General features: G+C 45.0%; 2 protein-coding genes across 4 annotated transcripts in view; one reads left to right on the top strand and one right to left on the bottom strand.

The window, feature by feature from the left end:
* Window positions 1–5,148, top strand: part of Ecrg4 (ECRG4 augurin precursor) — a 12,944-nt gene extending 7,796 nt beyond the window's left edge. Inside the window, exons 3-4 of the mRNA XM_075978877.1 lie at window positions 462–619; window positions 4,813–5,148. Coding sequence (XP_075834992.1) covers window positions 462–619; window positions 4,813–4,974 — 320 coding nt within the window. The 3' untranslated portion in view covers window positions 4,975–5,148. The remainder of the gene's footprint in view (window positions 1–461; window positions 620–4,812) is intronic.
* A 19,029-nt stretch (window positions 5,149–24,177) lies between these two features.
* Window positions 24,178–92,429, bottom strand: Uxs1 (UDP-glucuronate decarboxylase 1). Of its 3 annotated transcripts, none has more exons than XM_075980264.1 (15): window positions 92,244–92,429; window positions 73,865–73,892; window positions 72,047–72,110; window positions 71,741–71,784; window positions 65,790–65,850; window positions 60,860–61,040; window positions 52,497–52,601; window positions 50,611–50,670; window positions 47,710–47,831; window positions 39,883–40,002; window positions 34,747–34,790; window positions 31,316–31,376; window positions 30,036–30,093; window positions 28,278–28,381; window positions 24,178–24,998 (listed from the first exon to the last, which is right to left on the bottom strand). In XM_075980264.1, the coding sequence occupies exons 1-15, from the start codon at window positions 92,335–92,337 to the stop codon at window positions 24,867–24,869; spliced, it is 1,278 nt and encodes a 425-aa protein (XP_075836379.1). In that variant the 5' UTR covers window positions 92,338–92,429; the 3' UTR covers window positions 24,178–24,866. The 3 variants fall into 3 exon arrangements, with proteins under 3 accessions (XP_075836379.1, XP_075836376.1, XP_075836377.1); XM_075980261.1 differs by having other exon boundaries at window positions 72,047–72,095; window positions 92,244–92,427; XM_075980262.1 differs by lacking the exon at window positions 65,790–65,850 and having other exon boundaries at window positions 72,047–72,095; window positions 92,244–92,415.
* Between the last annotated feature and the right edge of the window lie 51,750 nt (window positions 92,430–144,179).

The raw sequence follows: 144,179 nt of genomic DNA, 5'->3' as shown, positions 1-144,179 counted from the left end.
AGGAAGAAATGATAAACATTTAAGGGGGAGGGAAATGCCAATTAATCCCGTTTGATCCTTGCATATGGATAGCATAAATATGTACAATACTTTGCATCAATTCAAAACACAGGGATTGTTACGCCACATCAGAAGTCTAATAATAGCCTGGGGCTGGAGAAAAGCTCAGTAGTTAAGAACACTGATTGCCAGTTTAGAGGGTCAGGGTTTAATTCCCATTACCCACATGATGGTTCATGACTGTCTCTGACTCTAGTCCAGGGGGTCTGACACCCTCTTATGGCCTTTGCTGGCACTGCATGTACGTGGGGCACAGGCACACATGCAGACAAAACACCCATACACATAAATTTCTTAAAAAAATCTTTAAAAACACAGCAGGAAAAAATTTAATAGTAAAGTGAATATTGTTCTCAAAAAGAAATGAATCATCATCTGTGTTCGGGAACTGATCTTTTCAGAACCTACTCCAGCCAAGACTAACGTGGCTGTGGCTGAGCACACGGCGAAGGAATTCCTGGGTGGCCTGAAGCGTGCCAAGCGACAGCTGTGGGACCGCACCCGGCCGGAGGTGCAGCAATGGTACCAGCAGTTCCTGTACATGGGCTTTGATGAGGCGGTAGGTAGACTTTCCTGCTGGGGGACCTTGGACACCACAGGGCAGGCTGTTGGGGACAGAGGCCTGACCTGGGAAAGAGGGCCTAGGAGGTTAAACTGTGAGTCTTATTTCCCTCTGTTGACTGTTGCGCTATCAAAACACCTGAGGCGGGGAACTTTCAAGAGTTCATTTTCAGCTTTTGGCTCTGAAGGACTAAGAATAGAAAGTCACCGTAGAGACTTTAGTGAGAACATCATGGCAAATAGTGTCACGATAGCAGGAGTATGTGTTAAGATAAAGCAAGAAGGAAGTATACATTTTCTTTCCTCATTTGTCTGCATCTGTCTGTCTATCTGTCTATCTATCTATCTATCTATCTATCTATCTATCTATCTATCTATCATCTATCTATCTATCATCTATCTATCTATCTATCTATCTATCTATTTATCTATCTATCTATCTATCTATCTATCTATCTATCTATCTATCGAGACAGAGTCTCATATAGCCTACTCTGGCCTCAACCTCACTATGTAGCCAAGGCCGACCTTGAACTCCCAAATACTGATGTTATAGGTGAGAACCAAGATACCCACTGACTTGATTTTACAATTGCCAGTTTTGGGGAGAACTCACCCACTCTGAGAAGCCACAGGGTTAGTCCTTTCAAAAGGTAAAAATCTCATGACCTAATTTCTTTGCATCAGGGCCTCATCTCTTAAAGATCCCAGCTCTCCAACACTGCCACACTGGGGACCTAGGAATGCACAAAACATAGCCAAACCACAGTGCTTTTATCCCGCCTGTCTGAGCCCACTCTGTGCTGCATGCTAAGCCAGTCATGGGAAAGGAGGAATCCAGGGACTCTGTGGGCCAAAGAACTGCATCCCAGATTCCTGCTGAATCTCATTTTCCTAGAAATTCCTCCAGCCCTCCTGTCCAGTTTCACCTGGGCATCACCAAGACAGCTCACTTAAACATGGTCATGTTTGCGCAGAAATGGCTGACACAAGACGGGTCTATGGACTCCGGAAGGTCATGAAAATAGACTTAAAATGACCTTTAAAGAGAGGTGGTTCTTGCACATGTTCAGGGGAAATTTCATCAACACATTTGTGAGTAAAGGCCAAGGGAGTTTGCAGCCCTGGTGGGTGGGGCAGTACCAGTGGGCAGCGTTGGTAAGGGAACAGAGGGGACGGTTGAAAGTCACATATTGTCATCTGGGCTACAGGCACGGATAAGAGGCAGCAGGACAGATATTCTAGATTCTACTCACTGGAGACTGTCCACAGAGTGGTTGAGGAGTCCAGGGTGGAGCGCTTAGCCTGCCTCCCAGGGAGCATTAGCAGTCGGGTAGCTAAACATGTTTTTTTCTAAATACACATTTGGCTCACAGAGGGTCTTCCACATCCCGCTCTGGGTAGAAATGCTTCCTTTCCAATGCAGTACAGAGCGAAGCATGAGCTGCCTCATCCCTTCCCTTCCGTTCCCAGCTTCTGCACACAGCTGTCAGTCCCTAAATGTACTTTTGCTACTCAAAAACAAGTCTTCTTTTGCTGTGCAAGTAGCTACCTACTTAAGCCAAACTCTGTGTCAGGTGTGACGCAAAGTACTTAAATATCTTGTTTGGCAATTTCCCCAACTCAAGGGACATTGCTATGTGTCAGTTGCTCCTTTTTAAGGTCCATGTTCTGCCTGGTGGAGTTACTGGGAAACAGGTAAACACACAGTGAAAGGTTCTTACGATAGTCAAGTCGCACATCTCCCAAAGTCCTGAGGGGGGAGTACCCATGCTCCAGATTCATCGGCAGCATCTTGTGTTTGGAATATTTAAGTGCATATATTTTTTTTATTTGGTAGATGAAAATATCATACTTTTAAGTGGTTTTATCTCTTTGATTACTACCATTAAAACATTTTTAACATGGGTAAATGACTAAAACATAAAGTTTGACAACAAAACCAATAAAAGATGAGGATTGAGGAAGGCTATAGTAATTAAATTTGCAGAAAAAGACCACAAGAAACTATGCTCAGATGCCACAAGCGGTGGTCTTTGGCATTGGAAGGCACCATCCTGCTTTATCTTTGCCCTGGCTCATATCTAAACTTGAATCCGTCTTATTTTTTATACTCATAAAAATCCTTGAAGCAGATTTAAAATACATATTTGAAGCCAGAATCTCAAACCTTATTAAATGAGAAAACTCAGGCAGTAAGATTATTTTATTCTGACCCAAATAATGTAGCATTGTGAAAAAAAAAAACTAGGCTAAATATACAGAGAGGCAAAAATGCCTGCCTCCTCCTCTCTGAGGTGGAGGTTTTGGGGTGGCTCTGAAGATGAGGGTCTTGGGCATCAAACAGATGAGGAATCAGAATCAGTGGCCCAGAGTGAGGGGTACACAGGATGGGTCTACCAGTTATGCAAAGTGGGTGGCCATTTGGTCCCAGAGCCCCTGTACATGGCCCAGCCCAGTGTTCCCAGCCTCACAGGGGTTTAGGAGAGATGACCCTCAGCCTAGGGTAAGCTGGAGTCACTACAAACTGAAATATCTCCAGCACATCTACTTTACCACCCTCCTAGATCAGACACATCGTCAGGGGCCACCTGGCAGCCCCGATTCACGGCAGCATCCCCCAGAGGCTCATCCTACACCACACTGGCCTGGGAAAGGATCCAAACCCAGAATCCACAGTGGTTCCTACCGAATGCACACAGTCCTCCTTCACATTATCCTAATACAAAGATGAAAAACAGTGCAAGCCGGAGTTGCTCCTTATTTAGGGTTCTCTGGCCATTCCAGGAAAATGAAAACAGATTCCTGAGACCCAGCCACTAGAAAATTCAGTCCTGGAGGCTGACAAGGCACCAGAAAATTTGCATTTTTTCCCCCCAGCCTCAGAGGTGTTCTGGTGCAGGGTCTCCCAGTCACGGCCTGCGGCCCAGGCTGCTCAGGCTGCTCCCATTTCTAATCTGCCTTGGTTACATCCCCAGGGCCTCATCCTCACACGAAATCAACATGTGCAACTTGTCATCACAATCCATCTTGCACGTTCACCAACACTTCAGAAACATTCTTCTCCCCTGTGAAAAGGCGGCTCACAGCAACGAGCAGCCGCTGGAGGAGGTCCTATTAATTGCTGGTCCCTTCCCTTTGCCTTTCCATTTTTATCAGCAGGCTCTATCACCTTTCATAACTCTCTCCAATAGAATGCAGGTTTCTTGTGAGCCGGGACTCTTTAATCTTGCTTTGGGCCTTCTTCAGTGCCTGCAACAAGGCCTGACACCCACAATCCACTTCACAACCTTACACAGTGCACACTCGTGCTGATGCACACACAAACCAAGAACACAGGCGTGCACACCACCTGGGGCGTCCCAGATGCCCTCCCCCAGAGCTGGAAGATGCCAACAGTTGATTGAATTCCTATGATGGCAAGCATAGGAACAGGCCAGGAGGATAGGAAGGCACCTGCCACGGTAATGTGGATGGTGCCTCAGGGCCAGCCAAGCGGTTACTGCGTTTGACAGACACACATTTTATTTACCTTATATAGAGAGAAATGTTCCAAGGTAGGGTGTGATAAGACTGGCGTGGAGGAGATTATCAAAAGGATGGGCATAGATTCCTTTGTGCGGGGGTGCTCATGCTGGTATCTATAGTGGCATTTCATTTGTAGTTTAATAAATAAAGCTTGCCTGAAGATCAGAGAGTAAAACAGCCCCACTGGTCGGCCTTACAGACCAGGCAGTGGTGACACACACCTTTAATCTCAGTAGCCACACTAGTTGCCAGAGAAACCGAGTAGTGCATGCCTTTAATCCAAGTGGTGCACGCCTTTAATCTCAGAACTAGAGAGGAATATAAAACAGGCGGAAACAGCTCTCAGTCTCAGACTTATTTCGTGATTCCTGGTGGCAGGGTCGCCATTTCAGATTGAGATAAAGGTAAGAGCCAGTGGCTGGCTGTTTTGCTTTTTGAATTCTCTGGTTGAACCCCAATTTCTCTCTCTGAGTTTTTATTAATCATGCACCTGGCATCCTAAGGCTGGATTAACCCATGAACAAAATGTTATACATGCAGCTGTCCTAACACTGGTTGTCCATCACTGAAGAAAAGCCACTTAGAGAAAAGCCGTGTTTTTCATGTGTTTTTAGGGGAGTGTGTGTCTTTAAATCCCTTCTTCATCACTCTCTTTTCTTCCAGAAATTTGAAGATGATGTCAACTATTGGATGAACAGAAATCGAAATGGACATGACTACTATGGTGATTACTATCAGCGTCACTATGATGAAGATGCAGCCATTGGTCCCCGCAGCCCAGAAAGCTTCAGACACGGGGCCAGCGTCAACTATGACGACTATTAGCGTCCCTTGCTAAGGTGCCGCAGAGCCTGCGCCTTGCTTCAGGAGACCTTCTCCACCCACACTGTGCGAACACCAAGGGCTAAAGGAAGGAGGAATAGACATGCCTTTTGCATTTCGTGCATGCTCGTAACAATGTGTATCATTTAAAAATAGAAATAAAAGCATTCTTTTTTTCAAAAAGATAAGTATCAGAATTCGCTTGGGAGAAAAGTGAGCCCTGACAATTCAAATCACCTCTGTGTTTGAAGTTGGCATGCCAACTGAAGGCCTCTCTATTTCGCTCTAGGAATCCTGTCAGTATTCAGGCAGAGCCGGAGTGAAAGCCAGGGCATCTCTGTTTGTTAAAATGCAGTCTGAGCTAAATGCGAAATATTGATTCAACAGGAAAATCTAGTTGGCTATGACTTTTAGTTTTGGATACAATTTGGAGAACCCTGTCACTGGATGGGCAGTGGGGGTTTTCTCTGTTCCGGGCTGCAGGCCAGAGCAGGCTTTTTTTTTTTCTTTTTTAAAACAAACCCTGCAGGGAAGTGAACCGACGTGAAGTTTTGCAGATCTCAGAATCATGCTCACCTACTTTTTTAAAAACTATACCTCAATCAACAAGGAAAGATTTTCCCACTGAATGTAAACAGCCCGAGTGAAGAAAGAAGTGGCGTTGGGATGAGGACAGAAGAAGGTGGAAAGAGAGGGATGGAGGTGGAGGCTGGTGACGGGAGCCAAGTAGTCCAGCCTGGGCCACACCCAAAGGCCAATAGGAGATGGGCGGGCAAGGACAGCATGGGAAGAGCTTGCCAGTTTATCACACTCTCTGACATCCTAATGAAAATGGGTGACTCTTTTCCTAAAAATGATATGCCATTTTCACATATCATCTGTGGAAGACTCTGACTCTCAAGATCTAGGTAGTAAGTTAGCTCTACTTTAGCAGAGAGTCTCGCCTTCAGGATGAAATGTTTCTGAGCTGTTTTCTGAGCCACGGAGGCTCTTCTTGGGAAACATGACTTCTGCATATCAAAAGTGTGATAAATATGCACGACATCACATTTCTCACCATTGAGTGGGGTGGCTCATGTCAGTAATCCCAGCATTGGGAAAGTAACAAAGTAACAGAGTGACAAAGATGAGGCTTGAGTTCAAACAGTGTGAGAAGCTGTCTCAAACGCGCACGCGCACACACACACACACACACACACACACACACACACACACAACACAGCAGTTTCTAGGTGTCCATTTCCGTGGGCTGAAGCACATCTTCATTGTTGCATAACCACTACCACCACCATCACCTCCAGAACATGTTCATCACCACAAAGTCAGCCCCCGTTAGACAGCAACTTCCCATGCCACTTCCCAGATCCTGACAAACCCCATCTTTTCTCATTAAGAAACTATGATCGTTTTCTTCATGACTTTTTCAAATGCAATCCCTTATGCTCACCCTCTCACCAACCTCAATCCCTTCATCCCCCAAATTGCCTTTCTCTGTTTTTGTGTCTCATATATTACATTAATAAGCTGAGTTCCTGTAGGAAAGACAGACATATGTCCCATTCCCTTCCATCTCCCTCACCCTCTAGTCTGCTCTCTCCGCATAAACAGCCCCCTTCTACTTTCACGTCATATGTATTTTGAATCTAGATTCCACTATGAGAGAAAACATACAGTATCTTCTTTGTGCTGCCTTAGTTCATTTGTCATGATTATCACCAGTTCTTTTCCTTTCTCTGCAAAAGACATAATTTTGTTCATTTATATACATGCCCGCATGTGTGTATAGTATGTGTGCGCACATACACCCATGAGGATGTGGAGGTTAGTGATCAATGTTGGGTGTCTTACTTGGCCCATTTCCACCTTGTTTTTGTTGTTGCTGTCTGTTTTTCCCAGAAAGACATAAAGTGTCTTAGTTACTTTTCTATTGCTGTGATAATATACCACAATCAGGGCAACTTAATAGAAATGCTTATTTGGAGTTTACAGTTTCGGAGGGTTAGAGGCCATGACCATCATGGTGGGAAGCATGGCAATACGCAGGCAAGCGTGATGCTGAAGCAGTAGCTGAGAGCGTGCGTCTTGAGAAAGTGCAAGGCAGAGAGAGCTCACTGGGAAAGATAAGAGCTTTTGAAATATCAAAGCCCACCCCCAGTGAGACACCTTCTCTAACAAGGCCACATCTCCTAAACCTTCCCAAATAGTTCCACCAACTTTGGGCTAAGTATTCAAGCAAATATATATGAGCCTGGGAGAGGCTGTTCTCATTAAACCTACCGTGCAGGATCTCTCACTGAACCGAAGCTCACCCATTAGTTAGATTGAGCATTGAGCTCCAGAGATCTGCCTGTCCTTGCCTTCACTTCTCCCCCTCCCCACCCCGTCCCTTCAGCACAAGAGTTACAGACTTGCACTACCGAACCAGGCTTTTACACAGGTGTTAGGGATCAGGAAGTCAGGCCCTTATGATGGAGGAAGGTCATTGGTTAAGTAATAAAGAAACTGCTTGGCCTCATAGGTTAAAACATAGGTGGGAGGAGTAAACAGAACAGAATGCTAGGAGGAAGAGGAAGTGAGCTCAGACTCAACAGCTCTGCTCTCTGGAGCAGAGACGCCATGCTCCCCTCTCCCGGGCAGACGCGATTTAGCTCCGACCCAGGATGGATGTAGGCTAGAATCTTCCTGGTAAGCGCAACTTGGGGTGCTACACACATGATTGGAAATGGGCTAGTCCAGGTGCGAGAGTTAGCCGAGAAGAGGCTAGATATAATGGGCCAAGCAGTGTTTAAAAGAATACAGTGTCCATGTAATTATTTCGGAGTATAAGCTAGCCAGGTAGCCGGGGTGCTGGGGACACAGCCCCGCCGCTCTTATTACTACACCCTTACATTAGTGAAACGGGCACTTTATTTACTAAACCATCTACCCACACTCTTGTTATAGCATATGCAATTCTGCCTAAGTACCAAACAAGAATCAGAAGAGTCTTCCCTTGGACCAAGAGTAAAACCCAAATTTGGATTCTCCACTGCTCTCTCCATGTCTTCTCTCTCACTCTAGTTTGTGGTCGATGGCCTGCCGGTTGTCTGTCTCATGTGTCTGATATCTTTCTCCATTGTCTCTCCCTAACAAACGGCTCTCCTCTATAATTCTTGAACACCATAGAAAATATAGTATAGGAAAGGAATGTGGTGTTCTTTTCTACAGAAATCTTTAACAGAATTTTACCAGGGAAAAAGTTACTTGACGGACTCAGAGCAGCACTCCAAACCACACACAGATGTTATCAGCTTACATCCACATGTTGCTTCCAACATGTATGGTGGATGTTGGCTTTTGTTTAAGGAGTCTGTCAACATGCTGTCTGTTTTCAGCAAATGGTTACCACAGCACACACATTCATTGTTCTGGGTCAGGGGTATAGAAGAGCACGTGGTTTTTAAAACTATGTATTTAGCTTAGGTTGTAAACGCTATATACAGGAAACCCAGGCATGCAAGGCTGGTTATACTGTTTTCTTAAAGGCAAGTTAAACTTAAAGCAGGCTGATTACAACATGGGGAAACAGACTGAGGGTAGTTTTAAACGATCTCCAGGCAGTCGGCAAGGTCTGCCAAAGTTCAGTTTCTGAAAGCAAGGGGTATTTTCAACAAAGACGCGATTGCATATTTATATAGCATTTTTTTAATCAGTTCATCTGTTGATGGTCATTCCAGCTGGCTGTACACTGGGTCCTTGTGTTTAGTACCACAGTTAACATGGATGCGCAAGTGTTCCTGTGATATGTTGATGTAAATCTAGGCGTGGTACATCTGGGTCTTGTGAAAGTTCTTGTTTGTTTGTTTTGTTTTGCTTTAATTTTGTTTTGGTTTTGAGGACTCTCCACTGGCTGCGCTTGTTTATATATCCAGATGACACTTGTATAGAAGAATTCAGTGTAAAGGACCCCTCATCACATGCCCTAGCCGGCATTTGTGGGTGTGCACAGCTCTACTTTCCGTGTGTGTGAATTTGATTGCTCTAGCTACCTCACCTACATAGTCTTACAGTGTTATGGTTTAAATATAAACTGTTTCCCACAGGATGGCCTGACGAATACGTGGTGCCTAGGTTGTGGTGGTATTTGGGAGGTTGTGGTAATTTTAGGAGGTGGGGTCCACCTGGAGAAATGGGTACTCAGTGGGACATGCCTTTGAAGGTTTGATCTGGTTCCCAGTCCCTTCTTTGTTTTTTTACATACCAACCCCAGTTCCCCCTCCTTCTCCTTCTCCCACCCCCACCTCTCCCCTTCCAGTCTCCTATCCACTTCTCAGAGGAGGTGAGACCTTCCTTGGGGAGTCAACAATGTCTGGGATGCCAACTTGAGACAGGACCAAGCCCCCTACACCTGTATCAAGGCTGAGCAAGTTATCTCAACATAGGGAATTGGCTCCAAAAAGCCAGTTCATGTACCTGGGATAGGTCCTGGCATGACTGTCAGTCCCCCCAACATATTAAGCCACATAACTGTCACTCACATTCAGAGGGTCTAGTTCTGTCTCATGCAGTTTCTCCAGCTGTCAATCCACAATCTGTGAACTCCCAACTAGCTCAAGTCGGCTTTTTCTGTGGGTTTTTCCACCATGCTCCTGACTCCCTTTAACTCATATAATCCCTCCTCCCTCTCTTCAACTGAGCTCCAGGAACTCAGCCCAGAGCTTGACTGTGGGTCACTGCATCTGGTCAGTTCCTGGATGTAGGTTCTATGATGACAATTAGGGTATTCACTAATCTGATTAAAGGGAAAGGCCCGTTCAGGCACCCTCTCCACTATTGCTAGGAGTCTTAGCTGGGGTCATTCTGTGGATTCCTGAGAATTTCTCTACACCAGGTTTCTCCCTAACCCTATCATGGCTTCTTCTATCAAGATATCTCTTTCATTGCTCTTCCCCTCGGACTCTCCCCCGACTCGATCTTCCTGATCCCTCATGTTCCCATCCCCCATCCCCCCCTTTAACTATATTACTTTCTGGGACCCTCCATGTGTGTTCCTCTTGGGGTTCCCCTTTTTTTTTTTAACCTAGCTTCTTTGGGATTGTGAATTGTGGCTTGGTTATCCTTTGCTGTACATCTAATATCCTCTTATGAGTGAACTCATACCATGTTTGTCATTTTGGGTCTGGGTTATCTCACCCAGGAGTTTTTTTTTTTTCTAGTTCCATCCATTTGCCTGCAATCTTCAGGATGTAATTTTCTTTTAACCACTGAGTAGTACACCTTTGTGTAAATGTATCACATTTTCTTTACCCATTCTTCAGGTGATGGGATTCTGGGTTGTTTCCAGGTTTTGGCTATTACAAATAATGCTGCTATGCACTTTCCCCTATTTTACGTTATCAGTGTTTTTTTTCCCTTTTTTCTTCACTCATGCTGGGCCGACTCAAATACAAGTGCAATGTTAAAGAGGAGGGAGGCTGGACCACTGCACCAGAGGACACCTTTCTCTTTGCTCCTGATCTCAAAGAGGGTGTTATGTTTCTTTATTAATTATATTTTCTGGTTTTGGCAGATGTCCATATTAGTCAGAATTCTCTAGCGAGCAGAACCAATATGAAATATGGATTTGTTTAGGTTTGCTGACACGTTCCCGGGATGTTGTGAGAATCACTAGCGGTAAGCTGAAAAAACAGGCAGGCAAGGACACAACTGAGTCCAAGAAGCCTGACATCTTACAACCAAGGAGGCCGGCGAGATGAACCCAGTTCTAGACAGAGGGTCTGCAGGCCCCTGGAGAGACACTGATACAAGCACCTGAGTCCAAATGGTCAAGAAACCTGGGTTTTGCTGTCCATGCTCAGAAACCCTGTGGGTAGGAAAGAGTTATTTTCTCATTTCTTCTCCCTGTCCCCCTGCCTGGACTCTCCCCTCTCAAACGGTGCTGCGTGCGTTCAAGGCCCGTCCTGCCCACTTACATCACTGATGCCTGTGCCAGTGTTTAGAGACGCTGTAGGAAGGACAGTCTGTAGGTTTTGTCATTGTCCCCCAGGCCAGCAATGTTACATCACTGTGTGCTTGTTCCAGCCAAGAATTTATTCTCAAAATATACTAAAAGGCTTGAGTTTTTAAAGTGAAATAATATAACCTTTTCTTTAAAATTGGTTAATAGGGAGAATTTCATTAATAAGAATTCTAATACTAATCAAGTAAATGAATTCATCAGTTTAATTTCTGGGATAAATCTAACTCGGCTATGATAGAGTTTGTGCCCATTGGTGGAACTGTTTTGTGATATCTGTTTGGAATCTCTGCATCCTGTCTCACTCTTGGTTCTGCTGAATTCAGTTCCAATGTCAAGATTGCAGTGGACTCAAATGAATCAGGGTGGTTTCCCCGATACTCTCCGTGTCTGAATAATATGAAAGAAGCTTCTCGCTAAAGAATATGGAGAGCATCACACAAAGCCACAACTGAACACAAAGCAGAAATCGCTGGACTGACTGGAAAGCCAGGCCGCAGTGGATGTATCTGCATCATTGTTCCTGACCTATGTCTCAGGGAACATCACAGAAGAACAACAGGAAAACTGCGGTGTAACAGTCTCTCCTAGAAGGCTGCATAAACAAGACCGGAATCATGGTAGTATCAATAGACATGCTAACACAGAAGGAGGGAATTTCACAGGATCCCACCCCTAGACAGAAAACTGCAAGCAACTATTTATCGACTGCCAGAAGATAAAAAATTAGCTTCTCCCAGGGATGATCCCCCTTACTGGTTATCCAATGAAGAGTGGTCAGCCATGAAACTATGTACACACCATTCATAGAAATGGTCTCAATCATTGTGTGTGTGTGTGTGTGTGTATGCATATATATGTTCATATACACATACATGTAACAGACATAGTCAAGAAAATGAAGCTATCAACTTGAGAGTCAGGGGAATGAGAGAGGTTTGAAGAAGCAGCTGGAAAAGTTTAGAGAGAAGAATGGAAGAGAAAAGTGGTGTGATTTTATTTCAATTAAAAACATTTTAAGAAGAGATGAATATGACAAGCTGCAATGATACACATGTATAAAAATACCACAATGGAGCCCGTTATTTTGTAAGCTAATTAAAAGCAGATTTTTAACAATAAAAAAAAAACAGAACAGCCTGTTTCCCTAGTGTTTGGTAGCACTCAGAATAAAGTTGTTTATGTGCAATGATTTCTTCATGGGAAAGTTCTGGTAATTGTTTTTGACTACTGATTTGACTCTAACTTTACAGCCAAGAGGACTGTTCTAATTGTGTGTTTCTTTTTTAGTCTGTTTGCCTAACTCCTGTCTTTCCAGGAAGCCGTCTATGATCTCAGCATTCTAAAGTGTGTCACAACTTCTCAATATCCACTTGATCAGTTTTTCTCTGAATCTGTGGTTATGTTCTGGTCCACTGTATTTCATCCATGCCTTTACAGATGAATCACACCCTTTGAGATAGGAAGCTTTACTATGCCGCCCTCTTTTTGTGTGGGTCTATTTTCTTTTTCTTTCTTTCTTTCTTTCTTTCTTTCTTTCTTTCTTTCTTTCTTTCTTTCTTTCTTTCTTTCTCAGTGTAAACCTCCAGCTTAATTAGATGTCTACTCCGTTCTGAGCTTTGTTGTGTAAAGGCAAATACTCAATGTTCCAGGCATTGTTTTCCAACAGTTTGAATGAAAAAAAAAATCAGATGATGGAATCTTCTAATTTCAATTACGATTTGTTTGGACCTCGGCTAAGAGTATTGTTAAGTCTCTAAGGGAATAAATTTTTCTGATTATCATCTTGTCTTTGTGTTCAGGCCTCATTGCCTTTCGGTAAGCAGTGTAGTAGGGCAGATCCTTTGATGTGCACTGCAGTCAACTGTGGTGTGTGTGTGTGTGTGTGTGTGTGTGGTGGGGGAACTGCCAGCAACTCCACCTGTGCTTGGAAGGAAAGTTCTTTCCCACATGTTAGACACAGAGGCAGTCATAGTTCAAATTCCATGAATTGACAGTTAAATTTATTTTCTTACTGGGGTTTTTGGTTTCTGCCTTTTGTTTGTTTGTTTGGTTTGGTTTTTGTTTGTTTGAGGTTGTTTTTTTTTTGTCAGTCTTACCTAGCAATGACTAAGAATTATGTTAAAGTCTACTCTTATCATGGCTTGAGTAACATGTCCCTTCAACTTGTTGGCTTGACTTTGTATATATTAGGTGGTATAACATACATTCAGGTACTACATACATGTTTAAATGCAAACATTTCCCAGTCATTGGAATGATCTTTTCCTTAGTGTAAGTAATGTTTCTGCCCAAACTCTCCTTTGGTGTGAATATTTTTATCCTTCAGTAAAATATTTGTCACTATTTTATTAGCCTGTCAGGCCTATTAGCTGATTTCTGCTCTTTTTGTGTGCTTTAAGAATGCCCGTTGGAATAGGTCCATGGCTGGATTTTGTTTCATTTCTAAAATATAACAAGTCCTTAACCAGAGAATTTAATTCATTTATCCTTGCTGTCGTTATCAATGGTTTGTTCTGAAATGGAACCCAAGTCCCCCTGAGTGCTGTGAATGAATCCTACCCTGATCTACAATTCCAGCCCCTATTCCCAATACCAACCACACTTGGGATTTCTGTTCCATTTTATTTATTTCCCACTTTCTTACTTCATTTGACAGTTTTGTTTTCTTTCCTGACTGATTTTATTTGATTCTTTGAAGGTCCACACTGGGTCTAGTCTACCATCATTTCCTCCATCTAATAGAGATGGACAGATACAGGTAGTGTATGATTGCTGTCTGTTCCTGGACCATGCTTAGGCTTGGAGCTTACCTACTCTTTACCTATGTGCTAGTGTGACTTGGTCATTCAAGTGTAGTCTGCCTTAGTTCCCCCATGGATTGCTTGCTAGGTCATCTCCACTCTCATTGAATCACATCCCTCAGAGACTGTCTAGTGAGGGTCCCATTGGATAAAGTCTCGCTCGGCACTTTTCTGTGTGTGTAGCATAAAATTCTCATAGAATTATTCAGTTGGTGTTTTCAAAACATTACTTCATTGCCTATGGTGTCTACTCCCGATGTTAATTATAATTTCCACCCTTCGCCCAGTTGCCATTACAGACTCTATTGGCTCTTCTTTCTTGCTATACCAGCGGGTTTGCCCGAGTCTGCTAATATTGCTTGACTGAGCTTCCCAATCTGAAGATCTGTGTCTCCAAAGGTTTAGAAAATTCTCACCCATTATTTCTTGAAATGTCATTTATTTCTGAAGTTATCATCTTCAAGAGCACATTTCAGCATTTTCTTTCTTTTCCAAATGTGCTTGGCTAGGTTTTCTGTTCCCCGACCGAGTTTCCGAGCTACTCTTTTATTTCCTTAAAAGCATATTATAATTCTCTATTTTTGTCGTTTCTTATTTCTTCATTTTTGTGGCTCTTTCTGAGTTCATGTCACATCAATTTGATTTCACATATTTTTAACAGTATTGAGATGACATTTTAAATTTTTTTTGTTATTTTATACACATGGGTGTTTTGCATCATTGTGTGAGTGTATGCCACACGGGGGTCTGGTACCTGTGGAGCTCAGAAGTACTGGAGCTGCGTGTGCTGGCACAAGCATTTAATCCCAGCACTCCAGAGGTGGGGGCAGAGATGGGATCTCTGTGAGTTCCAGGTCACTATATGGTGAATTCCAGAGGGCTTTGGATCCCCTGGGAAATGGAGTGACAGATGGCTGTGAGCCTCTGTGTGGGAGCTTTGAATTGAACCCAGGTCCTGCACAAGAACAGCTATTCTTAACTGCTGAGCCCTCTGTCCTGCCCACATTGTATACAGCTAATAGCCCCAATCCATTTATTTTCTTTGAAGCCGGAGTTAATCCCCCCAGACGGTACCTGCATTTCCTTTCGCTAGTGGCTCAGGTGCTATAGGGTCCACCATACTGCAGCCACTTCAGGTTCTGTCCTTGTGAATGGGAAGACAAGTCAGGCACCTTGTGCTTGCTTCGACCTGTTCTGCAAGTTTGAAAAGCAGCGTCCACACTGCCCTCTTCTGTGGGATTCACTGCTTTCACTGCTGCATCAAGACACAGCCTCTCAGCTTGCTTTTCTGATTTGCTCCACAAGAGTCTGGGTCTGTGTCCCAAGCCCTCTGCAGCCTTCAAAGAAGGCGTAGCTCTGTAGGATTTGTTAGAGTCCTGAAGGCAATGGTTGGTTGATTTTGGTGCTGCAGATTCCTTATTTCTCTTCATCATAAGAGGGATGCGCCAACAAGATGTTACAGCATCTAAAACTTGTTGCTTGTTGGGGGGACATATCCTATGTAGCCAGGCTCACCTGAAACTGAGGACCCTTGAGTGTTAGTGTAGCTTGTTGCCTATATTTACTGTTGAAAAGACTACTAAGCTTGAGCCAGGAATTTGTAGAAATACGTATGTTTGATCCTTATCCCCATTAGTGAAATCCTTTATTTGAAAGACCTTGTAGTCTAATGTATCCTCGCAAGCTCCTGTGCTGCACACTGTAGGCAAGAGCATTTGGAGGAGACAGGTGAGTCACTCCTGTTCTTATGAGGCTGTTGGTGCCGTCCTAGGAGTGAGTTTGTCAGTAGAGTGGCTATGTCCCTTTCTTTGTTCTTAAACTCTCCCGCTCCTCCGTCTTCTGCCACAGGATGCTGAAGCAAGAAGGCCCTTGGTAGAAGCCAGCTCTTTGTGTTTGGGCCTCCCTATTTCCCAGTACTGTAACACATACACCCATCCTTTCTAATTTACCCATCTCTGCACTGAGAACAAGGGACATCTGCTCTAATTCCTGTAATCCATCTAGAGTCAGTACTCCTAGTCGTTCTCAGGATAAAGATGCTGTGTGCTCTTGCTTGTCTCTTCAGCGCCCTCATTTTCCCATTCCTTAATTTGTGTTACAGCCATCTCAGCTGTTCAGTCTCCCAATGTGCCAAGCTACTGTTAGCTTCTGAAAGGTTCCTGTGTGCTTTGCCAGCTTCCAAACTTGTTTAGCACTCGCTGTTGTCAGCTTGTCTCCCCTATTTATCTAGGCCGGGTTTCTCTCCTCCCTCGAGAAAACCATGTGTCACCGATGTCACCAGTGTCTCTCATTTTGCTACATGGAGATCTTCCCGATAGGGTTCATGCGCATCTGCTCACTGCTGAACCCTCAGAGTCCGGTTCTCTTTAATATGTGCAGATGGCTTGTGACTACATATAGGAGGAAAAATTGTTAGTCTCGTTGTTACACATGAACATCTCAGCCAGAGATATCTCACAGCAGAAAGCTCCTAGGCTATCAAATGAGTTAGGAATGAAAATCTCAGCCAGAGATATCTCACAGCAGAAAGTTCCTAGGCTATCAAATGAGTTAGGAATGAAAATCTCAGCCAGAGATATCTCACAGCAGAAAGCTCCTAGGCTATCAAATGAGTTAGGAACAAAACAGCCTCTTTCCCTTACAGTCTCATTTCCTCCCCTTCCATCAGGCCACGTGGTCCATGTCAATCCATCTATTCCTCTCATTCTTGAGCCCTAAGCCTCCTCCTAAAGTGTATTAATTACCTTTCTGTTTGGGAGTCCTCCGCTCTCAGCTTCCAGCTCCTGTCTCCATCCTCCCTGTGGTCATGCTTTCTCACCACGATGGTGCTGGACTTACGTCTCTCTGGAATCCTCAGCCCAGGGAAGCCCTCTTTTTTCTCGCCAATAGCATGGGAAGAGAGCAGTGTAGTGCTGCCCTCTTCTGAAGCTTCTCGCAGCTACTGCAAAGGAGCAGATGTGTCAGCTCCGAAGAACTCGTGGAAGCTCCCCTGCTACAAAGGGCATGCCCATCGAGTGTGACTCAGAGAGCCAGGCTGCTGCTGTTTCTGAATTGAGATGGCCTGTCCTACCATTGTGAGTTTTGGCCCCTTTCTTCTTGCTGAGAAGCAAATTTTATAAAGTAGAAAACAGGATATTCTAAATACCTTTGCGGAAGTGGCCCTGCTGGCTACTCAAGAGGCCCAGGCAGGAGAGTGACATGAGCCCATGGGTTTGAAGCCGGTCTGAACAACCCATTAATACTCATATGAATAACGACAAAGAGGGAAAATGATTGCAAGCGAAGAATGCCAAAATGCGGAGAGGAATACTACCGAACGTAGCTGGACCACACTGTCGACAGATGAGTTTTATTTAGCTCAGGCCATCTGACTGAGAAACTGGAAAAGAAATCTGATGAACTGTCCCGTCATGAACTTCTGGTGGGCGCAGTTCTGCTCTGGGAAGTAATGAAGAGACACCGGCACTCTCATTTCTCTCCACCGCCATCTTGTGACACGAGAAAGCTAGGTGTCAGTCACCTCTCATCATTTTTAGTCTGTGTCTTTGTGCTGGAGAGTTTTGTGTCAACTAGACACAAGCTAAAGACATCTGAGAGGAGGAAATGTCAATTAAGAAAATGCCTCCACAAGACCTGGCTGCACGGAAGCACACAGGGCATTTTCTTAATTAGTGATTGATAGGGGAGGGCCTAGCACATTGTGGGTGGTGTCATCCCTGGGCTGGGTTCTATAAGAAAACAGGCTGAGCAAGCCAGAGGGAGCAAGCTAATAAGCAGCACCCCTCCATAGCCTCTGTATCAGCTCCTGCCCTCACTGCTTTTGATGATTACTGTGAATATGTTTTATTACCATTGGTTAATAAAGAAGGTGCTTCAGCCTATATCAGGGCAGAATATAGCCAGGCTGGAAGAGATATATAGAGAGAGTAGGTGGAGTCAAAGAGACACCATGTAGCTAGCTTTTGGTTCTGGGAAGAGAGAAAAGATGCATCTTTTGTGGTGTCTCTGTTCAAAATGCAAGGTCAGCTGGTTGCCTCTTGGCTTCTCTGATTTAGCAAGTTTTCACTTGCGCATCTGACTCCCATGTCTTTGTTGATAAATAGAATGATAGAGTCTTAATTTAAGCCTACATATTGTGAGACTGGAAGCCCTGCCAGGCTGTGGCCTGAGTGGTGGCTGGTGGGTGCTGACCATGGAACCATAGGGACACAGATGATAATTAAAATATATATTTAGCTTGTCAAAAACCAGGTGTTTGTAGGTGTGTGGATTGATATCTAGGTTTTCAATTAAATTTCATTGGTCCATCTGTCTGTTTTTATGCCAATACAAGGCTGTTTTCATTACTGAAGCTTTATAGTAGAGTTTGAAGTCAGGGATTATGATGTGTGAGATGTCTTAATTTTTCCTTCTTTTAAGTATGCGAGTGTATCAGTTATTTTTTGCTACTGCGATGAAACACCATGACCAAGGCAACTTACGGAACAGCTTGTTTTGACTTACAGTTCTAGAGGGGCTGAGTCCATCATGGTGCAGAGGCATGGCAGGAGGTAGGCATGCATGGTGCAGAGGGATGGCAGGAGGTAGGCATGCATGGTGCAGAGGCATGGCAGGAGGTAGGCATGCATGGTGCAGAGACATGGCAGGAGGTAGGCATGCATGGTGCAGAGGCATGGCAGGAGGTAGGCATGCATGGTGCAGAGGCATGGCAGGAGGTAGGCATGCATGGTGCAGAGGCATGGCAGGAGGTAGGCATGCATGGTGCAGAGGGATGGCAGGAGGTAGGCATGCATGGTGCAGAGGCATGGCAGGAGGTAGGCATGCATGGTGCAGAGGGATGGCAGGAGGTAGGCATGCATGGTGCAGAGGCATGGCAGGAGGTAGGCATGCATGGTGCAGAGGGATGGCAGGAGGTAGGCATGCATGGTGCAGAGGCATGGCAGGAGGTAGGCATGCATGGTGCAGAGACATGGCAGGAGGTAGGCATGCATGGTGCAGAGGCATGGCAGGAGGTAGGCATGCATGGTGCAGAGGCATGGCAGGAGGTAGGCATGCATGGTGCAGAGGCATGGCAGGAGGTAGGCATGCATGGTGCAGAGGGATGGCAGGAGGTAGGCATGCATGGTGCAGAGGCATGGCAGGAGGTAGGCATGCATGGTGCAGAGGGATGGCAGGAGGTAGGCATGCATGGTGCAGAGGCATGGCAGGAGGTAGGCATGCATGGTGCAGAGGGATGGCAGGAGGTAGGCATGCATGGTGCAGAGGCATGGCAGGAGGTAGGCATGCATGGTGCAGAGGCATGGCAGGAGGTAGGCATGCATGGTGGAGAGGCATGGCAGGAGGTAGGCATGCATGGTGCAGAGGCATGGCAGGAGGTAGGCATGCATGGTGCAGAGGCATGGCAGGAGGTAGGCATGCATGGTGCAGAGGCATGGCAGGAGGTAGGCATGCATGGTGCAGAGGCATGGCAGGAGGTAGGCATGCATGGTGGAGAGGCATGGCAGGAGGTAGGCATGCATGGTGCAGAGGCATGGCAGGAGGTAGGCATGCATGGTGGAGAGGCATGGCAGGAGGTAGGCATGCATGGTGCAGAGGCATGGCAGGAGGTAGGCATGCATGGTGCAGAGGCATGGCAGGAGGTAGGCATGCATGGTGCAGAGGCATGGCAGGAGGTAGGCATGCATGGTGCAGAGGGATGGCAGGAGGTAGGCATGCATGGTGCAGAGGCATGGCAGGAGGTAGGCATGCATGGTGCAGAGGGATGGCAGGAGGTAGGCATGCATGGTGCAGAGGCATGGCAGGAGGTAGGCATGCATGGTGCAGAGGCATGGCAGGAGGTAGGCATGCATGGTGCAGAGACATGGCAGGAGGTAGGCATGCATGGTGCAGGAGAGGAAAGCTGAGAGCCCAAATGCAAGTGTGACACAGAGGGAGCAAACAGGAAGCAGGGCAAAGCTGCATACTTCTCCCACAGTGGCATCTACCTCCCCCGCTTCCAGACACAAACAGTGCCACCAACTGGGGACCAAGTGTCCAAATGCCTGATGCCTCATTCAAACCATCCAGCTTGTAACCCCAGTTGCTTTTTTAAAAAATATATTTATTTATTTATTATGTATACAATATTCTGTCTGTATGTATGCCTGCAGGCCAGAAGAGGGCACCAGACCCCATTACAGATGGTTGTGAGCCACCATGTGGTTCCTGGGAATTGAACTCAGAACTTTTGGAAGAGCAGGCAATGCTCTTAACCTCTGAGCCATCTCTCCAGCCCCACCCCAGTTGCTTTTAGACAGTAGTCGGATCTGGCCATGGAGCGCTCGGTACATCTGCTCCCCTGCTATGTAGTTTGGCATCTTCTTGTGTCTTAAGCAGAGCAACCTCTGACTGAAGCCAGTGTTATAAGGTCCTGGCTGTGCTCTGAATACTGGTTTCAGCAGCTTCCTCTGACAGGGCTCTGGGGGTTGGGATAGAAGTCCCAACTCCCCCAGGCATCAATGGTGACATTCAACTGGGAGGGATGGCTGCCTCTGCATTGCTCCTCTTGCTTCCGTGGGTTACCTGTTGTGGCAACAGTGAAAAGCACCCCAAGCAGCCACCTTTAGACACCACACTGGTGGGAAGAGAGGGGTACCCCAATGGAAGTCTAGGGCCCTTAAATGATCTCTCTGATAGCATAGTAGTCATTATAGCCAGCAGAGACACAAGTCCAATCTCATGTCTAATCCCTGCTTCAAGAAATGCTACAACATGGTCGAGAGCTGGAGGGGTTGGAAACCGCACCCCAGTATTTTTACCACTACTTCCTTGGTGCCAATGCGGTATGGGAGGGTGAAGAGCATCTTAAACACTATTTGCTTCTAGCAGAGACATTACAGTAAAAACTGTGTTCTCCCAGGCACAGTGACTACAGAGAGCAATTTTTTGTCGTTCCCCCACCTCCCTCTAAATTGTCTTGTTACAATCCTGGCTTGTGGGTTTCTCCAGTTCCATGTCTTGAATTCCTGAGACAAAAAAGAAAACCCAAGGAACTTACCACAAACACTAGCTTGTTAGGGTGGCTATAGATGTTGTAGGAGGCTAAAATAATGACAATTTTCTTGCAATGCTAGAGAAAGGAAACCCAAGATAGGTATAGGCAGATACCAGGCACGGTGATGATTATGAGTCAACATTTAAGAGGCTAAGGGAAAAGGGTCATGAGTGCGACTGAGACTCCATCTTTAAAATCAAAACAAAATTGCCAGCAGGAATTTTCTTGACATGCACCCCCCACCCTGCCCTTGCCTGGGCTTATATGTGGCTGTCTTGCTGTGTTTTCACAGGGCCTTTGGGTGTGCAAAAGTACGGTGCTTAACTTTCCCTTTGTAAGAACACCAGTCAGACTGGATTAGGCCCACCCTGAAGACCTCATTACAACTTAACCAACTTTACAGAACATATTTCTGTATTCTGGGTTCCTGGAGTAGAAGAGAAAGCTTAGATCACATTAGTTTGGGACAATGCAGTACAACCCCTACCACCAGTATGTTCTTCACCAAGTCCTGAGGGCCCTGGGCAGCCTACCGTTTCTATTTACGTTCAGTTTGATGCCTGTTACACAGTCAATGTCCAAAATGTTTTACTGTACTTAGCTGGAAGTATATGAGAGTATATCTACCTTGATCTCTTGGAAATGTTTCTTCCTTGCATTTTGAACATTTCAAATGGTGTAGAGTCAGGTATTTGGAGTTTTAAACTGGGTTTTTATATCACATTAGCTTAACTTCAAACATATGCTCAGAAATCAAAAGACGCAGAACCCAGCAAGTACCCAGACTTTTAAAATAGCTGGTTTGTATGAGTCTTTTGTTACTACGTCAAAACACCTGAAGCAGGTATAAATTTTCTTTATTGGTGTTTTATGCTGTTAAAATGCTATAGACTTGGGCGTCTTTTAAAGAAAAGAGGTTTTATTTGGACCCGTCCCAGCAGTCATGTGTGGCTATAGCGTCCCAGTGCAATGGTCCATGGCTTCAAATGAAGACAGGGAATATACGCTTCTACTGCTGTCTCCTTGGAACTGGAACTCATGCACGGGGCTGTGTTCTGATGACTGACCTCACCCTGATGCATCCCGCATGACGACATTTTGGAGCACCATTAGGCTTAGTACCTCACGAAAGGGAGCTGAATTTTATCACATGAACCAGCGAGCTACATTCCAGCCCCACCCAGTTCACAGCTCATGTTTCCTGATAAAAATCTGTATTTTCCTCTTGCAACCCAGCTGTCGGTGAAAATGCAAACAGGACACAATCAAGAAAACGTGTGGGCTAACCTTGGTGATGAGAACAGCAAAGCTGTGTTGCCTCCGGATACTGTGGTATCAAATTCTTAGAAGAGCGGAATTCTCTAACGCCCCAACAAAGATACCAACTAACCACCAAGAAAGGGTAGGTCAACTAAACATGGAAAAGTTAACTCACAAGTATTGTTTTAGAATAATCACTGAAGAACCTCCAAATCCCCCACAATCTTACTAGACAAAGCTAACAGCAATTACAGGAGCAATGCTCCATTCAGCCCAGCTTCTGCCAAGGTCACATGACTGAGGACCACTATCCAGGACCAGGATCATAATCAAAAACAACGTCATGAGGTTCCACCTGGCTGGTAGGCTGGGCTTGCTATTCAATTCCACAGTTGCAATCCAGTTCAGACTATGGCTACCTTGCTCAAGCCCACGTCGACTGTCACTAAATTAACAAGAGAACTGTAGCAATCTCTCCCCAAGAGCCATAGCAGTGACATCCCAACTGGGGACCACTTCCAAAATGCAGGTTCAGGTTGCTCTAACAAGATGCTATAGAATCAGTAGTTAATAAACAGTAAGAAAACATCGTTCATAGTCTGAGGTTTACAAAGTCCAAAGGCACTGACCAGTGTTGGTGTCTGATGAGGACCATTTTCTAGTCCACAGACAGTATCTTCTCAAAGTAACAGAAGGCAAGCAGGAGCCACTGGCTCTCCTACAGGAAAGGTCCCCTTCTGGCCTCATCTTTCAACACTACTGCACTGAAGAGTAGGTATCTATATATGTAGATCCAGAGGGGTTGAACATCTGGACCACAGTAGACACCTCCAATTCATTTCTCAATTTCATTTTCCTCTCTAAGATACTATCATGCTTACTTCAAAGCTCGTGTTTTCCTTGGCCCCCTTTCTTAGAGGAAATTATACACATCTGTTTCTCTTCTACTACTTGGAAAACATTCTATGGATACAAGAATGAGTCTTAAGAAAGATTTCAGATATTAGTGAGGAATAAGGTAAGAGAATTCTGGGTCCTTGGGATACTGGATATTCCCAGATTATACTGGCTAGCTTAGCAACACAAAACTCTGAGCTGTTTCTGTCTACATTCTTCTCTGGCCCAAACGTACCATTGCTAATTTTCAAGCAAGCTTCCACTTGTTCACTCTATCACTTAGTTCAGTCCAAAAGAATGGGAACTAAAAATAAGAGACTGGGGTGTAGTTAGTGATTGAATAATTGCGCATGTGTGTGTGTGCGCGTGCATGCACGCATATAGGTTATTCTTGATTCTTCTTTCTTACACCATGTTCAACCTTAGTCCAGAATCTTAGGGTAAATTTAGCATGACAGAGTCACATGGATTCTAATAAAAAAAATATCCTATTTTTTTAAAAGCCCAACATGGTTTTGAAGGACAGACAAAGCTGAGATACTTACCTTTACCTCTTGCGCATCTGTTTGGGTTTCTGCTGCCACCATGCAGGGCCAAACCAGTTTGGAGACAGGCTGCTTTTGAGCATTGTGCTGTTCTTCCATTCAAAGGGCAAAATTAAATCCTAGCTAGCACGACCCCTGAGAGAGTTCTGAATGGAAATGATACCTCCTAAGGCTTTCATTTCACTTAGCAAAACTTGCTTGACTCCTACACCAGAAAAATAAAAAAGTTTTGTTTCATCTGGTTTGTGTGGCTACAAGATGCAAAACCTATCCTAACCCAGGCTGAGTTCTGAGAACTTCACACCATAGTTAACAGAGCCTGAGTGTCCCTAAGCTCCACATTCCTGGGGCTGAAAGAACACTCAGACTTCAGACTTCAGGAAGTTCAGGTTTGGGACTTAGGATGCTCAAGCTATAGTCTATGAAAATATTCCCCAGTTAAAATTTGAAACACTTCATCTCAAGCATTTCAGGAAGACACACAGAGTGTGTATCATATGTCATAGCACAGACTCGGCCCAAGTAGCACACAGATGATTCTAAACACCACATAAAGTTAAGAATAGTGGAAACCAGACATTTGCAGAATTTCCTCAAACTAACATCTCCAGAGTTATTCTCGGCAACCCAACATCTGACACAAAGCAGAAAGCCAAGCTTTGTAGCTCAAAGTCCATGACCAGCGAGTTTCAATATTTTATTAAAATAGCATATTTAACCAAGGTTAACCAAGAATACGTTAACATTGTTTCCCCACCCCAATATGCAGCACAACACAGTAGTGATTTCAAATATCCTTGATCAAGAATCAGTGGAGATGTTTCAAAGTCAAGTTTGCAACTAAAAACCAAATCTTCAGATAACTCTCAATTAACAAAGAAACAATGCTTTCCAATGGAGTTTTCACGTGTCCCCAAATAAACGCTGGTGCACCGCCCACCTAACAATACCGCTAGGATTTTTATTCTTTGTGCATAGTGTAACGTCTCATTTATAAGTACCCACTTTTATAAATAAAATTGGCATTTCCCCCATTTAATGTTTCTTCTCAGCTTCACAAAGAAACCAGTAAATAAAACTGTCAACGACAGTTACAGCATACACTCTAACAGCAAGATAAAAAAAAACCTGAAAATAGCAGAGATGCATCTAGGCTGTTGTACAGAAAAAGACAGATTTAAAAAGTGCAAGGCAAAGTCTGCAGGTTTCAAGGGAGCTTTAGGCACATCCATGTCTTTAAAGCAAGCTTCAGAATGAAATTCCAGTTTGTTCTTCATGACACCTGTTTAAGTCTTTAAAAAAAATCCCACAAAAGTCCATTTCATTGAGTGTAGAATGGAGTCTCAGGCCCTACGGCTAACTCAGCTGTGGCGCGTCCGGCCCTTCTTCACTCTGGCGGGCTTAGGTTTGGGGATGTACTGGTTATTGGCCTGGTACTCCAGCTCCTTCCGGAAGTAGTGAATGGCTTTGTTCAACCCTTCCTCCAATGGAACCTGTTGGAGAGAGTGAGAACAAGGAACAAGGTCCCATCAACAGAAAGGCTTCCTTGAAGCAAACAGCAGAGTGCCCTGGAGATGAGAGTGTGCAGCCAGCTGCCCACTGCACGAGGACACTCAAGGACTCACACGGGCCAGGAGTACATCAAGGCCACTTTGGAGAGGCTTGACGGTCTTTAGAGCTACTTTCAGAATGCACTCTGCAACTTAGCTGGTGACACTATCAGTCACCTCAAGTTCCCAAAGCCCCCGAGTCCCCTCTCGCCAGCATGCCTACTCAGTCAGCTGCAGAGACCGTTTCTGAAAAGTACATGGGCCCACTCTTTCGAGGGAATCCTCCAAGGACCAAGGGGAGATGCCCTGAGGAGGCTTCTCCACCTGCCTCACTGGGCCTCCCCCATCACACACTCGCACTGACAGCATAGGCAGGGAAGGACCCACGAAAGGTGACATTTGAGGAAATCTTAACCTGAGCTGGAAAGAGGAAACAGTCAACTGGCTGCTGAGTCATACAGGCTAAAGAGAAAGCTGAGAAGGGAGGCATTGCTGAGAACTCCAGTAAATTTGCTGGCGTTTGTCTCTCTTGATTATGGTGTCAAAACTACAACACATTGTATTATATGTTTTAAATATGGAAATTTAGCTATTTATGCATTACACAAGACACTAAAAAACAGAGGAAACATAATTAGACAAAATAATTAAACTAAAAACCTCTCAGTAAAATAAAAAGGCATGCAGAGATAACCTACAGAATGTAAGAAAATATTTGTCAACTATGTATCTGATAAGGAGTTGTCAGTAAAAGCATATAAGGCCCACAATTAAAAAAATAGATTTAAATAGGCTTTTTTTTTGTCAAAAGAAGACACAGAAATGGCTGATATGTTTATGAAAATGCTCAGGATCACCAAATATCAGAGGAACACACATAAAAACACCTCTTCCCCAAGTTCAGATGCTTGTCCTCAAAAGTTGTCCCCGTTCACATGCACACACAATAATCCTGGTATCTTTGGATGAGACTTTTCCTATCAATTAAGACTCATATTACATAGAAGCCAATGGCAAATGTCTCATATTCTGTATCTCTATGTAAGATACAACTTCGAAACAAATATCCCGGCTCTACATACACCTCCAAAACCAAGAGTGTATATTTAGTAAACATACATTGAATATTTTCCTAACACATTCTGTTTAAAACACATGCTTTGGTGACGAAAGCACAAATGACAAACTTTCAAAAAGTTTGAGAACCCGAGGCGCGACAGAGATGGCTCAGCTCTTGCAGAAGACCTGAGTGCAGCTCCCAAACCTACGGAGTAGCTCTCAACCACATGTAACTCCAGTTGCAAAGGTTCTGATGCCCTCTGTGGGCACTACATGAACGCAGCACACAAGCAGGCAAAACACAAACATAAAATACATGAATAAAAACACAAACCATGGAGAATCCCTACCTCTGCTTCTGAAATTCGCTCTGTTTGGATGGGATGAGTGGATTTTACGTCTGACCATATTCATTTCTGTTTCACATACTAATTTTCTGTACAGCCAAAGAGTTGGACTAAAGTTCTAACTTCCCTTCAGTTAGTCTCCCTCCTCAGCTTACTATGCCATGCCTTTGTAACAGGTAAGCTGAGCTCTGGGCAGCATGCTGCTCCTGGGGGGTCCTCAAATGCTCTTGTACTGAGGTGCCCCCACCCCATGTTTATTTTCCGACTGATACGGTTTTGCTTCGGCAACAGTGGTTGGGATGGCTGTCATGATATAAGGGAAAGTCACTCTCTGGAGGAGCAAAGAGCAAACAGCTAGACACTGTTGGACAGAGGCATCTTGTTTCTGCAGCCTGGCTGGCCAGAAGAATTTTCTATAAGGAGGTGAGAATTTTCTATAAAGGTCAGACACTTGAGAGGCTACACACAGCCATGGGACACTGGTGTTCACAGAAAGGGGAAGAGCTCTCCACCAAGAGACGAAGGGGCAGGGACTGAGGGTTCAGAGTGCACATGCAGTCTAGCAGTGACGGAGAGGGAGCAGGGCAGATTTAGTGTCTAGTCCAGTCGTTCTCAACCTTCTGAATGGTGAACCCTTCAATTAGTTCATTGCTACTTCTTAACTGTAATTTGCTACCGTTGTGCATTGTAATGTGACTATCTGACATGCAACACCAAGGGGGTTGGACCCCACAGGTCTGGTCTAACGGGTCAGCCTGTGGAGAGCCTGACCGTCTAGGAGCTCCACAGGAAGTACGGAAGTCCACCTTTGTCCTTGTCTTTCGGTCTTCGTGCTTTCCAGCTGTGGTTTCATCAACATGGCGACTGATATGACCAGATGAAACCTCACTCAGTTCAGCCCTGGACACCAGGACCCTGCATCGAAGCTGCTGACATTTTCCGATGCTCTGAATCTGAAATGTCCCCCAGCTCACGGCACTAGGTCAAGGCAGTGGAGTCTTTAAGTGCGATGACGGGCCTTTGACGGCTATACCTACCCCTGGTTCTACTTGGTTCTGTCCCTGCATTACATGAGGCCATGGACTGCAGCTCTGGCTGCCACCAAAACAAACCTTTGCTCCCTTTTAAGTTGCTTTTGTAAGCATTTTGTTACAGCAGTGAGAACAACTAGTGCACCCCCTTAATCCTGCCTTTAGAGACTGCTGTATGTTGGAGTTAATAGTAACTGTCAATCTGACAGACTAGAAACCCCTGGAAAACAGTTTCAATGAAGCAACTATCTTTATCAGGTTGACCTATGGACATGTTTGTGAGACACTGCCTTGGTTGTCTTTACTGATATGGGACAGTCCAGCCCACTGAGGATGGGGCTGTTGCCTAGGCAGGTTATTATGGCATGTATAGGAAAGCTAGCTAAGCATGAACCAGGGAGCGGCACTCCTGGCACTCCTCCATGGTACCTGATTCCGGGTTCCTGCCTCCAGGTGCCTGTCCTGACTTCCCTCGGTGAGAGACTATGACCTGGAAGCGTACCACATAACCTCATTTCCTCAAGCTTTTGGTCAGTGCTTCATCACAGAAACAGAATGAAAAGGGACATGTTTATAAACTCTCCTGAAACCACCTCATGGGAGGCCTACGCCATTTTCGGCAACAGAGGATGAGGCACCATTAACTAGAGAAAATCTCGTAGCTTCCTGGACACTCAAGCCCACCCTACTTTGCTAGAAACCTGCCTGCAAGGCCACAGCTTGGGAGGAGAAGGCCATGAGATGTCGGTGTCTCTCTCCTGAGGCAGTGACCTCCTCATACTCACCACAGGCTCCCACCCCAGCATCAGCTTTGCTTTTTTGATGTCTGGTTTTCTTTTTTGTGGGTCATCCTGGGCTTCCGAGAGAAACTGAATTTCACTTCCACTACCTGAGTTTTTTAAAAAGAAAAAAAAGGGTAAGGACATGTAAATCTTTTATCACTAGGGGGCACTGTTTTCCCACTACGCCAGAAGAAAATCATACCTATGGTAGAAGAAGAGCAAGGACCCAACACAAGCCACTCTGACAAAGCCATAGGACAGTCCTCACAAATGTAGGTGTGTGCCTGCATGGCCATTACCAGACAGTCACGTGCAGAATGGTTCTGGTCCCACAAGATCCCCCCACAAGAATAAAAGGGCTTGTGTCAAGAACAAAGCTCCATGTCAGGTAACAAATGCAGATATGCCTATGGGGCACAATTCCTTAAACACAACATATAAATGTGGATGGGACCACCCTGAAGGTGGATGCTCCCAATGGGCCACACCTGGGGTATTCAGAATCTAGGAATCCCCTCCCCTGGAAATCAGATAGTCTATACCCCACTTAACCTATAGCATGCAGAAGGTAACTTAGAGCCCATGATGACTTGACCGGTCATCAATGCTCTAGCCAGAACAAACCCAGAACCAACATGGAAGATGTCTGCTCTGCTGCTGGATGAAGCATGCAGATGACAGAAAAGCCTGGTCTACCTCCCTGAGGTGAGGGGCTTGACCCTAGTGAGCACAAGAGAAAGCTACTACAGTGACCGCTATGCAGACCTGGGGAAGTGTGACATGCAGTCCCACAGTAGCAACGTGGGGATCCTAAGTCCTCCTCAGTGGGCAGGCGGGGGTTTCCTAAACTCTGCAGTGCACATGGGTCACTGTGTGCACTCTCATCTGGGAGGCCAGGGCTCGCATCTACAGTGCCATTATAGCAAAGCCTCTGACCCACGGTTTCACCTGCACAGCAAAGGTTTCAAAGGCATGGTGACTGGAGGCACATGGTGACCGAAGCAGGCCCTGCCTCACCAGTGGTACTTCACAGCTGGAAAGCGAATCTGGGAATTAAGTGGCAGAAAGACTGTCTCCAATGTCTGTCCCACAGAACAGGATCCCAGCTGTCCACAGCTGCTCACCACAACCCTGATCCAGGAATGTCAACATGGAGGAGTCCATTCAGCCAAGGGGGCAGCAGGGTCAAATGAGAGCAGCCTGCAACACACGCTTATGATGGTCCAGGCCAGACTAACATGTCCTGAACTCAGATTCTGGCCTGGAGACCAGACTTCCCAGAGCTCCAGCAAGCCTGAGGATGAGGCCCTGGCTACCTCCTTGGCACTTGTAACCCAGGGGCTGGGCCAGACTCAGGAATTTCCTGCTGCTTCCTGGGACACTGTTCCAATGCCACCCGGGCAAACCCAGCATGGACAGAACTAACGTCACTCTTTCCCTGCTCCTGGAATTTGGTCTCAGTGGGGGTGGTGCCCGGATATCAGTAATGGTCACCTGTGCAGGATGTGCTAACCTAATCACATCACACCTGGAGGACAAATCTCTGTCCCACACTCCACCAGCTCTGCAACTAGACCTGGGAGCCAAGCTCATCTCACGCCGTCCTCTCTCCAATCCCCCGCTCAGAGGAGCTGGACTTGTTCCTCATAAACAAGGGCTCTGGCCAGTCAGTCGGCAGCTTGTAACAGTTTCTAGGGAAGGTACTACCAATAGACACAGTAAAGGCAGACCAGTTCATTTAGAGTGGTTGAGCATACTTACCAACAAGGTTTTTAATTAACTGAGCAAATTCCAGGATTGTGTGTTCTTCTGGGTTCCCCTAAGAAAGAAATAGATTCTCCTATAAGCGTATTGACAAGGGCAGTATTCTCCTGCTTGGGCTACACATATGACTTCAGAGACATGTTCTGTACGAATCATCATCAGCCCCCAGACTAGCCTGCCTCCAAGTAACTTCACCCCAGCTTCTTGTGCCAATGGAGCACTTTGGATGGGTTTCATTCTAGCCAGGTGCAAACCTATACTACCTTAGACCTTTATCTGTTCTGAAGAACAGTCTTCAGGTAGGACAAGGTCATTAAAGTGGGTCCCATACACTGGGTAAACTTCCAGGACAAGTAACTTTTTAATCTACTCCCTTTTCTGTCACTTTGATGTTACTCTGCATGTTTGGTTTCACATTACTGGCTCTGCTAGGACAACAAACCTCCTCTATGAGAACGGAGCCAACACCTTTTAGGGTGCAGGATCAGAGGTCGGATAGAGAAAGCTGCAGCAGCAATGGATGCTGTCACAGACCAGCTTACTGGGGTGGGGCAGAGGAGCTGCTAAGCAAACCCTTCTATCACACTTCCTGACAATCACTGCCTTCACTTTTGCAATGCTGGAGCTGGAGCTCAGGGCCCCGCCCACACCGGGAGCCACTCCACCTCTGCTCCAACCTATTACTCTTACCCCACGAGGACGGCCCAGCAGAGACCACAGAAAAGCCCGGCAGCTGTAAAGTTTAAAAACCTCCAGCTCCCATTTTCCAGGCTATCCTGGACGCAGAGATCAGAGTCAGGAAGGCCCAGGCCTAACTGTAGGCACAAAGAAAGGCCCCAGGAAGCAGAGAGGAGTGATGGAAGGAACATAGGAGAAAGGGGCTGTGGGAGACGCCTGGCAGACACTTTTCTGATTTGACGGAAGACAGATTTTTAAGTCGATACAGTGCCTAAATGCTCTTGTGCAGAAGTTTCCTAAAAAGAATAAGGCAATAAGATGCACAGAGAACATGCAGACATAAACAATGAAGCAGGGCCTTTTATCCATTTATCCATTCGGAGCTTTGATTCGCCTTACAAGTGTGATCTTTCCACAGAGCCCTTCAGGCAGAGGGAGTTCACACACTGCTCATGCATGCCTTGCAAGTGTCGTTTTTCAATCCCTTTCTCTGCTTTGTTTTACTTCCGTACTTAGCAGATGCCCTACAGTCGTGAGCAGGGAAAGCCTTCACCAAAGACCCTGCAGCTGGTGCAAAGGAGAGGCAGAACGGAACTCACCAAGTTGACAGGGCTGCTGACATTGCTGTTCATAAGTGCTACCAGGCCATTCACCAGATCACTGGAAAAGAGGGAGAGCTGGGTCAGGCAATGCTCGCCATAGAGCAGGAATGCTGAGGGCACGCGCCAAACCTCCCCAGACAAAAATGAAAGCCCAAATGGAAACTGAATGTGGAAACGAAACCCTGTGAATTAAGATGGTGTCTGTAACGCTAGCATGTTCATGGATGAGATGAGTCCTGGAACGCTGGGATTTGCTTTCGGTGGGTGTGGTAGGGTGGTGAACAGGGCGGAAAGAATGGGTTAAATATACCCTTTCTGTGCATCTCTGAAAACAACCAAGGACCAAAAGTAAGTTAAAGTAGGTAGAAATCCCCCAAGATGGCAACTGCAGAGTCTCTGACAAAGCCCCACGTTTAAAGTGAACCCACGTTAGTCAACCAAAACAAGAGCTACGACTGCTTCATAAAGTAAGCTCCACAGAAATGAATGGACTTCAGTATGCAAATTCCATACTGGCAAATCACAGCGAAAGCCAAACAAACTGAGCACTGAAATCAATGCGCGCGGCTGCCCCCTCCCCCAGTCTCCAGCCCACCCTTAGCACATCCTATGAGCTCGCTGTCGGGGGCAGCTGGATGTTTCCGATGGATTGTGATTGGCTGAGCCATGAAGGTGAAGAGAGAAGTAAGCAAACTTCGGCTTACCAAGGTTTGGTTCTTAGTTTCAGAAGCGTTAAAGTGTGGCTCTGTTAAAGAAAAGTTACTTCGTAAAAATGACACCTCACTGGGAATCTTAAGCGCTTGTTCTACGCCCATGTCCAGCAGCTACGGTTCTGAATGAATTCCACGTGGGAACCTCTCCCTCTTCCTCCAGCTTTCCCACAAGGCACAAGCCACTAGGGGCCATGATTGGCTTCCAAAACAAAACCCAAGATCGTTTTTCTTTTTTTTTTTTTGAAATTGGAATAAACATTTTTTTTTGTTGTGTCATTTAATAAGGTTGTTTCTGCTTTTCTAGTTTCAACAATGAGGATTTTATATAAGTATGCTTAATGTTCTGTTCTCATAGATCAAGTGCAAATGCAAACCACCATTGACCTTGAATGATTTCTAGGAGAAACTGGCAAAAAAGTCACTTCATCACCTTGGCAGTAGTCGCTACATCTACCACGCATTCTTATGGCATCCACCATCTGTGTGTCTGTAAGGAGACATTAAAAGCTGCCATTCAGTAGCATCCACAATGGCTCCTAACATTGGAAGTAAGGGCAGGGTCATGTGGAGTTGGAAGATGGCTGGTTCTTAAGCAGTCATCCTCTTTGGGAGAGGAGGGAAGGAGGGAGGGCCGTGCACCTTATACGTAACAGGTAGGCAACTTTTAAAGTCAAAATTGTGTAAGTCATACTCATTCAGCCTGAAGCTCTTTCAAAGTGTCATTTTGACAAAGTGACTTTTAAGGAATATATAACATGCCTTTGTTATGTGAATGAGGACAGAACCCAACCATGAAAGTCTCAGACACGTCATGCCAGATGTCAATGCGGATGACCATGTAGGCCTTGGGTCCCTGCAGCACTGCCGAGGCAACTGTGGCTCTGGGGACAGTTAACCCAGGTCTGCAACTACAGATCCAAACTCTCTTACAAAGTAAGGGACTTTCAGTTTCTTAAAGCGGTAGGGGGTATGTTTAAAGCAGCAAGCCCCGGTCAGTTCTCTGTGGAGACATAGTGTACATCAGGAAACTGACCCACAATGTCCCTAAGTCCCGTGATCTCAGATGCCACCACAATGGCAGCATTACAGAAAGGAAATCTGCTGAAAGGGTCCGCTCCTATGAACAGAGAAACGACTTACGGTGTCAGATAGTCTGGGAGGTGACCCTGTGCAGGTCATAGCAACTAGGTGTGTGAGCTGTGGACATAACAGGCCTAATGCCATGAGTGTGTTTTGTGCTAGGCTGGGTTAGCACACAGCATAGGCATTACTGAATTCTTAAAGTATTCTAACTACCTACCCCCTTTCTCCCCACCAAATGTATCTGAAGCTACTCAACTTAATTTCATAGGAACTGCCACTGAAGCAGTATGACCAGAGAGAAGGCAGGCTTCTAACCAAGGCCCTTTTTTAAAAATCAGATCTTATAATGGTGGAATATAAGAAGTGGGCCCCGATTATATAGTTCAAGATGAATCTGTGTACTTGAAGACATTAGACCTCCTTGGAAGTGCATGACTGGGGAGGGGGTGAGAGGGGATGGGATGAAAACGCAGTGCTACTGTTATTATGAAGAGGTGGTTCAAAACAAGGTGGTCTGACTAGTCCAGTACAGAGACAGAAATTCACCCCAATACATTTCTCCAAGCACACAGCTTCAGCTCTATATGCTAAAACAGAAACTGTCCCGGGGGAGGGATGGCCACTTGTGCCCTCTGAAACCATCTCTTGAAACTGTGAAGTTAACCTATATGGACGACACATGAGCAGCTAGGTCTCCTTTTCAGGCTTTTGGCCCCGTTTGACAAGATACGCATGGGTAAGGAGAAGCAAACACTGACTGTGATATGCACTTATTCACAGCTCCTGGATCACATGTAAGAATGTATATACTTTCAGGAAAAAATCTATACTGGTTGCTTTGACTTTGGGGGAAAAATTAAAGCAGCATTCCTATATTACTAAGTGACTTCTACTGAGCTCCTCAGCTACTAAGATATAGCTGCTACTCAGACCCACACCCCATAGCTAACATCTTACCCTACAGTACCCTTGGATGGCTCTAAGACACCTGGGACAGCATTTTCTGGGCAAGAGGCATTTGGGGTATTTGCATTTAAAAGCAAAAGTACGTGGTGTCAAAATCTAGATGTGGGTTTTACAGTGATCAAGGGTGTTGGTAACGGCCACGGAATTTGTAATTGTTACCCCTAGGCAGACGATACTTCAGCGTTGTAACTGCTTATTATTTCTAACTGCATTGACCAACAAAACCCTAGGTAAGCTTCCAAAGACAAAAACACAAGTCCCCAAGTACATGAGCCCGCCTCAGCTGCAACATGAGGTCGCCGTTAAGAAACTCTGATCTCATATTCTTACAGACTCTCTCCATGCTAGAGAACTATGATTTAAAACATTGGTTGGACAACTGAATCTGAGGTTTGATGGGTGATTAATTGGCCTGCAGCATTAATTATCCAAGCTACCCTCAGTGCTAGACAATGTCATCTATGCAACACTAGGTGGCAGTGAAAGATTAGCCAGGAGTCACAGAAACGGTGGATGAAAACCAACTTTAACAGAGAGGTTCCTAGTCAAATATTGAAATGAACTTACTACATAGTTGAGCAGCAGAAATACTCAGCATGTACAATATACACTGAACTCTTACTAAGTTCCTCTACTCAGAACCCAGGCTAAGGACCGGAGCCTTACCTGACATACTGGAACGCCCTTGTCTGAGACCCGGAACCATACACCTAGAAGGAAACCAAGAGTTAGACCTGAGAGAAACACCCTGGCACTATTAGTGGGGCTCCTTGGAATTCTGTGGGTCTGACTTCAGAATCAATCCTTGACAAGGCACTGACACAGGCTTATGTCTTGAGGTTCGCTAACCCTCTTTGCCTGATACATGTGACTATGATCCTTAGCAAAGAAGCTTCTCGTTGCAGCCACAGAACCCATCACAGAAAACCACGACTGGTCAAAATACAGAGACCTGAAGAGATCCTCAGCCTCAACAGATGCGTTTACAACACAACTCCTGCACTTAGGCTCAGGGAACATATGAAAAAGAGGCTGGAAAGATTTTGAGAGCCAGGGGAACAGGAAACCTGCTTTGGTATTGAATGGTGTCTCCTGGAGATGACTAGGAAGATACACTCACAATACTGCAACGATATGGCTGAGAAACAAGACTCAAACAATCACACACTTATAAACACATTAATGAGACCTCAATCCTAGAAAAAAAAAACCTATAGGCAACTAACAACTACTGAGAGAGGGAAAATCAGTCTTCCCCAGGGATGGACCCCTTAGCTTGTTATCCAATACCAAGTGGTGAAATCATATGCATATAAGCCACACTGAATGGACTCAGGAGGTGTATTTATATATTATGCTTCTGTGTTTCTGTTGCAACAATAATAATCAAAGGAAATGAGGCCATCAATCTGAAAGGGAGGAAAATGGGCAGTGTTGGAGGTAAAGGACACAGGAGGGGCTGAGGGAAGGGGAGAGGAGGAAACGAGGCAATTATATTTTAATCAAAACAGATTAAGGAAAACGAAAACATCTTGAACCACATCTCACACTCTGTACTTCAGCACTGATACTTAACATGAGCATATAAAGCTATATAAAGTTTTTCCTCAAAAGACAGAATTCAAGAACTGGCTTTTTTTTAAAAATATTTATTTATTTATTATGTACACAATATTCTGTCTGTATGCCTGAAGGCCAGAAGAGGGCGCCAGACCTCTTTACAGATGGTTGTGAGCCACCATGTGGTTGCTGGGAATTGAACTCAGGACCTTTGGAAGAGCAGGCAATGCTCTTAACCACTGAGCCATCTCTCCAGCCCCCAAGAAATGGCTTCTTGAATTAGGGTTTGTAGGATCTATGTAAAACTCGGGGGGCTGTGATCCTCAAGTCCAGTTGTGTAGCACACACTAATGTGAACAATATTCAGTGGGGGCTATACAACATACATGCACACACACAAATGTGAACAATATTCAGTGGGGGCTCTATACCCCCCATGCACATATGGACACACACACACACATACACTAATGTGAACAATATCCTGTGGGGGGTTTCTACATACACATTAATGTGAACAATATTCAGTGGAGGAGCTCTACACACACACACAACACACACACACGAACAACATTCAGTGGGGGCTCTCCACCCTGGATGCATTACAAATGATAGACTTCTGCCTAATAGACCAGTAAACTATGATCATAGCTGTAAATCTGGCTCCTTGGGAATTCCAACATATGGCTACGGCCAAACTGAGACTTCCCAGGAGAGTAATAGGATTCAGAGGTACAGGTTTGGAACACCCGTAGTCCCACTGAGCTAAGAACTGAGTTAAGGGTCCTCAATGTTCATAAAAAGTCCAAGATGACAGATCTCAGCAGTTAAAATCAATTAACAATGGGAACCAGGTGGTCCTAGCTGGTGGGATAAACTATTTCTTGTGTGGCTACCAACCTTTCCTATCTGACTGGGTCTGGACAGTTGTATTCCTATTGCCCCAAAAGTAATGCCTGAGCACCAGCCAAAGCTGAATTGAGTTTCTGTGGGTGAGATCAAGTTTTATAATCCTCAAGCTCCTGCAGAGACTCTGAGGTGCAGCCCAGGCTCAGAACTACTTAGTAAACATCCGGAGGCTCCCCAAATCCCAGGTTTACTAAAACATATGTTTCACTAATGATCTGTAAGATCTTGGGAGCCAAGCCTGAAAATTCACCTTCCTGAGACTTCTGATGTGTGGTGCTGATGTTCCTGGGTTCACAATCTGAGAACCTTTGCACTAAAGGACATGAATATTTACAAAAATTCTGTAATGACAGAAATGCAGCTACACCACCACTGCGGTGATGTTTGTCTTGATTTTTACATATTGAATAATGGATACAAGAAAATGCTATCCCAAGCATCTTAGGGCCATCCAGGGGCACTGTAGGGTGAGATGGTAGCTATAAGGACATGGGCTACATAGATCTGGGCAGCCCTCCGTTCTGTCTCAGCTGGAACAACTATGGAGCTTTATTTTTCTGCTTAAGTGAGGGGCCTGGTAGAAATCTCTCAGAAAAAAATGAAAATTGTACTTAAAAAATTCAAAAGTTCTAACAACCACTGTAGATTTTTCTGGAAAGTAAAGAAAAGCATAGTTGATCTGTCTAGACTGTCAAGCTGTAACATGCCACATTCAGAGATCTGGGCTTTCAGCTTCTGCTCAGGAATGGAGGGCAGGTGAGAAAAGGGAGAACAGCACTGTGTATGGAGTCGTCTGCTGACAGTATACAAAAGCCGCGGGATCAAATCTCAGCAAAGGAGCACCGAGGACAGGGCCTCAAGAAGCACCAATGTCTTATTGGTTCAGGGAGAGCGTGCTCTTCTGGCTCACTGCCACACCTGCCTGGGGACTGGAGGCTACTCCGTGTCCACAGGCCAAGTAGAGAGGATGCTCAGCCACACTCATGAGTCTGTACAGTCCCACGCTCTGGCTTCACTTCACAGGATGAAAGAGAGTCAAGGAGACACAAAGCTGCTGTCAGGGGACTAAGTGCTGTCTGTGTTCAGGTCACAGCAGTATTGTGACCCAGGAGTCACCGAGATGTTTAGCGAGTAGGGGTGACAAGAAGCGCAAAGGGAGCTGTCACAGCACTGTCCTCTGCCATGTGCACTAGGTACTTCAGCTACGATAGCCTCTGCTGAACAAGCTCCAGAGTCTCCAGAACGTCTAGGGCCAGCGGGCACTTTTCGCAGAGCTGTGTTAACCAAAGCTCTGCTTAGTGAATCCAGCCCTCATAGCTGCCTGGGTTTCTCATCTCTCTCCAATTTCCCAAGCCGTGAGGCCACCTGGCCTCCCTCAGCAGGAATCCTCTGATGAATCCCCCTCCCGAAATGCTTCCTCCTCTTTCTTTTTTCTCTCCACAGACTCACTCTGCTCCTAGGCTGGCATTCCTGCTTGCTCTCTCTGCTACGGCTGCACTTGGCCTCCAGCATCTCTCCCCACTCTACCTCGCTGCCCTCTACCAGAACCACCTGTCAAGGGAGGAGACGCTTTCTCAATCCAAGAGAAAAGCACCGGCAGTTCATCAGGTTCTTGATGGGCACATATTCTGTGAAACAACAACAACAATGGAAAGACACTCTAAATGGCTCCTCAGGCCTTCTGCCTGGGTGGCTAGGAAAGAAGGAAGTCTGGCAGGCTCCGGATTAATGGCATTCGGATGGCGCCAGTGATCTCCCCCTGGATCTCTGGCACAGAGTCATGCCGGGCCTGAAGACAACATGAGACATGACCTCTGCCAACAATGTGTGCATTCTTGAGGCTGCCAGAGGACTTACTTTTCTCCTTAACATGGGGCCCTTGAAGCCGCCAAGGAGCCAATAAATTGAAAAGCTGTTTCTTCGAAGGCTGCTAACAGTTTTCTCTGCAAACAGTCAGAGCTTCAGGGGTGTCTCCCTTCCCAATAGAGATCACTTGAACCCCTAATATAACTGTCCCCCAGTTTCCATGCAGATTGGCTCCAGAACATTCCACATATATCAAAATCCAGAACGGTCAAGAAATGGTTTAGTATTTGCATATAAGCTATGCACATTCTCAATACCGGAAAACAACATCTGTCCACGTTGTCACAGATACCATACTTTCTAACATTTTCTACTGAAGCTGGCTGAATCTGCGGCTGGGAAACCTGTGGAGAGAAGCCAGATGCAGCAAGAGGGGATCTGAAAGGCAGGTTCACCCGGCAGTTACAGCTGCAACTGCTGGCTTCTGTGGCTAACCACTGAGCCACTTCTCACTCGCTGAGAAGCGATGAACAGTCACCACTTACCTGGTCATTAATTCAATCAGCATTTATCTCACACTGCCTCTGTGCTGGGGCCAGGGACACAACTGGACATGGAAGGAACAAAGGGCCTGGTTTCCAGAGCTAATGTTGTGCTAGTGGCCTGGAACTGTAGTGCTTCAGTCGGTAGTGAGTGCAAAGGAAAGAAACCCATGGTGACTGAAAGCCAAATGGTGCATTCGTATAGACAGTGCTCCAGCTCGCACAGGCTACAGAGAATGGGGAAGAGGGCCCAGGAAACACTCTCAGAACAGGCAAGACAGGAGCTGAAGGAGTCAGTTTGAGGAGTGGGAAGTGGGGAGGGTAGGAGCCATTGGAAAGGTCAGTGGCATATGCTGTTCCTGAGATGAGGGATCTTAGGGTTTGTCCTCTTCAGAAGGCTGACTCTAGGCCAGGCCAAGAGAAGACAGAGAACAAGGACGGAAGTACTGCAAAGACAGGACACTGTGATGGCAGTGTGGATCCAGAGCCAGGACGCCAGGATGAACTGCTGGAGTCAATAAATGCTATGGAAAGAGAAGCAGATGTGACTTCATACCTTCATCAAGGGGCAGCAAGGGGCCACTGAGGGAGAGGAGCAGAATGGGCTTGGCCCATTAGAACGCAGAGCTGAGGTCTAGAATGACATCTTTTCTGTGATGTACTTATCAAAACTCACCAACACGAACCTATGCCTTCCTAGAACCACATTTGTTCACTCCCTGGCCTTCACTAAGAGGCTAAGAAAACAGCGGGGGCAGTTTAAGCAGGCCAGTGGGCACAGGTGGAGTTCAGGAGTACAGGGAGAACGCAACAGGCACCCAGGCTCACTGGAAGGCATTCCTGGTCTGTGTTCTACCCATTTACTTCTATTCCTTTCATTCAGGCAGCACAGATACACATGAATATGAAGAATCAACTCTGGAAACCCAAGTCCCTGAATCAAGTCACCCTTTCTTCGCTATATGCAGCCTCCAGGCAGACCTACCGTGAGCGGCTCCCCCTGCAGCGCTTGCAGGATGAAGTTGCTGACCACCCGCCCATCATTCATGTGCATTCGTGGCCCGAAGGTGTTGAAGATCCTCGCCACCCGCACTTCCACACCTTCCTGGAACAGAGAGAAAGGACGTGAGGCACGCGCATCCGCAGTATGCAGAGCTCAAACATATCCAGTGCCCTGCACGGATGGAGAACAAAGGACTAGACCTCTTCCGTTCTGATTCTCTAAAGTGCTCATCACAAAGCAACTGGGAGCCACAGAGCTACATCAAAGCCAAAACTGCCTCAGATTCACTGCGGGAAGGCCAGGAGGATGGGCCTCTGGTGGGGAAGCTACGAGACGGCGTGTAAGGGTAAACTGTTTATATAAACTGTTTTCCAACAGGTGCCTATTTTCTGTGGAGGGGGGTTCATGACCTAAAATTTATTAGGGAATCTCTGTCTATGAAGCCGATGACAGTAAGCAGACATGTTTGTTATGCACTTCAAGTTACAGCCATGGTGCGTGCCAAATGTCTGGTTAAGATGGAAATGGCATTAAATTACACTGCAGGCTACTCTGTGGTTTCAGGAATCTGCCATAGATCTTAGCGCCTATCCCCTGGAGATGGCAGGAATAATGGACTAACAAGGGGAGGAAAAGGAAAAGCAGGGATGCTTCTCTCGTCAGAGGATAACTCAAAAGTGTCCACTTGCATTTAACTGATGAGAGAGGATGATCAGAATATGGCATTATTCTCTGAAGAGACTGGAAAACCTCAGCGATATTACAATACTCAAACAGGCATGCCCAGCAGAGGGAGCTCAAGTCAGATGCTCTTGCCCTCTTGTCTCCCTTCTCGGGAAAGAGCATCCAGAGCATCCAGAGCATGGCCTTATGAACTGACCTCTACAGTTACAGGCAGCCCTGCTGATTTTTCTGTCTGAACCTGAAGCCATTAGGCAAGCTAACTGGAATCAGCTAAAGATTCTTAAGAGCTCGCACGAACCACTGAAGCAGCTGTAGCCACTGTTGCTACTCCCTCTGCACAGCAGCCTCATGGCTTTCCAAATGAACACACTCAAGTCCAGCGATCACAGCAAGATTAGCTACACCGAAGGAGATAAACCCGAAGCTGCTTTCAATTGAGCCCTGTTCTCTTCCCGGACACCGGCATCTTCTGGAATTAGTATGCCCAGCTCTTTCTTCATAGTGTCAGCAAACCTCTGCCTTGACACAAAGTGGCAAGTGTACAGTTCTGACACACTCATCCTCTACCCTTGCAGTGGGATACTGGAGGTTTAACCAATAGGTGTCAGCAGGCTGGAAACCGGGGAAGTGCCCATCAGGGCAGTATGTCATTGTGGGCAGAGCCCGTTTCTGAAGGATCAATGGGCAAGCACATTCCTGTGTTCTAGACCTCACGACATCAGTCTACACAGCTGAGCCTGTCGCCTACCACACTCGCGAGTTTCCATCATGCTGCGGTGCAGAGACTCAGCACAGCCACGGCCAACATTCACAGAATTAACTACTGACTCATTCTTAGCAACAGCTTCATGCCGCTGTGTGCTCTGTCCTTTATCGGGAGCCATGAGTCATGACCCAAGACTCTGGACACTGTGGACAGGAACATCTCAGCAAGTATGCATTAGGTCAGCAGAAAACCATAAAGCCCCAGGCAGAGAGGACAGGCCTGAGCACATGGCCACTGAGCACAAGCATGGGCAGAACGGGAACACTCCAGGTTCGTCCAGCACTCTCCAGCTCTGTTTAACTAAGACTTATGATCCCAAAGTTTGAAGTGGGAACAACAATGTCCATTCTGTTTCAAGGGTTAGAAAAGTGATGCTGTTTTGAAAACTGACCATGTCACAATTCTGAGCACAAGACAGACAGACGTTTTCTGGTATCCAGTATCCCTTGGACAGAAAAATCTGATTATGCTCAAGCCCTGAACAGGGTTTGCACAAAGCCTTCACAATCATACATGTCAGCTGTGGATGACCTCGATACCTAGTTCAATGTGAGTGCCCTGCACAAAGCTGTATGCTCCATCACTCAGGGGAGAGTGGATACAAATTCAGAGAGATGCCTGCACTTGTACCCAGCCTGTCTCCTGATTGTGGTAACTATCAACCCAGCAACAAACCTGAGATCTACAATGGTGACAAATGATGTAGAGGAACCAACACTGGATTTACATCCCCACTTGGAGATGAAACCCAAAATGGACAACGCTTGGGCGGCCAAGAACCTGTCCTGGATAGGCTAGGGGGCCTAGGATCAAATCAAACACCATTGCTCTGCTAAAAGGACAGAGCAACAAATGACTCCTAATGACATACTGTTTTCCCCAGAGACCAGCACCTTGCTCAGCCCTCATCAGTGAAGCTGCTGTTGCAGTAGATGGTGATTAACACAGAGACTCACAAGTGGACCCTGTGCAGAGTGAGAAACCTCGGAACACTCAGTCCTAGCTGGGATGTCGATGTCGTCATCAAGCCCCTCCCCTCAGGGATCAGCGAGCAATATGGAAGAGGAGGTGGGAAGACTAAGAACCAGAGGGGCTGGATGACACGAAGGACTCAGTGTCCTTCAAAACAGGACAATAGGACTCACATATCCATGTGAACTCAAAGACAGGCAGCATGCAAGAGCCCGCACAGGGTCGAGCCTAATGGGGTTCTGGGGCTCAGAGGACAAAGGGGACACACATTCCCATCCCAAACCAAGAAGCTATCAACAAATGATGTCTACTTGTAAAGGAAAAACTAGTTTTCTCCAATGGAGTCTCACTAGGGATATTAACCACACTTAAGGTTAGTAGACAGCTAACACAAAATGACCTTGGTGGTATTTTTGTAAACGTTTGTCTCACATTGCTTTGTTTAGGCGGTTTTTGTCTTACTGGTCTTTTGTTTGTGTATTATGGTTTCCGATTTTCTGTCTGTATGTGTTTCTTCTGTTTTTTGCCTTGTTACTTTTTTAAATTCTGGTTTGTTTGTTTTCTTTGTATTTTCTAAAGAGAAAAAGAAGGCTTGGGTGGGAGGGTAGGATCTGGGAAGAGTTGGAGGAGGAGAAACCATAATCAAAATATATTGTTAAAAAACTATTTTCAATTAAAAAAGAGGGATCATGTAGAGTGTTTCTCAGGTACCCCACAAGGATGAGAGGACTACATGGTAGAATCCCACAGCACTCTGGGATTAATCACAGGCCTGGGGAAGAGAAACTGGATATGGGACTAGTATGCCATCCCACAAGGGTAAGCTGGCATCAGACAGGGCACTGTTCACTTACAGTGGCTAAATCTTGAGGTATGGAGTCAAACGGCTCTCCCTCAAGACTGCTCTGAAATATAAGCTATGTTCTATCAAGTCATAAATGCTGTAGCACGATCAGTCTACAATGATGAAAAGTCCTTAACGGACAGAGGAGCACTACATAGGCTGGGGATTGGGTCTACCCAGAAGGCCACCCCCCCACTATACAAAGACCTGTCCTGCAGGAGAAGCATTGAGTATACGGACTCTGCCATGCTTCCTTATTCCTTCCCACACCCTGCACGTGGGTGAAGCAATGAGGGCAAGAGGCTGAATCATTTTATTCTCTGCTGCCTCTCACACTTGAACCTAAGGACAAAGTCTTGGCCACTGGGGAATGTGGTTCACTAGGCTGATGACTCTCAGATTCACTCTGGAGAGTGGCAGGTCACATAGGGTGGGAGATGGCAGATGTGTCTGTAGTTGCCTGACAACCCTCTTCAACTGACTACCTTAGCAGTGGATCCATTATCCAGCCATCCGCGGTCAGCAAGGAGGGAGACTATCGTACAGAGAGATATCATGGGGGCTGTATATGCCTAGGAGTTTTACTACAGTGTATTGCTACATTGCTCTATTTTGTTACTGCAAATAATCTCTTACTATGCCTAACTCATATTAAATTTTATCATAGTTATATACACCCAGAAAAAGCATAACATGTATATAGATTCCTGCACTTTCAGTTTCAGATACCCACTGGGGTCTTGAAGTTTATCTCCTTCAAAAATAATAGGGGACTGTTATTAACTGACGTGGGATTCCCCTCTGTATGCTGTGAATACCACTGGTTAATAAAGAAACTGTCTGGGGCCCGCGCAGGGAATAAAGGTAGGTGGGGAAAACTAAACTGGATGCTGGGAAAAAGAAGGAGTAAAGGAGAAGCCATGGAGCCGCTGCCAGAAACAGACATGGGGAACCTTCCCAGTAGGCCACAAGCCTCATGGTAAAATATAAAATAATGGAGATAGGTTAAATTAATATGTAACCATTAAGAAGCTAGAGTTAATGGGCCAAGCCATGATTTAAATAATATAGTTTCTGTGTGATTATTTCGGGGCTGAGCAGCCAGGAACCAACAAGCAGCCTCCCTCCAACAGACTACTACATTAACAAGTGGACCCTCTTATAGTTGCTCTGCATCAGGTTATACTGACACCACCGCAAAGTCAGGAGGGAGTGCATGCCACACTGCAAATGCCTATGTGGGGTGGCAGGATGTGGCCAGTGGGCACCCTGGGAACAAGGCCAGGGCCAGCAAACGCAGCAAGTCCTCCAGGGCGAGTTTTACCCATGGAACACTGGGCTTGTTGGGCTGCTTATTTTCTTTCAATTTAAGTGTAATGTACATAGCAACTAGTATGCTGACGCCAAAAAATAAATGAAAGCCATGCCCTCAAGGTTACTGCCCCAGATGACTTCTGACTTCAAGTTCTCCTTCTGCTCTGTTGGTCCGTGGTTCTATGAATGGCGGCCTGTTATGCAGACCCAGCTGAGAGAGTGGGTGGGCCATGACTTCAGAAGCAGACTCCCAGAGGGCTAGGAGGGCAAATGTACCCTGAGCCCTGACCACAGCCCCAGGGCGAGCCCCCACATTATAAAATCTCCATCCCACAGGCACATAGCAAACTAGTTCCTCCCTGACAAGTTCAAACTATTCATGAAGGACGCTCTGGTCTGTCCTTGGATCTCCATAAAACATGTACTGTGAAATAGAACTTTACACTGAATGTATTAGGTAGTTCACTAACTATGAGAATCATGGAAAACAACCTTTAAGAAGATGCAGTTTTACTTAAAAAAAAAAAGGCTATTTCAGACTGCTATTTGTCTTGTTTACATTTTCATTCTTTACACTGGATTTTTTTTACACACAATGCAGAGCCCTGAAAAAGGATAATTATTAACAAAAAGGGATACATTCTTGTGTGTAAAAAACTAGTCATTAAAATAACCAAACCAACAATATGCTAATATACACCACTCAGATTTTCTAACAGCAGAAACCCTAACAACTTAATTGCTTTTCTCTAAAACTACCAGAAAAGGCTGCATAGTTAGAACTCAAAACTGATGCCACCACGGAGTGCCTAGTAATATTCAGCTCCAGTTGAGCAGCAACTAGGATCTAGAGTATCACCACGTGGGCTGCTGTTTTGGGCATCATCAGCGACTGTGCTTACTGCCCTAGAGTTGATGCCCCTGGATTCGAATTGTGTCACCTTCTTACTCAGCGGTACTTTCTTACCCACAGCAGCCTGTCAAGACAGCAGGACAGAGCATGCTGCACAGACATCCAGTCACAGGCTCAACCTCCACTTAGGGGCCAGGGATCTAGGAGCAGGTTTGGAGCCCACTCTTTTATCTGAACAGCAGGCAACCTACACACAACACAAGGATGCTTTGTGCAAAGAGGGAAGATTAAACAGACCTAGACAAAGCCAAAGCAGTTGCTGGCACTCTAGCCCCAGCTCCTGATCCTTCAGGCATGCACTTTAGGCATGCATGGGAACCTCACATGCTATGGCATCTCTAGACGGTAGCATGCCTGACAGGCAGGACACCATGGTAGCCAGCAGAACAGTGGGCTCGGTAATCAGCATCTATGGGTTATATTCTCTAAGGTGAGAAATGAAGACCAGCAAATTCTGTCACAGACAGGAACTGCCACCATACAGTCTGGGCCCAGAAGGAGTTCAGTACCTGTTCTGAAGACATCTTACCTAGAAGGCAAATCCACACAGGGTCACAGGTACCCGACTCAAGCTGCTGGTTCCTAACGTGAAAGCTAGAGCGAAAGGATGCTCACTGTGTCTTGGTGCCCTGTGGCTTTCACAGTGGTGGTGGTGGTCTCGTTTATTTTCCCTCCGGCACTATGAGCTTCTGTTTATCTGTGTCTTCTGACATTCCTACAACTCACAGAGCATCCTGCTGTCCAGACCAGTCTCACACGCACGGGGCCTGTTCTCCCAGGATAAGAGGAAAGGCGGCATTTCTCTCCCTCCTGAGAACCTACTCGGACCCAGAAGAACAGGTGCTAGGGTGCATCTTTGAGTTGGCTGAAGTCACGGTCTAGACTCATGGGTCTTCCTATGTGAGAACCCACTATTTACTGCAGGGGGAACTGGGACAGAAAGCTGGACGCTCATCCCATGATTTACATTACATCTATTAGAACTCAGGCCCACCGCTGGCAGAGAAAGAAAGCAGAGAGGTCTAAAGCCTGATATCTACACAAGTTATTTTAGCACTAAAAACCGGAGGAAGCTAATGCTCCAGACCCATCATAGAGAGGCAGCTTCAGCTTCATGTTGTACGGTCATCCATGGAGCAGAATGACTCAGTCTCCAGAAAGTAGCCAGAAGCCAAGGGCTGCCCCAGAGCCTTGTTTCCACACTCCAGTACCAGGTCCTCACATACTGAACTCCTTGCCTGCCCACTGGCTAGATGTGGTAGACAGCATATCTATACATGGCTGTACTGAAACTACAGTCCATACCCATGGTTACCTCCCATCATGCCCTGCTTCAATAAAAAACAAGTTCCTGAGGACCAGAGAGTGCTGGCCCAGCACAGAACAAATTCAGTGAGAAAATTCATGGACCAGCACAGGACCTCACCTGACCATACAGCATGCCCTCTGCTGATCTGCCCAATGCTACAGGGCAAAGCCACAAGCCCACATCAGAGGTCAGAGGTAAGAAGTGAGTGCCCAGCCATCTCCAACTCATGTTACACTACAGTCAGCAAGGGAACCTTGGCTTCTTGGTCTGTGCGTGAGATGAAACAGCCATGATGGAAGAGCCCAGTGTAACAAAGAATAATAAGGCAGGTGGGAGAGGGCGGTGAAATAGAAACTCCCCTGGAGGTCCACAGTAAAGCACCCAGCGATATTAAAGCACCCAGCAATTCCATTCTACACTTAAGAGATGACTAGAACGACGATTTAAAGATTCTACCAAGGCTAGTGAGGAGGCTTAGAGGGTGAAGTGCATGCTGTACAAAGATGAAGGTCAGCGCCCCAGACCCAACATCAAAACCAGATGGGCAAGGCAGCCACCATAACTCACTGGGAGGAAACAGGATTCCTGGAGCAAGCTGGCTAGCAAGGCCTGATACCTCCACAAAAGTGTTCCTGCATGCAGATGTACACGCGCCCCCATACATGAACATAAATACACATACATAAAAAATATTTAAAAATTAAATAAAGATTAAAAATAAACCACACCAACTCTGAGGCCTTTGAAAAAGAGGCAGATGTTAGCTGCTGATGGGGCAAAATGACACCAGGGACACATGCTGTTCCCAGCCCTCTCAGAGTAACGGAAACAAGTTCATCTCATTCTGGAAGCGAGGAGCTATGCAGAGGGGTTGGCAGTGCTATTCATCTGTAACAGTCGACACCAAGCCTGCCCAACACTGGTTGGTGTTGTCGGCCCTGCGGTGGACCCTGCACAGAGAGTGCCTCACACGTGTCTAGAGCACCAGTGTGAGTCTCGACCAATACCTGCTTCATGTAGGCATAGCACATGGTCTCCGCAACACGTTTGCCCTCGTCGTAGCAGGCCCGGGGTCCTATGGGATTGACGTGGCCCCAGTAGTCCTCACTCTGAGGGTGGACCTCAGGATCTGTGAGAAAGCACGAGACAATGAGACTTCACTTTTCCTCCCCCACGCAGCTCCCAGCTCATTACTAGGAACAATGTCTATTTATGATGAGCCTAGGAAACCATATACAACAGAGAGACGTGCTCAAGGGAAGCTGTGCTGTGACCCCGTCCTCAGTTTCAGGCCCTCTGGCATTCTCTCTGCCTCAGTAGTCAGGACAGCAGCCCACACATGAAAAAGCAGAGGGTCAGGGTTTCTGATTTTGTTGTCCCTCTATTCCCTAAATTACGTTAATTCCCTAAGTTATGCTTGACGTTTGGATGGTGACACAAACTGTGGAAGACACGGGGCAGGGTCTTCTGAGGTGTGCAGTGAGAATAAAGCAGACACTCACAGGAAGGGTCTAAAACAGCCTTTCTGTGGAGCGTGATGGTTTTCATGTGTTCCTGTCCAAATCTGAGGTCCGTGACAAAGACAATCCTGGGGCCCTGTGTAGGGCAGGTACTGGGGCAATGGATCCACAGGCAAACAGAATTTCCAATCCTTGCTTCTCTACTGCATAAATAAATCAATACTTTAAGATGTATCCAAGGAATAAACTATTTAAAATAACCAAATAACAAACCCTTTAACTCCTGTATTTGTAGAATATGAATTAATATCTACTTTAACTAGTGCACCAAGACCTTCCCACATATATATGTGCATCCAACCATACTATAAAATGCTATAAATCTCTCCCAAGAAATATAGACAAAGCCATAAGCAACTCTGTGTTATAAATCCATAGCTGATTTATTTTGCACATGGTTTAACCCTAGACTTGTCAGGAAAAGAGAGAGGAGAATAATGTACGGGTGGACCCTTGGCACATGGACCTGAGTCAGCTAAGCCTTCAGAAGGCAGCTTTGAGTCTGTAATCTTGTAAGGTGTAGAGTGAGGCTTGAGTCTTGAGGGATAATTCCCCCAGCAAGAGGCAAGTTACACATGAGAAAAGAGGTCTAAGGCAAAGACTCCCTGAACAAGAAAACTAATGACTTACATCCATAAAGATATGACCAAGATCACTCCTTCTCCTGGCTCTGGACAGGCCAGATCCCAGAGGGTGTGCCCAGACATTTCTGACACAGGAGGAAGCCAGGCATAGTCATTCTGTCTTGGCATCACACTGGGCTGGAATGCCCAGGGCATCAAGCTTCTCAAAAAGCTCCTTCACAAAATCACTTCAGAAAAACTGTGGGGGCGGGGATGGGGGTGGGGGCAGTAGGGGTAAAGGGCCTGGAAGGTGACTCAGTAAGGTAAACAGAAAAAGGCTGGGCGTAGCAGTAGCCACCCTGTAATCTCAGCATTGAGGAGGCAGAGCCGGGTAGATTTCTGGGGTCTGCTGGCCAGGCACCCTACCCTACTTGGTAAGCTCCACACTAGGTGAACAACACTCAGGAACCAGACTCCAGAGTATTCTCTGCCCTTCACAAATGCATGTGCACCTACATGCACCTGGAATACCTACATGTGATCACACTCCTATCATGTGGATGTGAGCATGTATGTACACAAAAGTTTAATAAAAATGATTCTTTGGCAGGTGTGGTAGTGAGCGCCTACCATCTTGGTACAAGTGGAAGCCAGCCTAGGCTACATAGCACACTGGAGCCCAGCTGGGCTGTATTCTATTTCAAAAGACAAAACAGAACGAGGGAAAGTTTTCTGCCCCTTGCCCTCCTCATCCCCATTTTGTGAGGCTGCCAGCATAGGCAGACGCTCCACTAACAGCGCCGGTGGAGAACATGCCAAACCACAGGAACCACATTTCCTAAGACTCCCAAATACGCTCTTACCAAATACGCAGTAAATGCTGGTGAGGAAGGCAGGGTGTCCCATGTGCCTTTCAGACAGAGATGGCAGGGGCTAGGGCACCTACTTTGTCCTTTAATTGCCCAGAACCTCAAAGAAAAGGAGGATGTGCTACCCTTCCACGGCAGCCAGAATTACTCTCTGTGGAATTTCCCTACAGCTATGTGGTTGCTCAACCTGGCAAAGTTACTTCAAAAGTGGTCTCTTTCAACTTTACACCTTAACAGCCTCATTTCCCTTGACCAGAAGGATGTAAAAAGAGAAAAAAATACACCAGAACAGGGTCAGGGGCCTCATTGTTCCAGGTGGAGGGTCTTCCACACCATGTAGCCACCTAGTTTTGGACTGTGTAGGAACCAACATGAATTGAAAATCCAGCCCCCTTCCAGTTCCTGACCTAAGTCCCTGGGTGTTGAAGCTCCAGAGAGACCACGAAGGTGGTGGGGAGGTAACATGTGGCCTGGTGTTTACTGGCACGATCCAAGTTCCCGAGTGTTGAAACTCTGGAGAGACTGTGAAGGTAGTGGGCAGGTAAAATGTGGCCTGGCAGTTATTGGCACTAAGTGTTCTTTCAGTGATCTTTCTGTAACAGGTGAGACAATGAGCAAGTGTCCACCACCAGCTCTCAGGTTACCCTGCAGGTGGTTGGTGGCTGGCCAGGCAGCACTCACGGCTCTCACTGCAGAATAATGTGCCAGCAACAGTGAAGAGCGATTTCATGTTGGTGATCTCTGAGATGTTTTCAGAGCAGAATGGAGAAACTCCACCTCCTCACCATTGGACAACTCACCTGACCCAGGCCTCACAGAGGAGGCACCAAAGAGAGGCTGTGTTGACAGGTTGAGCCTTCTAAATGGAATCTTGGACTCTGATTACATCTTACCTAGGATAGGACGCAAACAGCCCCATGGGTCAGTGGGCATCTTTCAGGGGCCCCACCACTCACCTCCATATACCTCAGACGTGGAGGCCAGGAGCAGACGGGCACCCACGCGCTTGGCCAGTCCTGCATAAAGTGTACACACCATCAGAGAAACCGTCAGCTTGCATGGGCACTTACATTTGTGTGTGTGTGTGTGTGTGTGTGTGTTGGGGGGGGGCAATTTAAACAATGTTTCGTCCTGCAGGTGCTGAGTCTCCTCCAGCTTACCTACTCCTAGTCCATCTGCTGTGGAGCCACAAGAAAAACAAAACAAAAAACAAAGAACAGTAACAAGGAAAATGTAAACAGACCTTAAAAGACAGCATTTAGCAGGGCAGTGGTGGTGCACGCCTTTAATCCCAGCACTCGGGAGGCAGAGGCAAGCGGATCTCTGTGAGTTCGAGACCAGCCTGGTCTACAGAGCTAGTTCCAGGACAGGCTCCAAAACCACAGAGAAACCCTGTCTCGAAAAACCAAAAAACAACAACAACAACAACAAAAAAAAAACAGCATTTAGGTGGAAAGTGGGAGTTCCAAGCAGGGCCAGATCTAGACTGCTGAGCACAGTGTGGCTCCAGGAGCTTCACACAGATGTCTATGCTCCAAAAACACTAACTCACACCATCGTTTTTGTTTTTAATAAAAAACAATTTTAATCATGGAATATATTCTGATCATGGTTTCCCCTTCCAGTTCCCCCCAGCTCCTCCCCACCTACCCATGCACCCAACTCTCTCTCTCTCAAACAAGCAGGCAAGCGAAAAGCAAACAAACTGGAACTTTAAAATTCTGAAAGAAACAGAACAAGAAATACACACACACACACACACACACATACACACACACACATATCCACTCTAAAACAAAACCCACGCAAACACAAAATTTTGGAAACCATAATATACAAGCCTTACAAATACAAAATTGGAAACCATAACGCACAAGCAACAGACCTGTAAGCCATACAATGCCCAAATACTGCATTATGAGACACAAAAGTCTACAAGAAGAACACTGCACTTGGTTTGCCTTGACCATCTCTGCTGGGCTTCGGGCCTACCTGACTGTAGTTAATATACCCAGTGAGGATCCACTGGGGAAAAGCAATTTTTCCTCTGCAAGCAGATGCCAGCTGGAGAAAGCTTCTTTGTTAGGAGTGGGAACGCATGCGTATCTACTGTGTCCTCTCTGTGCTGGGAACCTGTCTATCTGTGCAGGTCTTGTATGTGGTGCTGCCACAGTCTGAGTTCTCATGTACATCAGTCCTCCAGTGTGTGGAAGACTGTTTTCTGAATCATCTTTTGTGGCTACCCTATATTTTACTAAGTAACCAGCCTGGCAGGCTACACAGCAAGACAGGATGCGTCTCATCCTACTCCCCAGATGGCATACCTACTACCTCTTCTGCATACCCAACCTGGGCAACTACCCGTATCCTTCTGCTGTCTTCCAGGCTCCACACACAGACATCTTTTAGCATGGAGCCACCACAACCCCAAGTCCTGCCCCAAACCCACGGACAAGAACTAGACAATCACCAGGTGTGGGGTCAAGCAAACATGGAGAGTCCTCCAAACTTTTCCAGACTCCCAACATAGAGTGGGAAAGGCCACCACCTTCTTACCCTCAGGCTGAGGTGAAAAGAGCTACAGTAAGAATGAATCTTCTATCGGAATACTGTAGAGAAAAAGAAATATGTACTGGCTTTGCTGGTAAATCAAAGTACACAGGGTTCAAGCACTGACTCCACATGGAAAAGGGAAGAAGTTACAGGATTTGGTACAATCTAAGTTTGAGCAATCAAAGGGGTCTTGGAATATATGTTATAGATGGAAGTCTTGCTACTGTGCACATATGGAATTGCTTATAATAGCTCCAGAAAGAGAGAGAAAAAAAGACAGCTTACTGACCCAACATGTTTAGCGTTCCGATTGTATTAGTCTTCAGTGTCTTGATGGGGTTGTACATGTAGTTTGGAGGGGAGGCTGGAGATGCCAAATGGTAAATCTGGTCAACTAAAGAGGCAAAAGAGAAGTGCATTATTTACAAGAAAAATGACTTTGTTTCTAAATCAGAAATTCTTGGGCACTATAGTATAAAGCAATAGCACCAGTTTTTCTTGTGCTGAATTCTCCTTGCCAATATATTGTTGCCAACAGATACCAATTACATCCTTAACAACTTCAAACAAAGCGGATACTAATAATAATCACAAAGAAATTTATCTTAGAATAACTCTTTAGTATATGCATAATTGCAGCATTTATTGAAGATGAAAGCAAATCTACACTAAGGAGATAGATGATTTTTACTTTTACATAAAGAATATAGTCTTGGTTGAACATTGCTACCGTGGGGCATAAGCACCTTAATGCTTTTTCAGAGCTGATGAAGATTCCCACTTCAGAATCATCCACGCTGAGATCATCACTTCCTGTAAGTGTGCAGTTCAAACAGCAGAATGTGCTTAGGACGGTTTAGAAAACTTTGGAAACTCTGGCTATTTCCAAGTTAGCAATCCAGATAGCATTTTTAAAAGTCAAACTCCATAACATAAACACAGTTCCTAAGACACAACAGTCTCAAATCTGAGCACGGCGTGGCACTGCACAGCAGGAAATGCATAAATGCATTGTGCATACAGTGCAATGTGCATGCTATGTGTTCAGTTCAAGGCTACAGTGAGTATACACAATGAAACATGGGCGAGTCCTGCCAGAATTGCCTGAGTCATTACAAATTTGACGTTTCATTTGTTTGTTTTCCTTTTTTTTTTTTTTGACAGAGTCTCACATAGTCAGGACCCTGCCTTGCCTCTAATTCCCAAGTGCCTGGATTCCCAGTGTGTCCCTCAGCTACAGAACAAGCTTAAGTCAGTCTGGGCTACATAAGACCCTGCCCAAAGAGGCAGAGCCAAGGGAACCAAGAGGAAGAGTGCCTCTTGTGAGCCCCACTGCACCTCTCTGACATTGAACAAAAGCCATGAAGCTCTAACCCACTCCTGTGCATCACTTAATCCAGCCTTCTGCAAGGCTCACCCTGAGGCCATCATGTATGGGAAACTTCCTGCTGCCCTACTCAGAAATAATTCCTCTTGGGCTGGTCACTCATGCTGCTAGCATGAGTTAGTTGATCTATGGGCTGCTAGCATGTGAATTGATCTATCTGCCCAGAAACCAACAAGCTACTTGGGCACTGTTTTCTCACCTCCACTCAGACAGGACCACAGACCACAAATGCAGAGTCACAAGGCCACTGCAGTGATTAGCTGCAATTGACTCTGGAAACAGTCAATGGGAAACAAATAGCCGTCCACAGTGCTTTAGCCCCGGCCCTTAGGAGCAGCACCGAGAAGAGAGTGGTGAACAAGATATAAACTAGGTCTTTTCCACTCCCTCCCCACTTAGAGCTAGGCTATCTGGTTTGCTTTACTGCTATCTGACAGGTTGGCCCTCCGATTTCCCTGAAAGATGAGGGGTGTCCTGCACAGTTACATCAGGACCTCTTCTGAAACAGGACTTAGGTGCAATGGCCCACTTACGGAGAACCTGGACACTACATGAAAATTCAGGTTCTACAGAGCCTGTTTCCCTGTGTACGTGTGTTCTGCCTGTAACACTGCCCGCAATACCCCTGTTCCTGTCCTAAAAAGGACATTGCGTGGACTATTGATTTAATTAATCTGCTGAGAAATTACGAAGAGGAAAGGAAACTTTAGAGTGGGGGAAAAACAAGTTCAAAGGTGACAAGCCTCGAGCATTATTAATAACTGGCTCTGGAATGTAAATAAAGCTACAAAGTTAACAGCGTTCACCATCCAGAGAAAAAGCCTGAGAACATGTCAGCTGTGAGTTCAAAACACAGTAAGAATGAGTCTAACACTCAGGCTGGAAGTGGGAGTGGCTTATCCACTGCACCCGCTGCTCTATGGCGTCTCTGGATGCAGGCTGCCAGCGCTGCTGCCCTGACCCTTTTGCATTTACAAGGCTATGGGCTGTGAGCTTAGCTAGAAAAGGAAATCTAAAGAAAAATCCCATGAGACTTTCAGTCATCAGGCACGCTTCCCCAAAGCAGGCACTTGCCTGCAGGCTGGGAAAAGTGGAGCGGGAGGGCACTGAGGCTTGCTGGGGGGAGGGGGGGACTGGTACGAGAAAGGGGTTTCCCACGTTTGCTGCAGGTGACGAACTTCTGAGAGAGCCCAGAGCCATTTTCAGAAGCCACCAGAGAAATCAGGAGTTGCCTTCCTCCAGACACAGATCCTTCTCCTGCTGTCCACTAAGATTCCCCTGGATGGTGCCTGTGCTATGAACAGCACTGGTACACACCAGCTAAGAACTGCACCATGACACTGGCATCACTAGGAGTCGCTCTGCGAAAATGTGCATAAAGAAAGCTTCTGTAAGATTCTCTTTTCTATACGTCAAAGACCACAGAAATGCAGTTAGCCCTGTTTTCATAGGATCTATATCCACAGTCGAGACCAACCATAGATCAAAACTATCCCTAGGACTGCATCTATATTGAACACGTGCAGCCTTTCCCTGCCATGATTCTACATATTGCGACCATGGTGCATTTGAGGCTATGGGTGCGCTTGCTTCTATGTGGGACCTGAGCATCTATGGATGCTGTAGCCATGGGGATCTGGGACCGTCCTCCACGGACACTGTCTTCTCTAGGATTTATACAGCTGTGATAGAACACTATGAGGGGAAAGGTTTATTTCATCTTACACTTCCATATCATAGTTCATCACTGAAGGAAGTCAGGGCAGGAACTCATGACAGTAATCTGGAGAGAGGAACTAATACAGAGGGCATGGTAGAACCGTGCTTAACTGGCTTGTTCGTCTTCATGGCTTTCTCAGCTTGCTTTATTACAGCACCTAGGCCCAAGGGTGGAACTGACCACAGTGAGTTGGGACTTCCAATATCAATCAAGAGAATACACCCACAGGCTTGCCCAAAGGGCAATCTAGTGGGGCATCTTCTCAGGTGAGGTTTTCTCTTCTCAAACCACTCTAGCTGTGTCAAGCTGACACAATGAAGCAGCTAGCACAGGCACTCAGGGAGGACTGTTCTGGATGTGTGCCTCGCATAGGGCTAAGTAGGCCCCAGCCTCATCCGTGACTGCAGTATTTACGGGGAGAAGCCGGGTGCCAGGACGTGGACAAACTTTCACACTCCTCTCAGCTCCATGGAAGAGTGGGACTGGGCCTTGGTTCCTATCAAACAGAACTCCAGGTGAAGGCTGCCCATGCCAGAGGCCTGGCTCAGCCTGGGGCTGGGACGTTTCAGGGCTCTCTTTCTCGTGTGCCCACAATGCTCTGCATGAAGCCCTCTGTTACAAATTAAACAGACAACACCTCTGAGACCTACCACCTTCTTCAGGATATATTTGTACTGGTGCGTAATAAGCAAAGTTGAGACATTAATTCATAATTACAGTTAACTAAAATGTTCTCATGAGCACAACATGTCCCTAATGCTTATGTCACCAAGGACCCAAGCCCCTCCGCACACACTTTCCCAAGCCTGCTTTTCACCTGGGAGCCCATGAGAGGCAGCCCAGCATCTCTTACTTCCCCCTCCCTGGTGTCCTTTCCCAGGCCTCTCCCAGCACTGAAGCATTTGGGAAGGGGTTGCTGTGGGCTGGGTGTAAATGAGGGTACCCACCGCTGCCACACGAACACAGGAAAAGCTGAGCTTGCCAAGGAGACAGCGTGCTACCAAGCACTCTCGCCCCTTCTCCCCTGGCTCTTTCATGGGTGCTGCTGCTGTCTGAGCGCTGCAGAAGTGCTGGTCTCCACATCTGTGTTTACGCAGATGCTGGAAAACCAAAATAAAAGAGTTCCCAGCAAGGTGCAGGCTTTTTGCCTCAGGAGCCTGCACCAGAGTCCTAGGAAGACCATTACAGAAGCACAGAGAACGGCTTTTGAAGTAGGTTTCTGACAGCTTCAATTACCAGCACTCTAACACCCAACAAGGAGAGGGAGACTATACTAAGTTCATACGATGAGACTTTGTAGTAATGTTGAAGCGGGGGAAGTGTCTCTGCAGAGAGATCTGGGAAGCCACATAACAGAACACCAGATACCTGCTTAAAACAAGCAGCTTTCTATGTATGAACCAGAATAGCCTGCTGAAGAAAATGAGATGCAGGGCTACGCCATAGGCTGCTTTCTGAGAAAGGAGAGCAAGAATTTCCACTTGTACTAGGTGGTCACTAGCAGACACTGCCAAGGAAAAATATCTGTAGCAGTTTCCAAGGTCCAGTTGGGACTAGAAACTTAGAAGACTTCTTACAGCCTTTATTCTTAATTTTGTACAAATGAGACCTATTTAACGTCACTGCCCACTACACCTGATTTTAGAATGGTTGGATGCAAAATTCCACAGATTAATTTCTGAAATGAAGATTCAGGATAGTTTTCTTTAGCTTATGATTTGCTTCCAAATTTCCTTTAACATATATTTTATTTTCATCACTAGGAAAGAAAGAATATTCTTTTTTTTAAAAAGGAAAAAAAACCAACATTTATCTCTCATTTAATTCCTTATCAATTATACATAAGCAAGAAACTAAACTTTCATTTAATCCAATAAACTTGTATGTTTGCCGCATGTAGATATACGAACATGAGTGTGCAGGTGTGCAATCTGTGTGAGCGCATGCAGAGGCCAGAGTGGTCCTAGCATGTCTTCCTATACCATGCTTCATCTTACTGCCTTGAGTCAGTCTCTCACTGAACCAGGAGCATGCAGTCTGGGCTAAGCTGCCTGGCCAGTGAGCTTTTTGGCTTCACCTGCTCCATGCCCAATCCTAGGGGCAGAAGTGTATGACGTACATCCAGGACCTCAAGTTTGCAAAGCAAGCCACCTCCCCAGACCCAGTTAAATGGCCCATATGTTACACAGATGAAGGCCATTCATCTTTAAGAATACAGGCTTCCCAAGTTATCTTTCTGCCCTGGACTTCTGGTTCACTTTCAGTGTAATGTCACGGGTTTTCTGGGCTGTGTTGTGCAGTATGTTATGGAAAGGGAAATGGGAAATGACTGATCTTGCTGAAGGTTGCATGCGAGCTTGTGAAGAATGTGTTTCTGCAGCTGTTGGAAGAGTGAAATGGAAATGGGTAAAAGAACAAAATTACCATATCCTGGAGGAGCTCTGAGTTGGCACCTAGGTTTTAAACTACAAAGTAGAGAAACAGCTTCAGCTTCTCAATATTAATGACAGTCTCAGCATAGGACTAGGACGGCGATCATTTCTGTGACTCCCCTCGAGGCTAGCAGCAGTGAGTTGGTAACTGTCACAGGCTTCCAGGGCTTCTTTCTGCAGGTATCCTCCTGGCAGTTCTTCTTTTCCAGCCTCCCTGTGTGACCATTCCACTTTCTCTTGCTGCCCTTCAGGTACTCGGATGACTGGAGGGCAAGCCTAGACTATATGTCATGGTCTGCATTACGCAGACCTAAGGCAGCAGCAGAAAGCCTTCCAGGGGTGTCCTACTGTGCCTGGAGCTGAGTTCTAGCAGACAACTTCAGAACCCCTACTGCTAAGGCTTTCCTCAGCTAACCCACAGTCACCTGATCCACTCTGAAAGAACTACAGTTCAAGCAGGGCAGTGGTGGCACACACCTTTAATCCCAGCACTCAGGAGGCAGAGGCCAGCTGATCTCAGTGAGACTGAAGCCAGACTGCTCTATAAAGTAAGTTCCCAGACTGTTACACAAAGAAACCACAGTCCAGTCCCCAAATGAGCCACCCCAGGCCAGCTAAACAAGCTAAGAGCTTTAAAACGACACTGGGATGGACGGACCCAACAAAGAACACCATGGGAGTGTTTAAAACACTGCCGATCACAGAATCCCGCCATCTTGAGATGTCACACGCTCCCTCAGTACCACAAGTACCCATACACAATTCCAAGCCCATTCTAGCATCCTGGCTCTTCTCACCTCTTTCCAACTCCTCTAGTACACAGGGTACATGCCTCCCACCCTCCCAACTAGAAATTCTTCTTAAAACCCTGATATTGCAGCTCTGCCACCCTCTTCTGCCCACCCACCTTTTCCCCGGTCATCTACACTTCTCCTACCCTGTTTCTCTGCTTCTTCCATCCCACGTTCTGCTCCTGTCTCTCTCACGGCCAGGTCCAGTCTGCTGGCCATGTTTAGCCTACTACTTTTCTGTTCTGGACTCTTCTAGATGCCTCTGACTATTCTCTCTCTCATATTTACAATAAAAAGCTTCCCCTTAGCCATACCATGAAGCCGTCACGTTGTCTGCACTAAGGAGAGGCACTCTCACTTGTATGACTGTTGTATTGGAGACGAAATTCCAACAAAGGTATTTATGATAAAACACACAGGAGACCCTTACACAAGATTACCTAATGCTGTACAGGCTCAACACACTTCTTCACAGGCAGCAACGTGAAGGCAGAAGCTTGCACTGTACAATCAGTGTTGGTGGGAGTGGGTGTGGCTAAAGAAGCCTTGGGCTCCAACAACCCAAGCAGAACTCTACTGACTCTGGCAGGCTCCAGCTGGCCTGGGGTTGCTGTGTCGTTAAGGGAGGCGGAGTGTGACACCATTTAGCTCCTTTGCTACTGTTAGATTAACAAGAGCATGATGCTAGGTCCCCAGATGGCACTTCTCACCAGCACAGCACGGAGGACTTCAGAGGATGCTGTCAAGGTTATCTAAGGTCCTTGGACCATTTCCTTTGATAGATGTGGCTAATATGCCGTAACTCAGGGGTAAAACACCAGATGTTTACTTTCGTGCAGTTCTAGAAACCAGAAGTCTAACACAAGGTTCTGGCTGTCCATGCACAAAGGCTCCAAGTGCAAACTTCCTTTCTAGGGCTGGGACTGCACAATGCCACCTGGCCTAGACCTTCGCAGGCCCCTTTCCCCCAGCGTCTGTGTCCTCCCTGGTTTCTACTATAAGGACAGCCCCCACTGAAACTGAGAGCCACACCGTGACCCTCAATCACCTATGCAAAGACACACTTCAGCAGAAGAGCTCACTGACAGCTTCTGCAGGTTATGACATTTGCTGGGCCACCATCCTGCCACTACTGCCCCAAAGGCAATCTTATAAAGTGGCCAGGTTCCCTGAAGGCTTTATACATTTAAAACTGGGATTTTATTATTCAAAAGCTGGGATAACCGCGTTCTAGCTGGGCGGTGGCGGTGCCTTTAATCCGGGAGGTAGAGGCAGGTGAATCTCTGTGAATCCTGAGTTTGAGGTCAGCCTGGTCTACAGAGTGAGTTCCAGGGTAGCCAGGGCTATACAGAGAAACCAAACCTTGTCACAAACAAAAGAACAAACAAACAAACACCCTCTAAAACAACAAGAAAACCCCACAGCATTTTGTCACTGTATCAAAATACCAAAGATAACTAATTTACAAGAGAAAAGGGTTCTTTTAGTTGACAGTTCTATAGGCTATCACCCGAAATCAGATGGCTTTTGTGGTCTAAGGACCTTGAGAAGGAGCCACAATATGGCACAAGTGTAGAGTGGAACCAAATATTTTTATGACAAACCCTGAGGTAGAGAAAGAGAATTCTTTCACAGCCCCACAATTCTCTTTAAGAGTATACCCTGACAACCTAAGGGCTTCTATATACTACCCACCCCAAAGGCCCACAGTACCTGCCAATAAAGCCAAAGTTTTATAGATGGATCTTTGGTCCATTTTATAATAGCCAGTTTCCTCTAAAATACTAAAAGTAACAACACGTAAGCACTAAGTACTGGCCTTATCAGACAGCAGAGATGCTGTCTTAGTTCACTCAGCGCAGTATAAAGAAATGCCATTTTGCTGCTGGCATGTAAACAGAAGAATCCATTTCCACACTGGAGGCTGGGAAGTCAAAGAGAGTGGCGCTTGACGATACGGGGTCTGGGGAGGACACACTTCTTGGTTTATAAATGATATCTTCTCATTGTGTTCTAAGGGTGGTGGTGCTTTTAACATTTTTAAAGGCACTAATCCCTATATGAGGGAATCATCCCATGAACCGACCATCCTCCAAAGGCCACACTTCCCAGTACTATTACCCTGGGAATGAGAACCTCACCATGCAACATTTAGACCATAAATGTTGTGTACCACATAGGCTATATCCACATGCCAATATCATGGGAAGCCACATGACAGTGGGCAGGCATTCACCTGGCAATACCCACCCTTCATATGGAAACTAGGACTGCACCTTACGTATGATAAAAACATCAAAAGTGAAATGTGGAAACAGTCACCTTCGATGTAGAGAGGCTCCACCACATCATGGTTGATCAGCTCGAAGTTCTCATGGCCGATCCAGTGTTCCACATTTCTCTTCCTGCCTGTGAAGAAGTTGTCCACCACGGTCACCTCATGGCCATCCATCATGAGTTTGTCAGTCAGATGGGAGCCCACGAAGCCCGCGCCTCCAGTGATCTGTATTGGGACACCCCCAGAACAAACAGTGATGGCATGGAGACAATGCTTTGGCATACAACTAAGTCTCCGGCAGCAACGACCCTGCCGTGTTCTTCCTGCACTAGGACTCCAGTTTACTGATGTTCTAATTCCCCTACAATATTAGTACTGGATAGGCTGAGGCAGAAGAATTAAAAGTGTTTTCAAGTAGGGAGAAAATATCTGATTCAAATGCGACACACTCTAGTACCTGACTCAGGATGAGAGCTCATTTCATTTAATCTCTTCTTTCGGGAGTTCTAGGGGTTGAATCCGGGACCTCAAACATGAGAAGCAAATGTTCTGCCCCAGAGCTGTGCACATCCAGACCCATGACCATCTTTTGCTTGCTGTTTTCTTTTCACTTCTGAGACAGGGTCTTGCTACATTGCCTGACCTCACTTTGTAGTCCAGGGAGGCCTTGATTTAGAGATTTTCCTGTCTTGGCCTTCTGAGTAGCTAGGACTGCTGGCTAGAGGGGCCATCAGCTCCAGCAAATTTTCAGCTGTTTCACCCAGTGCACTTTCTCAAGAGGTCCATGATTATAAACTTAAAAACTCTCACTGTTTTGACTGACACTACACATATCACTGAGCGAAAGCTTCTGAAGTGAGCTTCTCTGTGGTGCTCTAGCGTTTCTGCAGCAAGAAGACCTGCAGACACCCACAGGGGCAGAAGTGCACTGGCCAACGATACATGCCCGTTTCTAACATTCCCACACCCTCAGCAGGCAACTCTTGGAGGCATCGTGTGCAGCAAGGACTAACGTGCACTAGATTCCGTTTGTTTCCTTCTTCAGGAATAATTCCTTCTAGCGAAAATGACGAAGGGGTTTTATAATATACACACGTACGTTATAATGCTCTAATTGTAAATTTTATCCCATCAGACAACCATTTCAAATGGAAACACCAGCAGAAGTTCAGCCTTTACAAAGCTTCCCCAAGAGGACCAATGGTGAAGCCAAATGTGGCACAGCTCTGAACTTACAGCTCATCTCAACGCCGTGGACTTCTTGCTTTTCTGGGCACTAATGGGTCGCTCAAATAGCCTTGTTCAAGGTGAGCGTTTAACTTATGCTGCCCAGCAAAATCAACAAAAAGAAATATCCAGACAAACCTTTTCTGTATATAAGGCTTTAGGTTTTAATAATATGTCAGACCTGGGCCCCAAATGATGCTGAAATGTCCTTAACCTATGAGCTGGCAGATGAACCAAAAATTCTAAGTACATTTGTGGCAGGAAGGTATAAAGAGAAAGAAAATCTGCAAGAAAACATTGGCAAGACCATGTGGTATTGACCAGCGTGCCTTGCTTTGAGTCCACCAAAGTCCCCTTGTTAGAAATTCACGTCATGAGGCAACGATGATGGGAGGTGGAGCCAAGGCCCTTAGGGATCTGCCCTCCTGGGTGCACTGCGAGAGTGGGGTCCTTATAAAAGCGGAGGCTCAGCCTCTGTCCTCCCTTGCTCTCTACCTCTGCCGCTGTATGACATGGTATCTGGGTCAGATGCAGGACCCTGGTCCCTAGAATCACAAGCCAGGACATTTCTCATCATCAGAAGCTATCACTCTGTACATGGAAATTATGTGCAAGGGTTACAGCAATACAAACACACAACTGCAGACCATCAGATCTGTGGCCAGTCTGCCACACGGCAACAGACAGACTAGAACAGTCTTTGGTACTGGTACCCTGAGAAAGTCCAGAGCAACAGAAAGACATCCACAATCCCATCAAGGGTAATACGGCCTAAGGTTCAGACAGCAAGATGGTCCAAAGTGAGCTTCAAATTTAAGTTTCTACCAGAACCACCGATGGCTTCAGGGAAAATTTGACAAGCTGAATCTAAAACTTTTAAGGAACTGCAAAGTTCAGAATAGTCAAACCATCTTGGAGAAACATACACACACACAAACACATGCACGTGCACACACACACACACACACGCACGCATGCACACATGCCTGTGTACATGTGCACGCTCACACACTCACATACAAGGAGGGGGATACCAAAGCGGGAAGACATGCCGCTTAACTTCAAAATGTACTACAAAACCACAATGATCAACACTGATTTATAAGTCAGTGGATACAACAGTCCAGATATAACTACTTATGTTCATATGATTTTCCCAGCAAAGGTACCGGACTGTGAGGGAAACTGAAGCAAAAGAAAGAATGCCCCTCACTTAACATCACATTCAGAAATGAACTCATAATATAATTGTCAGTTCCAAAAGAAACTCAGGACAGATGGCTAACTACAGTTCCTGGCAATGTACCACAGTGTTTGCTGGACTCCAGGCTCACTCAGTACCCGGGGCTCCTCTCAGTTCTTCTCGCTCCACCCCTCCACCCTAAACTTCTCCAGCTCATGGGCTTCCCTTCCCCCAGCTTCTCATTCCTATATAACCCTGTCATTTGGCCATGTGCCTTCTTGGTCCTTTAAGCTCCACCCCCCCGCCCTCTCTCCTCTTTGCTCTTCCCCTCTACCTTTCCTCTCGTGGCCTGCTCCAGTCTACTGGCCTTGTTCAGCCTACTATGCTGGGTTCTCTCCCTGTTCTGGACTCTTCCAGGCGCCTCTGGCTGTGCTCTCCCTCATCTACAACAGAAACCTTCTCTCACTTTTTATATTAATACAGATCTAGATTTAAGTTTCAACCTAGAAAACTCTTAGAAACAGACATGGCAAATCTTTGTGACTTTAGGTTGGACAGTAACTTCTGAACTATACCATTAAAACACAAGCAACAAATTAAAAAATTAAAATAAAGCACTTGAAGTAGAGCTGATAAGGACCGACACAGAGACAGACAGACAGACAGACACACATTTTTATGCATGTCTAACAAAACGAAATTACTAGTCTACATTATGACAGTTTAGTATAAATCTTGCATTACGTTTTATTGCTGTGTTGATTTCCACCTGCTGACTAAAGCCCCTACTTCTTATCTGGGGAAGAGAAACACTTGCCAGAAACTGCCTGGAGGACAGGTGCTCTCTCTGCCCTCCTCTGTCCAGCTATCTGGACAGAAGTCCTATTGTGGTTCGCTGGCTAAGAAAGGCACACTTTTATTGCTACCTGCTACATCTGTGCCTTCACCGCTGCTGGCAAACGTTCTGTGTGTGCATTTATTGCTACCTTTAAAACATCAGCCAACAAAACATCTGCTCCTGTAAACAGGCTTCACTGCGAGGAAAATTCCTTTTGGTGGGCAGGGGACCCAGAGACTACTCTTGGGTGGCCACACTGTCATCTGACCTATGAAGGCTTTAAGAAATTCTGGAGGGTGTTAGACTTCTTCAAAGCATTAGATGAGTCACAGCCCATGCAAAAAGAGCAGCTCTTCCGTCTCTCCAAGTGCATGCTGATTATTTGCTGGTTATAATTTTCACAAAATGGGAAAATATGCAAAAAATCTGTGGTAAAGGACTTATAAAAATATACAAAATCTCTATTATGATCCAGCAATAAGAAGGGAAACCTTTTTAAAAAAAAATACCCAAAGGTACAAAGACAGCCAGTGAGGCTAAGAACAGTCCCAATGAAGCATGGATGAACCTTGGAAACATGCTAACTGAAAGGAGCCATCACAGCCAAGCCAACATGGCATCAGTCTATCCGTATGAAGAAGCCAACTGGTAGACACAGGCAGACAGGGATGCAAGCAGCTTCCCAGGGTTGCCATATGGATGATGAAGCCAACTGGTGGCCTTACGAAGACAGAGAGGTGAGCCATTGTCTAGGGTTGTTGCATGATATCTCTGGAGCATCATGACTATGGTAAGCGGGATCTGGTGAGGGTTGTGCTATTTTGGGATTATAATAGAAACCAACAAATTACACTTTAAACAGGTAATTACATGTTATGTGTATGGTGCCCCAATAAAGGTATGACTTCAAAAGAAATACAACAATAAAATCTCTGTGTAGTGCCCTACAAAATAACATACGGTTTTTCTCCTGAAGAGCTTGAGTTAGTATTTATCAAGGAGACTCTTAGCCAGGGAAGCTCCCAGGGTGATCACCGCTGTGGTCCAAGCACCAGAGAAGGTTAAAAGCTGCAAGGGTGAAGTTTCAAGGATTTCCATATAGACTGCACTCTTCAACTCCGAACTCTTTGGTTAGTTCTAGTAATTCTATTTAAGGAGATCCTTTGGGCTTTATACATATGAACGTGTATCTTCTCTAACTAAAGACAGTCTAATTTTGACATTTTCAGTGTAGATTTCTTTCATTTCTGAGTACACAAGAAAAAGCCACATGTCTACAGAACATCACCTATATTCACAGCAACACGGTTCACAATAGCTTCACCCATGAAGAGAAAGGTAGTGGATAACACTGGAAACATCACTCTAAGTCAAAGAAGCCAGACCCAAGAAGCAACAGTGTATCACTGCAGCACATGAAACATCTGAATAGGGCAAAGCCCTGGGGACAGACAGCAGCCGCAGTGAATACTGGGAGCCAATGGAGAAAGGGAAAGCAGCTGCTGCTAATGGTATGAGGTTCCTTGTCAGTATGTGATGCCACTAAAACAGTGCAAACAAAATACAAAACACTGCATTGGATACACACACACACACACACACACACACACACACACACACACACTCCAAATTTGTACTTTTAAATAAAATAGTATAAAGTTTCATTTGAGGAGGTAGAAGAGCAAATTTTTTAATAACATAGATGGAATCTGGTGTGCAAACTTACCAAAATCCTTTTCCGGTCCTTTTCTGATAAAAACTTTACTGGTGGGTATTTCTGGGTGAAACTATAATACGAAGAGATTAAAAGGGAAAGTCAGTCCAATGTGGTTCCCGGGTCACTCCCCAGGCTCTGTACAGACAACACAGGGGAACACTTCTCAGAACCCTGTGGGCAAAGCCTGGCTTGACAATCCATGCAGGAAACATCGTTACTCCACCGAGGTGTGTGCCAGCCCTGCCTGTTTGGAGACAAACAGCTTTGATCCTTTTTCATTACTGATAAAGGAATGTCTTGTTTAAAAGTATATATACATGTATATCTTTTTGCTAAAACATCTCAGTTGAGTATTTTTTTCTATCTGTTCTCAGAGCATGGCTGCCACTCCTTTCCCCACCAGAGAGGAACAGAGGGGACAGCGGCTAGTTTTAGTGTGACACGCTCCTTACCTATCCCTGTTTGCATCCAACTGGAGACGGACTGAAAGTTAAAGAAGCTGCTGGCTGGCAGATGAGAAGCACTAGCTGTACTCGGCCAGGTAAGGTCATGGACTGCACTAGACATGGTAGTACCACACACATCAATCCTCAGCCTGCGGCTGGCAGAGGAAAGAGGACCAGCATTTCCAGACCAGCCTTTCTCTCTCTCTCTCTGTCTCTCTTTCTCTCTCTGTCTCTGTCTCTCTGTCTCTGTCTCTCTCTCTCTGTCTCTCTCTCTCTCTCTCACACACACACACACACTGGCAGTACTGTGGGGGTACTGCATCAGATAAAGCACAAGACCACGTGAAGTCACAGGTCCACGAGGAAGACTGATTCTCAAGACAGCAGAGACAGAATAAAGCTCTCCTGCTCTAGAAGTTTCTGCAGCTCCTTCCTAGGCAGAGTCCCCGGCAGCACTTTAATGAATCTGTGCAGCTTTGTAGTTACTGTTGTAACAGGGAAGGGGTGGGGCTGCCTGCAATCTCCCTGTCCCGCACAGAGCTGGTACAAAGTGCACGCGTTAATGGTCACTGAACCAAACAGAGCAGCACACTCATTATCTGGGGGCTGTTCCCTGGGAACAGGCAGTGGGGCTGAAACGGAGCAGAGGCCTTGTTTTTACAGTACGGAATTTCCCTAGGAAGAGCTTCCATACTCTCAGAATGGCAGGCTCCCTCGCACGTTGTAAACACAGGCAGACAGAGAGGCAAATGCAGACAAGAGTGGCAATCCCGGGCTTGTTCTGAAACTCTCTATCAGACCTCCGTGCAGAAGTGCAGACAGGGAAGGAGTAGCCTCAATCCATGTGCCCTGAGAATTCAGGAATTCAGTTTGGAAAACTTCAACACAACTACATTCTTCTTTCAATGTTTAATGAAGAAACTATACTTAATTGTAAAAGAATGAAAATGTTTTTATGAACATGTATTTAGATCATCACAGTTTACAGAAGTCGCTGTGATTTGAGAAGGACTGTGTGTGTGTGCACTGTGTGTGTGTACATGCATGCACATGGGTGATATGTGAAAGGCCCGGAGCTGATGCTGTGTGTCTCCAATAGCGTTCCACTTTGTTTACTGAGACAGGATCTCTCACTGAACCACAGCTCACTGACTCTACTGAGTATAGCTAGCCAGCATGTTGGACAGTATCCCATTTTTGCCTCTCAAGTGCTGGTGATGCTGGAGAGGCCCTGGCTACAGCTGGCAGCCAGGGCTCAAAGTACCATGTGGCTATACTATACCCTTCTTTCCCCACTTGCACAACAACAGCACTGGATGACCCAGACAGAAAACATTCCTTCTTCCAGTCTGCTTTGTTTTCCTTTCCCAGGCTGATAAGCTCTCTCCTGATTGGTCCTTAATCTATACCTCATTTGCATACATACATGCTTGAACCTATATAGACCTCTGGTCAGAACAACCTTTTCCAGAGTCTGGCTTTTAGCCAGTTACCCTGGGGGTTTTGAAATACAACTGAGACTTCAGTGTTAGATTGCTCATCTGAGAAGACCAGTCCAGATTTTCAGACCCCCTAAGGCAGACCACTGCAAGATCCACCACTACTACTGCAGATGGAAATCGGTCATGTCTTTGAGTACACCTACTATTCCATCCTCTAAGGTCACTGCCTATGTCATTCTCGCCCTCTGCAGACTAGTTTCTCGCACACTGTTCTCAGCTGGCCAAGCACCTGCAAGGACAGAGGTGTAACACTCTCCAGTAACCTCCTGGCTGGCGTCTCCAGACCCAGACCCACAAACAGGAGGTTACTGGATCCTGTTACCAACCACAGCTTCAATCTCCACTTTCCTTTTAAATTGGTACTCTCACCTGCAAAATAAAATTCCCCGTGTGCTGATCCCTTACTCTACTCTTTGAAGAAAGGTAAGACAACTCCTTATGATACAAAATGAATTCAAGAACACATCACAGAGACCATTCACCACGGTCAAGTCAGGCTTCTTCCAGAGATGCAGGGATGGCTCAATACAGAAATCAATGTAAATGTAAACTGTAATATATAATGTCAACTGACCAAAAGAACATCAATCACATGGTCATAAATGAAAAAAAGGAGTCTTTAGACAATATCCAACATCCCTTCATGTTAAAAAGTCCTCAAGAAACACAGACTAAAAGGAACATGTCTCAACATAATAAACACTGAACATGATAAACATACAAACATACAGCTGGCTTAGTAAACAGAAAAATGCAAAACATTCCACTCAATCAAAACAGGGGTGACCACTTTCTCCACACTTACTCAAAATAGTATTAGAAGTCTTAACCAGAACAATAAGACAAGCAAAAAAAAAAAAAGATGGAAAGAAATATGTCGAAGTATCTTTATTGGCAGATGATATGACTATAAAAGATGAAACCCTAAACCCTCCACCAGAAAACACTTAGAACTGATAAACACTTTAAAGCAATCAGGATACAAAATCAACAATCAAAAACTCAGTATTGTTCCTATCTATCATTGACAAACACACTGAGAAAACTGGGGAAACAGCCGCATTCACCACAGCTTTAAAAAAAACAGCCAAAAAAACCTTCGAATAAACCTAACCATGGATGCAGGAAAACCACAATGGAAAAACTTTAAAACTCTGAAGAAATCGAGAAAGCCAGTAGAAGATGAAAAGCCTCCTATGCATATGGATTGGTGGAATTAATACTATGAACATAGCTATTCTACCAAAAGCAATCTACAGATTCCATACAATATCAAAAGTTTAATGATGTTCTTCACAGAATTGGGGGGAGGGGGCTTAAAATTCATATGGAAGCAAAGACCCAGATAGCCAAAGAAATCCTAAATAAGAAGAGTATTCCTGGGGTAATATCATCCCTAATTTCAAGTTACACTACAGAGTCACATAATAAAAACAGCATGGTACTGGCACAAAAATAGACACAGAGATCAGTGAAATAGAATGGAGGACCCTGACACAAGGCCACAAAAGTAGGACCACCCGATTTTTAACAAAGATGCCTAAAGATGCTCACTAGAGAAAAGAGCATCTTCTACAAATAGACCTAGGGAAGCTGGCTATCTTAAGGATGAAACGAGATTCTTAAGTCACCCTATTCAAAAATCAACCCAAGGCCATTAAAGTGGATGCCTGGAGGAGAGCCGTGCTAAGAGCCCCACAGACTGTGGAAGCCCGGGCCAAGAGGCTTCAAAGAAGGACACAATATTAGCAAACGCAATAAAAACTGCCTTTGTGATACTGTGGCAAAGAACGTGAAAGCTTTCTGTTTGTGTCCGAAGACCTTACCCACGGTAAATTTAAAAGTGATGGATTTATTTCTTTGGCAAAGGAGATTTCAAGAGAGCCCAAAATAGATCCTGAGGCATGGTTATTAGCAATCACTCTTCTGTGGGTCTACAATAAAAAGAGCTGTTGGGGCAGAAAAGAATACAAACTGCATAGTTTGCAGAGAAAAGGGATACCGAGAAGCTTAAACTAGTACAGAGGTTGGTAGAATAGAGGGTGCAGCTGTTAAAGAGATGAACACGTTAAGGGAGAGGCCTCCTCTGAACTGGAACAATGGGAAGGGTGAGATCCCACCCAAGTAAGCTTCAAACTCCTAAAAAACAAAACAAAAACAAAAACCAAACAAACCCCCAAAACAAAAAACAAGCAGGTATAAGGGCATAAGGTGTTTTCTGCTCCTAAAGACAACTGCAATCAAAAGCTGCTAACGTGGCTGCAGGCGGCTGAACTGACAGTGTTGTCTGTATGGTGCAAGAGTGAAGGGTTGCAGCAGCATCTGCTGCAGTTTCAGAGAACATCCACGGCCAGGCAACATGTGTCAGGGGAGTCCCAGTGTTATAGCCCTGGGAAGTCACTGTGTGAAGCTATAAAAGCACAGTCTGGGTTGTGTTGGAGACCATGAGACATTAGAAATGCCAGAGCCATGAGGTATCTGCCAAGATACCAGTCCAAAGGAGGTGTCAAAGTTGGAGGGATGGCACCATCTAAGCCCTTTGGAACTATAGGCTATAGTCTGCCCTGCTGGGATTCAGTTTTGCTTACTCCACCATTTCCTCACAATGCCCTCATTCCTCCATTTTAAAATGGTAACATATCTCCTGTGCCATTTTATGTCAGGAGTATATAATTCGATTTTACAGGTGGTAGCAATTAAGATACTAAATGGAATCTCAGAGGAGACTTTGGCCCTTTACATGGTGTTGTGACTATAAAAGACTGCAGGGACCTTTGAAGTTAGGACAAAATGCATTTTGCTTTACAGAGGCCAGAGAGTACAATGCAATAGTTTGAATGTAAAATGAACCACATGTTCCAGGCATTTGAATTCTGGTTTCCCAGTTGTTGGTGCTGGTTATGGAGGCTTAGGAGGTGTGGCCTTGCTGGAGGAGGTGTATCACTAGAGAAAGGTTTTGAGAGTTAAGAGACTCACCATTTCTAGTTCACTCTCTCTCTGCTCCTGCTTGAGGTTTACGATGGAAAACACGGCTTCTGCTCTGTACTATGCCTACCACTTGTAGCCATCATGAACTCCTCCCTCTGGGACCATAAGCCCAATACACCCTTCCTTTTCTAAGTGGTCAAGGTAATGGTGTTTCATCATGGCACTGCTGACTAATACAGGTGCCCTGCATGGAGGGACAATGATACTCCTAGCAATCACGGATAACTTAATTAAAATCTCGTTGCCTATGTGTTACTGATGAGGAAGGTCCCACAGCACCCCAAATAATACAAGCTGTCACCACTGCACCATAACCAGGTGCCAAGACTGCCACAGAAGATAGAAGACACTTGGGTTGCTGAACACTGAGAAACCAGTCTAGAACTGGCCTGATAACTTTGTCCTTGCTGGCTAGCCTTGATAGAGACAAAAAGGCACTGTGCCAGCGCTGGGGAGAAAAGTCTCCACTGGCTCTGATTTTTAAAACTTATGATCTCTTGTCAAGATTGTATCAAAACCACAGTAAAAATTAACTTCAAATCACAAACAAACAAAATCTCCCTTTTTGTTTTCTTAAAGGAATTCTATTGTTTAAAAAAAAATCGTTCTTAATGACAAAGGGTTTTTAAATATTTTAAAGCACCACATCCAGGACCTGGTGTGGAAGTGCACGATTTGTAATTCCAGAATAAGTGCACGATTTGTAATTCCAGAATCTGGAGGACTAGGTAGGAGGACTGTGAGCTCAGCTCAAGACCAGTGAGGAGACACTGAGCTCCAGGAGACTGCACAACACAGACAGACTGCCTCTCAACCATCACCGCTATGTTCCCACTTTAAACACTCAGCTGTGTAGGGAAGAGAAAGGTCTCTCTTGAGAATGCCTTAATTTTTTATATTCTCTAAGTTCACACATAACTTTCTTATACAATGAACTCAACTGAGATGAACATTTTAAACACTGATATTTCCTGTCACTCACCTAAGACATTTTCTTAAAGTCAAAACAAAAAAGGGTGCATACCTTTTTTCCAAATCTCTGATTTTCTCTCTTAATGGTTCAACAATCTGGAAAAAGAACAGAAATCAGTTTTAAAGCAAGCAGGCCTTCTATTACTTTTGCCCTAACTTAACACTGGAGGGAGCAGATTTTAATAGGGCAAATGGCCTACAGACAACAAGCAGAAAGTCCCCATACGGAACAGAATGATGCTTCAGTTGCAGAGGCACCGAACAGCATCAAGGCGCATGAATCCCCCCCCATCCCCCCAAGGAAGGTGGGTTGACAGATATATGAATGGGCCAGAAGCAGAGCGGAAGAGAGACTAACCTCTTCGATCTTGCTTTCAAGCTTTAGTTCACTGGTTTCCTGGAGAGACCTGTTGAGCAGAAAGCTGCAAAACTGAGATCAGTTGGAAGACTTTGTGCCTTCAAGATTTGTTTGTGAACCAATTACCCCAAGGCAAATCCTACTTACAGACCCTCTGCCCATCTTGCTCAAGTACTGACCGACACTTCCAGCTCTCCCCAGCAGGGGGCACAGAAGAGGACAATGAGAGAGTGTGAGTGAGGCAATCTCCTCAGGTCTAAGAACACTTGGGATTTTTCCCCTCAACAGATTGGTTCAATTAAACTAAATAATCTTACTTCCATGTTACACCCAACAAGAAATTTTAAGACGCAGGGTGTAGCATGTCTATAGGAGTCTGTGTTTGTCTACCGGGTTTTCTCAGGGATTTAACACAAAATTGTAGTTATTCCAAGGAAAAACAAACAGAGTACCTTTAAAAGAGACCTGACCACCCCACCCATCCACACACAGCCGCCTTTGTTAGGGGACACACTGGCAGTGGGAGTCAGATCAACACAGCCCCAGCAGCCTTGCAAGCAAAACCAACTCCACAAGAAGAGGCTGCTGGGGGTGGGGAAGCCAGCTTGTTTCTTGTGTGCAGCTTGAAGATCCCAATGCCAACATCCCCATCAGGAACAGCAGTGGTACTCTTCCGTCTCCTGATAGCAGGAGATAGCAAAGTGGAACAAAAGTCTCCGTAAGCAGACAAGTGCACTATTGTAGCAAACCTGCTTGTGAAATGAAAGCTTTTTACTCTTCAGCTGGTTTTTAGGTGTTGTTTTTTTTTTAACCTGCTACACAAGGATCCTTAATCTTACTAGAACCCCTACTGCCTATTAAAAAACTAACTTTAGAAGACCAGATTGATAATAAATGGCTATAATCCTAGCAGTCGGGAGCCTGAGGTGGGGGAATCATGGACTTGAGGCAATCTGAGCTACACTGTAAATTCAAAGTACATTGTACAACATTGTAATACTCTGTCCCAAAACAAACAAAGCAAAATAGGAACAACAACAGAACATGTACACTCAAGCTAGAGGGTCCCACAAGAAGGAAGGAGGTCTAGACAGCCACATCTAGTACAGACAAACATCCCAAACCGAAAATCCAAGCATCTAAAATCCCAAATACTCTGAAATCTGAAACATGGTGACGCCAACAAGAAAATTCCACAGCTGACCTCAGGTGACAAGTCAGGGTCAAAACACAGGCTGACCAAGAGTATCTGTAAAGTCACTTTCAGGTATGTATGTGTAAGAAACACAAGTGAACTTCGTGTTTAAACATGGGTCCTACCCCATGTTTCATTACACATGCATAAATATTCTAAAACATGAAAAAAATAAAAAAAACCTGTATAATCTGAATGTCTCTCTAGTCTCAAGCAGTTTAGAGGTAGGGAAGGCTCAAGCTGTAGCTGGCTCCCCAAGGCAAAAAGGTAACCATGATTTCTAAGACATCATCCTTCTGGAAGAGCTGTGCAAAAGGCCCCACGTTCCCACGCAAGACACCCAGAATGCACTGTGCATGTGAGTAATAAAGGCTAGTATCAACTGTGCGCATCTACGGGGGGAGACAGACGGAGGCAGGCAACAAAGTGGCCATCATTTCCAGCTGAACTTCACTGGGATAAACTCTAAGATCCCTTGCTTCCCTTGAGAAGATCCATTGAAGAAATGAAGCACCTGGATGTGCAATAACATTAAGAGCTTCATCAAAAATATTCAATTAACTAATGATCAAACCGACTCTATAAAACCCAACCACCATGCCCAAACAATTAAAAATAATTACCTCATGTTAACAAAGTTGCCCCAAACAGCTGCAAGAAAAAGGAGAAGAAAAAAAAAATCAGTATTTAAATCTATAATATTCAGGGATTCTAACTGATCAAATTTCAATTTTTATATGCTTTTTTTCACTGGAAAAAAAAGAATTCACAAAGACAATAAAACATATACTGTTTTCAGGAAAATCAAGACTGTAAGACATGGAAAATAAGATTCCTATGTACATCTGCAGTTCTGGCATTTTGTCCTCAACATTCTGGTTTAAGAAAGATTCATTCCTTAAAGAAACAAAAAGCAGAAATCAAAGAATTGCACAGCTTAAAGAAGCCGGGTTCAACCCCAGCTCTCCTCTGAGCCTGATGATACAGCGGAGCCCAGAGAAGCTGCAGAAACCATTCCTTCAGCACTTCCCTGCCTCCTCCTACAGCAGGCACTTGTCAGCCCTCTCCCTCTCTGGGCACAGGCACCTGACCAGCAGCAGGCTATCTACCAGGTGTCAGATCACAGTTACTGCTAGGAACTGCAGAGAATCGGTCCAGACCCAACAGTGACATCATAGATATCTAAACACATCAAAATGTTGAGAATTTCTAATTCAGAATCTGGTATCTGAAATGTGCCCAAATCTGAAACTGAGCCTTGGTCTGATACTATGACAATCAGGAAATTCCATGCCATGAAAGTCAGTTTCATGTTCAAAATTATTTGGAATATTATATAAAATTATCTTTAGGCTGCAAGTATAAGAAACAAATGAACTTTGTGTTTAGAGTCAGTTCCCTTCTCAAGACAACTCAAAGATATGCAAATACTCTTTTAAAAAACCTGTGGAGGGCCTGAAGAGATGGCTCAGTGGTTAAGAGGACTGGTTGCTCTTCCAGAGGACCCAGGTTCAACTCCCAGAACCTACATGGCAGCCCACAAATGTCTGTAACTGCAGTTCCAGGGAATCTGACACAACACACATAAAATAAAATTAAGTAATTTTTAAAAAATAAAATAATAAAAACCTCTAGAATCTGAAACACGTCTGGTCCCAGTTATTCTGGACAAGGGATATGAACCTACTATGCAAAATCCTTTAAATTGCCGAGCAGTGGACTATTTCATAGACCCCTTTGCTATGAGTCCTGACATTCTGCCCAAGGTCCTCTCTGCCTCTTTCCTGTCAGCCACGGGGAATCCACACACACCGTGTGCAAATGTCCTTGCTGACAGGGTTGGACACTGAACTTGGGGAGACCTTGTTGCCATTAGATACTGACTAGGATCAGTATCCAGAGCATCCCTCACAAGAAATCTCATTAAGAAAGGGAATATAGCTGATGCAGAAAGGACCGTTCTCTCCAAGGGGACAAGGAAAGTACTGGGAATGGGGTGGAGGGGGTGGGAGGGGGACCTGAACTAGCTCACTAGTGGGAAGCAAGAAACGGGAGAAATTAATATAGAGACAAATTAGAGTATTCCTAAAATTTCTGTTATGGCCTGTTTTTTCACTCAGTCTCATTATGCAGACCTGACTGGTCTTACTAAGTAGACCAGGCTGGTCCCAGACTCACAGATCCACACACCTCTGCCTCCCAAGTACTGGGATTAAAGGTGTGCACCACCACACTCTGCTTTGCTTGGTTTGTTTTTTAAACGGCATCTTATTCTGCAGCCCAGGCCAACATGAACCTGAGGCAATCCTCAACTCTTGAGTGCTAAGATTACTGGTGTAAGCCACCAGTACCCAGATTATATTCGCTTAACAACTTTCTTCCGAGAAGAATGGCACTGTGCTCATTTCCAAAACTCCCCTAAGTAAGCTAACCCCCAACCCTGATGCCATGCGGCCAATGTTCCAGAGTGATATTAACTTCAAGGAAGTCCTCGGTAGACAGGAAGCCTACTCCCCTGTGAAGGCCACTCTGCAGTTCAGGAAAACGGGCAGTATTGTCACCACTTGTTGGTCTGGCCCACAACACTTCAATTTAGAAAATATTCAAAATAAAAAGTACAAACAGAAGGTGCCCTGAGCATATTTCAAGTATAACCAGCAAAGAAAGCTCCAGAACAATATTGCTGTACTGATTCTGCTACTGGACAGAGAAGTGCTTGTCTCTAGCTCTTCTGGGTAAGTTTAGTGAACTGAAATGCTTCACCTGACCTACGGCTCTATCAGACAAGTGCCCCTGGCAAAGCTCCATGGTGTCACCATGTTTTTACACAAAGGGAGTGTCTTAGTCACTGTTCTGTAAGTGTGACACAGCACTGAGACCACAGCTGTCTTAGTCACTGTTCCATGGCTGTGAGAACACACCACGGCCAAGACAACTCCAATAAGAGAAAGCATTTAACTGGGGGCTTAGTTTCAGTGGTTTAGTCCATTATCATAATGGCAGGGAGCATGGCCATGGGAGTATGGCGCTGGAGCAGTAGATGAGTTACATCCTGATCCACAAGCAGAAACAGTGAGCAAGACAGTCTGACGTGGGCTTCTGAGACCTCGAAGCCCACTCTCAGTGACAAATCTCCTCCAATAAAGACCACACCTCCCAGTCCTTCCCAAATAGCCCCACCAACTGGGCACTAAGTATTCAAATAAATGAGCCTATGGGGGCCATTCTCATTCAAACCACCACAAGGGCTCCAAGATGGCATTTGAAATACTTGTCCAAAGGGTGGGTGGCTCTGTGTCCCTCTCTGAGCCTTTGATCACAAGGAGATCAGAAGTGACTTCTGAAGCTGGGCACAGCCAGCCTGGTGGCTCTGAGTCGCCGTGGAAGATCCTGACTAACTGGCCCCTCAGATGCTCTTTTGGGGTTCTTTTTTTTTTCCACTGCAGAGCCCTCTCCTGCACAGGGAGGACAGTCCCTGTCCTAACTACCTGCACATACACAATGTAGATTATAATAGCAAAGAATGAACTCGGTGTGATGACTGCTTTTAAATGTCAATTTCCCACAAGTGTGAGTCATTTGAGTAGAGTGTCACTTGAAGAACTGTCTTGATTGCCCTTGGCTGATGTAGGAAGGCCCATCTCAAATACAGGCAACACCTTCAGGTAGCAGCCTAGATAAATAAGCCATGGAAGAAAGAAAATCACCTGCCATTTGATCAGTTGGCCTTGCCTCTTGCTACCAAATTAATTTACTTTGTGGCTGCTGCTGATTCTTTCTCAGATGTTCTAACCAACATCTCCTGCCTTTGAATGTGGGCTGAGGACCAGCAGCTCTCCAGGAATCCTCCAGGTCTTTGGCATAGACAGGGACTGCTGAGGCACCAGTCTTTCAAAGTAAGCAAATACCAGACTCTTGGCTTTCTCTGGTATAATGCAACTGTTGTACTATTTCCAGAGTATTGATAAAACTCCGGTCTCTCTTCAGATTGCAGAAATCTTTGTAATGTGTAAGTGCATTCTATGGTGTGTGTTCCATGGGCTGCTCCTCTAGAGAACTCTAACTAGCAGGGATGGCAAGGAGAACTTTAAAACAGCTGCTCTTGGAGCAGAACTCTCATGCTGAACTCCTATGTAAAGGCTATCCGTCTTAATGAGGACAGCAGGATGTACATGTACCTGAGTTCTGTGGAACCATCAGATGACTGGGATATGCTCTGCAGAGAAAGCTTTCCTCCACATATAAAGACGGAAAATACAGAAAAGCTGATGGTCTACAGCCACCAGCACATTAAATGTGTCTCAATGTTGTTTAGAGACGCGGGGTGCAAACAAATCTATTTGGATGACTCAGACACCTTTGGGGAGGGCAACTCGGTTAGCCAGAAGGGGAAGAGACGCTCCAAGTGTCCTGGGTTATTTGAATATTGACATTGTGAACTAAAACTAAATCCCAGAACGTCACGTAAGGTTCCCAGAAGGCCAGAATCTTTCTAACCAGATGCAAATTGCCCTAAGAGCCTGGCATTCCCAGGAGCAGGCCGACAGAAGAGCTTGCCGGGAATGGGCATTCACAGCAGATGTGGCTAGTTCCCAGAGGTGGAATTCACTGTCTGCAAATTCTCTGCCAGAGTCACTGCTGCCATCTGCAGCAAGACGCGCGTGGATCCTGTGTCACACTCAAAGTCCTCAGGAACTCCTCCTAACACAAACATATCCCAATCTTTACAAGTCAGAGTCTGCAGAACAACATCGAACGTGGTGAAGAACGTAGGAAGAAACGGAAAGAAAACACCTAGCAACTTTTCACCTCCAAAGAGCAAAACTTCTCTGACGAGCCAGGCATGGTGAGTCATGCATATAATCACAGCACTTAGGAAGCTGAGACAGGAGGACCGTGAGTTGGTGGCCAGCCAGGCTGTAGAGCAAGTTTCTGGGCTATAGGGAGACTCATTCTAAAGCAAACAACGGACAGCTGACTTAGCAACTATCAAAGAAACAAGCATGAAGTGATAAGGAGTGTTACTCTCTCCAGGGCACCTCGGCTACCAACAGAGACCTGGGTGCTTCAGGAAATGCAACCACACCATTTCTCTGGCGTTTGCTTGTTAAACAGATGTAGGATGACCCTAAGGACAATGTGACAGTATTTTTTCTCAAAGAATGGAAATACACCTTCCCTGATGCTACTAAAGGAGTATTATCTCTTTAGATTTTCTTATGAAAATGGAGTTGTTAAAAAGAGCAAGAAAGGCAGAAAACTCTCCCCAGTACCCCAGCATCAGACCAGGCAAAGTTGTTAAAGCACTACTCTCCCCACTGTTCTGGAACCCACAAAGCGCAGGTACCATTGGGCCTCATCATTCGAGGGTACAAACTACAGAGACAGCAGCGGAAGGCAATACTGGGGACCCTGCGCAGAGCAAGCCACGCCAGCCTGTTTGTCGGGTTGCTGCCTTAAATTTTTGAACGGTTAAGTCAGTCTTTTCATTTAGAGTTCGTGGGGCCAAAGAGGGCCAGCATATGGGGAAGGGGTCTAAACCAAACGTCCAGGAGCACAATTCGCACCTGTCCCTCCGGCCACAAATATGACACTCAGTGCGGTGTACCCTACCTGAGGAAGCACTCAGGGCTCATTTTCCACAGGGGGGGCCATCAGTGTGAGCAGACCCTATGTGACACTGTGGTTCCTGGCGGTCAGGCTAACAATGTGCCCCAGCAATCAGGCAATCATTAAGTCATGGGGCGGGGTATGGCAGGGGGAGTCAGGGATGTGCGGAATAGGACTCTGGAGAAAGGCATGGAGAGAGGAGGGGAGGGATGTGAGTAGTGGGAGAGGGGGCTTCAGGTGGGGACTCTGAGTAGAGGGGACTGCAAGCGTAGGGCAGAGCAAAGAAGGCAGGAATGGGGGGGTACATATAGAGACCAAAGATCAGGGACCAGAGAGATGGCTCAGGAGGTAAAACTGCTTGCCATGAAAGCTCCCGGAATCCACTTTAAAAAGCCAGATGGGGTGGCATAGAGCTATAATTCCAGCACTTGTACAGAAAACTTGACCAGAAAGCTCAAGGGCCAGCTAGCCTGAAGTATACGGCACAGCAACAGAAACTACCAGAGAGGCCATTGAAACAACGTAGAATGAGAACAGACTCCTGAAAGTTACCCTCTGACCACCACACTCGGGCCAGATCGTGTATACAACCACCAAAATAAACAAATTAGAGGAAGGAGTAGGAGGTGAATATGATCAAATATATGGCATACATGTATGAAATTCTCAAAGAATTAGTAAAAAAGAATTGAAAACAAGGCCTTGAGCTATTATTATACCCAGCAGCATCATTTTGAACAGTATGAAGGTGGAAGCAACCCGAGTACCTATGATCAGATGAACAACAGACAGAGTGATAAACACAGTGGAATATCACTTAGACTTAAGAAGGAAATTCTAATACAGGCTACACAATGTGGATGAGCCTAAGTAAAAACACTAAGCACTCACACATAGACACACACATGCACACATACATTTTTGCACACATATGCATTCACATATACACATGTACACGCTCCCACACAGGCACATACACATGTGCACACACAATGTGTGAATATATGAAGAAGTTTTCACTGTGGTCATATTCATATGATAGAAAGCACAATAATCAGGAGCTGGAGGGAAGGCTGGGGGAGCTATATAATTGGTCCACAGCATCAGATGGAGAAGATTAAAATATCCTGGGAACAGGTTATAAAATATACAAATATACCTGGCATTTCTGAACCATATACTTAGAAATGTTTAAAACACTGGCTGGGAGAGAAACGTGATACAGTACACATTAGCATACTCAGATACACACACACACACACACACAAAGAGAGAGAGAGGGAATGCTAAAGTGGTAAATTTTATATTATGTGTATTTTATCATAATGTTTAAACAAAGAATAAACCTAAAAACTAGCAAATGTCATAGGAATTTTTTAGTCCTTCTATGACACAGCACAGACTCACTGCAAGATTAAACCAGGGCAAAATATGTAACTGTGGTACACCTCAGTTTTCCCCATCTATAAAACAGACCACAGCTCAACCCCCACCCCCCCAAGCCAGGTGACCCAGGAGGCCTCCACTCCTGCTCCAGCACCCACTGCTGCAGCTGTACTAGTGAGTGGGGATGGGGTAGAGAAGACAGGCAAGTGGGGGCCTGAAGAGGGCACTGAATGCCTCACTGTGTGTGGTGATGGTGCTGGGGTCTCCTGCACCACACTCAGAACCTGGGGACGCCACCTGTAAGTGATTAAGGTGTACTGGAATAAAGGGAGGAGGGAATCAGAAATAAACTACACAATCGCAAAGGAACTAAGAGGAAAACAGCAAAGACCCCACCTGGGCAGTCTCCTTCAGAGGACCCCTCAGAGTTCACGGCCATCCCAGAAGGCCTGCCTACCACTAGCTCCCATGAGCAGCCCAGGTACTGAATTCTTTCTCTTGATTAGAGCTGAGCCGCCCCCACACCTCTGATCTGCTGCTGCTGCTGCTGACATAAACCAGCTGCCTGCTCACTTCTTTAAAGAAAAACACGAATGAAAGCCAGGCACCTAGAGTATTTACATCAACGAGAAGTGGCTGCTCTGTTTGCATTTCTGAAAATGCTGTAAAATGCTCAAAGATACTCAGAATAGCACTGTGAGGTCTCAGCACCCTGACAACATGGTTTTTCTCCCCTAGCACATTCAGACTCCCTCTGAAAAGCAGGCTGTCTGAAGAAGGACAAATGTTTTCTCTTGTTGTTCTACTTTACTTATTTATTTTGGTTACAGAAACTCAAAAGAGCTAAACCAGGAAGGAAGAAAAAAAAAAAAAGATCCAAGCAACAAAAAAGCGGTCAAAAGATCTGAAAGTCACTCTGAAGAGAGGTTCCATTGCCCTTCTAGCCTGCAAGGAAACTCCTGCCCCAGCAGTTTGTTTCCATGTGCTTACACACACTGGCCTTTCTGCACAGTAACTTTTAAGTATTTATATCCCTGGAAAGCAGAGAGCATAGATGCTTCATTTTCTAAGGGAAAGAGCAAGGCTTGTCCCAAGTTACAGCTTCCTGAAGAGGGACAGATGAAACCACTCTATCAGAAAAGACACAGCCCTGAGTGACTGTTCCTTGCCTTGACGCTTGTCTGTTCTCTGCGGTGTTCTTAAAACTGTCACATTTGCAGAATGGAAAGACATTTTTAAAAAGCAAAGGTGGTGTGGATGTGGGCCCAGGGCACACAGAGAACCGTGACTCGTCTCAGCAACTAGACGTTTACCACGAGAGCCACGAGACTTGACAATAAACATTCCTGGACTTGTGTGAGTCACCTCAGGCAGCTGTGACCAAGTTCCAGACTCCAAGACTTACAAACAACCTAACTGTGCTCCATCCAATTTGGAGGCTAGCTGTGAGGACAAACAGGCTTTTGTCTTGTGAGAACTCACAGGTTTGTGGATGACACATTCTTAACAAGTGGTTACTTGGTAGACATACAGACCAGCCCTCTGGGGCATTAATATTCATGAGACTACACCATGACCCAATCAGGGCTCCATTTTCTCAACATTTGAATTCCAGGCCATGGCCAGTCCACAGCGCTGACATGGAGAGCATATGCCAGGGCTAAAACCTGCCAATATGTCTACCACCAACAGGCTGCACCCACGAGAGGCACAGAGGTAGCATTTGGGGCAGAGAGGCCAACATGAGGTTCTGCCCAAGCCCACTGATCTTCTTTCATATTCTGCTTTTTCTGACTTCAAAACTCATTCTCCCTGTACCCTGTCTCCTGCCACTCTGGCTCATGCTCCCCTCCACCTCCAAACTCCAATACCCAAAGGTTGTCTGCTGTAGGAATTCCTACCCAGTAGCCTTTAAGTTACCCGCCCACTTGGACGTGGCCTCTTACACTATATATGCCCTTGTAAAGCACTTATCTGGCCTCTTTCCAGGCTGCTGGATTCAGTTGCTGTTCCCCATTCGAGCAGAGGATTGTGATCTGTGAGTCTACCCTTAATAAATAACCTTTTATTATACTCAACTCTGAGCTAGTGTGGCTTCTTTCTTTTAGCGTCTTTCTTCAGTTGTCTATCAGCTGAACGCTGCCCTTGTTCCTTCAGATTCGGATGGCCTGTTTCTTGAGGTACTTGCCACTCTATCTTGAACACGTTGTAAGGAATGGCACGAGAAACAGGAAAGTGCTGACAACAGAGACCCTAAGCCCTGCTTCTGATAGAGAACATGTGGACTTTTCCCACACCAGGAACCCACTCACCAAATCTCTACACGCCAGTCTGGGTTCCCAACAAATACACTCACTCTGCCAGCAAGACCTCCCTGGCAAACGGCTTTATACCATGGAGCTGTTTCCACCTGAGAGACCAACTGCACAGCTGGAATTCCTGTGGTTCGCCCCCTCCCCACTGCCCACTCAGTGCTGGACTAGATACAGCACTTGAGGACAATGCTTAGAATTCCTAGTTGGTCTGTTTAGAGAGGATGTAACCGGAAACAGTCAAATGAAGCACCAGAATACGCCAAGGTCAGAATTAGGATAGCAGCCATGCCCTTCCAATAGTTTCACCAACCCAATCTCACTGTACCAAGGTCTGTGGCCAGAACCCCAAGGTCCAGGGAGTGGAGCTGACACTTCCAGTTTGATGGCAATCTCCTTGTGACCCAGGCCCAGGCTAACCCAGCTCCCTGGCATAAACTTGAGTATTTTAAGAAGGGGCAGAAGACATTCCCATCACTCAGAATATTACAAGGGTTTAGGACAACTGTATCAAGAACCCAGAGCAAAAACTAATTTAACCTTGTATTCTATTGAACCAGGCTTGAGACACTGTCATTTCCAACGTACTCCCAATAAATGAGAGGAAAGTATACGAAAAACTCAACAGAAAAAAGACATACCAGTAGTTTCAAACATTGGAGGGATGCTCAGCCACTCAAAAAGAGAAGTAAGAAAGTAGGGAAGTACAGATTAAACTGTAGGGATAGTGTTAGGTTGTGACTGATCACAGACCTACTGCTGCGAAGAGACACCATGGCCAAAGCAACTCATAAAAGGAATAATGTAACTGGAAGCTTAACAGTTTGAAAGGGTGACTCCATGATCATCACGGTGGGGAGCAGGGGGGCAGACAGGCAGACATGGCACTGAAGCAGTAGCTGCTAAGGGCTTACACCTGATCCCCAAGTAGGAGGCACAGGGAGCAATCTTGGGCTTTTGAAACCTCAAAGTCTACTCCCAGCAAAACACCTCCTCCTCCAACACAGCCACAAACTTCTAATCCTTCCCCAAACAGTTCCACCACCTTAGAGACCAAGCATTCAAATATATAAGCCTACAGAGGCCATTCTCATGCAAATGGTGGGTAGGTGACTAGCCCACCATTGACGCAGCATTCCTGCAGTCCAACCAGAGACCAACCGAAGAAAGTCTGAGCCCTATCTATGGCTCTTGGAAAAGACACCGCCTTCCAAACTGCCCCCAAATTACATATTACAAAGACACTGTTGCTTGCCCGTCAATCACCTGGACAGACGGCCACCCGTTCGTTCATGAAAGCTGACAAGGATAACTAACACTTGAATGAGATATAAGCACACATACATCCCAGAGCACTCCCCTCCACATAGGAGCTCACTCTGATGGAGGAAGGTCATTGGTTAAATAAAAAGAAACTGCTTGGCCCTCATTGGTTAGAAGATAGGTGGGAGGAGTAAACAGAACAGAACAGAACGCTGGGAGGAAGAGGAAGTGAGCTCAGACTCGACAGCTCTCCTCTCGGGAGCAGGCGCCTCAAAGAGATGCCATGCTCCCAGCTCCCAGGCAGACGCACGCGATGAAGCTCCGACCCAGGATAGACATAGGCTAGAATCTTCCTGGTAAGCGCACCTAGGGGTGCTACACAGATGATTAGAAATGGGCTAAATTAATATGTGAGAATTAGCCTAGAAGAGGCTAGATAGAAATGGGCCAAGCAGTGATTAAATGAATACAGTTTGTGTGTTGTTATTTCAGGCATAAGCTAGCCAGGCAGCCGGGGTGCTGGGGACGCAGCCCCGCCACCCGTATTACTACATCACTCAGACTCACTGCTGAGCTCTCTACACCACAAGCTTGGCAGAGTTCTACCTCAAGTGTAGTTTTCCCCCTCTCTGATTTTTGAATACTGGCCAGAACCCTAAGCTTGCAGCAGGGACAGTCTGGGCACTCGCACTGCCGCTGAAGACCCTGCCCCTGCCCCCTCACTCTCTCAAGCCGCTTCACTGTTTTCTACACTCTAACTCATAAACTGTGACTCTCTTTCCTTCCACAGCCCTCTGCTGCACGAGTCCTCTTCTCTAGCCCTTCTTCACAGCAGCCATGGGGATTTACAGCTCGCCTGCCCTGTTGTTTTCCTCTCTCTGATAACATGGTCCTCGGGTGTGGGAGGTCCTTTCTGTACTTGTTGCTTTTATTGGTTAATGAATAAAGAAAATGCCTTGGCCTGTTGATAGGGCAGAAGTTAGGTAGGCAGGGAGATGGAACTGAATGCTGGGAGAAAGAAAGGCAGAGTCAGAGAAACATCATGGAGCCACTGCCAGAGATAGGCAATACACAAATTAATGGAGATGGGTTAAATTATTATGTAAGAGTTAGTCAATAAGAGGCTAGAGCTAATTGGCCAAGCAGTGATTTAATTAATACAGTTTCTATATGATTATTTCAGGTCTAAGTGCCCGGGAACCAACAAATGGCCTCCTCCAAGAAGTTTCTTCTTCTTCTTCTTTTCTTGTTTTATTTATCGAGACAGGGTTTCTCTGTAGCTTTGGAGCATGTCCTGGAGCTAGCTCTTGTAGACCAGGCTGGCCTCGAACTCAGAGATCCACCTGCCTCTGCCCCACGAGTGCTGAGATTAAAGGTGTGTGCCATCACCGCCTGCCCTAGTCCTCGAGTTTCTTTGCGTGTCTGTTTTTATGTACTTCTGTCAATGAAACTAAGAGCCCACAAAAGGGGACCCCAACTTCCCTTTTCTCACATGTGTACAAAATAAACATTTGCAAATACATTCTTTAGGGGGGACACTTGTCATGAGGCTGGTGGAAACCTGTACAGAAGTCCATCCTCTGCAGGGGTGTCTGGAAAGCATGGCCCCTCCCCATGGGATACTGCTCAGAGGATCACTACACCGCAAGAAAAAAGGGTGGCCTCCACAAACCCTCACACATCTCAACAAGATGGCATCCATACCGACGCACAAGTGTCTGTATTTGCAAAATCTAACAGAGAATGGAAAAGCAAGCTAGTGACGGGAACTTCACGGTGAGGCAGCAGAAAGAGAATTCTGGTAGTCCTTTTCTGTCCCATGTACGTGGCTGACACACAGTCAACACTCATCTCAAACCAAAAACGCCAGCTCATGCTGGCCGAGCAGCACAGCGCCTTATCTACCATGAGCACGAGCAGCTTCCCTTCAGGATCCAGAGTGTGGGGGCCACAGGGCTCTGTTTTGCTTTGCCGCTGCCCAACAATACTTGAGAATTGTAGTGCATATTACTAGCCTGGAAAAGGACCCAAATTCAAAAATCTGAAGTCTGGTTGCTAGCGAATTTCAACAGTTTTAGCAACACTATAAAGCTGAGAATTTATCACTGAAACATCATTAGTGTTTTACCTGTAGACAGAACAAATGAGTTAAACTGCTGGTGTTGGCCACAGACTTTCACTGTGGGCAAAAGGAAATGTAAGTGTGAACCAGGGGAGTGAGGGAGAGAGAGGGAGGAAGAGAGGTGGGAGGGAAGGAGAGAGAGGGAGGGAGAGAGGTGGGAGGGAGGGAGCCAGCCACACTGAAATTTATATTGGAAGTTATCACCAAAAACTCACAGAAAAAAAAAATCGCTTCATTTTCCAGCTGTGCAGAGTTATAGACGGAAGACAATGATGGCCATCAGGGAAGCACAGGGCTGCGGCTCCACTGTGAGGAGCAGGGATCCTTGGAGAGATGGGTCATCCCAGATTCAGAACACAGGAAGAACAAGATAAGCCCAGAGCATGGAGAAGCCACAAGCGCTCAAAGGCAATGCATGAGTACACAGTGCTCTTAGAAAGAGACCACAATAAAGATGACTGAAAGAAAGCTCAATGTATCTTGCTCTGACTGCTAGAACTTGCATAAACTTCCCACAGATGTAATTAAGCATCTCAAGACAAAACGATCATTCCAGATTATCCAGGTGTGTCCTAAAACCAGCGATAAATGTCCTCCTAAGAAACACCATGAAGATTTGACAGCTGGAAGACGAGGAAGCCATGTGACCACAGAGGAAGAGACTGGAGTGATGCAGACACAAGCCAGGACACCTGGAGCTCTGAGAGCTGGAGGAGGAAGCTCAGGCTTGACAACTCTGATGTCAGAATACATTTGTCTTATTCTAAAGCCCACGCATTTGGGCAACAGCAGTACCCACCAGAAACTAATACAGGGAATGAGAAAAAAGGGAAGGATGGAGAGTTCTTTTCAGATAACAGTAAGAGCAGATGGATTAACTGAATGGATAACAGAGTTCTTTTCGGATAACAGGAAGAGCAGATGGATTAACTAAATTTGAAAAATCACCACCTATATTCCCCCCACACAGAAATACTGCACCAGGCAGGAGAAGCAGATACATCAAGTCTCAAGAATCACTCTAGAATTATGCTTGGGACATGCACTTGTAAGAGAAGCAATGTGACAGCTAGCCCTTCCAGTCCATCAGGTTTGGCATCACTAGCAGAAGAACCAACTCAACATTACTTGTCTCCTGATGTGATATCAGTTAGCAAGCATTAATTATGAAAATTGGTTTTGATGCTAGACAACCACAATGCCACTGAATTATATCCCAAGTCTGTAATAGAACGTACGCCCAAATTTAATAACAATGAAGCAATCAGATAAACCCAAAATGGGAATGTTGTGAAGGTAGCTTTACATTTCAAAAAATATCATGAGAAATATGTATGTATATGTACATGCATGTGTGTGAATAAGGCTATTCAATCAAGAAATTTATGAGATATGGCACCCAAATGAAATACAATATGTACATATTTGCTGGATTCTATATTTAAAAAAATAAAAACAGACTGAGGAAATGGCTCAGTGGGCAAAGTGCTTGCCACACAAGAATGAAGGCCTGGGTTTGAACCCCCAGCACCAATGAAAAAATCTTACACAGCAGTGCAGGTCTGCATAATCCCAACACTAGGGAGAGAGAGACAGGAGGATCTGTGGGCTTGCTGCCCAGCCAGTTTAGCCCTATCCGGTGAGCTTCAGGTTCAGTGAGAGACGAGTCTCAAAATCAAGATGGAGAGAAACTGAATAGCTCCATCACCTTATAAGGGCTAATTGCCAAGCCAGAGGAAGAGAAACCCACAGCAACAACTTAGCTTGCTTTCACAACAGAACACTAGCCCAAAGGTGAGGATCGCATGCCTGTTCTGTCCCCAGCAGGCTGTGAACACAACCATTATTCAAGGTCACCAAGCAGAGAGAAGGTGACACCAAAGAAGGGACAGTAGACTGGACACAGTGGCAACTAGGTGCACAGGGCAGAGCCTGACATTTTCCAGAAACAGTAGGACTGGCTTCACACTTCTCAAACACTACAAGTTGGGAAGGAATGGGAAATGCTTCCAAAATCCTGAAAAGATGCTTTTCTGGGATTCTACCTTCATTCAATCCCTAAACATGAATGGAGAAAAGGCACTGTGGATAAAGTGTCAAAGTGCCCGAAGGTAGGCAGAGTCACACAGATTTTGAAGCTGGCAGCCCATCCCCAGCCACATCTCTGGAAGGTGCCAACACAAGAATATCATAATACTTACAAGCAGCCTGGGCAAAGACAACTGGGAAAAAAGAAAAGAAAAAACACGTTGGATCAGTCGCCATACAGAGAGAGAAAACACATTTAAAAGGGGCAGGGGAGATAACCAAGAACAAAAACACAGGGCATGGCTCCCATCCAGCAACATTTAGTCGGGCATGTAAACACCAAATGATCTCAAATACACCGTGAGGACATGGGGATGGGGTCAGCCAGAGCATGGCGAAGGGAAAAAGAAAGCACACACCTGATCAATTTCCAAAGAAGTCAGAGTTACAGTCCATCTGAAAAGTCAAGAACTGTTAGATTCAGAAGGAGAACGAGGCCAAAATGATCATAATCATGAGCCTGGTGGTAAGTGCTGGGGACTGGTGACAGAGGAAACTGCTGAATAACACACCGTCCAGAGGTTATTTGACCACAGACCTTGCAAAGACTCATCAAGTCTTCTTCCATTCTATCCAGGTTGAAAACCAAAAGCACCACTGGTAAGCATTATGAACCTCTGCCAGCTACATGGAAGGTTGTAGTCAAATTCAACTCATTCCCTTGGGCTCTTTCAATGTACAGTCTTAAGTACCACAGGGGCTGAGGCAAAGGCAAGGGAAACTTCGTGCAGATAAAAACATCTATTTGCATGAAGAAGACGTGTGACACTGGAGTCTGTCTAGGTAACACACCACACACAGCCCTGACACAGAAGGTACAGGAGAGGGAGGACAGCGGGTCAGCCACAACAGGCACAAAGGCTGGGGGAGAAAGACTATTTCTCGAAAGCAGACTGAAGGTGAAGGTGCCATAATTGGGACCACATAGGTGGTTGTGATGTTCTATTGTAACGGGGCAGGATTATTAATGAGGAGTGAGATTAGGAATCACAGGCTCACCAGAACTAGATGATAAATCTTCACTGCTGAAGACAACACACTTTGGCGGCAGGACGTAGGGAAATAAAGCTGAAACCAATATGAAAATGTGCTCCCTGCTGACTAGCTTTCATTCTGACAAAAGGCCACTGGGGGTGAAAGGTCACAGATGGCATCCTCGCAGTAACCCTCATGCTAAAATACCAACCTTCCAGCGAAGATGTGCCCTGTGTGGCAATGATGTCACAAAAGTTAGAGAGCAACCAACTGCTTTGGATCGATCTGAAGTCAGACCCACAGGCAATTCAGACCAAGAGCTATAAAGCTGGTTAAAAGCCCATGGCTCAGAAGGTTGCATGCCCCAGGGCCCAACCAAATACTGTTGTTCTGTTCTGCTAAAGAAGAGACCTGGTCAAAGCACTGACATCAGTGTCTATCCTAAACAAGGCATCATAGAACTCTTCCACCAACCCTCAGGGGACATCTTAGAAAACAGGAGGAAAGAGCAAACCGAAGGCCTAGAAGATGGGAAGGAGTGTTGTGAAATGCTATCTTTCGCGACACAACCACTGTACCCATGAACTCATTGCTACCATGGTTACCTACACAAGATCAAGTCAACAAGGATGGGTCAACATTCTAGCAGGCAGCACTGACTGGACTTAGTGCATTGCTAACAACAAAAAAGAAGACATAACAGGGTTGGGGTATCTAGGAGAGAGGGGGTATATATGATCAGGATATATTGTTTATGTGAGTGAAACTGCCAAAGAACAAATAAAAGGTATTCAGGTTAAATAGAACTCACAGGTGCTGCCATGGAATACATTTCCAGCATCCTCCGATAGGACTAATCAGAAGCCCTGTAACATTCCTGGCAAAGCAACTCTGATTTACCAGTACCACTCATTATTAATACGGTCTCCGACCTAGCCTTTAAATCCTCATAGGTAAACTCGGCACTCATTCTCTGAGCAAGTCCAAGACCTCGCTGGCCACCAGCTCTAGCCTGTCTGAGTAGCTTCCTTATTGTGCTGCCATTCCACACTCCCAGAACACTGCTCTTCCCCGTGTATTGCCAGACTACTGTTTGCTCTTCCGTGCCACAGGACCTCTGCAAGCGCTGCTTTTTCTGGAAAGCACCCCGTCCTGTTAGCTCCTAGGTATCCTTCATTCTCAGCTCACATCCTGGCTTCTCAGGGAAACCAACGTCCTTGACTACTCTCTCTTGGGCGTCCCTGCCATAAACATCGAGCATTCTCCTGTCACATCAGTTTGCAAACTTAACCTTATTTGCAGAGTACTGGATCCATGCCCTTCCCTCTCCTGGCAAATGGTTTTTCCAGGCAGGATCTCCCTCGGAAGGACTTCTGCATTGCTGAGAATCTAAGGCCTCAGGGTCAAACCAAACCAACCAACCAAACCAAACAAACAAAAAAAGATTCTCTAAAACCACATCAAAAGCATCTTAGAAAAAAAAAAGATATTAGAAATGGAAAAGTTCCAGGCGCATCCCAGACCCATCAAATATAAAACACATTGTTTTAAAACCCCGCTGGGTGACTCTGATGCACTCAAGTGTGAGAATCCTGTGCTTGAACTACTGGGTCCAGGAGCCCGATGCTGGGGCACACCATGTTGTGCCTGGCTGCCACCTTCAACAACTGCCAAAGTTCAAGACTGAGTGAGATGGGCTGGAGAAATGAATGGCTGTTAAAAGCTCTTGCTATGTCTCTAAAAATTCTCTACTTATTAATTCTAAACACCGATGCCTACCTTAGCAGCCCTCAACAAAGAAAATCAACACCGAAACTGCTGTCCAAGGACTGAGATCTAGTTCCAGATCAAGGCCTTTTAGGGACTAGAATGAATCTTGACTCAGATGAATAAAGGTGCTCATCTCTCATGCTCTTAATTTTCTCACCCATAAAATGGTAATAATAATGGTATTACTCACATCTTAAGGTACGTGAAATAACCAAGCGTGGCAGCTGATGAGTCATACCTACACACAGTTAAGCACTCGGCTAACCTCAGGCATTGCTATTATCACAGTAATAATTACTCAGCTGTAAGGGGTATTTCTCGTGAATATGAGTTCTTTTCGACACAGGTCCTCACACTTGAGGCTAGTTCTTCCCTGCAGAAACCAACCCAGACCTAAAACTTCTCCTAGCAACCAGAAGCCTTTCCAGAGCGTCCTGGCTCCTCCTCCTGGCTCAGCTGAGCAGTAGCAGGCAGGCTGCATCCTACTAGCCCCTTCAAGCCATCAGCTAAACTCACTTTCCCAAGTGTCTACTCACCTGGGAATAGAGTCTTGAAACTCAATCACTTAGAAGGGCTTTTTTTTTCGAGTATGTCTGCCAGGGTGGCCAAGATTTAGAAGGCACTCACTCTGAGAGCTATTTTTAGCTCAATTTTGGCACTCGGTAAAGTATTAATAGCAGCTATTCTATCCCCACCGCACAGTTCAACAACAACAAAATAAAATAAAATAGGACTTTGCCTCCTCTGAGAAGCGGAGGGTCCCTCACCTGCCTGCGCAGTGGCTTTACCCCATCTCCAGATAGCCAGACTGTGAGGACTCAAATGACACATGCCCCGCCCGGTCCTCTATGGTGTGCCTCCTTCCCGGGCTTGGCCCTAGTCCCGCCACGCCGCCGGAGGAGTACCTGGCACGGAATGGGGGAGACGAGGGGGCTGAACACCGGAGCATGGCAACACAGGACATCCACGGGGGATGGCAACACTCGGCTCCCCCCAGAGTTAAATGCTGAGTAATTTTCCTGCGGAGCAAACAGAGTAGGGATCCTGCCAATGGCTACAGTATTTTTATCCTTCTTAACCAGCACCGTCCCCAAGGGTATCCCCGAGCGGCACTCTCCAGGATCACTAGCAGGGACCAAGCGGGTTCGGTTCCCCAGACGCCATGGACACGGTGGCCAGTACAAGCTGCCAGAGAGCAATGAGGTCGGTCGAGCCCGCCGTATCGTGTCTACGGTTCAGGGAACATGACCACCGCGTCCGGGGCAAAGGCCCCTCCACCGGCCACCAGGTCGGACGCCGGGCCTACGCGGAGGCGGGCTGCAAGCAAAGCAGCAGCGGCTCCACTGCACAAGTTCAGCCTCGTGGAAGCGGGAGACCCGACTCCCGGCCCTGCACAGCCCGCCACTCGGCCGCAGAGCCCGCTCCCCGCCGCCGCGCGGGAATGAATGGGCTCCCGCCCACAGCGCGTGCACTCACAGGCGGCGTAGGCGAGCAGCGCGATGGCCAGCAGCAGCTTCATCCTCCTGCGGTTGACTGAAGAGACCAGGCGCAGCAGCCCCTTGCTCACCATGCCCGGGAACCGCACGGGTCCAGGGCCTGCCGCGCCGGCCAGCCGCTGCACAATGCGCGGCGGCCCGAGCCCCGCCCCCGCGCGCCCGCCCCGCCCCCGCGCGCTCCGCTTCCTGCCCGCTGAGCCACTGCGCTCGCGCGGCTCCGTCCCGGCCTCCGGCCCCGCCCACAACCACGCCCCGCCCTCCTCCTCCACCTCTCCCGCAGGCGCAGTGCGGTGCCTGAGCCTTCTGAGACAGTGTCAATCAAGACGGGAAGGGCGGGCGCAGCGGGTAGTGCGGAGCGCGATTGCGCAGACTGGTGTGTTTGCCAGCACTCGTCCTCAGGCTAGTGTTAAACCGTTGGCACACACTGGTTGCGGAAGTGCGACCGCCACCGCCCTCAGGACATTTGCGTGTCCTGTGCCGCCGGCAAGGCTGTCCAAGCTGAAGAGCTGGCTTGTTGTACGTAGTTGGTGGGTCTGTAAATGAGTAGTTGCGTTTCTGTGAATGCGGTGCCCAGGAAGTTGCCCGGCCTTCCCAGCTGTTGTTTTTGCTTAAGTTGCAACAGGGCAGGAAAGTGATAAATCCCAAACACTACCAGTGAATCCGCTATACTTTATTTAGCATCGACCGCAGTTCCTTTCTTTTAAAGATAAAACGCATATTATCATAAAGGTGTTGCTAATCATAGGAATTGGTGACAAACCATGGTCAAAGGTGACGTGGAGGCAGAAGACGAACTATGGGTGAAAGACCCTCAGAGAGGACCTTTTCCTCCAATGAAGTCCCCAGAACCAGGACACTCCGAATCCAGACCACAGGATGCAATTAGCAAGAGGTTTATTGAGTAAACACAGGTACCTGTGAGCAGCAAAGTCTTTCGGAGGACTTGCACACCTGCAGACTGGGGGGAGGTCTTTTTATAGGGAAGAGCAAACCCATTTGGAGGGAGTAGATGGCGGTGGCTATGATCAAAGTGTACTGTATGCATGTAAGAATATGCCATATAAAAGTCATTGCAATTATTATGTGCCAATAAAATTTCCAGGCTAAAGGAAGAAAGTGGTAAATAAAATTGAGTCTTGCCAGAGAAAGAACAATCTTTGTTGTGTGGATAGTGATGCTGTGTAGACTGCCTGTGAAATACCTGAATTAGTGTCTTTGCATTGTTTATGTGAGGTGAGGTCTCGTTGTAATCCAGAATTCAGAATCCTCCTGCCTCAGACTTCCAGGCACAGGGATTATAGATGTGCATCTCAGCCTTCTAGCCTGAATCAGTTACTTAGACAGATATTTATTGAATGGCTACCGCAAACAAATAAGTCATAGGGTCCTCAAGTATCAAACTCGCCCCCGGATTCAAAGAGAAGTTTGGCTGTATGGGAGGTGCTGATCTTTAGACTTCCCCGGGTCTCAGGCTGAAGGGAGAAGTAGCTCTGACCTCTTACAACCATTTCTGCTAAACTCAGTCGTTGCACACTCTCTTTGGCTGTATTAAAATCCCCCAAGACAAAGCTGGGCATCCTGAAGCACCCTTTAATCCCAGTACTCAGGAAGCAGAGGCAAGTGGATCTCTGTGAGTTCAAGGCCAGCCTGGTCTATAAAGTGAGCTCCAAGACTGCCAGGGCTATACACAGAGAAGCCCAGTCTTAAAAAAAAATCCCCAAGACAAAGAAATGGTCCAAGAGGCAAGAAATTAAATAATAGTGTATTAGTCAACTCAAATATCGTCCCCTAATGGTCCCTTCCTGTAACTCATTCACAATCTTTAGGAGACCAGTGCCCCTAAAGACAGTCATCTGTTGTTATCCTTATCTGCTTCTTGTAAGCCTAATAACTTGCCTTTGAGGTAACCAAGGATTTTGCCCCTCATCAAAATGCCTGACATAGCCGGGCGATGGTGGCGCACACCTTTAATCCCAGCACTAGGGAGGCAGAGGCAGGCGGATCTCTGTGAGTTCGAGACCAGCCTGGTCTACAGAGCTAGTTCCAGGACAGGCTCCAAAGCCACAGAGAAACCCTGTCTCGAAAAACCAAAAAAAAAAAAAAAAAGCCTGACATGGAAGCCTACTCCTGGGTTCCCAGGGAGACCATTTCACAGAACAGATATGTTTGCAGCACTCAGTTGTTTTTGAGTATTGCTTTCTCCATTGATATTTAGGGTTTGGATTAAATCTGTGGTGTGTGTGTGTATGTGTGTGTGTGTGTGTGCGTGCATGCGTGCTTGAGCACCATTGTGTGCATGTGCCAGTAGAAGATACGCAGGGGCATCAGGCGTGGAAACCAAACTCCAGCCCTATGCAAGAGCAGCAAACTCATTTGAGTAAACCATTTCTCCAGCCCCAAATCCATAGGTTTTTTTTTCTCAGAAAGCAGTGGGGGTCAGAGATCCTCCCACTCTATTAGGCTCCTGAGGTTATAGATTAGAGGTGAGCAGAGAAAGGAGAAAAGAGTTAGTTGATATGTGCACTAGGCAGATTTCAAGTTTATTCAGTTGTAAGTGGGGTTTACTTGATTGATATATGTCCCTTTGAATAGACCAGAAACTTTTATACTGACCTCATTAAGCCTATTTCTTCCCATTGAATGTTTCTCCTACTGCGGGGCCCTGTTGTCAACTTGTAGCAGCTTGGGCAAAGTGTGTGGAAATACTGTTAACATCACCATCACTAAAGTTGATACTGTCATCCTTATCGCCAATCCGAAGGTGTTGGTGTCCCAAGACCTTGGTGGCACTCAGTGTATGCCCAGTGGAGGTAAGAAGGGCTGAGGAAAGGAAGATGCAAGGGCGTCCTGGAGCTTTTCTGCAAGGCCTTGATCCTGGCAGCTCTTTCTACACTCCCTACCTTTTCTCACCCTCCACATCCCACTTCCACAACAGGTCCAGGTCTCCTGTCCCGGCCCCACCTTGACCTTGCTGTTAACCCCTTCATTCTTCTGATGTATGTGTCCACAATATTTTTAAGCAATTATTAGTTATAAAACAGTGTTCTTGACACTTAGGCTAATTTAAAAAATGAATTATAATGTGACTCCTTTCCTAAGGGGAGAATAACCTGAGGGGCTTTAAAAATATTTTTTATTAAACTTCAACAGTGTCCTAAGAACACTAAGACTTTACCTGTTACCACATTTCATTTTGTAATAACACTGTAGCATTGAGAACAGTTTTGCTATCTTTAAAAAAAAAACACACATTTTTCTGAAATTATTTTTAAGTTAGTAAAATTGCATATATTGTATACAAGATGGTGTTATAGTATGTGTATTACTTGAACATATATCACACACACACACACACACACACACACACACACACACACACACACATATATATGTATATATATTGTAGAACAGCTAAGGTAAGTTAGCATCTGCTACCTTAGGCAAAAACCTAAAGAGTCTTCCAGTCCTAGAAAGCAACTGCAAACAAAAGCTGCTACTAATGTCGTTTGAAGGGGGCCAGAGTCCATCCCAAGCTGACAGCCAGACTTGGCAGTATTATCCACAAATTTGGCAGGTCATCCATGTGGTGCTGGTTTCAGAGGCATGAATGATGCAAGAGTAAAGAGGTTGTGGATTCTTTGCCCACAGTCTGAGAGCCACTTGGGGTCAAGCAATGTGTGTCAGGGTAGTCGTTGCATGAAGGGTTTGAGAGCTCACGGCATTAAGGTGTGGAAATGAATCCTAGGTTGCTGTGGAGACCCCAAGATGCTGGAGATGCCAGCGCTGGGGGCTATTTGCCAAGGAGAGCTGCATACAGGAAGTGAAAGTAGGCCGAGAGAGAGAAATGTGTAGCAGGCACAGTGCTGCAGGGGTGAAGCCTATAAGCCTCTTGCCATCTAACATTGAGTTACAGGATTTGAACCTTACTCTGCTGAGTTCCCATCTTACTTTGGTGTGTGATTTCTTCATTTTACTTCCATTCCTTCCTTTTGGAATGGTAATGTTTATTCTATGCTTTTATATGTTGGAAGTATGTCATTTAATTTTTGATTTTGCGGGGGGCTTACAATTAATATATTACCTTGAGACTCAGAAGAGACTTTGGACTTTTAAATAGTGTTGTGACTGTGAAAGACAATGGGGATTTTTGAAGTTGTACTAAGAGCATTGTGAATTCTGATATGGGCAATGAGACGATGGACACCAGGGAGTGTTCTGTGGGATAATGCTCTTGTACACTGTAAAGATTTGTCACTCTTATTGGTTTACTTAAACACTGATTGACCAGTAACCAAATAGGAAATATAGGTGGAGGGACCAGATTAGGAGAATTCTGGGAAGAAGAAAGGCAGAAATGCAGTTGCAAACCAGATGCAGAGGAAGCAAGATGAGAATGCCTTACTGAGAAAAGGTACCAAACCACACGGCTAAATATAGATAAGAATTATACGTTAGTTTAAGCTGTAAGAGCTATTTAGTAATAAACCTGAGCAATAGGTCAAATAGTTTATAATTAATATAAGTCTCTGTGTGTTTGCTTGATACTGAATGGCTGTGGGACCAGGTAGGACAGAAAATTCCATCTATAGAGTGGAATGTGGTGGTTTGAATGAGAAATGTCCACATATTCTTAGGCATTTAAGACACTTGGTCCCCAGCTGGTGGCATGGCACTGCTTTGGAGGTTTCTTGCTGGAAGAAATACATCACGGAGAACAGAGTTGAGATTAAAACCCCCACCTACTTGTAGCTTTCCCTCTCTGCTCCTTGCTTGTGGTGGAGGATGTGAGCTCTCAGCTTCTTGCTCTGGCTGCCATTCCTGCCTGCTTCCATGCCTACCCACTGTGACGAACCCTTATCCTCCTGGAACCATAAATAAAAATAAACTTACGTAAGTTGCTTTGGTCATGGTGTTTTATTGCAACAACAACAGAGAACTAATGAATACAGAGGGAATGGCAAAAAGACAGTGCTGAGGAGGGAAAGGCTTATAGGTGGTACACTTGAGAATCTTCCTTACAGAGTGAAGGAAAGTTGGGATAAAGTTTGATAGGAGATAATTAAATCAAACATTAATATTGGAAAAGAAAGATTCCAAAGGCCCATGGGTCAGTACAAACCAGGCACCCATCATGTCTTAGCAAGGCTAGATTCAACAATCTAGGCTTCCATTTCGCTTCTGAATCGTGCTCTGGACTCTGATTGGACTGGGCACATGCATTCTAGACCTTTCTGCTTTGTCTGAGGTTCTGCCAAGGAGATACTTGGGTTGAGGGTCAGTGGGTAGAAGAGAGGTGCCTCTGTCTCCGGCTTTTTCAGTTGCTACTAAGCTTAGGTGATTGCTTCCATATACTCCAGCAGCGCTTGGAGCAGAGGGATTCCAGCCAGCAGCAATGACCAGGAGAGCTGCGTCCATACTCAAAACCTGTCGTCCTGGAGGGCTAGAACTGGCCGCCCACAGGCCTTCGTGTCTTCTCATCTCATCCTTTATGTTTGCTCCTTCACAGAACCCCACCTTCCTTTTCTTCATCTGGCCAACACCTTTAGATCTAAACCACGTGTGTTGCTATTCCTGGTCACACAGGAGAAAACATCTGTTCGCCCTAGATAGGGTGCCAATAACATATCAAACAAGGATTCCACGTCAGTCTACAAGAGACCAACACAAGTGATCCCACACAAGTGTAGCTTAGGGAACCAATGAGTCGGCTGGAGTTATTTAAGGGAAATTAAGTGAGGGGTTGCTTGTTAAGAACATGAGTAACTTACCAGGGGTTGGAAAGAGGCTCTGGCAGCTTCAAAACCCACCCCCAGTGACACACCTCCTCCAACAAGGACACACCTCCTAATCCTTCCCGAACAGTTCCACCAAATGGGGCCAAGTATTCAATCATATGAGCCTATGTGGGCCATATTCATTCAAACCACCACATAACCCATACCCTTTTCCCCATAATAACATCTTGCATTCTAACGAGATTTCATTAGTTCATATCAAGGATTCAGGCCATCACCATACTTTACAAGGTGGTGTTTATCAGATTTCTCCACTGACTAGACACTCTGCCCATGGGATTGCCCTTTTTGGAAGAAGCCACTTGCACAGCCTGTGTGAGAGGAAACGTTTTCCCCCTGAGGCCAGGGAATCTACAAAAATTATTTGGAAATCACAGAAATTATCTCTTTTCTCCCTTTGTAGACTTTAGTCTACCATTTATTTATGTTAGTATCAGCTCATATGTTTATTTTTATATCCTGACTTAAAGCATATGGCTTTGTTTATTGTATTGCTCAGACTATGCTAGATTATGTTACAGGAACACCTTCAGTTGGCTCCTGTTCTCTTTTAAATAACTTCCTATCTTTATGTATTCCCCCCTCAGAAGCCTGCCTTTAATTCTCTGCCCTGGTAATAGCAATGTTTGAAGAGTAAGGAAATAATATGAGAATTGGCACAGTAGAAGCTCAGCTGACTGAGAGATGAAAGGCAGGTCAGGTTAATCAGTAACTCCTCCGAGAATTCCTCTTTCCTTTTGCTGAGAAACGCTCCTAGAAACCATGATCTGCAGCAACGTGTGCTGGTAGTACTGGAGAAAGGATTGTCTCTCGATCCTTCCTAGTTAGCGGTGCAAAGGCATGTACGTGTGAGTATGCACGTGCACAGGCATTTGCGTCTGTGTGTACATGTATGTCTGTTCTATCCTGCACTGATCTATACACCACTAAATGTTTCTGCAGATAACCTATGGTTGTATGAATGGGATTTTCTCCTGATGGTCTCCAGTGCTAATCTCTTCCCACAGGGATCAATTATTCTGCCCCACTCTTGCTTGTCTGTGGTTTCGCATTTAAAAAGTAAAAAGAACCCATTCCTGCCATCTGTCTTCCATGTGTCAAATTTTTCAGTTCCAATTCCCATGTATAGCCATGTCACTTGAGATGCTTTGCTGGCTCACTATGGTTCCATCACTCTTCCTGTTCCCTGTTCATTGTAGACCTCCCCTCTCCTGCTCTGGTTTCATCATTGCTCTTGCCTTTCTCCCATCAAATCCCTCTCTCTTTCTCTCTCACCCCCATAGACCCCTCACAACAATGCTGGAATTCTTGTTAACCCCTTGTTTGCTGCAATCCCCATGGCAATTCCTTTTACTATACTTACTATAAAACCATCTTTATTTTTTCTTTTTTTTATTGATTTTTATTGAGCTCTACATTTTTCTCTGTTCCCTCCCTGCCTCCCCCCCTTCCCCATTCAACCTTCCCCCAAGGTCTCCATGCTCCCAGCTTACAAAGGAGATCTTGACTTTTTCTACTTCCCAAGTAGATTAGATCCATGTAAGTCTCTCTTAGTGTCCTCATTGTTGTCTAAGTTCTCTGGGATTGTGGTTTGTAAGGCTGGTTTTCTTTGATTTATGTTTAAAAACCACCTATGAGTGAGTACATGTGATAATTGTCTTTCTGTGTCTGGATTATCTCACTCAAAATAATGTTTTTTAGCTCCATCCATTTTCCTGCAAAATTCAAAGTGTCGTTATTTTTTTCTGCTGTGTAGTACTCCATTGTGTAAATGTACCACATTTTCCTTATCCATTCTTTGGTCAAGAGGCATTTAGGTTGTTTCCAGGTTCTGTCTATGACAAATAATGCTGCTATGAACACAGTTGAGCACATGTCTTTGTGGCACGATTGAGCATCCTTTGGGTATATACCCAAAAGTGGTATTACTGGGTCTTGAGGAAGGTTGTTTCCTAATTTCCCAAAGGGGTTGTATCAGCTTATATTCCCACCCGCAATGCAGAAGTGTTCCCCTTTCCCCACAACCTCTCTAGCATAAATTGACATCAGTGTTTTTGATATTGTCCATTTTTACAGGTGTAAGATGGAATCTCAGAGTTGTTTTGATTTGCATTTCTCTGATGACTAATGATGTTGAACATTTCCTTAAGTGTCTTTCAGCCATAAAACCATCTTTCTATGTAAATCTTATTACCTCCCTTGCTTCCCATCCTTCAAATAACATCATCAGGATAAGAGTCTGGCGTTTCTTCTAAGACAGTGGAATAAGACTGTCAGTCACTTGCTTGCTCCCCCAGACAGGAAGACTGTCTGGCAGAGTTGCTGCCAGATATCGGAGGCAGGCAGCTGTGACACTGGGACAGCAGGAATGAGCGAGAATCAGAGTACAAAGTGTGCTGTGCAGGAATAATTTTAGAACAATAGATGCTTTGCCTGATCACAGTTATCAGAAGGAAGAGAGACTGCTCAAATAGACTCTTGTGTCATAGTCTGGCAATGGCTTCTTCTGGGGCATAGATCAACAAAACCAAAGGTACTTTTCTTCTCGGATGTTTGAATATTAATGAGGCTTAGCGATGGCAGAGAGATCCACAGGATAACAACCCAGATAGAAGATAGAAACTTGAGGACTTTGGGCATCATGGGAAGGGGTGCCATTGTCCATATAGTGTGAGTATACTATGAGCCTGCATGCTTGAGGAGTGTGGTGGTTTGAAAGAAAATGGCTCCCCAAATTGAATGGCACTATGAAGCGGAGTGGCCTTGATGAAGTAGATGTGGCCTTGTTGAAGGAAATGTGTCACTGTGGGTGTGGGGGTGGGCTTTGAGGTCTCTATTGCTCAAGCTTCACTCAGTGTGACCATCAGTCTACTTCCTATTGCCTGCATATCAACATGCAGCAGCTCCCTCTCCAGCACCATGACTGCCTACACTTGCCAAGTCCCCTGCCGTGATGATAATGGACTAAACTTCTGAAACTGTAAGCTACCGCCCCAATTTTCCTTTATAAGAGTTACTGTTGTTTTGGTGTCTCATCACAGCAATAGAAATCCTAACTAAGGCATGGACAGGAGACTGTGACTCTCTCTGGATTTTCATGTCTCCATCTATAAATCCTCTCAAGTTCAGGAATTTCCTGGTGAGTTTTAAGAACTAAAAACTATCATTGTCAAAAGGATAAAATTTGAGCCAGGGTTCTACATCCCATCATATAGGCGACCTCTTTCTTGTCTGGTCTACAGCCAGTCAAAAGTAACTATAAGACTAGTATAGAGCCCAGAGGTCCCTGAAACTGATCCATGGCTTTTCTCTGATAAACAGTTATGGGAAATGGGAGGTGATCATTGATTTTGGACTGTATCAGCCAGCATTGCATTATACCTATCAGACTGTATATCTAAAGGGAAATATATATCACATGCAAAGGGTCTACAGAAGCCCAGGTCCTGCTATACCTTGGGGTATTAGTAAAGAATCAGAAAAGGCCCCTTTTTCTTAAGACACTTTACGTCACCTGTCATGAAGTTGTCATAATAAATATGTACTCTATTGTCTGTGACACTGTGTGGACATACAAGTGTGTCCAGGAAAGGAAATGAGTTGAGTGACGCCATGTAAAGGAAAAAGAGAAAAGGGAAAGAAACTGCCTTCCCTGGGCACTGGGGGCTATGGAGCTTTGTAGCTGAGTAGCTGAGTATACTCTAATAGGGTTTCCTGGAGCACAGCCAGGCAATGATTACCAAGGCAGCCCCAAGGAAGCAAGCTGCTGTATCATGAAAAGCATCTGTAACAGTCTGTGTCCTCATGTCCTCCAGCTCCACTCCACTGCAAGATTCTGGTGATGGATGTGAATCATAGTCCCACAGTACTGTGGATGTTTTTAATGCCACCCAACTATCAACTTAGAAAGATAGAAATAATAGCTTCCATGTTACCGATATTTTAAAATAATAGTAAATAAGAGGCCCTCCCTCACCATAAAGTGATAGGGACCTGGGCCCTGTAGAAGTGAAACTCAGTAACAACAATGTTAATCTACTTTGGCCAGTTTCTTAACTGTTGCATTGCATCTTTATTCGTCTATTTCAAAAATAAAGCAACGTTGAAATCTCTGTTAAGATCTTTTCTGCGGTGTCTGTTGAAATCCAGGAGGAAACTCCTCTAGTCACTTTTCATGGCCGTCATTGGTTGTGTTGTGCTGTGGAGAGGGCAGAATCATAGTGAAGCAGGCGTGTTCTGTGCAGCACCAAGCCCAGCCCAGGTGGACTGAGACTGAGACCTCCATCTCATTCGGCTTAATTCCCTCTGTGGAGTTTTACAGAATGAAAATTTACAGCGCTCTGATTGAGCTGATTAATCACAGGCGCTCTCACAAGAAGTCCAGCATCAGATGCTTCCTTTGTCCCCAAATGTCCTTTTTTTTTTTTTTTTTTTTTAGTCAAAAACCTTTATTCCATTTCAGGAGTCCTGGGAGAAACAGTCGGCTGACTTGGAGTCATTCTGTCATCAGCAAGAGCTGAGGTACCTTGAAAACTAGTCTTTCTAGAAGCATCTTTCTGTTGTTGTTTGTTTGTTAGAAATTTGTTTGTTTGTTAGGGTTTCTTTTTTTTAAAATTTATTTATTTATTAAAGATTTCTGTCTCTTCCCTGCCACCGCCTCCCATTTCCCTCCCCCTCCCCCAATCAAGTCCCCCTCCCTCGTCAGCCCAAAGAACAATCAGGGTTCCCTGCCCTGTGGGAAGTCCAAGGAACCCCCACCTCCATCCAGGTCTAGTAAGGTGAGCATCCAAACTGCCTAGGCTCCCACAAAGCCAGTACGTGCAGTAGGATCAAAAACCCATTGTCATTGTTCTTGAGTTCTCAGTAGTCCTCATTGTCCGCTATGTTCAGCGAGTCCGGTTTTATCCCAGGTTTTTTCAGACCCAGGCCAGCTGGCCTTGGTGAGTTCCCAGTAGAACATCCCCATTGTCTCAGTGTGTGGGTGCACCCCTTGCGGTCCTGAGTTCCTTGCTCCTGCTCTCTCTCCTTCTGCTCCTGATTTGGACCTTGAGATTTCTGTCTGGTGCTCCAATGTGGGTCTCTGTCTCTGTCTCCTTTCATTGCCTGATGAAGGTTAATATTCAGGAGGATGCCTATTTGTTTTTCTTTTGGGTTCTCCTTATTTAGCTTCTCTAGGATCACTAATTATAGGCTCAATGTCCTTTTGATAAGTACCTATTGCCGAGACTGAAGCCCCTGAGTGCACTGGTGGTGCCAGGATTTTTCTCTTCACCAAATAAATACTTGTGCCATCTTCGGATGTGGAGAGATGCTGAAATTCATGCTGGCCTAAGAAAAATATGCCCTGTGCTTTTTTCGATGTTTAGACTACAGTTTCATCTAGCAAACATCAGTGTATTACCCAGAGCATGGCAAGCCACCTTGAGGCAGAATAAGCAGTAAATGGCACAGTACTTAGCATTCAACATTGTATGACTCAGATGCCAGCGCCGAGCCCAGACCCATGGAGCGCTGGCCATATGACAGCCTCCTGGAACCTTCATCTGTAAAATTGACCAAATAGCACATACCTTCCCGGATTACTGCAAAATCGGGGGGGAAATAAATAAAACTGTGCAGGCCCCGTCACCTAATGGACACTCAATAAACACTAGTTACGTACTGTTCCTGTCGTTGGTGTTCATGTTCTTAGTCCACGCAGAATAGCTGACAGCAGGAAGTGTATACAGGTAAACAGTTTGTTTTCACATCACTGGCGGATATCAGGAGATCGAGAGTAAGACAGTTCTAACAATTAGCATGGTCGGTTGACTTCAATGATATCTTTCTCACGTGGTCTTGTTAATATCGAACTTTATTAATATTCTATCCCCCTTATCTGTTTTCAGAAACAAAAATATCACACAAAAGGCAATATTAAGGCAAGCTGACAACCGTTCTTCTTTTTTATAATGTATTCATTTATTTGTGTGCATGCGTGCATGCGTGTGGTGCACTCAGAGACTAGAGGTGTCTGGTCCCCTGGAACTGGAGCTACAGACGGTTGTGAGCTTCCCAGTGTGGGTGTCAGGAACCGGGCTGTCTTAACTGCTGAGCCTTCTCTCCAGCCCCACAACGGTTTTATTTACTTATTATTTATTAGCAAAGGAAGAAATGCCTGTTTTAAAATTGTGTCACATTACCTGCTGAGGACTGTCACAAACAGCCGATGCTGTTAAAAAGAATACAGGCTATGATTTAGCGATGAGGTGCCAGAAGTCACTCACAGTGCCAGAGGTGTCCCCTAACTCTCAGCCTTTTGTTAGATTTTCCTCAGCCATGGTAATGGAGCCCTCAGGTGTGCTGTTCTCGAAGATCTGACACACACGTTGCCCCAGGCTTGCCCTCCGTTTGGGGGTATGTAGAGAATTATTTCCAGTTTCCAGAATAAGCACTTACTGTCCCCGACTATCGTTTTTCTTCAAGCTTCCTGACTTCGCCTCAAAGCTTCGTACTGTTCATTCTAATTTGCTTTCTATTGCTGTGATATGATAAGCATCATGGTCAAAAACAACTTGAGGGTTTTATTTATTTCATCTCGCAGCTTTCGGTCTACCATGAAGGGAAGTCAGGGCAGGAACCTGGAAGCAGGAACTGAAGCCTAGACCACGGAGGAATGCGACGTACTGCCTGGTCACCCACGGCTGCTCAGCTTGTTTTTTCCAAACAGTCAAGGACTACCTGCCCAGAGGTGGCATTGCCTACAAATCGTTGGGCTTTCCTATATCAACCAAGAAAATGCCCAACAGATTTATCCACACGCCAGTCTACGGGAAGCCTTATCTCAATTGAGGGTTCCTCTTCAAAGATGAACCTAGCTTGCATCAAGTTGACAAAGAAAACAAAAATCAACCAGCACACTGATTTCCTGACGTTTCCTGTATTTCACCTCCCCGGGAGAGAATGGAGCACAAAAGCTTCTAAATCACGTTGGCTTATCCACACTAATGCATTTACACACTTTTCTCCCATTTCCTTTATCTCAGTCATTTTATTCCAGCAAACCTTGAGAGGGCAGAGGGGAAATTCCATTTACCCCAATCATATTCTACCCTGCCCCCGCTGCACATCAGCTCAGTGGCTTACCAATCACACAGCTTTATTGCAGGCTTTTTTTGTTTGCTTTAGCTCAGGGGTACAGTGTTTATGAATGAAAAGAACTGCACCAAGTCCATTATGTCCATTATTAAACACTGAATTGCTCTGGGAATTACCTTTTACACAGGCTTGATAGTTTCTTAATGAATCCATCCTAAAATTACAGGGTAGAACAACACTTGCATTCAAAACCCAGCCGGTTGTGAAGCGGCTCAATAACCGCTAATGTTTCATTCATGGTTTGCAAAGCTGCTCATGCACGACTCATGCTGCCACATTTAAAAGAAGAAACAATGTCTCTACTTCTACAGAAGTCACAGTGAGTGGAAACTTTTTTTTTTTTGAATTGAAGTTCTGGTGTTTCCTGTACGCATGAAACCTCAAGGCAAGGGAAACGGAGGCTCATCCATTTCAAACCCTTTAATAATGCAGCCGAGGAGCTTTAGTTTAGAACCAGCTAAGCTGAAATTTGATATGCAAAGTAGCATATTCCAAGACAATAATCAGATAGGCTTTGGGGCATGGCTCCTGAGCAATGGGTGATCCCAGTGACGTCATGTGCTCGTGGATTTAGGTCAGCATTGTGCAATGCCTGTCGGCATAAAAGTATATTTTAGTGATATAGTGTGTGTTGGTATCAGATAAGCATTTGCAACTGAGTCTTTGTTTGGCTTTAAAGAAACCACAAGAACTCTGCTACTCTCCTTAAGAAGCCTGTTGTGATAAGGAGTGTCTAACCAGAAGCTGCAAGATGGTTCAGCAGGTAAAGCCACTTGCCACCATGTCTGATGACTCGAGTTCAATTCCTGGGACACACTTGGTGGAAAGAGAGAACCAACTCCTTCAAATTGTCTCTGGTCTCCAGAAGCACTTCTGACACACACACACTCGCATATGTGTGCACACACAAATAAATGGAATTAAAATGCAGCGTAGAACTATAGAAATATGAAATGGACCACAAAACACATAAAAAGAGATCTAACATATGAATAAAGAGTTGCAGAAGAAGAGAATAGTAAGGAGTAAAAGTGGTTTTGAAGAAGCGATGGCTTACTATTTCAAAGTGAACAGTCATTTTATAAACAAAACTAAAATTAAAAAATGTCAGCTTGGTGATGGTTCCTCGTGCCTTTAATCCCAGCATTTGGGAGGCAGAGGCAGACGGATCTCTGTGGGTTTGAGGCCAGCTCAACTACAAAGCAAGTTTCAGGACACAGAGAAACCCTGTCTCAAAAAAACCAAAATAAATAAACGAGTAAGTCTAGAATGAGCTTCTTTTCTCAGAGAAATCACAGAACATCAAATTCCAAGAGAAAATTCCAGAAGCTTCAAATAGGGTGAAAAGATAAAAATTGGGTTCCAAGCAAATATATCCATTATAAAGGTAGACACTAACGGGACAATTAAGGGAAAAGTAGCAACTAACCTAAATTCATTCACTGTGGGCAAGTTTTGCTTCTTTCTTTCCCCCTTTTACCTTCTGTATCCCCATTCTTCTTCTTCTTCTTTTTTTAAATCACTGTCATATTTTTAGTAGTATTTTCCTTTTACCTTGTTTGCCAAGGTTTTGTTCATTCTTATTTTTGTTATTATTTTTAAAAACACACCCACATTTCGGGACTGGAGAAAGAGCTAATAGTTAAGAGCAGTTGCTGATCTTCCAGGGGACCTTCATGCTGGTCCCAGCATCCAAACTAGGAAGGTCAACAGTTTGTCCTTGCGATGAACAACAATGACCACATCCTATGTCCCCAACCAGAAGACAGTTTCTTTCCTGCTCCTGACAGTCATTCACTAGGAAGGCTCATCTAGCATCAAGTTGCTGCAGAGATTTGTAACATGGAATGTGATGCTAATTCAATTAGTGTAGACGACATCTAACTCTGAAAAAAACCTTCAATAATGTCAGTTTAGGGTGATAACAGAGGCCACCTAAGAAACCATTTAAAAACAAAACAAACAAACAAACAAAAACCGGAAGTCCACCTGAGAAAGGCTAACTAATGGCCAGTATAAGGGTCTCACTTTGGAAAGGTTGAATGTCACTGGACACAGACTTTACATATCAATTAAGAAAGGGTTAACTATTCAGATTTTGAGACCATGACAAGATGAATAAAATAAAATAATCTTTCTTTGTCAATCATGAAGTGGAAGTTTGTGGTTTCTTTCCCAGTTGGCATGTCACGCAGAGGCAGAGTGCCACACCCTCTGTAGACCAGAACCCAAAGTCATGCACTTTAGAATGCTTAGAAGAGGTTCAACGCTGTAGGCCTTGTAAAAATATATACCTGTGGCCAATAGTCACATAAGAGTTATGTAAAACTGGAAACAAAAGTAGAAAATTAATATTATCAAATGAATATAATATTGAATGCACTTTATGATGCCGTGTAGCTGAGTCAATACATACACTTATTAATATTATTGACTTAAACATTAAAAATCAAATAACTTTAAAATATTTATTTGCTCGTGTGGGTGGATTTGTCTACTTAGACACACATGTATGTGGATCAGAGTGCACATGAAGAGGTAAGCGGACAACATGCAGAAATCAGTTTTCTTCTTCCACAGTATGTATTCCAGAGCTAGAACCCAGGTCATCAACCCCCTGAACCAACTCACTGGCCCTAAATGAATTGTTTAAATCTATTCTTATATTCCTCAAACTTCCTATACTCAAGTTGCCTAAGAAACAAAACAAGGATAATGAATAGCTTGGTTCATTTTTTTTTTTAATGATAACAACATGCCAGAGACCGGGTACATTTTAAAGAAGATAGATCTGATTGGTTCATGGCAGTGGAGGCTGGGAAGTTCAAGAACATAGCAACAGTATCTGATGAGAGCCCTCTTGCTACATTCTAACATGAAGAGGGCATCACACAGTGAGATAGAGCGGATGTGCTAGCTAAGGTTTCTCTACTTGTCTTTGGACAGCCACTTGTGCCATCATGGAGACTCTACTCATGAGCACATCTAAACTCAGTTACTGGGCACCTATTGGACACACTGAGCAAAAGCTCTGCTTCCTAGTATACAGCAATATATGTTTTCTTGCTTTGGCTGGAAGAAACCTTGCTCCATCAGGACCACACATAACCTGGACTTGAAAAAGCAGGAGAACTGGATCCCAGCTTCTTTCCTGCTCCTTCCCTGAAAAGGAGTATTGTGCCTGTGAGTAGCGGTTACTTACTGTGCACAGAAGGTGAGGAAACGGTCAGGTTTATGGTCAAATTAGATGTTGTTTAGTGTATCTGCTGCAGGTGGCCCTCCCAGGAGATGTCTTCAGGAAGAAGTTAAAAAACAGACAGCAATGAAAGTCATTATCTCTGGGTTTTGTCTTCTTTCTTTTTTTGGACAACTTTTGGAAGAGCAGAGGCCAGATCAAAGACAAGATGGGGAAGGCTCTTGGTGAACACTGTTTGACTCTGTGCTACCTTCCCCACACTGACCCTGTCTGACCGCACATGGGCCAGACTAATGGATATTGATGAATCATCCCCTAGATTCTGAACATAACCTTGCCAGCTTCCTTCATGTTTTCCTGAAAGCTTTCCTCCCGTGGTCTTCTACATCATGCCAAACGTGAGCTATGATCTGTCTCTGAGATCTTGTGCTATCTCTCAGGGGGGTAGGCTGTTGTCTGAGAGTAGGTAATGAACTCTGGTTAATGTTCATGCCCACAGCTGCTGCAGATGCTCAGTATCAATTATTGGCCATCTGACTCCCAGGAAGCACCTTATACAGGGACAGCAACTTTTCAATTTGTTACTTCGTGAAGTTTGCACTAGCAAACGTTAAATTAAAGAGTGTGATTTCTCTGGAGCATGCCTAGCGATTAATTTGGCATCAGCAAATTAGGAGAGCAGCTTTAGATGCACATGTTCACCCTCCACAGTCTGCTTCTGAAAACCGTCGTCAAGCGCAGTTCTTTCTCCCAGTCATCTTGATTGACTACAAATCTGTTCATTACCAGAACCCAACTCATTTTAAGCACATTAACTAAATCATGGGCCCAGCGGTGATACTGGACAATTGTATTAAGAGTGAAACCTCATCACTTTTACCAAAAAAAAGTGCTAATATCCCATCTTGGGAGCTCTCATCACCTTCCCTAGGAAGGCAGGTGGAAGTTATCTGAGCTGGTCATGGTTCTACAGCTCGTTGGAGAAGATGGTATGCTACCCAGAGGCTTTCATTAACAGCCAGACTGCAGATCGGAATATTCCCCTTCATGTGGGAGGACGGTCGTGTAAAATCCATGTGGACGAGCACGCTCACACCTCCAGTCCTTCAGCTAGAGAATTGATCACATCAGGAACAGGCTACGGAGATGGTGCTCGGGAGAGTCGCTCACCTGGAAACGGTTTTCCTTTTAAAATCAAAGTCATTGAAAAGTCTAATTTTTACTTTAAAGTATTTCATTTGTATATTATAAATATTAAATTAAAATTTCAAATGATTTTTTTAAAAACTTTATTATAAAAATTTCAAATAAAATAAACACCACAGATGAACATTTGTTTAAAGGAATTTACTGTTACAGTGTAATACCTTTCTCAGGGTTAGTCTTTCATTGTTATCTCACAATGTTAAATCAGCTCAATGGAGACCCCAGAGGAGACAATCAGCATTGTCTCCCAGTAGTGTTCTACTTAAGGCGTCCTGGACAGGAGGTGACTTCTCCAGGATTTCTGCACCTTCTTAGACAAGTTCATCAGGAAAAAGTATCAACTTTAATAAGGAGGAAATGAAGCAGTACGGATGAGGTGTTCGTCAACCTGAGGGTGCTCAGCTGGAACCATCTTGGATAAGGAGGAGCACTGTGGAAGTAAAATAGAAACAGGGATCCTGACGGAGACAGGAAGCAGTGGATGCTCACACACGTCACCCACCAACAGTCTACCACATCCGCAATCTGTTCCTGCCCTGGCTTTCCTTCATGATGGACTCTAAGCTATAAAGTAAAAGAAATTCTTTCTCAAGTTGCTTTTGCCTGTGGTGGTTATCACAGCCAAGGAAAGCAAACTAGGAGGTTCTCTTTTCGTTGAGAGTTGCTTTCATTGTGGAATGTGAGTGTTCATTGCCCTCTAAGGGTCGCCAGTCCTTTGGGACGTTTCTCAGTCTCAGATGATAGCGTTTGGCACTGAGTGAGAATGTTCTTTGTGACTTGGGGGTGCTCACCTTTGCGTAAATATGTTTAGTCCATTGTGAGTTTTCTCAGGCTTGGCTGAGTGAGTTCACTATGGTGTGGTAGAATCCAGTTTGGGGTGATAGTTTTCAATGATGGGAGAGTCAGTTTATTTGGGGGTGACAGTGTTGATTTCTGGCTGAGAGAATTCAGTATCTGGCGAAGGTGTGTATCGCGAAGGTGCTCAGTCTTGGCTATACATGTTCACCATGGTGTGAGGGTGTTCACAGAGGGAGCAATGTGTACACTACATTGTAGCATTGCCTCATCTTATTTGTGGGTGTTCAGTGAGGGGAGGGGCTTCTAAGCTAGGGCGACAGTGCTCATTGCCATGTGAGCATGTATAGTGGAGGGTGAGGTAAGGTTTGTCAGTTTTGGTTGACCATGTTCACTGTAGTTTGAGTATTTGAGTGCTGAGTAAGGTGTTCAGTGAGGGACGTGAGCGGTTAGTCTTGGATGCAGTGTTTAGTGCTGGCTGAGGCATGTTCAATAAGGATAAAGTGTATGGTCCATTGTGAGGTCGTTCAGTCTCTGGTGAGGTGCTCAGTGTTGGGTGAGTGTGCCAGGTTAGGGGGTTCTTTTGGGGGAGACTGTGTTCGGTCAATTGTGTGTTGCTCAGTCTTCAGGAAGGGCAATCAGCTCTGTGTGAGTGTGTTCAGTGCTGCTTCCAGGTTTTCATTGCTGAGTGATGTTTTTTTTGTTCAGTGTGGAGCAAGGGTGTTCATTGCTGAACACGGGGGTCAGGTGAATGTGTTCAGTTCAAGGTGCGGTTGTTCAAAGTTTGTTCGGTGTGAGGTAAGGTTGTGCATTGAGGAGTGTGTGTGTATGCATGTGTGTGCACATGCATGCATGCATGTGTGTGTGTGTGTTCAGAGTGGGATGAAGGTATCAGTTCATTATGAGTTACATTATGAGGGTGTGTTAGTTACTTTTCTACTGCTGTGAAGAGACACCGTGGTCAAGATGATTTATAAAAGAAGACATTTCATCGGGGACTTGTTTCCAGTTTCAGAGGGAGAGTCTGTGAGTATGAAGGCAGGGAGCATGGCAGCAGGTGAGCAGGAACGGTGCCGAGCGAGCAGTAGCTGAGAACTTACGTATTATATACATGCAGCAGGTAGGAGGGGCTAGGATTTACTGGCTTCTGAAACCTCAGCGTCCGTCCCCACTGACACACCTCCAAAGACATACCTCCTAGTTCTTTCCGCCCACTAGGGACCAAGCATCAGATATATTACCCCATCAGAGCCATTCTCGTTCCAACCACCACCTTTCACTCCCTGGGCCCCTTAGACTGTGGCCGTCTCATCACACAGAAGTCCTCATAACCTTCCATAGTCTCCACACTGTTTCACACCCCGAGACACTAGTCCAACTATCAACTGGGAACACCTATAAAATAAACTAGCAAATTCCAACATAAAATGGCAAAGAATACCATTCACAATAGATCAGGGGCAGGATGAGAAGCCTTGGGAGGAGCCATGAGTACTGAGTGAGGCCTGTCCTGGGTTTGAGATCTAACTCCCCAGCTTTTTGTTGATGGTAAGGTGTGAAGTAGTATCTTCTATAACTACTTCTTGCTCAAACTGGGGCATTAATGTCAGGGCCCAGGAAGGCTGAAATGATGGTCAAGGGATAGGAAGGGAGAGAGGAGTGTGTGTGGGGGGGCACACATCTGTTTCACATGCTGCCCACCTGGGACTAGGGATAGTTCTGTGCATACCTCCTTCTATGTATGGGCTGTGCTGTGTTCTCTTTGAATTAATGTGTTGGAGCCCTAATCTCCATGGCCTTGGAGGGTGACAGTATTTGGAGATAGGGCTTTTGATTAAACTAAATGTTGACATTAGGGTTGGAATGTAATCCAATCTACGTCCTTGTAAAAAGTCGGAACACACAAGGAGATGCTCACACAGAAAAAAAAAAGGCCAAACAAGGACACAGTGAGAAGATGGCCATCTGTAGGTCAAACAGAGGCCACAGGAATGACCATATATGCCTGCACCATCACCCTGAATCTCCCTCTCTGTAGCTGTGAGGCATTTTGCCCCCCCCCCCGCCATCTTCAGAACTTTCTTATGATAGTCCCAGAAGACTACTGATAAATGCCCTTTGAGTTAGCCCTTAGCACAGTCATTCATGGCAAGTACTGCGCTCTCAGACGTACACATAGAAGCATTTGCATGTAGAGTGGTCATGTGACCAGCTTCAGATTACCCAGCTGACCACCTTAGGCCCTGTGGCTGCAAATCCTCGGCCGTTGCGCATGCTCTGCAGCGGGTGCTTGGTCTTTTTCTATGTGCCAGGCCCAGGTGGGTTGTAAACCAGTGCTCATTACCGCGGCGTGTCCCACGACCTCTCACCTCTGCTTCCACTTTTCTTTTCTTTGAAAGCCTGATCAAGTAAAGACTGCCTGCCCCACCCTGCAAAACCTGTGTGTGTTGGGGTGGTAGTGGGTGGGTGTGGGTGTACATGTGTGTTTGCCTGTACTTGTGGAGGCCAGAGGTCAACACTGAGGTCTTTCTTGATCACTCTCAACTTTATTTTACATATTGAACTCACTAGTTTGAGTAGGTTGGCTGGCCAGGAGGTCCCAAGATATATCTGTCCTCACTCCAGGGCTCTGGGGTTGCAGAGGTCTATTACTATATCCAGTTGTGGTGCTAGAGCTATGGACTCAGGTTTTCATGCCTATGAAGCTAGAACTTTACCTCCTGAGCCATCTCTCCAGCCCAAGTCAAGTTTCTGATAGACAAAAGTTTGGGCCAATTTTCAGTACCCTAGTATACTAAAACAAACCCACAAATCAGAATGCCACTCTCCAGATCACTAGGGGTGCCTGATTCTCATTTTCAGTGTTGGTGAACCATTTAATAATTTGATTTATTTTTTGAGATAGGGTATGACTATGTAGCTCAGGCTGGTCCCAAACTTGCAATCCTCCGGCCTCGGTCTTTTGATTGCTGGTATTTTTAGGTATGCAGCATCACACCAGGCTAGCCTCACAGATTTCATTCTGGAAACTTCAGGGTTTCTGGGCAAATGGGAAATGGGCTGAGGAAGGCTAACTAGAACAGCCTTTGTTAGAATGTATTTTCAGTATTCAAATGGCTCTATGTCTCAACTCAAAGACGGCTAATGTAGAAAATTCTGAGGTGATAGATGGCCGGGGCAGGCACATGGAGGGCCATCAGAAGTGGCAGCTCCACAGAGTGAGTAGCAGGGAGCTGTCTGTCAGCCCCACCATTAGCCATCCCTCATGGTGGCGTTGTTTCATGCAGGGGCCAGCAACCCCAGAATTCCCGGTCACTTCCAAGATGTCCTTGTACTCACAGTTTCATAAAGCAATTAATGTTTACGATGACCTTGAGCCATCAAGAGGAGCAAATTATACTCTGTTTACTCTGATCTAAGGCAGGCGCTTACATAATATACTCAATTAACATTAAAAATCCCCAACACTTACCAAACTCTATGTACCAGGGTTTGTGCCTCATGCTTTACAGGGATTATCTCATCGCAGAAATATTCCCGTATAAAATGGCTTTAACTAAAAATATTTTGGTGCTTAAGCTTCAGTTGGCTGAAAAATTGTACATATATGGAAAACATTCACTAAGGAGGCTTTGATTAAATGATGGCTTTCATGTTCTCCTTTTCATAAACACACAGAGTTTGGTTAGTATGTTCAGTATGTATTTTTGTACTCCGGTGGATCCTTCAGTGGTACTGGTAGTCCCTTGACCATGGAAAAAGCATGACGAGACTCCAGTTGAAGAGCATCAGTTCCTCTAGTGGGCCAGCATCAAACCTTGTGCGTGCTATTTTTCTGTACATGAATGTCGGTAATAAAGTTTAACCTATAAACTAGACACAGTAACGGGTTAATAACAATATTTATATCTTACGGTAAACGTCACACAGACTGCTTCTCCCTTAAAGTATTACATGCACTATTCTTCCTGTGGTGATGTGAGACGGCAATCTCACTCCACAATGCGTTGAAAGTAGGTAGATTAGATCAGACAAACTCTGGGCTAGCAATAGGCTTCTACGGAAGGGTTGTCTGAACATAGAACTGCTAACTATGACAGCAGATCTGAGACAGAGATAGCAATGGAGCAAGCCATGCGTGGACAACATATACAGTCTAGATACAAGACAACGGGATGATTTCCATCTTAGGTGAGGCCAAGAAAGACAGCACGACGTTCTTTTCTGTTCTTCAGGTCTCACACAGCCTTCCAGGGCCACCCATACTGCTCGGGCTACTGTGCACATTCACCTAGGCCCCACTTCTGCCCTTCCCTAGGCTCCTGCACTCCCCGCTTTCTGTCCATTGTGCAGCTACCAACTAGCGCAGCTACTCATTTCTCATGCCGAGAGCGCTTCCTTCTCTGGACCACAGGCAGGCATTCTGTCTCCTCTGTAGACTTCTCTGATGCTGGTATGTTGGTCCTCTACCCATCTTCCGAGAGCGTCACTTTTGTAGACAATAAGGGTTGTTCTACTCATGTATACATGTATACAGCATCATGTTGGCTGATCTGTGCATTTACCTAAATAACACACAAAGAGATCACCACACAAATGTTACCTATCTGTAGCGCATTTTGTATAAGAACCAATGGACTAAGATGTGGTGTTCATATAACTTTTCTTTTTAATTTTTTTTGGCAAAAATTACTGATTTTTATGTTCGTATAGTGAACATACATGTTATGGCACACGTGTGAAGGTCAAGGCAACTTTATGGAGTTGGTTCTCTCCTTCCACCTTTGTATGAGTTTTGGGGTTTGAACTGAGTTCCTTAGGTTTATTCAGCAAGTGCCTTTACTCTGTGAGCCATGTTGCCTGCCCTCACATAGCCTAGAAGTATCTATATTTTTAGTAATAAACATAGAACAATCTGCCCAGTCTGTGCCTTGAGCAGGGCCCATCTGTTGCTTCTACATTGGCTTCACGAACCTCTGAGCCAGCCTTCTCCAAAGACCTCAACATTCAGATTTCTTTCTCTACGTTGAGACGGAGCCACTGAAATCCTAGGTATTTTGTGCTGCAGAGTGAACGTTTATGTTCTTCTGAAATCGTGCATGGAAACTGGGGCCGCAGAGTGATGTGACTGCGAGGGGTGGCCCTGGGAGGATTGTCAAGTCACAAGTACAGAGCCCTTGCGGAGATCCCATAAGTGTGATTCTGTCATCAGAGAAGAGACCCAGAGAGCACTGTTATCCCCTGTGCTGTGGGGACGTCGCAAGAAGATTGCGGTGAGTCTGGAAGTGGCCATCTGTGGACCTCAGCAGACACCTAAGCTGGCATCCTGACTTTGGACTTCCTGAATTTTAGGGTTTCTGAGCTGTACGATCTATATTACTATGTAACAGTGACAGACACACTCTGTTGGATTCCTGAAGTGGAAATGCACATGTACCATGTGTCATCTGTGAGCAGTCTGCAAGGACATGCGGATGTCAGCTTCGTGAGAACAGAGCCCGCTTTGGATAGCCAGCAAAGACCAGTGCCCACATGGTCCTGGAGAGGTGTAATGTCCTTTGTCCCCACTTTCTTCTTTCTGGATCTACCTTTCTAGTAGCCCTCTTCTGACATTGGAAGGCTCTAGTTTTCTGTAACTCTGTCTGTAACTACATTTCTGCTACTAGTACCTTCCATCAACTATTTTCTTTAAATCAAAAGCACATCCATGTCTTTTTATCTTCGATGTTCTAATCAAGCCACATATTCTGAACTCAAAAAGAAAAATGAAGCCAGGTGGTGGTGGCTCACACCTTTAATCCCAGCACTTGAAAGACAGAGGCTGGTGGGTCTCTGCGAGTTCAAGGCCAGCCTGGTCTATGGATCTAGTTCCTGACAGGCTCCAAAGGTGAAACAGAAAAACCCTGTCTCGAAACACCACCCCCCAAAAAAGAAAAAAAAAAGAAAAAGAAAAATGAGACAGTAGCATGAGACAAATGCCTTTTTATTACATAGAAGCCCTGCCCATCCCCCATCCGATGCACAAGCTACTAAAAGAACGGTCACATTATATGTTCTCCAGAATTACTTTCATGAGTCTGAAGTGTTAAAGGAATGCCTTTGGCTTTCCCAAACATATTCTGTATTTTACAAGCCCTAGTTACTGGTACTTGTAAAATAGGGCAGAACTAGCCTGTTCCAAGAAGTGGGTGGGGTCAGGCACAAGCCTCTTCGCTTTTCTGCCTTCAAATCCCCAACCTTCATTTCGCTTTCATGTTCTTGGCCTTTCCGCAAGCTTTGGCAATGTTTACAATGATTTGCAATCATTAATTTATGAGAGCTGCTCTTGCTTAAAAGCAGTCCCTTTCTCTCCTTTCCCTCCCCACCTCCACTCCCTCTTTTCCTTTCCTGATCTTTTTGTTTTCTTTTTGAGACAGGATCTCAATAGGTAGCTCAGGCTGGCCCCAAGCTTTCTCCACTCTGCTGCTTAAGCTTCCTAAGCTCCAGGGATAGAAGCATGCCACGCCACATGCGTGTATGACAACCTTTTCATTCAAACGAATGCTTTTCTCTAGTAGCAATGGCATCTCTCTTGTCTCTAGGTTAGGGAACCTGCAGGTCACTGTCACCCACACTCCCTTGTTCTTTCTTCTTTATCTGGACTCTCGCTCTCTCCTTCAGGTCCTGCGATGTCCTGTGAAGTCTCCCACCCTCTCTCATGCGTCCACTGCACTCTCAGCAGAGTTCTGGCATGCCTGTCCCCAGTTTGTCAGTCTCCAATTCCATCTGCTCTGTCCTCTGCCATGTCTTCCTAAAGGGACCTGGAATGCCTTGTGGTTACATTTGCTCTTGATGCTTTGTAAGTCATGGTTGTTTACAAGGTTTTGCTGTTTTGTTAGATCTGGGAAGTCATCAAGTATTGTTGTTGAGAGTACTAGCCCCTGACTCTGGTCACAAAGGTTTGGAAGCCAACTGCCGTGTCTGAGATGGTTCAAGGGTCCCCCAAAGTTTCTCATGAGGGAATTTTGCTCCCTAATTATGAGAGGTAGTGGGACCTACAAAAGGGCTGGGATAGTTCCTGTGAGACCTCTGCTAGTTCTCACAAGAACAGGTTGCTGTTACTTGAGTCTCCCTCATGTCCTTGATGTCTTCTACATGCAATTATTTTTCCTTTCCAACTCTTTCTCTCTCTCTCTCTCTCTCTCTCTCTCTCTCTCTCTCTTTCTCTTTTACACACAAACACACAGACACACACACACACATTCTCTCTCTCTCTCTCTCTCTCTCTCTCTCTCACACACACACACACACACACACACACACACACACACACACACACAAACACTCACACCTTCACACAACTGATTCTGTGAGGCTAATGTCCAGTCATCTCTAAGATCTCTATGACTCGCTCTCTCTCCACCGTGCTGAGGTTACAGACATTTCACAAGCCTGCCTAGTCTTTAGGTGGACTCTGAGATTTGAACTCAGGTCCTCATGCTTGCACACAAAGCAATTTACCTGCTGAACCATCTCCTCTGCCCTTTTAATTTGTTGACCTGAGACAAAAGCCTGACAACCAAACTGAAGTCTTGGAGACTGTTTCCTTCCACCAGCAGGGCAGCTGCTGATGGACCGGCTCAAACAAGTTCAAGACAGGATCAAGATATGTTTACCCAACAGTTGTGGGCCAGTCAACCTTCTTATCCTTTTTCAAACTGAGCAACCCTGAATTAGGGGAAGAAAGCTCTTCAGGGACTTAAAAAGTCCCAGTCATCTAGAAGAGACTGGGCTTTTTAGCTTTCTTAGTTGTCATCATCATCCCCCGCTCTGCTCTGCAGAGGGTCTTTTTCTCTGTGTGTCTGCTGTGTTCTTGTGTTTCCTTAACCCCAGCAAAGGCCTTTCTTGAACTGCTAGTTCTGTCTGCTCTTGCATGAGGTGTTGGAGACTTTTCCACTGTCACCTGCTGTGCTTGACGTTTTCCCTGCCATTTATTTGATTCTTTAACTGGCAGAGAAAAGGAAGCCAAGAAGACTCTTAAACAGTAACATTGGGATGTGGCTTACTGACCTGCTAACTATGGATTGCTCAACCTGCTTTCTTATAGCACCAAGCACCACTAGGTCAGGAGCTGCCCCACCTACAATGATCACTAATGAAGAAAATACCTTACAGGCTTGTGTACAGCCGGATCTTATGGAAACATTTTCTTAATTGTGGTTTCCTCCTCAGAGATGACTCTAGCTTGTGTCAAGTTAACATAAAACTAGCCTGACACACATTTTGACGGATAACATTTCTGAAGAATAAACTGATAATGAAAATCTGACTTCTTAACTTCCAATCTTAAATACTAAATTTAGCATTTCTAATTCATCATCCTTGGCTCTTGGCCTGGAACGCTTTCAGGAAGGGATTTATAAATAATTTTTAGTAGCTTAATGTTATATTGAGCTACATAAATTAACGTTTTTGAGTGTTAAAAGTGGTTTAATATGTATAATGTAATAATGTATGGTTCACGCTAATACCAAAGTACAGGAGACTTGGTCTACATTGATTGAATAGTTATTGTACACACAAGGCTCCATGTAGGATTAGCGTTGATGTTGGGATATTATAAAGACATAATCAACTATAAGGAATCCATGGTAATGAGAACAAATGACTAGCTTCCTGGGTCTCTTGTTGGGAGTTGAACTGCTTCCATCCTCACAGTTCCGTAGCACCAAGGCCAGGGTCAGTTTGTCCTTTTTTGTTTCCCCAAGTGTAGGTGATGACAATAAAGTAGTCCCACACCAGCTCAGAATGGAGTATAATAAATAGTTCTTTATTTAGGGATAGACTCACAGATCAATAGTCCTCTGCATGAGCGGGGAACAGGGACTGAATCCAGTAGCCAAGAGAGAGAATACACACTTCTACATCTGTTTTTATGGTACCCAAGACCATGCCCAAAGTGGTCCAACATCTCAAAGTCCATTGGTTGAAGGAGTTCTTCCAGCACCACCTCCTTTTGTCTAAACAAGGGAGTTTCAAACCCAATACAAAACTATATACATAAGAACAGATATCAAGTATAAAAATTAGAATTACAACCAGCATAAACAATATTAAGCAAGAAACATGTATTTAAATGTTTTAATAATTATCCCATCCTAAGGAGTCTAAGTCTTATATTAGAAATGGCTTGGCTAAGTCATGAGAGGAAAGTAACTATGACTATCTAGTCTTTAATCCCTTTGAAGACCTGAGAAGGGAAATAATATTGCTTGAGTAAACAGGAAGTACAATCAAGCAACTTCCAAAATGTGCAATAAATGTCAGAGACAACTGGATACCTGGGCAATTATCCAAAGTCTCATCTGCAACATTGGAGCAACCAACTTTGGCTAAGGCCTAGAGTAACTGAAAGACCATTTTCAGAGGCAGGAAAAATTTCAAAACTGTCTTACCCTGTCTTGGCAAGGTTTGACAGTCTTTTTTCTTGTATTCTGCTTGTCCAGTCTGGACACCATGCATTTTGTTAGTGGTTGAGGCATGGGCAGTTCTTTGCCCAAAGGCCAGTTTTGCCAAGAAGAAAAAAAGCTCCAAGTAGAGTATCTTTGGTGCCCAACATTCTCTCAGGAATAGATTGATGCTGCCACACATCAGAGCACCTCACATCAACAGAACCCTAAAGTTATTTAATTGCCACATTATACAGTTATTTGAAGTGGTTAAAGGTTACCTCTCTATGTGGAATATAATTTCTATGTATCTAAAAGTACCTGATTAGTCTAACTATAAGTATGACAAACCTGGATGACTATTGACCTATAATTTTTAATACCTATATATCTTAAAGATTAAGGCTTCATATTAGAATATTAGAAAATCTTTAAACAACTGTGCAGCAAATGAGGATAATGACCTCAAAATGTAAAAAATGTATAAGCATCTTGATCAAAGGTTGAAATGTATAGTACAATATAGTAAAGATATCCTAAAATTGTATCAAAATACAAAATGTCTTAAGCAGAGGTAGAAACATGCATGCATATACTATGACAAAATAATTTTGCATATGTGTACAAATATTGTACACAGAAATAATAGTATATTCAATATAACAAATATAATTTGCATTTGTATAAGTATACAAGAATCTATACCAATGTAAATTGTCTATAAATAATAGCTCACAAGTACTCACTCTATTGTTCATTATTATTATTAGTGTGAGTAAGCTCAAACTAATCTACCTATTATCTCATTCAATTTCTTAAGAACCAGTGAATGATACCAAATACATAACTAAAAAATTCATGAATATTAAAAAGATAAAAAGATCTGCAAATAAAAAATCTAAAATCACATAAGTCAGGAAACCAACCAGCCACATATGTAACCCAAGTAACAAGCCTGTCAAAAACCTATACACATAGGTGTGCCATATTTAAATTTCTGAGAAGAGAAGGCAACCAGAGGAATAAAAGACACATTAACATAGAAAATGAAAATAAGAATTATAGTCATTTTCTTATCAGAACGTATGGGAGCTTTAAGATTTCTCTCTCTCTCTCTCTCTCTCTCTCTCTCTCTCTCTCTCTCTCTCTCTCTCTCTCTGTCTGTCTTTGTCTCTCATGCAAGCCTCACAAGAATCTGTTTGAGTTTCAGTAAGACTTAACTCCTTTAGACTTGTTCTAAAGATGTATGTGTGTGTGTGTGTGTGTGTGTGTGTGTGTGTGTGTGTGTGTGTTTGAAGCCTGCTACAGCTAAAGGAAATATTTCCTTTAGGCTATCTACAAAACTTACTTAATTTTCCTTTTCAAAACTTGCTCATGGAGTTTGACATTTGTATATACATTTGTATACAGATGAAGAATGCGGACTGAACGGTTTAGACTTTCCAGGCAGAGAATGTTTAATCAGAAGAACTTATCAAAGGAAGCAGAAGCCATTTAACAATTTGTGTTATAAATGAGCAGACAGAGGGATATGAAAAACCCTACATTGTGTAGAGGTTCAGATCCTCATTCGCTAAGACTGTTTGTCTCCAAGAGCAAGAGCAAGATCACAGACAAGGAGGACCCACCCTTAAGCAAGGAGAGGCGAATGAGTCTCCATAGACCTTGGGTCATCTTGGACCTTGGTTACACCACTTCCTTCTGATGCCTTTAAAACACACAGCAAAATCATCAAAACCCGTAGGAACATTCACAAAGCACTTTGGGTTCCTTGAAGGAGGGGCTTTCGCAGCAGAGGCTGTGCCGTTATTTACACTGGACTTGATAGACATAAAATAGATAGGAACAGGTTGAGCAGAGTTTTGAGATGACTTCATCTTCCCCATTGACAGCTATCAGTAGCCCACAGAGGACCATATGGAGAGATTGTCACTGGCTTGTATTATATTTCTAGCTTGGTATATTTGTCGCAATTTCTCTATTTTAAGCTGAAACAGAAAAGGCAGACATATGATTATTTTTTAAAGTATAAAATGAGCCCCAGATATAAAAGCCTAGCAAATTGTTATCTATTAAAAATAATTCACCTTTTTGTTTTGTTTTGTTTTGTTTGTTTGTTTGTTTGTTTTTGAAACAGGGTTTCTCTGTGTAGCCCTGGCTGTTCTGGAACTTTCTCTGTCGACCAGGCTGGCCTCAAACTCACAGGGATCCACCTGCCTCTGCCTCCCAAGTGCAGGGATTAAAGGTGTACACCATCATTGCTCAGGCAACTCACCCATTTTTTAAAGGACTCGTCTGTGTAACATATTGATGCAGACATCAATGTCATACAAAACTTAGAGCATACAGGTAGGCATAAGCTTGGAATGGTACTCATCATGGAAATCTTTAATGTCTTACGTTCTTTATTAGTTGTTGAGTATGATTAAACATTCAATAGTTATTAGAGTGAAACTTAGATTCAATACAACAAAGGGGAGAAAAGTATCCAATAATCTGAGACAGAATAAATGAAGAAAAACCTTACATGGAGGACTCTGAAGACAGGTGATACATCTACATGAATCACAGCATCTACATAGGTGGAGTTTGTTCACCTGTCTATCCACCTATTTCTCTCATCCACCTATTCATTTACCTAACATCTATTCTCAATTAGGCATGCCCAGCCTCTGGCCCATGTGCATACAATGGTAGCTGCACACATAAATGTGGCCCAACACAGATTCGTAAATGTCATTAACACAGTGTGAGATTTTTGTGCTCTCTTAACACTCAATTGTGTGATACTAGAGCATGAATCATGCAGATGGTAAAAGGTTGGAAATTCCATTGTGTGTGTGCATATGTGTGTGTTCTCTTTGTGTGTGTATGATGTGTGCATATGCACATGTGTGTATGTGTGTGTTCTCTCTATGTATGTATGAGTCTCTTTATGTGTGTACGTGTCTGTGTATATATGGTGAAATACCTTGAGTTACTCTACTGACCCCAGGTTTAGTTTGAATGCCTTATATCTCTCTGATACTTCTAAAATGCTAGTCTGCGTAAAGCTCTCGAAATGGAGAGGAGGGGATGCGCACCCCCACCCCCTGCCCTGAGCCTCCAGAGAGACTCAGCACTAGTTAGCAGGAATTCGTCAGGACTGTTAAGCCTTTGCATTCTGTTCTGAGCAGAGTGACTGCCAGGCAAGTGGGAGTGACCTCCATCAATTGCTGAGGGGGAGCCACCAGCTGTCGTCTTCATGCTCTTATTTGCTACTTATTGATTTTTTTCCCTGAAAGAACTCAACTACTGCTCCATGTACCACTCACTCACAGCCTGCACCTGACTCCCGCTGAGGGCTCTATTTTTCTTCTCCTTTCTCACCGTATGCTTAGAGTAAGTTAGAAGCTGAGTCTAGTGGGGAAATGAAAGGAAATTAAATCCTGCGCAACTCATGCGATTTTCCCACCTAGCTTTCCCCAGACGAGAGCAGCAGCTAAGGATTCTAATCTCTCTCTCTCTCTCTCTCTCTCTCTCTCTCTCTCTCTCTCTCTCTTCTTTGGCTTTCGAGACAGGGTTTCTCTGTGTAGTCCTGGCCATCCTGGAACTCGCTCTGTAGACCAGGCTGGCCTCAAACTCAAAGATCCACCTGTCCCTGCCTCCCAAGTGCTGCGATTAAAAGTGTGATCCACCACCAGCTGGCTTATCTTGCCATCTCTTTAAGGCATGATTCAAGGCAATTATTCTGGGGGTGTAGATTGATACTAAACTCCTTTTGATACTAAACTCTTTTGAAATCTCAAAGCCCACACCTAGTGACTCACCTTCTCCAACAAAGCCACACCTCCTAAGCCTTAGCGAACAATTCCACCAACTGGGAACCAAGATTTCAAACGTAAGAGCCTATGTGAGCCATCCTCTTTCAAAACACCAAAACCTGTCATTCCATGATACATCTACATGCTTACTTGGTATAGGTTTCCTGCCCCGGAAGGCACAATGCATGGCATAAGGCTCTTAGCTCTTTTTCTCAAATCCCTCATACCCACTACAAGTGTTAGCTGCCCAGCAGATTCTAGAAACTCAGGTGAACATATAGCTCTTTTCCTTAAGTGGTTGTAGCTTTTACAGCAAGAACTGCCTTGTGTTATTTTTTTTTTTTACTTGTTGTCTATTTCATCCTGATAAATTGAGAGTGCTGAATGGGCCTGGGATGTATCTTTCATTTTGATCCTATTCTTGTGCCAGGAACATTCAATATTGGTGAGTTGGGTGAGGTGGGTATAAGCTTTCTTTTGACCACAAGCACATCAAAGGAAGTTTTATTCAATACAAACCAAACATGTTTTAAAGGAACATACTCTTAGCTCTACCTGGCAAATAGAATTTCACTCTCATAACCTTTGCTGTGCAAAAAATGCTCTCTCAAATAGCCAAGTGGGAGGAACTGTAGAATCTAATTCTACTTTTCTGGCCACTGGCTCTCTCCCCAGCATGATGGACTGGTTGTTTATAGGTGAAATCTATGCATACCTTTCAGAAAGTCTGAGGGACAGAACGTACTCTCACAATAATGCTGTTATTTGTCTTCTTTGCAAAAGTACCAGTGACTCTTCTAGATTATTTTATGTTGCTATAAAAGAGTACCCCAGAAAGCATAGTTTATGGAGTCAAAATATTTCTTTTGCTTGAGGGTTTTGAAATGCCAAAGCAAAGAACCAGTGTGTGCTCTGCTTCTGGTGAGAGTCATGCATGACCTGGGAACAGTAGTAAAGAAGAAGGGTGATGTGTGGACAGGGTCACGTGACGATAGAGGAAGCCAGCAGAAGTCAGAGAAACTTTCTCTACAACAACCTCTGATTGCCACATCAGTTTGATCTTAAAGAACTACACTCGCTTCTTTGCAATAGCAGAGCCCACATGACCCATGGTCATAAAGATGCCACCCCATCTAGATGTTGCTACATTGGGAACCAAGCTTCAACATCAATTTCACCAGGGACACACCATATTTAAACAGAAGTGGTAGGGGAAATTACCGATACATTAGTACAGTCTCAACATCAGCATTCCATGGCCAATGTCCTCGGGAAGTGCCCCTGGATGACTGAGCCGTCAAACTCTGATTTTCTGTATTTAACACCATTTTTATTTGAAATGGACAAACCATGGCTACCTAAAAATGACTATCTGGCAGAGATTTTTTTCAAAAATAAGCAGATTGTGTCACTTCAAGGAAAACAAGTAGTTACAATTGGTGCCAACAACAATATCCAAAGTCTTAAATAAAAATGGGAAAATTGGAAAACTTGAACGGCTCTCCAGTACTTGTAGATCTTTCTGGTGAGATCACTGGTGACTTGGGAGACCTGAGTAACTCCGTGAAGCAGCGTTTTCCACACAACCAACGCCTAAGGTTACAGCTTCTTGTGTGGGTGAAGAGTCTCTCAATACAGAAGAGACAAGGAGTTTTCATGTAATGGAACATGAAAGTCATTACTCACTATCATGGAATAGCCACATATACTTTAATAGAGTATGAAACTATTGCTCCATATTGAATAACATATCTTATAAAGCCTACAGGCTTGCGCTGAGTTCATCAGCTTCAACCAAAATTGTAAATATAGTCAATCCTCCATGGCTGGAGAGGTCATGAGACCCCAGAAGAAAGCTATTGCCATTTTCCTAAAATCCTGTAATTTATAACAGCATTTTAAATACTCATGTATGGAGTTCTAAAAAAGATAATATTGTAAACATTTATATCAAAACAGAAATAGGAATCTAGCCATTGAAGAGACTCAAAAAGTGTAAAACTATTATAGTCTCCCTACATTACTCTTTTTTGAAAAATTAGTTACGTTTGTAAGATATTTATTTCACTTTTTGAGTTAAAAAAGTTTATGCAGATTTTACAGTTTTATGCAGTTTATACATTTTTATTTCTTAATTTTTTTATTGCGACACACAATTTCACAACGACAACACACAGTTAGATCAAGGCAGCCACTCTCAGGAAAACTAGCATGGAAGCTCACTGAGGCGTAAAGAATTGGAGGCTGTACTATTGTGTTTCAGTGAATCAATGTAGCAGGCTTATTACTCTAAACCTTAACAGTCCATGGTTTGAAATCTGTAAATTTTAATTTATAATAAGGTAGATATTCACAGATGCATTCTAAATGCAACGATCTTTGGCATTTTCAACATGTTTTAAGGAGGAAACTGGTTGAGGTTAAGACATCTATGAATTACTGATTATAGATAGTATCACATAGACTAAAGATGAAAGTGCCCCGTGGGTTTGTGCTCCCCCACCTGTCCGTATTGAGGCTGTTTCTGGCTCAGGGAAGCTGCCTTGGACCCCTGTGTTCCAGAAGTCAAGAAGCAGGTGGAACCAATGACCCTACATCTGCTCTGGGAAAAAGCTGGGCATCAGCCTGAGCATGACCCCCACCTTCCATTATGTCCAGCTGGAGAGCAGATGAGCCACGTCCTCTGGATGCAGAGATGGTCTGTGGCATGACCTCGTCCTTATGTTTCTGAAAGACTGGCTTGCAAGCCAGTCTGACCTCTGACATTGTAACGTGTCATCTACTACATTTGTGCTCAAGAAGCATTCAATCCAAATACATTTTTTTTAACTACAGAAATTCCATAATGTTCTCAATCTCAGTAAGTTGAAGGTTTGGTATTTGGCCACAGTCACAGCTATCCTAGGGTAAATGCAACCTGCAGGCCCAAGGTTGAACATGCCTGAAGAGATCGTAGTTACTAATTTGCCTTGGAAAGTTTTAATTCCAAGTTGAGTCGAGTTGAACATGCACTACTCTTCACGCTGACTGGCATTCCCTGGGAAATAAGGGAACACTAAGAAGAAAAACATGAAAGCAGAGAGGCTGAGACCCATGAGACTTTGCACTTAGATGTAACCAATGAAGTTTACAGATTCATCCCAGGAAACTGTGTTTGCCCACATGTCAGCTTTGATGCGGGGTATGGCGTGATCAGATGATGTTCAGATTACACAGCTCCTTCTTCTTTTTAAGTCCAATTTTCTTTATTCAAAACAAGAATGTTTAAGAAAGACGTGCATGAAAAATGCTACAGAAACCATTTCTTGTTTCTCCTTTTGATATGTAATTCTTTTATGTAATTGAATATAAAATATTTGTGACTTCCCAGCACTTAGCCCTGCAAACCTTTGCAAGGAGTTGAAAGACCCTACAGACCCCCTCCTCAAAACCCGCAGCTAGCGTGCTTCCGGGGGAACATCCTGTTTGCTTTAAAAAAATTCTCCGAATCAGCAGCCAGCCTGCTCTCGTAAGAACATCCCATGTGCTTGAGAGAGCAGGATGTCTATGAGATAGGAAGACTGCAGGGCAGGATGTCAATAAGATAGGACATCAACAAAGCAGGTTGACTGCAAAACAGGATATCTATAAGATAGGCCAGGCATCCATGCTGAGAGAGGAAACCATTCATGCCCCCGCCTCATTCCAATCGACGGATAACCACGCTTTTGCTTCTGTAAACTTGCTTTTTGCTCTTCCCTATAAAAAGACCCCCCCCCCCCAGTCTGCAGGCTCGCAAGTCCTCCGAAAGACTTTGCCGCCCGCAGGTACCTGTGTTTACTCAATAAACCTCTTGCTAATTGCATCCTGTGGCCTGGTCTCGGAGTGTCCTGGTTCTGGGGTCTTCATCAGAGAGGAAAGGTCCTCTCTGAGGGTCTTTCAGAGTGGAAATCTTAGGGAGTGACTAGTCAGACCATTTCCTGGTGGAGGGCAGAGGAACAATCTCCCAGGAAAGCCCCAAGGCCTGCATATTTGCAATATTTTTCTCTCAGTCCTGCGGCTAAGTAGGAGCACGTCAGATCCTCCAAACATTTCTGGAGCCTATCCTTCTCAGTGAATGGCTTCACAAAAGAACTCGTTAATTTTTCAGCTCAAAACCTCCTGACTTGGCCTCATCAGTGACACCTGCTAATGGCCTGTGTGGTGTTCTGACAGAAAAACGATCCCCAAAGGGAGTGACACTATTAGGAGGTATTATCTTGGTGGAGGAAGTGTGTCACCCTGGGGGCCGGTTTTGAGGTCTCTTTTGCTGAAGATTACCTCCTTGTGACTGTCAGTCACTTTCCTGCTGCCTTCTGGGAAAGATGTCGCACCTCCAGCTCTATCACCATGTCTGCCTGCTCACTGCCATACTCCTCATCTTGATGACAATGGACTGAACCTCTGAAACTGTAATCAAGCCACCCCAATTAAATGTTTTCTTTATAAGAGTTGCGGTGGTCATGGTGTCTCTTCACAGCAATAGTAACCCTAACTAAGATAGCCTGTCTAACCCCAGTTATTATTATTTTTTTACACAAGCCTCCCTAATCTCCGAGCAGCTGGGGTGCCATGGGAAAGGCTGCCCATCTGTTGCTCTCCCTCTCATTCTTGGCAATGTTCTAACCTCAGCTGATAAAAATCCTAGGATAACTATTTTTTTGAAATTGCAAATAAATGCATGAAATGTGTCAAGATAGCGACGGGGTCCTGATTTGATAAATCCCAAGTGGGAATCAGGTTCAAAAGATGGTTTTGGCTATAGTAAAAGAAAAAGAAATGCTTGTTCCAAGGGAAGTTGATTCTTAGGGCTTGCTTGAGGTCTGTTTGCTGAAGTAACTGAGCTGGCAAAGATCTCTTGCAGCCGAGAGAGACCTGCCTGGGGAAGGAGAATTCAGACCCTAAGCCTGGCATGTCCTAAGAAAGACTGCCCCATCTGAAAAGAGAAAAGTATTCTTTTCTGAACTAACTTGCAATACTCTCCAGGCCCTGGTTCCCTTACTCCATCACCGACATTTCCTCAGTGTTTGTTGTATTTTCTCTTACTGTCAGATTGCTAATGAAGGACGTGAACAGTTCTTTGTCTCTGTCCCCAGATTCTTAGCACAGACTCCAGGAGCACTGGCTGAATGCCCGCTTTCTTAATATAGTGACTCAAATTAGGCTGAAAGATGTACACGCTTTTCTAGTTGGGAACGTAGGCATGCCGATGCACCTCCTTAGGGGAAAGCCAGAGGTTTGCAAACCCAGCTCAGCAGATGTTAGAGAAGCAACTCTGAATGTCATTTTTAAGAAATGCTGTTTGTAACTTGCCATTACATATAGAACTTTCACCCATCCCACAAACAGTTAATAATGCGCTGGTAGATCTTTATCACTATTCTGCTTACTTTGAGCACACTCAACCTCTCCAGAGTTTACTGGCCGTTAAGAAGAACAATATACTCCATTGTACTATGCATCAGACACCCTGGTGGATGCTGGGTTCTATTTCTCCTCCATCATCCACTGATGCCATGCTCAACGCGATGTATTTGCGCAAAAGATGCAGGGACTAGAACTATGACCGTTTGTGGGAAGCAGCGAGGTGTTAAACTCCTCCCTCCGATGTTGAAAACTATGTGTGGGCAGAGATTGACAATATCTGGCAGTGTCCTTGTGTGATGTCTGAGTCAATAGGGTCAGAGAAACAAGTGCTGCGTTATGAGACTCACGTAGAGACATGATTAAGACAAAATTCCCTCCTTCCTTTTCCAGGCCACATTTGCTGAGTTGTTCAATAAATAGAGCAGACAAATGACCTTTGTTCAAGAGATCTGTTCAAAGCTCAGAACAAATCAGGCTCACTCTTGGATAAATGGCACCAAGGGTCAGTTTTTTTTTTTTTAATTTTTACCTTCTGTGTTGCCACCTCAAAACTAAGGTGACCTAATATCAAGTCCCCAGGGTCTGGAGGGGCCTAGGGGTGAAGATACAACCTTCCATTGGAGCATTTTCTGTTCACCCATGAATCATAAAGTTTGAGCAATGACATATTACTATGGGTGAGATGCTGTTCCAGGGACAGCAGTTGGGTAAAATATGTTCCTTCTTCCATGCAGTGTGTGTGTGGGGGGGCATTAATTGTTTTAATTGCACTAATTATTTTAAAAAGACTGGAAGGAATGCACAGTAGATTTGTATTTCAGATAAGCTAAGAAAGATTTTTTAAGATTTCATCCTAAGGCAGTCTCAAGATGTTTTGGATTTATGATGGTATGAACACAGTACAAATTCAGCGGAAACACATTTTGCATTTTTCATCTTTTCCTGGGCTGGCGATATGTCTCTTTTGGATTCTTTCCCATTTGATCATGGTTCTCCAGTTTTTTCTTTTATGTGGCATTGATGTTTGACATTATTTTGAAATATTTCAGCATCTTGGAATAATTCGTGTCTAGTAGTTCCTTGCAAAGTTGGGTTTGTTATATTGTATCTTTCCTTCCTTTGTTTGAACTTGAGGAAGAGAGAATTTTGCAGACTCCTGTGGACCAGGTGTCAGAGCCCTCACCATCCCTTGAGTGGTTTTTCTTTTCATCAACAGCTACTCATACTACAAATTTCTTCTTGCATCTGTTTTGTCAGATTGTGTTTTTCTCAGGTTCATCCATATCACTGTATCAGGTATCTTCTTGCCACTGGCTCAGAACATCCAAAAGAAACCCTTTAAAAGGAAGGAAGTTTTATCCGGACTGATAGTTTTACAGGTTTCAGCCTGTGGTCAGGTGGAACACCATGGCAAAGACTGAGCCTGAATAAAGTTGCTCACTTCCTGCTGGCTGGGAAGCAGAAAGCCAGTAAGCAACTAGAGCAAATATGCTTGCCAAAGGCATGTCTCCAGTGAACTGCTTTCTTCAGCCAATCCCACTTCCTAGTAAGACCCTTGGGCTGCAGCATCATCAATGACCCATTGATGAGGTCAGAGTTCTCATGGTTCAATCACATCCCCAGAGCTCCTAAACTGGCAACCAAGACTTCAGCCAACTGAATTTGGGAGACATTTCAGATCTAAACCATAATGGTCAGCAGGGCTCATCTTCCTGTCTTCTGACTTCTACATTCAGTTGGGCTGGAATTCACGGTGACTGGATGCCATTCCTCTGGGTCTCTCGAGAAGCCCCCCAGCATGGATTTCTCTTTGTGTTCAGTTCCTAGGTCTTTGCGTGTTCTTTATCAGTTTTTTAAAACACGAATGCCAGCCACTCTCCGTTTGTAACAGTGGTTAGTTTGAGAGTCTTTGTGATGGCATCTCATTGCCTGCTTTTATGGATACTTGCCTCCTTGGCAAAGGTCGTTTGTTGCTGGTTCTGCGGAGCTGCAGCCCTTTTGGGGTCTGCCCTGGAAACATAGCTATTTTCTAGATTTTCAGTGACAGAGAGTAGCTTAGGTTGTTTCTTTCCAGTTCTCTGGGCTCCTGTGGAGCTATCCGTGCTTCTCAGCTGACAGTGTGCATGATGGCGTGTTCCTCTCGGGATCTGTGGTCTCACTGGCAAACATCTGAAGAAATGAGATCAAGTGGCGGGGCACTCTCCTTGGCTTTCCATTTCTCGGAGCTATTTATTTAATATCTATTTCGTTTTTTTGTCTGGCGTCTCTGGTTATACACAGTGAGAAAACCGGCCTGCGGCAGTTTACCCCAGTGCTGTCAGAAGCAAGCATCGCACTGTTGAGTTGATGTGAACGTATGAAAAACAGCTTCTAATAAGTACATACAGCTGTTCCCTCTACTCCATACACGAAAACACGCAGAATCCGCCCAACCTCCTCTCATAGCACGCACAGGGCTGCCTGTGTTCCCATGAGAGGCTGGGCTGACTGGACGCTGTGGCTAGCTGCTCTTGCCCTGAATCAAGAGAGAAGATCAGCCTGCAGAGCGATAGTCCAAGAAAACATCTGCCTTCAAAATCTGAAGTACCAGTTTGTGACTGTCACTTTTCATACTGAGGGAAGCTTGAAGCATCACAACCTATTAAAAGTAGAGGGATCATATTCTACTCTCCAGCACTGCTTAGTCTAAGCTATGGGTTTCAGAAAAACATAGAATTAAATCCCATAATTTAAATTGCCACCGTGGGTAACACAATCCTAAATAATAAGAAGTTAGTACTCCATGGAATTTATTCATAAAAAAATAGAGATGATGGGTGATTTGCAGGCATGGTCTGCTGCAATCTCTAGAAATAAATTGGGGGATTTTAGATGATAGTTATCAAAACACACGGGGATGTCTGGGCATATTTAATAGTAAAGGAAAATAGGAAATTTTATAAAATAAAATTGGGTAGAAAATTGTATAGTTGGTCCTAGAGTGGTTTGTGGGCCTGGTAATGTTTCAGAGGAGAGAGAAAGAGAGAGAGAGAGAGAGAGAGAGAGAGAGAGAGAGAGAGCCTGGAAAAGACAGAGAGGCACAGAAACTCAACACGATACTCTCATCAAACAGACATTTTAATAGAAAAAAAGGGGGGTCGGGGAGAGGTGGCCAAAAGTGCATGTGGGAGTGATGGGTGGAGAGATATTGGGACCTCTCCTTTCAGCACCTGAGTATCAGCAAGACAGTCTTTTGAAAAGACCACTGCTGAGTCCCCCTCCCCCCCCTTAACACCACCCACATGCCAAGAGCTTCATGAACCGTACTCTGGAGACAAAAGCAAGGATGAAGGCACTTCATGCTGGAAGCTGGCCAGAGGTTCTCAACATGTGGGTCTCGATCCCTTGGGCAGTAGCTCTCAACATCTCTAACGCTGCGAACTTTTAATACAGTTCTTCAAGTTACATAAAACATATCTACAACCATAAAACATATTTTGTTGTTACGTTATAATTGTAATTGTGCCGCTGTTATGAACTGTAATATAAGTATCTGTGTTTTCAGATAGTCTTGTGCAAGTCCTGGGAAACAGTTGTTCAACCCACTAAGGGGTCACAAGCCACAGATTGATAACCTCTGCCTTTGGGTTGTCTCCAAGGTCAAACTGTTCATTTTTCTTTACCTTTACTTGGGAAATCTTTTTTTTTTTTTCAGGTGAAACCGGATTTCACTACGTAGTCCTGGCTGGCCTTAAACTCACAGCCTGCCTCTGCCTCTCAAGTACTGGGATTAAAGGTGTGCACCACCGTTGCCTGACTCCTTAGGAACTCTTAAGATAGCACAAGGAAACAATTTCTTAAAAGTACTCTACTCATGGCTAACAGACCCCAGACACCTCCATCAGCCCAATCAAAAGAGTTTTCTCTATCAACGGATGGTTTTGATTTCCTACAACCAGGACTGTCTCCCTTTCCTTGACTCAGTTCCTTCCAGGTAACGTTTTTGTTCGAGTGTTCTTGCTGCTCTCCCAGCTTTTGTTTCTATGATCTCAGGGATGAAAGTTCTCTTAGGTCTCATATAAAAGTCAGCCTTTTGCCGGGCGGTGGTGGCACACGCCTTTAATCCCAGCACTCGGGAGGCAGAAGCAGGCGGATCTCTGTGAGTTCGAGACCAGCCTGGTCTACAGAGCTAGTTCCAGGACAGGCTCCAAAGCCACAGAGAAACCCTGTCTCGAAAAACCAAAAAAAAAAAAAAAAGTCAGCCTTTGGCTCACTGAAGGCAGAACAGCTGACCTGGTGCCTACCTAGAACCTTTACCACTATGAGCTAGTGTGTACTTGGCACTGGAAGGAATTCTGTGTGCTAAGAAAGGAGGATCAGTGATTTGCCCAGGTATCATCGGAGGGGCTTCATCCTGTAGCAGATAGAAACAAGTACAGAGATCCACAGCCAGACACCACGCGGAGAGTGAGAGCCCTTAGCACACTCAGCACTAAATGGGATGTCTCCATCAAACCCATCCCCTTAGAGCTCAGGGAACTTGTCAGCAGATGGAGTGATGACCTTGCCAGCGAGCATATATATGTGTGTACGTGTGTATGGATGTATGCATTAGAAATTAGAGTGATGTTGGAACCTCACTGGCACTACCGTCCCCAGGTATAAGCACTTTCACTACCGAATAATGCCACGATTGCAATCGTGTATTACGAATTATGCCTGCTTTCATTTCTCTTTTCCATTGTGATTCATATGCTCTTCCACACAAAATCTAACTTATGTCAGGAAAGCAATCTTTTAAAGTCAAATGCAAATACTACTAAGAGACGATTTCACAACTTTGTAAGTTGACCTTTTCACAATCCGCTGGCTGCATTTTTATACTTTAAGAAAGCATGATGTTGGCAGGCATGGTGGTGCACGTCTTTAATCCCTGCACACGGGAGGATCTCTGTGAGTTACACAGAGAAAGTCTGCCTTGAAAAACAAAACAAATAAACAAAAAACAAAGCATGACTTAGAAAAAGTCCTATGTACACTATCTGTAAAGAGAATGATGCAAAAATGCAATACTTGCCGGGTGGTAATGGAGCACACCCTTAATCCCAGCACTCAAGAGGCAGAGACAGGTATTTCTGTGACTTCGAGGGCAGCCTGGGCTACAGAGTGAGTTTCAGGACAGGCACCAAAGTCACACTACTTAAGAGTCTTCAACATAGAATCCTGAAATTCATTACTAAAGGAACCATCATATTTAAAGCAATCAGCAATGATATAGAAGAGTCTTGGAAAATTAAATATTTTCTTGGTAAATAAATGCCTCTACTAGTAAACTTTCATGTATCGTAAGAACTATTGCACTCAGGAACACAGAAACAATGATTATTGCTACTTTACTCAAAAGACACATGAAATAAAAGCAAACTTCAAAATGAAAATAAAATTCATTTGTAGGGTAAAAAAAAAAGTCAGACTTTAGGAATCTGTCACTTAGGGTTCTATAGAAGAACAGAATGGAGAGAATAAATATAAGTTGCAAAGCAGATATATAAAGGCAGAGAGAGAATATCGAAATTAATAAAATCAGAAATGAAAATGGGGACATAACAACAGACAAAGAGGAAATCCAGAGAATCAAGTCACACTTCAGAAACCTATACTCCACAAAACTGAAAAACTTAAAGGAAATGGACAATTTTCTGGATAAATATCTCTTACCAAAATTAAATCAAGACCAGATAAGCAAATTAAATAGACCTATACCCACTAAGGAAATAGGAACAGTCATCAAAAGTCTCCCAAACAAAACAAACAAACAAACCAAACAACAAACAAAAATAGGGCCAGATGGTTTCAGCGCAAAATTCTACAAGATTCTTAAAGGAGAACTAATATCAATACTTCTTAGATTGTTCCACAAATAGAAACAGAAGGAACATTGCCAAACTCTTTTTGCGATGCTACAGTAACCCTGATACCCAAACCACACATAGACACTACTAAGAAAGAGAATTACAGACAAATATCACTCATGAACACTGAGGCAAAAATACTCAATAAAATACTGGCAAACCGAGCCCAGGAACACATCAGAAAAAACATCCACCATGATCAAGTAGTCTTCATCCCAGAGATGCAGGGATGGTTCAGCATATGAAAATCTGTCAATGTCATCCACCATACAAACAAACTGAAAAAGCCCCACAGGATCATCTTATTAGATGCTAAAAAAGTCTTTGACAAAATTAACATCACTTTATGGTAAAATTCTTAGAAAGATCAGGGATACAAGGAGCATACTTAAACATAATAAAGGCAATATACAGCAAGCCTACAGCCAACATCAAACTAAATGGAGAGAAATTCAAAGCCATCCCACTTAAATCAGGAACAAGACAAGGTTATCCCCTCTCTCCATACCTTTTCAGTATAGTACTTAAGGTTCTAGCTAGAGCAACAAGACAACAAAAGATCAAAGGGGTACAAATAAGAAAAGAAGTCAAACTCTCACAATTTGCTGATGATATGTTAGTTTACATAAGCGACCCCCCAAATTATACCAAGGAACTCTAACAACCCTTAGACACCTCCAATAATGTAGCAGGGTAAAAGATTAACTCAAAAAAGTCAGTAGCCCTCCTTTACACAGACGATAAATGGGCTGCTGAGAAAGAAATCAGAGAAATATCACCCTTCACAACAGCCACAAATAGCATAAAATATCTCTTACGGACTTTAATGATCTTATATGTAAAGCAGTGGTACAGAGTATACACTTCATTGCCTAGAGGATTAATCAATCATGTGAAGTGGGCTTCAATCAATGTGGCGATGTGAGCAGGTGCAAACCATGCTCTCACGCACAGGATATTCTCCTAGGGCTAAACTCCAGCCGGAGGGAATAGTTACAAACCCTTTAGAGGAACTCTGAGCGCCAAGCTTTCGTTGCAAGCTTACACACTACCCCTTGACTCACTGGCCTCTTTCAGACGCTCAGATGCTCAAGTGCATTTGTCGGAGGCCAGAAAAGCTCCCCTAGCAGAGATGGTTTGTTTCTTCCTTGTTTCACCAACTCCCTGGGAAGAACCGTCTCCAACCCAGCTGAGCTGTGTGCCAGTGGGTTACCAGCCTTTGTGAGTTATCACCCACGCTGCGGGGGGCTTGGGTGAGGCAACTGTTTCTGAGTCATTTCTGCCCCTATAAGTAGCTACTCACCCATATTTTTGTAAGTGACCCCAATTATACTCATCATACTCATTGGTTTACCTGGTTGTACTTTGGTGGTGTGGTTACTTTGATCTGATATTTGTTCTCTCTCTCTCTCTCTCTCTCTCTCTCTCTCTCTCTCTCTGAGAGAACAGTGTCACGCAGCAGTCTTTCTACAAAATTGCAGGATGTCCCCATTCATCCTTAGCAATCCACTGGGGCAGAGAGCTAACTCATAGTCCTCGGTGCCAACCCCAAATTAGAGTTTCCCTTTCTCTAAGGCTGGCATTTCTGTATCCAGGCTGGTGCATACAGAGCTCTTCGGTTGGCCCCACTGGGGGTGTCTCACAAACAGAAGAGTTCATTGCATTCCCAGTCCCTTCCACATGGGTAAAAATCAACTGATGTCTTGGATAGAAGGGGCCGCTGGCCAGCAGTTGCAGGAGTCAGCTTTGACTGATCAGAGTCAGAGCGAATGTTCTGGAGAGCTTTTCCAAGATGGCCACAAACTTTCAGTCCATCTTTCTAAGCATCCCCAGTCCTGGAAGACAAAGTGTGCGCAGCAGCAGGCCCATCTCAGACTGTCCGTTCTGAAGGGATGTGTATCATATTCTTTCCTACGTGATTTGGAGACATCTTAGTCAGAGGGAGCATGGCGTTTCCTCTTGAAAAAGGCTTGTCATTATGCAGATGCAAAGGCAGACTTCCTATCAGACAAAGACCCTTTCAAGAATTGTCCAAGTGGCTTAAAAGAGAGAGAGATTTACATATTCTAATACTCACAGTTGCAGCATTTGTACAATTCAGTAACTTCCAGTGCACTCAGAATGCTGGGCAACCATTACTACTGTGTAGTTCTTGAACCTTCCCAATTGTTTTGAACACCAGCCCCTTCCTGCTGCCACTCCAGAGGCTTCTCAGTATCAGTGGTAGGTAGAATGAACCCAGAATCAGAATGTATGGCCAAAGCAACATGGGCACCTCCTGTACAAGGCTCATGTGCACCAAACCCTAGTGACCCATTTGCAGCATCTATGACCTCTCTAAGCCCTCAGCATAAAATGCAATTCTGGGGATAACAAGGCTGTATTTTCACCCATTTCACACTTACCAGAACAAACATGATGCCTGGATATGATGGCCCAAGGCCATCAACAGGTAACTTACGAAATGTCCTAACCACGGAAGAGCCATGCCACTGAGGCGATATCACATGAGAGAGAAGGAACTAATCCTTGATAACATTCACCCAAGAGTAAGTGTTTCATTCCAAAGAGTTTTGATCTCTTCTCCTCATGAACAAAAGCTGTTCTCTCTAGTTATTGGGCAGGACAGAAAATGGTGTGGGAAAGGAGTGAGCAACCTTGGCTTTAAATCATTTGCAGGAGACTTACAAGGACAGAAATTGTTTTTCTGACCCTATTGACTCAGAACATCACACAAAGCCACAACCAGAAATTATCAAGCTATGCCCACGTGTTACTTTCAACACTGTGTGTGTCTCTGTGTGTGTGTTTCTGTACACCAGGAAGTCCAAAGTACAGTAAGATTAATTGCATTGTTTTCCTTATTCATTCAACAGGCCAAGTCCAAGGTACGTGGACAGAGTGAGCACCTGGCTATAAATGATCTCAGAGCGCACTACTGACTTGTTTTCAGGCTGGGCAGAAGTTTGGTTTGTAAAAACCATCTACCAGCAGCATTTCTCAGAAAACTCATTCCCACATGTCACAAATGTTTCTTCTGTCTGAGGAAAGCATTTGACGGCCTCTTCTCCACTGTCAAGATCAGAGCCTGTGCTGGCCAATGGGACCCTCAACTTTTATCTGGAACTGAATTTTCAGAGGATTGAAATATCCTGTAAGGCTCAGGGGTGGTTCCAAGTGGGAGGCAACACACAGAGAGGATGCGGTAATGCTTCCAGGATGCAGTGCATCCTCCTCCTCCTTCTTCTCCTCCTCCTCCTCCTCCTTCTCTTCCTCCTCCTCCCCCTCCTCCTCAGTGATCTAGTCGGTGGTGTTTCCCACTACTGAAAACAAATATTCAGTACCCAGCGATCTATAGATATCAGATACCCAAATTTGGTTTCTTCATCCTTTGACCACAGTTTTGGTCTTGAGAAGCAGACTGCCTTTTTAGATGAAGAATGTTTACCACAAAGGGACATGAAAATGGGGTCCTTGAATCAAAGTCATATCAGTGGGAGAGCAGACCAATGCTTGCTAGAGCTGCAAGTTCCTGAGGGACAGCTGTCTGTCTGTGATGGTTAGTGTCGATCATCAACTTGACCGCATTGAGAAACGCTAAGAACTTAGTAAAGAGCACTTCTTAGTGTGTTTACTAGGGCATTTCCAGAGACAGTTAGACCACGTGGGCTCTGACGCAATGCTTGACTTAATCAACTGATAGATTTAAGTTTTGCAGAGTCCATTTGGAAGTAGTGGAACTGATGTAAGGAGGGACTGGCTAGAAGAAGCAGAAGACTGGGAAGCTGTGTACGGCCTTGGCCACTCCTGATTCTCTGATTCCTGTATAGTACCTGGTGAAGGACTGCCTCTTCCACCTGATTCCAATATCATGGTGTTCTGTCTTTCTATAGGCCCAGAGTTAATGGAACCAGGGATTCTGCCTGAAACCTCTGAAAACATGAGCTACAATAAATAGTTCTTCCTTAGTTGTTTGTGTCGGGTGGTCTGTCACAGAGATGAGGATGCTAACACATTACCATTCGACAGGGTCAGCAGGGGCGACTGTTATTGGAACCCAAGTGCCCTCCGGCTCTTCAACACTGCCAATTTAGTTCTCAAATTTAACAAGGGGCAATCTCAGTGCCACATAAGTGAGATCTCTGAGTCCCACTACACCTTGGGAATGAAGGTTCATGACTGAGGATGCAGATGGAGCTGGAATGGGGAGTGGGAAGTGTGGAAGAAGGGACCAAAGGGGAGGTCTTGTGGCCAGTATGAGGACTGCAGCGATAAGCTGCAGATGCAACTCAGTGAGATTCCTGTCACCGAGGCTCCCAGTACCAGATGCCAACAAGTTTCAAGTAGTCACAGAAATCGGAGAGTTTGCCATTTTGTGAGCCTTGAAAGCAAGCTACCAACACTTAAGCCAATTTAGTTTGAATTGTAAGGATCCTTTCTCGCCCCATGGAAGAAATCGCTGGCACAGATGCCTTGAAGTATGTGACATGGCCTTCACCCTGGCCTCCTCTGGCTCACACAGGGAAAGCTGCTCTGGGAGCCAAGTGTGTGGGTGTATGCGGGCAGAACTAACAGGGTAAGTCCAGGCTAGCATTCCCAATGCCTCCTGAGGCCTTTGATTTCCCTGTTTCTAATGTAGCAGAGAATGCATGGCCTCTTGATGTTATCCACCACGGGCCAGTTTTCAGACCAGATCTGAAGCCTGCTCCCAGCACCTGTTAGATCTGCAGCCAGCTGCGTGCCTGGCGATGGAACCTACAGGCTTTGACCAGTGCAGACACATTGTCTCTTCCATCTGATCTAAAATTATGATCTTACTCTGTTGACTACTTTCAAAGTGCACACACATTTTTCCAGTTCTGGTTGCATAGCAGCATATCTTCCTAGTTCCACTGGGATACCGTGTTCTTGAACCTGAAGGTTGAAGGCCTTAAGGACAGGTTGCTAGGGGTGAGTACCGCAAGGGCGTGACCTTGAAAAGTATTGTTCAGACTACACGGTCCAGTATCTTCTAAATCCAACTTTCTCATCTCTATACCATTCTTCATTACTGAGGTGAACTAGAATCCCAAAGAATATAAAACTTGTCACCAGAAAAAGCTGCTGCTGTGCCTGCCATTGAATGCCATGGAACACAAATCCTACCACAGGCCAGCGCTGGAAGAACTGCTCCCCCAGAGGGCTGAGCGGATGTCAATTTGAGGCAAACTCAGCTCATCTGGGAAAAGTCAGGGATGCCTAGGTGAAAAAAAAAATCTCTTGTCAGATTGGCCAGTAGGGCCTTTTCTGGATGCAGGATTGATGTGGGAGGGACCTGCCTACTTTGGGTGGAGTCACCACTAGGCAGGTGGGCACGGATTATATAAGACAACCATTGCGCTAGCCGGTAAGCAGCATCCTTCTGTGGCCTCCACTCCAGCTACTCCCCCCAGGTTCTGCCTTGAGCTCCTGCCCCAATCTCCCTTCATGATGGACTAAAAGCTGTCAGATGAAATAAATCATCCCTTTCCAAGTTGCTTTTGTTCAGGGTAGTTATCAAAGCAATAGAGAGCAAACGATACACCTGGCTACCATTTCCTGCTGGTCTAAATGAAAGGCTCCCACCATCTGACTGGAAGCAGAGGCGGGCTCCCCTCTTGTGCTGGCACAGCAGGGGCCCACATTTTGCAGAGGATACGGGTGTTCTATATACTCGATGAGAATATAGGTTTTTAAAATGGAAGCTTTTTGAGTTATAATGGCATAAAAGAGTACCATTTAAAGGGATCATTACTCTGTCCTTTCTGCCCTTCTGTGCCTTTTGCAGCACCCAGATACTTTCTATGGCAGTCACCCAGGGGATACATCAACTATTATAGCATACACACCTTTAAACCTCACAATTCCAGACCACTGACACACATGCCATCCAAGGGGATAGGGGCGCAGAAATCATGATCATCAATGTCCTAATCCCAGAGGAAAATGGTGATATTAAAAACACAGAGTTGAAGCCTGACAGTTCTTCTCCCACAATCAAAGAACATCCTTATGCAGCGAACTGAGGGCGCTTAACTGGATGATAGACAAGCTCTTGTTGGTCTTTCTATGCTCTTAAAAACTGGACTATAAAGGCATATTCTTCTTGCAGCCCATGTATGTGGCACAGGTTTTTGAAATTTTGCATGTTCCTTTGCTGCCATTCACACACCCAGGCCTTTTTCTTAGTAGCTTCAAGTTCTTCTGGTTGCTTCCACTCAGAGAAACTAGACATGTCCAAGGAAATGGAATTCCTGACGGCAAGAAGCTATGTTCCTGACAGGTATAAGACATAGACAGACAAAGTCACAATGGTGTTCCCTCTGGAGTGATGGCTCTGTCACTCTTGGGGTCCAGCTTCTATCAAGAAACATGGGTTTAGCAAGGCTAACAGGTAAGTAGCATCGCTGGCCACCTGAGAACATCTCTCAAAATAAGTTGTATTCTACGGGACAAATGTACACGCTGGATACTCCCCTCTCCTTCAGGTGGAGCTCCTGATTTACCCCCGAGGCAGGATAAATCAGGAGGTCATTGTCACCTTCCCATCAGGACACATGGGCACTGCACAGTCTATGTGTTCCTGGTTGCATGTCATTCTGCTTGCTAGCCCAATTCATCTTTCACCTGGTGTCTGTCAGTGCCTGTTTTAATCCACACGCTCATTGCAGAGTCCTCGGGCAATGTCATACCGGGGAGGCAACTTGAATTTCCCTAATGTTCACTTCCTTTTCCTAGTCAAACTGCACAGACAGTTCAGTCTTTATATTCCCTTGTATGGCCCCAAGTTGGAACCAACTGGAGAGGCCGCAAGCAATTATTCACTGTCAAGAAGACATTTCCAAAACTGTTTCTCTCACAATTTCTGTTTTTCAGTGTGCACAGAATTCCCCCAGTACGTTAAGAAAAATAAATGTGCTTGGCGCATTTGCACAGATTTCTCACTGGAATTCAGTGCACATATGCTTAAAATTTCCCCTTACATTTTAGCACATGGCTCTAGAGGTGTTTTTTAGTTCTCTAAATACAAGATTTTTAGCTCCCTACAGAGGCTCAGGGAATGGCAAAAAATGATAAAAGTGTGGCTGTTCTTGTTAAAGGCATGGCAGCTTTTAGAAGGCCTTACTGGAGATGCCTGTAGTTGCCACCTCTAATTAGTACTGATGGGATTAAATTTAGCAGGTCTTGAAGTTAGCAGGAAGGAAAAACATGCACTTTGACAAAGCGATGTATAGTCAGCCATGGGAGTCTCATGCCTGCTTTTTGTGAAGCAGGACTCTCATTTTGGAAAAATCGATGTACAAGAAAGGAAAAAAATATCTGCCAGACTCCGTCTATGATCTGTGCCCAAGATTGGTGCATCATGGCCCAGGAAGAGACCCACTTGCTTAGTGACTTCAAAAGTCTTCATGCCTTGTGGGACTGGGTATGCCCAGTGAGCACTCCTGCCTCCATCACCTTGACTACTAGACCTGACATGTTTTCTTGTGGTGCCATAAAACGAGAGAAGAACCCACTTCTAAGTATTTGCCAGGAGCCAGGAGGTGGTGGCGCACACCTTTAATCCCAGCACTTGGGAGGCAGAGGCAAGTGGATCTCTTGTGAGTTCGAGGCCAGCCTGGTCTACAAGAGCTAGTTCCAGGACAGGAACCAAAAGCTACAGAGAAACCCTGTCTCGAAAATAAAAATAAATAAATAAAAATAAATATTTGCCAGGGTGAATTAAATGCACGAGAGGGTGGTATGGACAATATATTTACCTTTGGCTCAGCTACAGAGCACAGCAGGATTTTGTGGTAGAATTTGAAGACCCTTGGCGAAGAGGAATAGGCATGCGTGAAAGAAGCATGTTCATCCTCAAATTCTACAAACTCTGTTCTTTGCTTTTTCTTCTCTCTGGGTATCGATCACAAACAGTTTCTTGTTTGATTTCACAGTGCGCTTAGGACTTCAGCATCACTACTGCCGCAACTGAGCTGTGTATATGTCCTATAGTGGGGATGGAACCGAGTGGTTCACAGTGATTCCATGTAAAAGAGTCTCCCCTGCAAGTCCTCCAGAGCTGAGCAATGCAGCAGGATGGGCCTTTACGCATGGTTCCCCAACCCGGACTTCCCCCTACCTGTGATCATCCTGGTCATGGCTGACATGTGTCCATGTACTCCTAAGTGGTGGCCTCCTATTTCCAGAGTTCCAGCCGTCTGCCTCAGTGTGACTGGGTTGCCCATCCCTCTTCATGTCATGTGCCTCACACTCCACGTTCCCAGACAGTCCAGAGCCAGCGGCTCTTTTTTGAATCCCTCCTGCCATCAGTTGGATGAGCCCATAAAAACTAGGCACCTAGTCACCTTCCACAATGTGCACCTGAGAATAAGTGATCCTTAGCATATGGCCAGGGAAACCTTGGAAGTTCCTGGGGAGGAACAAAACTTTGGGTACTGCACTGACCCATCAAGAGAGGCCACACTTTGCTCTGGTGCTGTGCTGTGGCTTCACTTTCTTTAAAGCTAAGCTAGAACCTGCATCAAGGAGCCACTGTGACTGTCAGAATGCGTTTAGCACTGGGGAGGAGTGTGGGCACCCTCATTGCACCAAGAACCGTTAGTGACTGATTGCAAGAGGGATGCTGGCATCTCCCTGTGTGCTGAAACATCTTACCCACCGCTGCCACTGGGTACCATGCTCTGGCCCAGAGGAGGCTACTTGTAAATAAGCACTGATAAACAGGCAAGGAAATGAGGTTAAGAGAAAATAATATTGTTCCCACAGGTCAAATACATTCCCTACATTCAGGCAACCTACTCAAGAGGAATTGAAGAGGTATACCTGGTCCTGCATCATTCAGAAGCCTTGCTTTCAATCTTACCCTTCATTTTGGAAACAGACGGGGGGAGAGAGACAGACAGACAGGCAGACAGAGACAGAGAGACACACAGAGAGAGTGACAGAGAGAGACACAGAGACAGACAGACAGACAGACAGACAGACAGACAGACAGACACACACACACACACACACACACACAGAGAGAGAGAGAGAGAGAGAGAGAGAGAGAGAGAGAGAGAGAGAGAGAGAGAATTATTGTGTATTGGGGTGGGGTAATGAGACTGTGGCTTCCGGGTATCACTTTCTCTTTGTTGCCTGCTGCCTTATGTCAACCTGCAGAATGCTTGCTCCAAGCTCCAAGAACTTTTAAAAAATGCACCAAATCTTACTGATGATCCCGTCCCGCGTGTGTCACCCCATCCATCACACCTGTACC

This window comes from Microtus pennsylvanicus, chromosome 7 (assembly GCF_037038515.1).
Source record: "Microtus pennsylvanicus isolate mMicPen1 chromosome 7, mMicPen1.hap1, whole genome shotgun sequence".
NCBI lineage: Eukaryota > Metazoa > Chordata > Mammalia > Rodentia > Cricetidae > Microtus > Microtus pennsylvanicus.
Note: the sequence above shows the minus strand (reverse complement) of the source record. Positions and strands in the feature narration are given on the sequence as shown.

Bases quoted from the DNA above. Each gene is read 5' to 3' on its own strand.
- Uxs1 (XM_075980264.1), bottom strand. From the start codon at position 92,337: ATGGTGAGCAAGGGGCTGCTGCGCCTGGTCTCTTCAGTCAACCGCAGG. The intron at 30,094-31,315 runs GTGAGTTCCGTT...TTTCTTTCTTAG, and splicing joins TCAGCAGCCCTGTCAACTTG to GGGAACCCAGAAGAACACAC. The intron at 24,999-28,277 runs GTGAGTATGAGG...TCTCTCCAACAG, and splicing joins TGCTGGGGTGGGAGCCTGTG to GTTCCATTGGAGGAAGGGTT.